At 37.0% G+C, this 144,179-nt stretch overlaps 2 pseudogenes across 1 annotated transcript; one reads left to right on the top strand and one right to left on the bottom strand.

The window, feature by feature from the left end:
- The first annotated feature begins 47,981 nt into the window (after positions 1–47,981).
- LOC150065472 (small ribosomal subunit protein eS10 pseudogene) lies at positions 47,982–143,523 on the top strand (annotated as a pseudogene). Its single transcript, XR_016534827.1, has 3 exons — positions 47,982–48,037; positions 138,442–138,536; positions 142,967–143,523. The product of XR_016534827.1 is annotated as a small ribosomal subunit protein eS10 pseudogene (transcript).
- On the bottom strand, positions 57,298–57,859 carry LOC150065473 (large ribosomal subunit protein uL22 pseudogene; annotated as a pseudogene).
- Positions 143,524–144,179: the final 656 nt, after the last annotated feature.

Here is a 144,179-nt window from a genome sequence, read left to right as displayed (position 1 = left end):
AAGTTTATTTGTATTTTGTAGCCAGATATTTTTTAGGAGGGATTGGTATAGATTAATTAATTAATTATTTTTAGTTACTTTTAAATAGCTGTACAAAGGGGTTTCAATTCAATATGATGGTTTATGAGTACAGTGCATCTTGATCAATGTCACTCTTCTGACATTCTCCTTGTACATAGATTTTTTTTAAAATCTCTTGCTTTTAAAATTATTTATTGTCTTTATTTTTTATTTGCTGGCAGTAATGGCTTTTTATTGTAATTAATAGAAGGGTTACAGTTATATTTGCCAGATAGAACGTGCATTATTTCAGAAACATTGATTCCCTTTCCCATGTTTTTGTCCCCAATTCCCTCCCCAACTTCCTCCCCTCATCGTGTTTTCCCCCTTCCCTTTCCTATTTCAAATAAACATATATACAATATACCAGATAACAAGGAAATATATTGTAACAATATGAGAATAACCAAGGGACAACAAAAGAGATGAGAAATAACATAGTACATTAAGAACAACAATCACACATTATATAATTATTGTTGCCACATCCTGGAAGTCCTTTCATTTAGCCCCATCTTACATGGCCTTATGTATCTATGTTTTGCCCTATTGTAATCCTCTACTAGGAGAGTCCAAGGTTTGCACTAATTATTACGATTGAGGGAAACCATTGAGCCTGTGTTCCTTTGAGTCTGGCTTACTTTACTTAATATGATTTTTTCCAAGTCTTTCCATTTCCTTACAAGTGGGGCAATGGCATTCTTTCTGATGGCAGCATAGAATTCCATTGTGTACAAATACCATATCTTGTTGATCCAGTCATCTACTGAGGGGCATCTGGGTTGGTTCCATATCTATGTTATGGTAAATAGTGCTGCAATGAACATCGTTGTGCCAGTGGCTTTAATATGTCCTTGTTTCAGGACAATTGGGTAAATGCCAAGTAGTGGATTGCTGGCAAAAAAATAGCACAAACTGGCATATAATAAACATGTTATTTGTATTTTTTAATGTTGATTTTTAATTTATTTTGGTCTCAGCAATACACTTGTAACTAATACAATTCATCTTGCACACTGTCAACGCTTTTAATGTTATCACTCACCCATTACAAACTAACCCCTTCCTTCTCTTAATTTTGTTGCATATGCATTGAATTCTTGACTACATTCTCACCATCTTTTCTTCATTAGTCTACCATTCTTCCCTTGACCATACCTTTGGAATATTGGTTTCCTGTTATTTTGATTTTGTCTTTCTAAGGAATTACAATCTTTGAGACCTCCCTTGAATCTGCTATATTCCACTTAAAATATTTCTATACATTTGCAAATCATCCTTAATTATAAACAGAGTTATAAACTAAATCTACCATTTACCAATAAGGGAAAACATTCTTTGTCTCTCTGAGGCTGATTTACTTCAGTTAACATATGTTTTTCAGATCTTTCCATTTCTTTACAAAAGTATTTGCTAATTAAACTACACAAGTTCTCAATTTCTTTTTTTATTAATAATTTTTTATTGTAATTAGTAAAAGGGTTACATGATATTTGCCAGATAGAAGGTGCATTAATTCACATACATTGATACCCTTTCACATGTCTTGGTACCCATTTCCCTCCCCCCCCCCACACCCCCCACCCGTCTTGATTTTCCCCCCTTCCCTATCAAATTTCAGATATCCAAATACAAATAAATTCAATATATCAGATAACAAAGTGAAATACTATACCAATATGAGATAACCAAGGGACAGCAAAGGAGATGAGAGACAACATAGTACATTAAGGACAACAATCATTCATTATATGGCTTTTGTTTCAATATCCTGGAGGTCCTTTCAATTAGCTTCACATTATATGGCCTTATGTATCAAGATACAAGTTCTCAATTTCACTATTAATGAATGAAATTCTAGTTGCTGAACATTCTCTTCAAAACAAATTTCTGTCTTTCTTGTATACCTTTTGGAAGATATGCATGCATAGTTCAGTCTTGCAGTCTTCATTTGAAATAAATAACACTAAAAAGCTTTCCTATATCTAATAACAATATAGGTAGCTTCTTCTGAAATAACTATTTAATTAGTCATAATTTTATTTTTGACTTTTTCTTAGAATTTAAGAAGTAAAATAAGGTATATTAACTATTAAACCTTTTTTCTTTTTGTGCTTGACAAATTGTTTAAAATAGTTTTAAAAAAGCATAAACTTTGAAATCTCTTCTTTGGCACGAAATTCATTTAACTTTTATTGATCCATTGATAATTGGATTACTTTAAATATTTGAAAACATTTTTGGTGATAGTGGATTTTATAAGTAGAGTCTCAATCTTGGGAGACAGATATTCTATTAGAAAATCACTCATTCAGTCCTTGTCTGTTCTACTTATTTTTGAGATAGCATTTTAAGTTTTTGTCCCTGGACAGTGATCAGACTACTTTAAGCTTCCTTTCATAGAAAAGATATGTGATTACACATAGCTTTTTCTCTTGAAATAGAACCTTGTGCACTTTTAGTAAAGCTAGGCTAGAACACTGTTCCTCTTCATTTTAGCCCACCAGCTAAATAACTTCTTTGTATGAAATGATTTACCAGCATTCAACAAACTTTTCATTTATTTTATAATCATTTACTTCAAAATATATTAATAATTATTTTCATGTTTTGTAATCTTGAAATATTTTTAAATATTTAATTTCACAGCCTTTTCTATTTTTTATTTGAAGTTTACCTTTACATTTTTAAAGATTTTATTAATGTTGATTTTTACATCATATTTTAAATGACAGGTTTAACAAATGAGTGTTCAAGAAGGGAATCTCTATTTACAATCACTGGGACTTAGTATTTAGAACTTAATCAGAATTAGGCTAAGGGTTTGTATGTCATAGAAACATATTAATTTATGAAATAAGACATTGTATCTATAGAGTCATAGGTTTTTATATCTATATGGTTATGTTTATATTTCCATTACCATGTCCATAGCATTGGGTATGCAGATATTGAGTCTTCGCTCTTGTACTCTTTGGATTCAATAGCCACATATTAAGGATACCATGTACCTTTTGTTCTTTAGGTCTTGACTTGTCTCACTCAACATGATTCACTCTAGATTCATCCACTTCACTGCGAATGCCATTATTTTATCTTGTCTGTTGGCTATGTAGAATTCCATTGTGTATATATACCACATTTTCTGTATCCATTCATCTGCACTAGGGCATCTGGATTGTGTCCATCGCCTGGCTATTGTGAATAGTGCAGAGTTGAACATAGCTGAGCAGGTGTCCTTATCATATCTTGGGTTATGATGTTCAGGGTAGATGCCCAGAAGTGGTATGGCGGGATCGTAGGGAAGGTCAATTTTCAGTTCTTTTAAGAAACCTCCACACTGCTTTCCAGAGTGGCTGAACTAGTTTACATTCCCACCAGCAGTGTAGTAGGGTTCCTTTTCCTCCACAACCCCGCCAGCAACTGTCATTGTCTGAGTTCAAAATCTTGGCCATTCTTGTTGGGGTAAGGTGGTATCTCAGGGTTGTTTTTATTTGCATTTCCTTTATGACCATAGATGATGAATTTTCTCATATGCTTTTCTGCCATTTTAATCTCTTCTTCTGATAAGTCTCTCTTTATTTCCCTTGCCCATTTAGTGAATAGTTTATTGGGTTTGGGGAGGATTAATTTCTTGAGTTCCCTGTAGATACTGGATATTAAGCGTTTGTTAGATGTATTATTGGTGAATATCTTTTCCCAGTTGGTTGGCTAACTCTCTACTTTTGCGACTATGTTTTTATCTGTACAGAAACTTTTTATTTTTAGGTAGTCCCATTTATTGAGTATGTTATTTGGATTTTTAAAAATCTCTCAGATGAACAGAGGTTTCTCATATATTCTTTTATTATTGTATTTTATTGTCAGGGTGTTATATAGAGGGGTTACAGTTATGTTCCTTAGGTGGTGAGTATATAACTTCTTGAACATTGATACCCCTTTCCATGTCTTTCTCCCACTTTCCCTCCTTTCACCCCTCCCAATCATCTTTTTTTCCCCTTCCCTTCCTTATTTCAAATAAAGAAATATATGTATATACTATATACCAGGTACCAAAGCGAGATACAGTAACGTTTTTGAGATGATAATTAGATGTAAGGGAGATAGAGAGTAGGATTCACATTCAGAAGAAACAGAGCAAATGGAGATTGAAGAGTGTTTGCTTTCCCCTTTGCATTAGATTGTCACAATTCCAAACAACAAATTTCATGAAAGGAAAAGGTGTGCTCCAAAGATAGTGAAAAATTTAGAACTAAAGACGATGCTGGCATTTCGTCATCTTCCCTGGGTTTGATGACTTTATTTATCTTTTGTATTCATGAAATTCATCTTAGGCAAATATGCTGTTCCTGCTTTTGAATTAAGGGATGTGTAATATGTTTAGTGTGAGCTAGAAATATTGATTTCTTAATGTAGGACTTCAACACATATATTATTGCATCAATTCCTGGCAGAAATTATGTTAATTTAATTCTTTTCACCAGTAAAAAACGAAAGTGCTGTTTGTGGTTATAAATGAGCATACTTAGCTTGGTAAGGTTACAACCCAGAAATTCTTACAAGACAAATTTGTCTCATTCATTTCTTTAGCTGCAGAAAACAGAACCTTGCCATTTACTTTTCAAGGTTAACTTTAGTTCACCAAACAGGTATTTTATTAGCAATTTGCTCCATACCAAGATGCAAACACTCTACCCCTAGGCCAAACTCCCGGCCTCTATTTTATTTGCTTATAATTTAGAATGAAAAAGTTGAAAGTACAATTGTGTAAAGATCCAGTAGTGGACTAGAGCTTCATTCGATCAGTATTATTCATCTTATACATTCAAAGATAGATTATAATGAACTCTCCTTTAACCTCTAAATTTTGCATGCATACAAAGTAGGAAATCCACCTATTTTACAATAAATACCTTAGAGTAAATTATTATAATTCATATTTTAAGGCCTGAGACTAACAGTTGAAATAACAGTTTAAAGATGTAACGATGACACACATGAAAGTAATGAAACTGCATTTGAGTTGAGAAGTAAAGGCAATGGGCTTATTTTGTCCTCCAGTTTCATGTCTAGTTATAGTTCTACTACCTGAGCTACATTTCCTTTTGCCTTTTTTTTGCTTTTTAAAGGTTATTTTTTTAATAATTTTTTATTGTAATTAATAAAAGGGTTACATGATATTTGCCAGATAGAAGGTGCATTAATTCACATACATTGATACCCTTTCACATGTCTTGGTACCCATCACCCTCCCCCCCACCCCCTCACCCCCTCCCTGTCTTGGTTTCCCCCCCTTCCCTATCAAAAGGTTATTTTTTAAAATATTCTCTCACTTTTTTTTTTGCCAATCCTGGGCTTGAGCTCAGGGCCTGAGCACTGTCCTTGGGTTTTCTCAAGGCTGGAGCTGTACTACTTAAGCCTCAGCACCACTTCCAGCTTTTTTCTATATATTTGGTACCAAGGAATTGAACCCAGGTCTTTGTGCATGCTAGGTGAGCACTCAAGCACTAGGCTAAACTCCTGGCCTATGCTCTTACTTTTTACATAAGTTGGCCTGGAACTACCATCCTCTTACTTATACCACCTTCCCATGTAGTAGGAATTACAGATGTGAACCCACACATAGAAATCAACATTGAGTCTGAGATGAAGTATAGCTTTAGATACTTCATCTTCTGTCATAAAGGAACGTTTATAACATTTAAATCCCATTAACCTGAAGGATGCTGTAGAAGGCCAGATGAAAACTGATTATTTAAATACTGTTTATCTTGAAGGTCCACACTTGTACTTTCCTACAAGATACTGAGCAGGACTGAACTGAACAAAGCCAAGGGTTTGCTGACCTGTGAAAAAGTCCTCCGGATGATGTGTTTCTGATAGCTCCCAATGTCATGGTCCAAATTTTCATTGGCGTTCACTCTCTAGTCTAAATGAACATAACAAGTGTTTCTGTAGTAGATGTTGGGTGAAAAGACAGACTGAAGAAAAATTATTTGAACACATGCCCAATGTGTTGTTATATTTAATGTTTTCTACCTAATCTTAGCAGATATTGCCATGATTCAAAGACAAGATACCTTAGGCTAAGAAATACTGAAGAAATGACTCAAGGTTACTTAAGAAATATGCCAGGTCATTCATAGTTCTGATCTAGTACAATTTTTATCTGTGGCTAATTTCAGCAATGAAATACCTAAACAGGGGAGAAATGGGAAGAGTACTTATAGAAGATGGTGGGGACATACTACAAGCATGTAAAAATGCAAGAATTAAAGATGCTGGCAAGTAAAACCATCTAATGTCATGCAAATCCAGAATTCCTTAATTTTATTTATTGCTGGGAATTCAGTTATTTCAGATGTTGTTTGCATTTTTTCTTTTTCCACTCTCCTATTGCCAGGAACTGGCTCACCAGTAAGCTCACACATGGTCTGGACAGACACCATTGTGATAGATTGGCATTTTTGTCCCTGGCTTTTACATCCCATGACAGTTTTGTATTATTCTTTTTGTCACCCTGTCCTCATGTTAGTGAACTATACACTTTTGCTTCCTCTTAAGCTGTAGCTTTGAGATGTAACATGGTTTGACCAAATGGATGCTGGTGAAATGTACCTGAATGGTTCTTCTTGTCTTCCTATACCACAGCATGAAAAGAATATGCCCTGGATAACTGTTTCCCTGTTACCCCAGCTCTAGAACAAAAGACACTTAAAACAGACTGAGGAAATCCTGTAGCCAGGAATCAAGGCCAGCCAACTTATATCTTGAAAAGTCAAGATTAATCAAACCACCCAAGCTGCAGATCCATTGCATAAGAATAAATGCTATCTGTTCTAAACCACAGATTTTTAGAGCTTTTTCTTTACTAATGTATGTCCAGTTGAGTGCTATCATAATGTACATGTAAAATGTACGTGTACTAGAGACATATAGGGAAAAAAACGTTTCCCTTGCTATTTATTCTTGATGTCTAGTCTATCTTGATTTATTCAAGACAGGAAGTTAAAAATGAAGGGCTATTAACTTAGGAACCTAACTCAATGACCCGAATATATATGAGAGAACTATGGTTGAGTGTTTACTTGTTGGAACAGCTGAAGACGAGGTGGAAGCCAGCTTTGTGGGTGAGACAGCTCGTCCCAGCCAGCATCATTAGCTTAGTGCTAGGGGCCATGCAAAGGTTTTTTGTCATTGGAAGTGGCATAAAGAACAAATGATTAAAGCAATGGATGTCTTGGCTGCCTGCTCTACAGCCTTATAACTGAAATTAATAAATTGCTAAACAGAGTTTTCATGTTACTCATCAACTTCATTTCATCTTTTTTCTTTACAGAATAGTATTGTCAACCAAATGGGGCTTAAGCTTTAGTGGATATAGTGATATATATTTGCTTATGAAGTAAGCTGTAGATTAAAATCATTGGAATGAAGTACTAAAACTGAATGTGCTTAAGGCTATTTTAGTTTCAGCCTAGATCACTGCCTGGCGAAGGATTTACTACAGAAGTATATTGTTCACAGTTACACATCTGCGGATTTAAAGAAGTATTTAATGAAACACAAATGGGGCTTATCATGAAATATATTAGTGTGATGTGTCTGATGCCCTTAAGGAATTTGGCACCAGCACAGGCACTGTTTTATGATGCCAATGGCGCTGAGAGAAGATGGTCACTTTAAAGGTTATAACAGTTTGTTTTATACAGTAGACTGGAGAAATGGTGCTTTAGTTCAATTAGAAACAATCCATATGCATTTCCAAATTTTAGGTTATTTTATGATGGATTTAAACTACTTTTTAAAATTTAAATTTCATTGTAAAGGTGATATACAGAGGGATTAAAGTTGCATAAGTTAGTTCATGAGTATATTTCTTTTTGAAGTGTTACCCCTTCCTCATTTTCTCCCACTTTTTTTCCTTCACAACCTCCTTTATCCCAAGTTTTAAAGTTCATTTCCAACATAATATCTAGTGAGTATCATTGTTGAATTGGTTTACCCTTTGTCCCTCTATTTCCTCAAATCCTTTCCTCAAATCAGATACACTTACATACAAGAAAAGGGTACAGAAATTTTAAAAAAGTGACAACAGGAAATAAACCAAAGAGAGAAAGAAAGAAAGAACTCCAAACAGTAAAAGAAAAAAAAACCCTCTTGTTTCTGTATCTTGGAGTTCATTTTGATAAACATCATTTTATATGGTATATCGCTCACATACCTGTTGAGCCATTGTGATCCTCCTTTGTTCTCACTGTACAAATGCTTAGAGTGCTGTTTAATTAGAAAGCAGTATGGAGGTTCCTCAAAAGACTAAAGAGTGGCCGGGAGTTTGGCCTAGTGGTAGAGTGCTAGCCTAGCATACACAAAGACCACATACATAGAAAGAAGCCAGAAGTGGTGCTGAGGCTCAAGTGGTAGAGAAAGCCCCAAGGACAGTGCTCAGTCCCTGGGCTCAAGCCCAGGACTGGCCAAAAAAAAAAAAGACTAAACCTAGAACTTCCCTATGACCCAGAAATCCCACTCCTGGGCATTTACCCAAAAGACCACAAACCAGCCCACAGTAAAGCCACCAGTACAACCATTGCAGCATTAATTACCATAGCTAACTTATGGTATCAACACAGATGATCCTAAGTGGATGAATGGAAGAAGAAGATGTGGCATTTATACACAATGGAATTCTATGCTCCCATCAGAAAGAATGACATGGCCCCATTTGTAAGGAAATGGAAACACTTGGAAAAATTATATTAAGTGATGTAAGCCAGATCCCCCAAAACATAGGCTGCATGTTTTCCTTCATTTGAAATAACTAGAATATGTCTACAAATCTACAAGTTAATCCAATGGATAGTAAAAGAGAATCCAATGGATAGTAAAGGACAATTACACTTGGACATGATTTATTAAACTACTTCTTGATAACTTTCTTCAGTTGACTAACTCTCTTACTGATGTTCTTGTACTTAGACCTGTGTGAATGTATACACTGGGGTTTGAAATCAGGTATCTTTCTGCAGACTGACACAATTAATACCACTTTTCACACTGATAAATATTCTTGAAAATTGGACCTCGGAGATCTCCTAATCTTAGCAGACTCTACTTGGCATTGTGGCCTTGATATCTATCTGGTAAATGGGGAATACAGTCAGCTAAGTGGGAAATGGTCTTGGTTGATAAGATATTCATCTAGCTATACACATCCATAGACTTTTCAATGTCCATACAGTAGTGGTCCTTAATCTAGATTGGTATTTGAAAGTTGTAGGAGACAGAGAAAATTTCCAGGTTCCATGTGGCCTACATAGTTTGTATCAGACATCCTGTCATGGATAGGTAAGGTAGTGTGCATTTCAGTGGAGGTATCTTGATGGAAGGCAATTTGGTGGGAGAAACCTTGATGGCTAGAATCTGGACAAAGGCAACACAAGTGCTAGACAGGAAAGTAGAATACGCACTGAGAGACAAAGTATAGACACAGTACCAAGGAACAAACAAGCAGTTGCTAAACAGAGTCTACATCCTTCTGCAATCATCTTGATACACTGACTCCTCTGTTAGAGAAACAAGACTAATTCTATATTAACTCAGTGGATGAGTCTGAAACTGAAAATACTAACTGCTTTGGCTAGATTTGAATCAGGGTGTAAACAGAGTTTAACTTGCTGGCATTAGGCTTTTAGTAGCCATTTATGACCAAATCTGAAGAGAGACAGTGCTTAACATGAAACTAAACACATAGCTTATCATTCTTTATTACTATGGTTTGGATGTGTTCCCCAGAAAGAGTGTGCTGAGAACTTAAATCTTCAATGCAGTAGTATTGGGGTGTAGGAAGGAAGGAGAGATGACTAGGCCATGAGAGCTCCATCCTCACTTGCGCTCCAGTGCTATATTGCAGGAGTGGGGCTTGCCATGAATGGTAAAGTCCCCTTGTCTTACTCACTCCATCATGGTATGGCACTGTGGTAAATACTTTATTAAAAACTAATTTCTTTTTTTCATATATTTTTATTGTAATTAATAGAAGGGTTACATGATATTTGCCAGATAGAAGGTGCATTAATTCACATACATTGATACCCTTTCACATGTCTTGATCCCCATTTCCCTCCCCCCCCCACCCATCGTCCTGTTTTCCCCCCTTTCCTATCCAATCCCACTTTGTTACCTGATATATCGAAAACTAATTTCTTTTAAGATTTTTTTTGTTGGTTATAGGGCTTTAGCTCAGGGCCTGGGTACTGTTCTTGAGCTTTCTGGCTCAAGTCTAGCACTCTACCACTTTGAAACACAGCATCACTTTCAGTTTTCTGGGGGTTAGAGATAAAAGTCTTATATATTTTCCTGCCCCAGCTGGCGTCAAACTATGACTCTCAGATCTCAGCTAGGATTGCATGCATGAGTCACTGGTGCCCAGCAAGAAAGAATTTTTTTTTTGTCGGTCTTGGGGCTTGAATTCTGGGTCCAGATGCTATCCCTCAGCTCTTCAGCTCAAGGCTAGCACTCTACCACTTGATTCACAGCACCACTTCTGGTTTTCTGGTGCTTAATTGAAGATAAGAGTCTCACAGACTTCCTTTCCAGGGCTGGCTTTAAACCTTAATCCTCAAATCTCAGCCACCTGAATAGCTAGGATTACAGGCATCCAGCCAAAAAATAATTTCTTTAAAAAGTAATTTTTTCTGGGGTGGAGGGAGGGAAATGGGGACCAAGACACGAGAAAGGGTATCAATGATGCACCATTTATCTGGCAAATATAATGTAACCTTTCTATTAATTACAATAAAAATATATGAGAAAAGGTAAATTTTTTATTAAAGAATTTATTAACATTGATTTTTACATCATATTTTAAATGACAAGTTTAACAAACAAGTGTTCAAGGAGGGAATCTCTATTTACAATCACTGGGATTTAGTATTTAGAACTTAATCAAAATTAGGCTAAGGGTTTGTATGTCATAGAAACATTAATTTATGAAATAAAACATTATGTCTATAGAGTCATAGGTTTTTATGTCTATATAGTTATGTTTATATTTCCATTACCATGTCCATAGCTTTGGGTATGCAGTTATTGAGTCTTCGCTCTTGTACTGTTTGGATTTAATAGCCACATATTAAGGATACCATGAGCCTGAAAAAAAGTAATTTTTAAAAAAGTCTCTGGTATTCTGTTTTATTGGCAAAAGTAGATTTAGATAGTAATTTATTTACTAAATAAGTAATTTATTCTGTGTGTATATGTATATATGTTGTGGGGTCTGATGGTGGTGGAAAGAGTTCAAGTTTCAATTATAGACCACCTGGGTTGAAATTCTTCTACAAGTTTACAGTGTATGACCTGAAGCAAGATACAATCCTCTGTGCCCCTGAGGTTCTTCATCTGTAACATGATACTAGAGTTTGTGAGGATTACATGAGTAACAGAATCATTACCATATAGTACAAGTAATACATGATAAATATGACATCTGAGGATGAAGTTGGATCTGCTCCTATAGTTTCAGATACATCTCACTTTCTCCTTTTGAATTTCAGCATTTTACTCTTTTCTTTTCATATAACCAAATACCACAGATTGGATAGTTTATGAATAATAGAGATTTATTTAACTCACAGTTCTGGAGGCTGGGAAGTACAAATGCACCAGTGTTTAGCAAGGGGAGTCTTACTGCATTGTACCAGGGGTGAGGGCATTGCATGGTGGGACACAACAAGCATGCCAGTATGACACTCTCTCTGTCTTTTTTCAAATACAGCCATTTCAAGGAGGTACATTCTCACAATTTCATCTAATGAATTACCTCCTGAAGACCCATTTCCTCCCATCAACATAGGAGGTAAGGATTAATTTTCCAACAAATTAACTTTTGGAGTGCATATTCCAGATATAAACATCAAACCATTCTGAATTTCTCAGTTATGTATTTCACTGTGGTCTGATTTATATAAACGAATGACTTGAGGATTGTTTCAAATCTCCTTCTCTCCTCGTAGTGATCTCTAACTCAATCACTTTTCCCCTAACATTCAGATACAAATGTTTTATAGGGATTTTTCTTCACTTTTCTTAACCCGAGAGTGCCCTGAACTTCTTCTGTCATAACAAAATTGTTTTCTCTGTTTCAATATCTCATAAAGAAGACTATTTGATTTTCTGCTAGATGTAAAGTCATAGAATCAAGAATTATAACCTCAGGTGTACCTTGAATCTCATTAGTCCCAATTTCAGCTCTTTATGAATTCAGTGGAAATAAAGAACTTTCTCTCATCCCAGACTCTCCTCATCATAATCTATTTTAATAATGCTGGAAGAGTTTTAAAACCTTGAAGAAAGTTTGCTGAGTTAGTGCGAATATGCAGACTGCTTTCCTCAGTGAACAGTGAGTCAATTTTTCTCCAAGATATCCACTGGGGATTATGAATTAGTTAAAACACCAAGTTATGGTAGACTAGTCTGAGCTCTACACCATGGACATATCTATAGTGGAAGGTAGGATTTCATCTGGCTAAGAGTCAACCCAAAGGATAGGAGGTATTCCAAGCCTTCTAGGAGAGAAGGCTAGGGGATTTGACATGAGTAACATATAAGTATCATGATAATTCTACTTACCATAGAGACCTAATGAACACCAGAACAGATATATAAATAACTGCAGCAATAGCAATATAGATAAGATAGTTGGGTGCTGGATAGGAAGCTTGCCTTTGTATCTCTGAATTTAAGTATGCAGAAACTGTCTACTTTCTGAAATTGGTGCACCTTTCTATGCTCAGGAGGAGTCTAGTCCAACAAAGAGCAGTAGAGAGTGTAGGAAATACCAGGGGTTAGAAACACAAATTCAAGACACAAAGAAGAGGCCAATCCAGATTAGCATTGACACAGATCTCTACTCTGGTCACAACTGCTTAAGAATGTCCCCAATACTTCAAAGGATAGAGAGTTAACATCAGTGCATGCAGCAATTCCATTTTATAAGTTACTTATAACTTGTAATATACTTATATGGTTGAGAGAATCTGCAAACACCTCAAAGATTGTATCAACACATTTCCAATTATCTGGGAGAAAATAGAAAACTCCAGTCATCAAGTTAATGTGCTCAGTGGCTCTAGATATTTCTAAAACCTGAGATTGGTGAACACTTTCTGTGACCTTTCAGATGTTTGTACTTAAATTATAGTGTTCAAAGTATTTCACATAGATGGATATATTTAGCATCTGCATTCTGAACCAATTGTCCATAAACCATGAAAATGAGAATTGATTATGAAAACTAGATGGAGCTAAGAAACCCAAATGCAATAGCCCTGGCTCTCCCCTTCTTCTTCCTTCTTGCCACTGGCAATTCCTTGTGGATAGAACATCTCACTGACAAGTGATGATAAGTAGAATCAAAGGAAAAGCTTGGAAATTTTTAAGAGTTATTATAGACAATTAACTCTGTCCAGGTTGGAGGTGATATTAGCCCCACCTTTCTGGAACACAAGTACATTGCATTCAGAGTTGGTACAGAAGGGAATCCAGTGGTTAGAGTGTAGGAAGCAAGTACACGAGTTAGAGGAAGAGCATCTCACTTTGATGTTCGAGTTTTTTTTTTAAGATGTGCTCTGTATCAGTCAGTGCTAAACTACTAAAAACCGAATTAAGAAGTATTTTTTTTAGTAGTGACAGGTCATTCTAAATCCTTGCCCTTCCTTTGCTCCCTCCCTCCTTCCCTCTCCCCCTTCCTTCCTCCCTTTCAGCCTTCCTTCTTCCTCTCTCCCTCTCTCCCTCCCTCCTTCCCTCTCTCCTTTCCTCCCTCCCTCCTCTTGTTCCTCCCTCTCTCTTGCTTTTGCAAAAAGTGCTTCATTAGGTTGCCCAACTTGATCTTGAATTTGAAATTTTCCTGCTTCAATCTTCCCAGTAGGATTACAGGTATTGACTTCATCCTTGCATACAACTTCTTTTAGCTCTGATATTTTTATTGTTTTACAGATTTCATGGCTATATTTAGTAGTTCTTGTGAAAAAGATGTAAGATGGACAGATTAGCTCAAAATTGAAGCTTTTATCCTCATATAGTAAGTGGAAAACCTATTAAAAAAAGGAGATACAAAATTTAGATATTTATGCTCTGCTTAACAATACCTAGCCATGCACCTAATGTGCAGAAGCCTAAGATTCCTGATATTTGGTTTATGAACTTTGTGTCTACATGGAAATCTGATAGAGAAATGTTTTAAACTATGTTTGGATCAAAGTTGTGAATTTTCTGAGAAGTTAACAAATACGATGCTTTTTTTTTTCTGAAAAAAAGATACAATTTGTCTGGGCACATGTGTGGTTCATACCATAAACCTAGCTACCAGGTTGCTGAGCATGGAAGGATTGCAGTTTGAAGCAAATCTCATTAGAAAAATCCAACCTGGAGACCTTACCACAACCAATAGCTGGGCATAATATCATTCACTTGCCCTCCCACCTTCATGAGAGACTGACATAGGAGGATTGCTGTTTCAGGCCAGCCCACACAGTAAAGCCTGTAAGACTCCATTTCAGTACAAGAAGCTAGGTATGATGACATGTTCCTGTCATCCCAGCTACTCAGGAGCCAGAGGCTAGAGGATCAAGATTTCAAAGCTGGCTCAGGCAATGTTAGAAAGACACTGAACATCAAAATGAGAAAACAGAAGGACTGGAAATAGCTCAAATGGTGGTGGTAAGAACATCTAGAACACATAAGACTATGGGTTAAATCTCTAGTATAAAATAAAAAAAAACAATTCACTGGTAAATCTCAGGTTAGAATTCTGGAATATCACCTCATCTTTGTTAAGGAAGCCAAAAACATAGGATGGAAGAAAGACAGCCTCTACAACAAATGGTCCTGGCAGGATTGGCTTTACATGTGTATAAAACTGAAATTGGATCCTAATGTATCACCCTTGACCAGAATCAATTTTAAATAGATCAAAGGCCTCTATGTAAGGTCATTCCCAGAATATTATATGAAGGGGAAAGGTGAACACTAGGGTTCCTTGGCACAGGATGAAACTTCCTAAGTAAATATCCAGAAACACATCAAATCAAAGAAATCTGGATAAATGAAATTGCACTAAACTGCAGACCTTCTGAATGGGAAAGGACATAGCTAGCAAGAAAACCAGAAAGCCCACAGAATGGGAGAAGATCATTACTAGTTATACATCAGACAAGGGGTTCATATCTAAAATATATTTAGAACTCAAAAACTTAAACCATCCCAAAACAACGATAACTCAAGTAATAAGTGGGATAACTACTTGGGAAGAGATTTTTCTGAAGAAGGAATAAGAATGGCCAATAGACACATGAAGGGGTATTCAACATTTCTGGCCATAAAATAAATGAAAATCAAAATAATGTTGAGATTCCACCTCATCCTAGTTAGAATGGCCATTATCAAAAAATTAATAACAACAGATGGTGGTGGGGGTGTGGCCATGGCCACCTTTAAAGGGAGCACTGCTACACTGTTGGTAGGGATGTAAACTGATTCAATCACTCTGGAAAGCAATATAGAGGTTCCTCAAAAGATTAGACATAGTGCTCTCCTATACTCCAACAATCCCATTCTTGGGCATTTACCTCAAAGACCACAAACAAGGCCATACTAAAGCTACCAGCACAACCATGTTCATTGCAGAATTATTTACCATAGCTAACTTATGGAATCAACCCGGATGTCCCCCAGTAGATGAATGGATCAAGAAAATGTGGTATATAAACACAGTGGAATTCTATGCTTCCATCAGAAAGAATCACATGACCCCAATGGTAAGGAAATGGAAAGACTTGGAAAAAAACCATATTAAGTGAAGCAATCTAGATCCAAAGAAACATAGGTTGCATGGTTTTCCTTATTTGTAGATCATAGGAAAGGCCAAGTATACAAAGCAAATGGAAGTAGAGGAAAGGAAAAGAGGAGCAGAGGAGAGAGGGGAGAGACTTTAAGGAGGAAGAGGATGGAAAAAGGAAAGGAAGAAGAAAAGAAGGGAAGGAAGAGGGAGGGAGAGATGAGGAGAGAGAAAAGTCATGGTCACTATTTGAGATTAGTAACAATGAATCTTAATTTAGGAAAGAATAATCTAGCACAGATTACCCTATGTGGGACTGAAAAAAGGGAGGGAAGGGAAGAGTCTAGGATCATTCTCTTGGACTTCATGAAAGACATACTCTTTTTTAGTGAGGAGGTATGGGAGATACAAGTATAAGAATTAATACAAAACATTTGGAGATTTTGCATTATTTTTGTTATCCACATTTTTGTATCCAATTTGTTCTCATCTTTTTAAGCCATTTTTGGGGTGTTGTTGCCAATAAAAATTCAAGATAACAAACTCTTCTGGTACAAATATAAACATGATGAAGTTAGGTGAACCAAAATGCAATGTGAGAGTGATGATGACTGAGCTTCTCTGGGTGGAAAAACAATTTAAGTATCTGTTTTAAGGAATCTAATTTTTACCTGAATATGCTTTATATTGCATTTTAAGGACGGGAGCTCAAATTCTCAGGGGACACTCTCACTGTCTCTCTCATCTCAGTTCTTGACATTATAGGAACCTTCATCATGCAATTCTGGAACAAATCTAAATTACACATGGCCTACTCAGTTTACATTTGAAATGTTATCACAATCATGTTCACCTAATACAACTACAAGCTTTTGCAGAAAGTGATCTTGATTCAAAATACTTCATATATGTTTGAATATATATGTATGAACACACACATATATATGCTTACATATGAATGAAGCTGATAAAGCTGTGTTGTGTTTATGTACAACAAATTGTTAGTGGCTCGTATGAGAAGTTTTAATGGGAAGTGTGGCTGACTAGATACCTTTGAAATAGTGGAGAGAGTGAAGTTGTTGAGAAATTTATGTTCATGCTATTGTTCTTCCGTTCAGTTTTAGCATACGTTCAAGGAGATAAACGTACAGTTAATATCCACTCCTTCCTTTCCCTACATGAGGCTTTCATCTGGTAGACTGAGTTTAGGTTCATTTATTCAGGAACCAAGGCTTATTTTTCAATAATGCCTCTGAGAATGTCACTTATAAATATATATCATAAAGTGAGCTTCATGTAAAATTGAAATTAAGATTATTTCTTACCAGCTACATTACAAAAGAAAAAGCATGTAAATTAGTTTTTAATAATAGGCTCTAACTCAAAATACCAAATTTCATCTTGACATGTAATTAACATAAAACTGAGCTCTTTTGCCTCTGTTATAGCAAGACTCTTAAGTCCAGTGTGCAAATAACACTTATAGCTCATCTCAGTTTGGATTAGTTCCATTCCAGATACTGAAATTTCAGTGTTGGTGTATACTTACAAGATGGGACTCTCCAGATCATTCCCTACAAGTTAATATAACTACATTCTGCTCATTTCTGTATCAATTATGAGTGATAATTGCCTATGGCATTTCTGAAATAACTTCTTTCCCCAGACAATCATTCATTCTCTCTCTACTCTTTGAACAAATGTGTACTGAAGAGATCCACTGTGGAGAAGAGGCATAATCACTGTAAGAGTGAACAATTCAAGTTGGCATCAGAGTCAGAGGTGGAAATATATTTTGACAAGAGTAATGACTGGAGCCATGGAATCAAGGTAGATATACCAAAATTTATGCTGTGTTGGTAGCAAGGCAGGGGAAATGCAAACGTTTCAAATTGCATTGAAAGTGTGACTATTTCAAGCTCAGAGGAGAAAAGCATTGCCACTAACACCCTTTGTCACATGGAATCCCACTGAACCAGTGGTACAGATAGGATTGTTCTAGATCTCAGGAGTGTGGCTGTGTGGGAAAGGATGAACAGAACTGCGTGAAGAGGACATACACATGGCTGTGGGGCACCAAGAGAGTTTGGAGGGCACTTCATTGCAAAGGGAATAATTTCTCTACATTTTGAAAAATGAGGAATTTGTAGAAAGAGAAAGACATTGTAGCAAAGGATACAAACAGAAAAAAGTGTTTTATTTTGGAAACAACAAAGATTTCCTTAACAGCTGTATAAGTGTGTGTGTGTGTGTGTGTGTGTGTGTGTGTGTGTGTGTGTTATACTTCACTGAAAATTTTAGAGAATTGATATCAATGTAGTCTTGGTTCACAATCAATGCTTTCTCATAATCAAAATCAAATTTCAGGAATAGCCTGGGATTACAATAATGTGTCTTTGGCTTCCCCTTACTCTATCTCCTTTTTTAGACAACTGAATTTTCAAACATTAATATGAACCAGTGGCTGAAAAAATTCTTTCTGTCAACTAGTTTATCTTGTTACTGACATGAATAATCAAATTCAATTGGATTAAACAAGCTGTAACACACTGTCAAAAGCTATTAGCAACCTAAGAGCCTCAAACCATAAAGGACTCTTTTTGTGTATCTTGGAGTTTTTCTCATCAAAAGAGAAACTCAGACTAAAGGAAACAATGTGTTTCATTTACAAGCTTTGAGTTCTCCAGGGTCCTCTCATCAATTCTGTGGTTTGATTTTGGACTCTTTACCCACCCCTCTGGAATTTAGGAGCAGTGTTGTCTACTCTGTAATCACTCAAGTACAATGCTTCTTGGTGGGATTAAAAAGCTGGATATGCCAAGGTTTTCACATTATTTATATTTGGAAAGGAAAAAATGAGGGGGTGTACTAAAACATGAGGGGGCAGTTGATACTCCCCTTGGCAGCTTGAGACATTATTTTTTCCACTGCCTGGAGCCACTGTTTCATATTTCATGTTTGGAGGGCATCCTGCATCCCTAATTTGATGTATTTGCCCATTTCCTGAATATATAGTGAGGTTCACAAGTTGCCAGTAGTAGAACACATTAGTAGACTATAGGAACACAAAATGAGCTGTAAATAGACTTGCATTTAAAGAATGGCAGTGCCAGCTGGACACTGGTGGCTCCCATCTAGAATCCCAGTTAATCAGGAGGCTGAGCTCTGAGGACTGTGGATCAAAGCCACAAGAAAAGTCTATGAGAATCTTTCCTCCAATAAACTAACATTGGAAGTGGCACTGTGGTTCAAGTGGTAGAGCACTAGCCTTGAGTACAAAGTGACTCAAGGACAGCGCCCAGGACCTGAGTTTAAGCCCCAGGATTGGGGGGAAAAAAGAATTCCAGGTCCACTTTTAACTGATTGTTTTCCTTTAAGGAAAAATATGGCTAAAGCAATATATGACATCTTCAACTTAATAACTTTATATTCAAATGCCAAGAGAGTAGCAACTACATGTGTCTGCCAGATACACGTTCCCATATGCAAAATGATCGATCACAAAATGATACATGAGATGAAACAAAAACCCATATCACCATCTTTCCTTTTCTCTTGGACATAATTATTGCAGCCACATAATAATTCTGGTCAAAATAAGGAAAATGAAAACAGAAAGAAAGAGGGAGAGTTTAAATACCTCCAGTGGCTTCATGGAAGTGCTAGAGGGTAATCTTACACATAACATTTGTGTATCAGCCACTGTGGATCCATCTGTTTTAGACAGGTTTCCTTTCCTGTGAAGTTGAGGCAAAAGTCTTATTTGAATCCTATTGAATTAGATAGAGATTTAGCTATCCCTTTCCAGTTTAATCCTATTTTCAAAAACAATTGGTGATCTCCGATGGGGACTTTTCAGGGTGCAGTCTGACCAGGATCATTGTGGAGGAGCCTTTAACACTATGCAGTCCCACGGCAGTAATACATTTAAGGGGTTCTGTTACCTTTCTTATCTTACTTATACACTTAAGAGTAAAGAATGAATTGATTTATACCAAACCTTTAAAAAAAGTTTAAACATTTTATTAGATTCAAACAATAAGCCACATTTATCATTTGAACAATTCATAACCACCACTTCTGGCTTTTTCTATGTATGTGGTACAACCTTGGCCTGCATCCATGCTAGGCAAGCACTCTACCACTTGGTCAAACTCTCAGGCCACTATAGATGTTTTATAATTCTGTATTATATTATTCTGCATTACATTACATCTCTGCACTTATTGGTCTTGGTCTTATATGTCTTTCTGACAGGACGCCTCCATTTGTGCTATTAATATTATTGCTTTTCTTTTCCAAACTGTCTAGCACTTTTCTAGCCTCTCCTTGGGCAGGCTCCATATTGTCTTTGGGTTGTAGCTCTTCAAAAACTTGCTGTTCCTCTGTAACTTCCATCTTGGTGGGGCTTGACAGGTATGAGGTAGCCTTGGCAGCAGGGGTCTCAGTGTCTGTCAGGATCTTGTCTCGTCACTTAGTGACTTCACCTGCAAGGTGCAGCAGCAGCTTCTGCAGCTCCTTCCTTCTTCTAGGAAAACTAGAAAACAAACTCATCTGTCTCTTGATACAGCTCATCCAGGGCTTCCATCTGTTTGTTTGTTTGTTTTTTTTTTAATAGAAAACCATGGACTCTTTAATGGTGCTGAACTGTGCTGACAGCTTGTTGCCTAGATGTTAGAGTTCAACTGCTGGATTCGGGTACTCCACTTTGTTGAGCAGGTTGTACATGAAGCAGACGTTCAGCTTCTTATTGGGCACCTGTGTGTCCTGCTCCCTGTCCCCAAATACACCTCTTGGGGAAGAGGGCCTGATGCCCCAGCTGTATCTGACATTGGGCTGCTGGGTTGGCCAGGCATCCATAGCTGCTCCTACAGCTGCCAACTGAGTTTCACCCTTTTTGATCGACAAGTGATAGCACTTCAAGGCAAAAAAAAATATCCCACCTGGTTTGTGGGTTGTCTACATCCTCTGGGACAGTCATATCAGGGAGAGTTGCCTCCTCTTCCTTTTCTTTTTTGCTTACGGCTTCACTTCCCAAGGGAAAGCCAGGAAACTCAGCTGGACCTGCAGCTGCTCATTCTCTTGTTTTATTGCTTCTAGTCACTTCAGTATGTCCTGTAACTTTTGAGGTACCTTGTGGCCCCCCCGACTTCCTCTGTACTTGCTTCTGCCGCAGCTGCTCCAGCAGTGGGGTGTGCCTCAGCAGCTGCTGCTGCAGGGCCTCCTTCTTGGAAGTCAGCTGCTGATTGGAGGGCCTGAGCTGTTTACAGATGGCTCTCAGCTTCTGCAACTGGGCCAAGCACTGGCCATACAGCTCCTGAGCTGCTTGGTTTTTTTAACTCAGTGATTTCTCTGTATTCTTCTAATTTCTCTTTAGCTGGCCCAGGTTCTCCTGCAGATGTTTCTTCACCTGTTGCTCTGAGTGCAGGATGCCAGCAAGCTCCTCCTTATTGCTCATCCTGTGATAGGCATCCTGCAGCTGGGCCCCATCTATCTTTCAGCTCTCGGTTGTGCAGGAGTGTGCATCTTATGGTCCCATGTTCCATTTGTCTTTAAAATCTTGTATCCATCCTCAGCATGCTGATCCCATCCCTCAGCCTTCTTCTCCAGTACCCACAGCCACTCCTGCTACTCAGGTTCTGGAGACTGAGGCTCTTGTTTTCCTGTACATGAATGTGAAGTTGTTCCTCTAGTTTCTAGAGGTCTTTCTACAATTGAAAGGGCCTGCAGCTGCTGCTCAGCCTAAGATGGTCCCACAGGGTACCAGCTCTGCCAGCTGCTTTCTCAGCTCCTTCAAGCTGGTCTCTAGGAATTGGAGCCCAATACTGTGAAACATCTTTCATAAGGTTTTACAGCTAGTAAGGACTGGAACGTAGACAATGTGAGCCCAGAGCTCTGGTCCCTACTCTATTTACTGTTTCTGCAGTTAAGTCTTGTTCTCAAGTCTGTTCCTGTGTTAAATGCATGCATATGACATAGTTCGTTGTCAAGGAAGTTACTATGCGCCATCTAAGGAGTGTACTGCTGATTTACACACAATACAAATGTGTATCTAATTTAAATTAAAAAAATGTTTTTGTGCCAGTCCTGGTTACTAAATTCTAGGCCTAGGCTCTATTCCTGAGCTTTTATGCTCAAGGCTAGTGCTCTACCACTGGAGCCACAGCTCCACTTCCAGCTTCTTTGGTTTTTAATTGGAGATAAGAGTCTACCTGGGCTGGCTTTGAAATGCAATCCTCAGATCTCAGCCTCCCGAGTAGCCAGGATCACAGGCTTGTGCCACCAGCACCTGGCTCTAATTAGAAAATGTTTTATGAATAGAAACCACAAAAATCGTCTTCAGAGTAATATTTAGAAGGTCCGAATTGTCTGACTTCATTTTTTTAGCCATTTATATTTGGGTAAACCACTCTGTGTTGATTTCTAATGTATGAATGTATAATTCATTGCTAAACCATTCGCCTCACATGATTTCTGAAAGAACTGAATAAGCCACAGCTAAGAAACCATTTATTTTTCAGATCAGGATAATTGCTAGATCTATTACCTTAGACATTTATCACATCTTTGTTAAGAACTTTCAATATTCTCTTAGGTGTTTTGAAATATTCAATTCAAATGTTGTTTATTGATGAGGAAGCAAAGGCTCAAAAATGCCAGGAATTCAACAGGGGCAGGATTCAGATATAGATATGAATAGAAAAAGCTCAGATTCCTTGCGTTCAAATAGCATCTCATATATGCCATAGCTGTACATGCATCAGGCTGAATACCTATTTTATTTTATTCTCACAATAGTCCCCGGGGGCAAGCACATGATGGTTACCCACATGTTGCAGATAAAATATTTGAGGCTCAGTGAATTTCTGTTACCCTGAAAGGTTAAATCTAATAGGTAGAACAAGACTTGGAGGGTTTTTTTTGTTTTTTATTTCTTGTTGTTGTTTTGCCAATCCTGGAGCTTGAACTCAGGGCCTGGGCACTGTCCTTGAACACTTTTTGCTCAAGGCTAGCATTCTTCCACTTGAGCCATAGTACCATTTTCGACTTTTTCATGGTATGTGGTACCAAGGAATCAAACCCAGGGCCTCATTCATGGTAGGCAAGCACTCTACCACCAAACCATACTTCCCTAGCCAAGACTTGGAGTTTGAACCAAGGTCTATCACTGCACAGTGTTGTCTCTCTTAAGTTTAAATACAGTTTTCCCTTGACCTGTAGAGATTCAGTATGAAGAGATATAGAGTAAGAATGTTGCTAGCTATAGCCAAATTAAAACCATCCATAGTAAATTTGAGGATGAATTAAATGTTAGTTTTGCTTAAAGACATATTGTACTTCTTAAGCTTTAGTCTATACTCAGTGTTGACATGGTGGGATTCTATCCATCAACATTATTTGCCTATTAAACTTATCTTTTGCTTTTATAGAAATTCAAGTTTAATATGTGGTAAGCCTAAGAGAGCTGTGTATTCTTTGATGTGCTTTGAGACTTTCCAGGTGTTCACATGAGGAATGACAGATTGGTCTTAACTTTCCACTGAAATTTTAACCAGAGCAGTATCTGGGTGTGTGCCTTTCCTTTCTGGGATCTGACAGAAGAAGTAGCCACCAAAATGTCTACTTATTTGTTATTCTACAAAACTCCACTTTTCTGTCTCTGGGAAATTCCTCTAGATGTTCCTTCCAACTAGAATTTTTTAGTCTTTCACTGTCTGTCCAAAGCTTTTAAGTCCTCAAAAATTGTAGCCTTCACTTTCTCTGAAAAAACTCAACAAACCCTTTCCTCTATACAACCATCGACTGTACTCACAGAACAAGTGATTGTGATGCTTCCACTTTTTTATACCTCTATTCTAAAATATGATATTGTTTATAGAGTTATGTTGTTTTAGTGTGCTTGATTTCATTAGCATATGTTAATTATGCAAATTAATGTATTTCACTCTGTGATTTCTATATACATGTATGATGAACTTGGGTCATTTTCACTTCTATTAACCTTTTCATCCTTCTTCCTCCATTTTTATCCCTTTCATCCAAAATAAATTCCCCCTCTTATGTTCATATCTTTTTTTTGCCAGTCCTGGGGCTTGAACTCAGGGCTGGGGCACTGTCCTTGTGCTTTCTTTAGGGCACACTTCTGGTGCTCATGTTTTCTTTCCCCACTAAATTTCACATTATACCTGTCTTTCCGAGTCTGAATTATTTCTCTAAATGTTATGATCCATTTCCCTGAGAATAACATAATCACATTCATCTTTATGGCTGAATAAAACCCCATTGTGTTTATATATCTTTAATTTAATCATCTGTTAATGGGCATTGAGGCTAGTATACGTATTCAGCTTCCAGTATGTGGATACATATGCACATTCTGGATGATTAGTTCTTTGAAAGCAAGGGTCACCTATTTTGATCATTTTTTTCAACTTGTTATACCTAGCCCAGTGTCTAGCATGAAGAGATGTCTAACCAGTTTCTAAGAGAATTGGGATTTCCAGTAAGTGTATCTGGAGTAATTTTCTATTAACAAATCGTTGAGCCAGTGGGAGAGCAGGGGCCACATCTACCTTACTTCAACAGCACCTCCAGCATGTAACCTGGTGTCTGGCATATTGTAAATTGCTAAGCCAACACCGAAAGACCATTATTTTCATGTAGCTGACATAGAGACACAGTATACATTCTCACCTGTATATCATCTTTTTTTTAAACATTGCATTCCTATGCCAAAATGTTGGAAAGAAAAACTTAGTCAAAATAGGGACTTGGTGACCTGCCCATCAATGTACTCATAATTTTTTTTCTTTCAGACTCATGATATCATTTAGCAATAATCAAGATTCCTGTGACTTTTTTTTACCCCTTCCGGGTTCATATTACAGCTACTGATAAAATAGGATTCTTGTAAATCACACCTTTATGTGAAAACTGTAGAGCAGTCTGATGAGCTAATGGACCAGGTGTACTGTGTCTAAGTCAAATATTCCCCTTTGTCTGGCATTGCTTCAACCACTGCATTTAAACTGAACATGATATGGCCAGCCCTTCTGCACCTGGGCAGTTCTTTCATGCTTCTGCATACAAACACAATTCTTCACATACACACTCACTCACTCACCCACATGGATTCCCCCATCTGAGCTTCATAATGGACCTGACACTTCATTTACAATCTCACTTTCTTTCTCCCCAAGGGACTTCATGCATCCTCTGTCAACTCAGCACCACATAAGAAAATGGGCTATGATAACTTGTTGAAATTAAGAATGAGAGAACCCTGGTAAAAAATAAGTAAGCGTGAAATTTGCAAAAAAAATCAGCTCAAAGAAATAGTGAGGAGCTTTCATTTTAAAAAGGTTTTAAACACTAGGTTTTTCCCCTTAAAAAGAAATTTCTCTTGGGCACCAGTGGCTCATGCCTGTAATTCTACCAAGACAGGAGGCTGAGTTCTGAGGATTATGGTTCCAAGTTGGCTCAAGGAGGAAAGTCTGAGACTCTTACCTTCAGTTAACCACTAAAAAGCCAGAAGTAGAGCTGTGGCTCAGGTGGTAGAATGCTAACTTTGAGCAAAAATGTTCAGAGACTTTGCCCAGTCCTTAAGTTCAAGCCCCAGGATTGGCACACACAAACATGAAAAAATAATTTTCTACATAAATATTCATAGCAGCATTGTTCATAATGGAGAAAAGGTAGAAAGAGTTCAACTGTTTGTCAATAGACAAACAAACAAAATTTTAGTATTTCTGAATAATGGAGTAGTCATTGGTCATAACAAGGAATGTTTGAATCTTGAAACAATGCCTAATTTTTTCTTAACAATACCTAATCCTGAGAACATGCTAAGTGAAAGAGGCCAGTTATATATCACCACTTAATACCTGATTCCATTTTATATGCAGTGTCCACAAAAGGCAAACCGGTAGGAAGAAAAAAGTAGGTTAGGGCTCAGGAGGATGTGGTGACAAGATTCTAGTAGTTAATGAACACAGTTTCTTGGTGAGGTGATGAAAATGCCCAAAATTGACTGTGGTGATAGTCATACATCCTGTCAGTATAATAAAGCATACGGAACTGGATACTTGGAATAGGTAAATCGTATTAGTTTGCTAGAGCTTCCATAATAAAGCATTATGGACTGATTAGAGAAAAAAAAACATAAATTGTTTTTTCACAGTTCTGGAGTGTGGAACTTGGGATGAAGGTTTTGATTTTGGTTCATTCTGAGGGATGGTTGTATCCCAGGCTGTTCTCCTTAACTCTCCAAATATCGTACACTATCCTCAGAGTATCCTATGATACTCCAGAGAAAATTTTGCCCATGTTGCAAGTGTTCAACCCTTCCATCAGGGAAGCATGTGAGTCTGCTTGTCAGTCACTGGAAGGTGTGCTGGGCTGATAACAGGATGCCCATCATACACTTCCTTTGTTTAGAGATCTGGGTCTTAAAAATTATTTCTCATGGGCCAGGAGTTTGGCCTAGTGGTAGAGTGCTTGCCTAGCATGCACAAATCCCTGGGTTTTATTTCTTGGTATCACATACACAGAAAAAAATCCAGAAGTGGTGCTGTGGCTCAAGTGGTAGAGTGCTAGTCTTCAGAAAGCTCAATGACAGTGCCCAGGTTCTGAGCTCAAACCCTAGGACTGGCAAAGAATAAAAATTAAAAAAAATTTATCTCGAGGACTACTGTATTATCTACTCATTTTCTTTATGATATTATATTTTGATATTGTCTAATTCTGGGGCTTGAACAAATAATAGTCTCTAGGCTTTAGTGTTTGGGGCCATGACAAGCAAATGGGTTGCTCACTGACTGAACATGTTTGTGAGATTCATGATATTTAGCCTGAATGGTATGAATGGAAGGGAAAACTCCAGGAAAAAAGACGGAATACTATTCACTGATTCACCTTTGAAAGCCAAGCCTTATTTTATGATAGAGTAACATATATAACTTGAGGTGGTCTCAAAATTCTGCTTTTTAAAAACTCTGGCAACACCGGGATGTCATAGTGGCATGTGTCTGTAATCCTAGCAGTTAGGACCTTAAGGCTAGAGGATTGTGAATTTATGTCCAGCTTGGGTTTCAACGTAAAACCCTGTCTTAAAGCTGTAAAACCAAATGTCCAAAAGTGTGGCAATATTTATTAAGTTTCTGTATAGATTGAAGATGCTTATAGTAATGTTTTCCTGTTAAGTCTATACTTTTTTTTTTGCCAGTCCTGGTTTTGAGCTCAGGGCCTAAGCATTGTCCTTGGACTTTCTCAAGGCTAGAACTCTAGCACTTGAGCCTCAGCACCACTTCCTGCTTTTTTCTATGTATGTGGTACCGAGGAATCGAACCTGGGTCTTCATGCATGCTAGGCAAGCACTCTACCACTAGGCCAAACTCTGACCCCTTAAATCTATACTTGTTACTGAGATACTTAATACATATTAAATCATTTGAACCTTACAATTATCCCATCATTTACTATTTAATAATATTATCTATTCATTGTTATCCTTTATAGAAGGTAAAGTTTAGAGTCATTAAGTTACTTCCCCACAGTCTTGTGGGGAAGACTTGTCCTAAGGCCTGAGTTTTCAATAACCTTTTCAAAATTTCTTTCCTACCGTTTCAAAAATATACTAGGTATCCACAGAAAAGTGCTGTCAATAAAAAGTAAACTAATGATCCTTGAGGTTTCCAGAGATTGTATTTCTTTAAAAGTAGAATTAACTATTGGGATAGTTTTGGATGGTTTTTTAATATAATTTAAAATTATATCTTATATAGTTTGTCCTTTCCTTCAATTTAAAAAATTAAAAAAAGGTATTTTTCCTCTACTTTTGTTAACTTGTCTATATTTTGAGAGCAAAGAATTGCTAAGAACTATAAGGAGAAAAAAAATGCTCACCCAAAGAAAAGATACCATGACTAAAACTTCATAACCCCATGAAGTTATTTTGGCATGATTCCAAATGTTCTGTTACACTATTTCATTTCTGCTTACACACTGAAATTTGCATTTCCTCATTCATGACCTCTGATTTTAGATTCGATAAAAGCCCACATTATTTTCCTAAGGCTCAGAAAACTCAGTAGCATCCTCCCTGCAAAACTCAATCACAGGCTGAGAGAGGGTGATGTCAACTCCCCATTAATGAGACAGGGATAATTATTTACTGTGATGAAATTTAAGTGTGTGGAGAACATATCCTGTCCTTAAATGACATACCACGGTAATTAATGCATTCTGATTTATAAAAGACGTAAGAAAAATAACCATATTAGCTTTTTTATTCATGTCGGCAGAAACATATAAACCCATCTGGTCCTTGCCTTGGAATTTTTTGTGAGGTGATTCTATACCCATTGTATTTCAGTCTTCCTGTTCTCAGTCTAGCTTGGAATCTGTCTGACTCATCTCAATCTTGTCCATCCTGTAGCTGGTCCATCAGCAAATGCTGTCAACATTGGCTCTAAAATATATGTGGAAGTTTTCCATTTCTCTGCTTTCACTGCATCTCCTCTGGCCCAGTCAAACATGTACCATTTAGATCTTTGCAATGACATCCTGACTAGCTTTTCCACCTGCTTTTGCTATCCTCAAGTCTGTTTCAGCAGAGATTTCAACAGAGTAATCATTTTTACAAAGCTTTCACTAGTTCTACTCAAAATCCTCCAGTGGTTTTTTTTTTTATCACATTGCAGTAAAATGCAGAAAATGCTCATCTTTCTCTCTTAGAACTTTCTCTCTGGAAGTGACGTACCCTCTGTCTGGAGAATGTAACTGTGTTTTTTTTTTTTTTTTTTTTTTTTTTAAAGAACTTTCTCTCTGGTGGCATCACATAGTCCATCCTGACATTCATGAAACCCTTGCTCTCACCATCTGTATAGTAATTACTCAGATGTTAACTTCTTTTCTGAAGGGTCTTCCTTCACTGTGCTAATTGAAATTGACCCCTACCTTCCTCCCTGATATGCTTCCTGATAGTTTTCTATTACTTTGTCATTTTACACACTTGACATGTTTTGTGTATCTCCTCTAAAATGCAGGTTTTCTTAAGACCGTTCTTTGGTTTATGTTCACTGTTACTTCTATAGAGTCTAGAAGTCCTGGACATCTAGTGGCTGTCAAAAGTTGAATGCCTTCTAGACAAGAGTTACTTCTAACTCTTACCATGACACCTCGAGTGAATATAGTATTTAATTTGGGGCAAAGTCTCAGAGACTAAAACTATTTTCCCATTCCCTCCTCTGGTTTAGTCAGAAAATATAATCAAAAGAATCAGCATGGTTTTCCAGAGCAGGAGCAGCACCAGTAGGGAGGGCATATTTTGAATAAATTTTACCAGCCTGTTTGTATCCTGATTGTACTAGTCCATATATTACCCCATCTCTACATGACTTGTCAGTTGGATAGTGGAATTTATGGCTTTCATCAGGATTATGAAGAATTGCAAATTTAAAAATTAAGGAATTGAGTCCTATCCCTGTTTTTGGAGGCCTATTTTTTTTTTTACTAAGCCAATGGATTGGTCATTGATAACATTGGCTTAATGGTGATATTCAGATCTAGAGGGAGTCATTGCTGACAATATAATGACAAATAGGCAACACAAGACTGTGATTTTCCTAAGTGGATGTGTGTATGTCAGTTTCATGGGAACACCTGGGCTGTGAAATTTCTATTGCTGCACCATTATCTATAAAGCCGTGAGCTTTGGCCAAAGATTCCTCAGTATCTATTTTCTTCATCCCATTGTAAAACCATTGCAATCAGGATATAGGATCTTTTCTCTCTTGACAGAAACATGACATGTGTGCTTCATAAACCTCTCACAAACATGACAGGTAGCTTAAGAAATTATGCTGAATCAGAAGCAACACAGGTTGCCAATTTATACATGTCAAAATTTCTTAGCACTGTTCAAACTTTGCTTTGACTACCAAAGCCTATGATGGTAGGTCCGACTTTCCAATAAGTCTAGAATGAAAAATCTGGAAGCAGAATTTTATGGTTTTATTTTTCCTTTTAATTAATTCCTCCCCTACCCCTCTACATTTTCCTGACTCTCTTGACATCCATTATGTCATTTTCCATTATGCTGGGCCAAGCATTATCCCCTAGGGTGGAAACAATTTCATGAAAACTAGGGGATTAGGAATCTACATAGTGCTTTTTACAAAAACTTAAGCAAGTAGCTACAGGGAAAGTAGTTTTTCTGGTTAGGGGTGCTAACACTGAAGACCTGTACAGTGGGCACTCTATTTGTTAATCCAGTAATTAAGTCATGCATTATAGCAAATTGTTATTTTATTCAAAGGTTAGAATTGTGGGCAAGACAGATAATATTGGAAAGATCCATGCATATATCTCTGCTATGGTTTAGCTATAAAGTACCCCTAAAATTAGGTTGATGTGTCAGTCTCTAGTTGGTAAAACTACTGAAAAGTAATTGGATCAGGAGAGTAAATAACTTCATCAGTAGATGAATAGATTGATATGTTTAGTGTAGAATGGTCTATCAGAAGATAGGAATTAGTTGGAGGAAGTGGGTCTCTGGGTACATGTCTTGGAAGAATATGAACATTCATTCATTCTATTCATGGCATAGAGGCCAAGAATAAACCCTTGACATATCATGTCTTGAGAGCTATTGCCAGCCATCCACGGGGTAGGGCAGTAACCTTGAACTGAAAAGCTCAGGGACAGTGCCAAAGTCCCAGAGTTCAAGTCCCATGACCAAAAAAAAAACATATTGAGGAAAAGGTGCATAAAAGATAGTTCTAAAATTTGATGTGTAGAACTTAAATCCCAAGAGTATTCTTTTTCAGCCCCTTTATAAAGCCATTTTAAACAAAAAGATTACAAAAGAAAAAAGATACAGGAAAAGAATAACTTGCTCCATATGTCCCCAAAAGAAGGTGGAAAAAAATTAAGGAGGCAATGCCAACATACTTAACAATAATGGGTTCTTTTTCTGTTTAATACAAAATACAAGCAAAGGATACACAAATTTAAAATAGAGCTCAGGAGCAGACACACAGTGCTGGAAACCTTCCAATAAAAGCAAACCAGGAATTATTTCTTTGTATATGCAGATACATACAGAGACTAGAATATGTAAATATTAAGTATCACAAAAGATATTTACACAAATTCTTCCAATTAATATTGTATCTGTAATCCAAGTGTATCCTTTTTATATATTAAAAGAAATTGAAATTTTCTCTTGTCTATATTCATTTAAATATAGTCGAGCAGTTACTCAAACATCAAAACAGATAATTTCCAATAAGGTTTGCTGGTCCACTGCATCTTGGACTTTAGTATAAAACAAATCACTTAATTGTGTTGTCTGAGATGGGCTCTTATAAATTCCCAGTAGATGCTAATGCTGCCAGTCCTGGAGGTGTTCCATGTGGCAGGACATAGTTGGGGCCTGTCATTTTCTAAAGCTGCAAAACTACTTTTCAAACATTTAAACCTTCCTGAAGTCTGAAATTGCCAGTGAGGTCAAAGGTCTTTGACTCAAGAGTTCCTGAATAGAGCAGTAAAATCTTCATTTCCTTATCTATCCATGTTGATGTAATTGCTCAGAGACCTTCCTGAAAGAGGACAGGGTGAACTTGCACAGCCGTACTGTATTTCCTCTGCATTCCCTGCTGGTTTACCCCTGATGCTGCTGATATTCTCTACAGCTATCATTAATGGCTCTCCATTGCCAATGTACTGATCTCAGAAAAGAACTTGGTTCTAATAGGTATCTTAAGGCTTGAATCTTAAGACCTGTTTCAGGTAGGATTCTGGCTGTCAGTGAGATGTGTATTTTGACAGCTTAGCTTTAATAGTGGCCACTTTTGAAATGACACAATGCACAGTCTGAGACTGATTCTGTTCAGACATCTATGTTGAATCCATACTACCTTACAGCATATTTGGTATTGCTTTTCTCCAGACATTTTAAATATACTGCCACCAAGCATAAAATGATTCCTTAGTTCACTTAATTACTTATTCATCACATCTTTTGTTTGAGAATGCAGCACTTCTTAGGTCATTAGGAAGCAAGATGCTAAGAAATGATTTACACATTCAAGGGATGGTTCACTCTTCAATTAAATTTCAGCCAAATAGATCTGAAACACATAAAATGTTTCATTAAAATAATATGGGTTTATCTTTCTGACCAGCAAATATGGTGGTTAGCAATTGCTAACACTGGTTTTACACCTGGACCTACCAGAACAGTGGTCTTGGTAATTCTCTTTCCCCAAGGTTGCCTGATGGTGGTTACATAGTGAAGCTTCAGCATGTGATTGTGCCCATATTCTGGACAGGAGGAAAGAAGAAGAGAGCAGTACTTATTTTAGGGGAGAAATTCTCAGAGGGTTGCACTTGATTTCTGTTTTCTTTCATTGGTCCAACTTGTATGATATGACACTTTTGCTTAAAAGAAGACCACTAAGTTCTTATGGTTTTTGTTGACCTTATTTTAAGCTGAGCACCTTGAGATCTCTACCAAAATCAAGACTATTAGGAAGAGATAGATAATGGCGAGCAGGTAGGCATTTAGGTGTATCTATCAAAGGAGCTTTACATGAGGTGTGATCAGTTCAGTCCAATTTTGCTTCTAAGGAGTATCACAGTTTGAAGCTAGCTTGGGCAGGAATATCCATGAGACTCTCATCTCCAATTACCTACTCAGAAAAAGCCAGAGCATATAGATCTCAGGGATAGTACCCAGACCCTGAATCCAGGCCTCAGGATCAGCAAAACAACACAGAGAACACTGTATGTGGTTATAGTTTGTTTCATAGTGTAAGCAAACTTTCTGTCAGTGTTTCTTATTTATCTGGCTGATATTGATAACAGTTTTTACCTGAATATAGATTATTTTGGGGGGTATATTTCCATCTGTCTGTATGCAGGCCAGAAGTTTCTATGAAAGAATAACTCAGAATTTTGTTTTCATTTTACTATGAATATTTTTTACTTTCCCTATTTTCATCTATGCATTTAAATCACACAGAGGAACACTGATTTCGAGGGCATGTTTCACTCCACAAATTATAAATCAGTTGAGTGTTTTCAGAAACACTTTGGATTTTATATTTTCTCCTCATCAAATCATATCATCAACTTACCACTTTCCTCTTTAGTACCTTCCTAATTGATTTCAACATAGAGAGTATTTATTGAGAGTAATTTTAACTAGTTATATTAATTAATAATTCAGGAAATGTCTGATTAAAACAATGAAGAATGTTTGTTTTTACACAATTATGCTAATATTTTATTAATTCAAAAGCACTTTACTAGAAAATATAAGCATAGCTTCCAACCGGAAAGTTAAAACTGGACTTGGTACTAAGTGCATATATTTGAATTGCAAGAAAAAGCAGGCTTTCAAGTTCAACAACAATTTGTAACCAAAACTTTAATACCATGGAATGTTCACAAAACATATTACAAGTGACAGCATGAAAAAATAATGTTGCACAGTAACTCAAAAGTTTAGCTCTACAATGTACCCTTAAACTGGCAGAACATTGGTATTTTGAAATCTTGGATTTCCACACAAAGAGTGTTACAAACAGCCACAATGTAAGGTACTTAAAAGGGAAATTTTCTTATTGGGCTTAAAGCAACTAGGCAACCTCTGCCCAGGGTGAAGATGAGCTAGATTTTGGAATCCTTCTCATCTGGTTTAATGGCAAGGCTTTTTTTTTTTTACTTTTTAAATTTTTATTTTTTTGCTGTTTGCTTGCATTTTTTATTGTAATTAATAGAAGGGTTACAGTTATATTTGCCATATAGAAGGAGCATTACTTCACACACATTGATACCTTTTCTCATGTTTTTGTCCCCATTTCTATCCCCCCCCTCATCTTGTTTCCCCCTTCCCTTTCCTATTTCAAATAAACACATAAACGTATATACAATATATCAGATGACAAGGTAAGATACTGTAACAATATGAGAATAACCAAGGGAGAGCAAAAGAGATGAGAAATAACAGTACATTAAGAATAACAATATACACCATATGGCTCATGTTTCCATATCCTAGAGGTCCTTTCATTTAGCCTCGTCCTATATAGCTTTATGGTATCTAGGTTTTGAGCTATTGCTCTCTGCTAGGAGAGTCTAAGTTTTGTACTAATTATTACAAATAAGGGAAACAATTGAGCCTATGTTCCTTTGGGTCTGGTTTACTTCACTTAATATGATTTTTTCCAAGTCTTTCCATTTCCTTACAAATGGGGTGATGTCATTCTTTCTAATGGCAAGGCTTTTATCTTTACCTGTTGGCCTGTCTGTGGGCACAGCCACTATTAAAGACTGCTTATTCATCTACAACTGCAAACTGAATCCAACCATGAGTGAACATCCATCTCAGTTCTACTTCTGCACTTTAGCTAGGCAAGATTTGTAAGGAAGAATGTTCTCAAAGAACCAAAATTCTCATAGAGAAGATCACCTAAACCAACAGTCTTTATGAACAGAAAGAAATACTTGCAGTTTGGGTTTCAATGTCAGGAATGGCAATAGGTCACAGTCAGGGAAGGCTTAAATGATAGATGCACTTAAGCTTATACCCCAAAACACTGACTAAATGAAGCTTGAGAGTGAAATGGAGAGGATGTTTGCATTGTTATATCAGAGGAAGCAACACATACAAGCATCTAGATTAGAGAATTGGACAAGTATTTAAGAAACTAATTTTTCAGGAGCAAAGAATTTATTCACTGGGATACCATGTATCATTGACGTCCACTAGTTTCTCAAGAAAGTCTTTCTTGTACCTCCAGAGTGTCTGAATACCCATGCTCTGCTCTTGCACAAGATCTTGAGCTCATTTTCATCATAGACCAATAACGAACAGGACATATGGCACAGAAGGCTAGGATGATGGTTTTCTACCTGCAAGTTGTAGTTTGTGATTATTTGAACTCTCCCTATTTTTTCAAGTCATTAGCCAGTTTTATTTGTCTTTCTATAATAGGAAATGAAATAACAAATCTGAGTCTGGTGCGGACATTCAGAGCCACAGGGAGACAGGATCACTGCACGATAGTATCTGCAGTGTCTTCTTAGACTGTAGCTTTCATCCTCATGGCTAAACAGACGAACCTGTCAGCACTAGGTCCTGGAGAAGTAGGGGAAGACCAGAAAAGCAGAAAGTAGACAGAATCCACTGCATATTTGTCAGGCAGTGGACGCTACCAATTCCACCAGAAACTGTTTTCAATAGCTCAACCTGAACTCTTATGATATAAAAGGGTAAGAGGGAAGACTGGGGCAACACATGGAAGTCTAAGCTGCCCCTGACTGGACTGTAGGCCACAGCACACCAAAAGATCCCTGTGATCAAGACTTCATGCCTGGATCACCATGCACTTGGATCTGATACCAGCAAGACAGGTACCAAAAATTCTCCCACCCTATCCAGTAAAGAACAATGCTCAATATCCATTGGTCAAGTAAGCTATTCAGAAGAAAATTGGCAGGTTGTCAAGAATGAAGCTGCAGCAAAAATACTCACATACAGACTTTTCTGTGTTGAGAAGTATAACCATGAGTGTAAGGACTAAGGGTGAATGAGCTCAGGCATGTCTGCATGAGTGAAAACTAAGTGCAATCCCACACTCACCAGAGAAACCCTCGGGTCTCCCTCCAATGCACACTGCCTGCCATAGGCATCGGTGAGGAGGCTGGGCACAAACTATTTCTGCATAAGATTATCAAGCATAAAGTTCTCCCAAGCTGCCTGTAAGAACTGCATGACTGTTTCAAGTTTTCAAAAAAAAAAAAAAAGATGGTATTTCATAGCCGAAGTGCTTATGAGAACCACAAGACCTGAGGGGTTGCCGCAGACAACTGCAGAATCGCAGACTGTCTCAGCAGCACTGACATGCCAGTGAACATAACTCACTGATGTGGGGAACATAATTCTTTGATGTGGGGACTCTTGGGCCACATGGCTGCTATGTGCCCATAGCACCGTCCCCCCCCCCATTCTAGAAACCAAAACTGTCTCCAGACAATTTGGCCCCTGGGCCCCATCCCTTGCTTGATGGACTCTGTGCTTTGGTAATCCAACCAGGAGAGCCCATCCTGCCGCTGCAGTGGAGATAGCTCCTAGGAGCCCAGAATTTGAGAAGTCCTGAGATGGTGTTCAACCTTACATGCCAAGCTGGGCTTTGCGCCCCAACTTCTTGTGTGTTTTAAGAGCTCAATGCGTGTTCAAGTCTTCCCTAGGATGCAGGTGCACCATCACTCACAATCTGTCTGCTTCCGAGTTTTGCTCAGGTTCCGTGGCGTCTGGTTTTGCTCACCCCTGAGGACTCACTGGAGCCTTTTCCGCACAGCTGGTGGAGAGTTCCTCTCCCTATGGGTCTGCGGGTGGCTCCTGAGAGAGGAGTGGTCTCGGAAGGCTTTCTCGCAGGAGAGGCACTGGTCGGGCTTCTCCCCCGTGTGACTCTGCGTGTGTGTCTTCTGCATGGACTGGTTCCTGAAGGCCTTCTCACACTGCCGGCACTCCACGCGTTTCCTCACCAGGTGGACGCTCCTGTGTCTCCTGGGGGAGGGGGAATAGCGCTGCGCGCGCGTGGTGCCTGTCCTGGGTGTGGATGTTCCCGTGCGCCATGAGGTTGGAGCTGGCACGGAAGGCTTTGTAGCGCACAGGTCATGGCCGTGCGGCTTCTCGCAGGTGTAGGGATTCATGTGCGTCTGCAGGATGGACGGGATCCGGAAGCTTTTCCCACACTGGCTGCACTCCACGAGCTTCTTCACGACGTGGGGTCTCGTGGGCTTCCAGGGCGACCGGAGATCCCCCGAGGCCTTCCCGCGTTCTTTGCACTGGCAGCTCTTCTGCACCAGGTGGTTCTTCCTGTGCGGACTGAGCTCTTCCCATTTCCACAGGTGATGTGCATTTAGATTTACCTATGCATGTATTTATCTTATGTTTTTCATATTGTCTTGAATGACTAACTTTCCACCTGGGACCATTTTCTTTCTGCTGAAAGAATTCAACCTCAATTACAATAGCGCAAAGCCTGGATACATAAGGTCATACAGGATGAGGCTAAATGAAAGGATCTCCAGGATATGGAAACAAGAGCTTTATCTTGTGTGGTTGTTGTTCTTAATGTACTATGTTATTTCTCTTCTCCTTTTTTGCCCTTTGGTTAATCTCATATTGTTACTGTATCTGACTTTGTTACCCGGTAGATTGTATATACATTTATTTGATTATTTGAAATAGGAAAGGGAAGGGGGGGAAACAAGATGATTGGGAGGGGATGGGAGAAGGGAAATGGGGACAAAAATGTAAGAAGGGGTATCAATGTGTGAGAAGTAATGCACCCACTACCTGACAAATGTAACAGTAACCTCTCTATTCATTACCTCGATAATAAAAAAGAACAAGAATTCAACCTCACTACTGACAACAAAACTTCCTGCTTTTATTTGTCTTGTTTTTGTTTTTTTGTTTTGTCTTCATTTCAGAAGATTGTTTTGCCAAGATGCATTCTGACTTGGCAATTGCGTTCTTTCCACAATTTAGAGATATTGTTTCATTTTCTTCTACTTTAAAATGTTTCTGTTGAAAATGTGAAAAGTGAGCTGTTGGGTTTTTGATATTCTTTTGAAGATAATGTGACTTTTCCCTTTAAGTGTTATTCAGATCTCATCTTTCTTTCTGGCTTTCAGTAGTTTTATTGTAATAGGTATAAGCATAATCTTCATGGTAGTTATCCTGCGTGGGGCACTGAGAGTTCCTTTCATTTCTGTTGCCTTTTATCAGTTTCTTAAAGTTTTTGCTCAGTGCTTCTTTTGGAAGCTCAAATAGATGTTAGTAGATGTTAAGTCTTTCTTTTGGTGCTATGTATATGCCTGTTGTGCGTTTGGTCACTGTAGTTTTGTTCCTTTTGTATTTCTGGGCACCATTTTTTTTTTTTACTTTCTATTGAACTCTGGAGGTAATTGCTTCTGTATTCCGTTATCATACAGCCCATTTCTTGTACTTGAATTTTAATTAAGGTTGTCATGGTTTTACATTTCATAATTTCAGTCGACTGCTTTATAAAAATAGGCTAGAGTTCTCTGCTGAAATTTTCTTATTTTGAAAATTTCTCTTCTTCGGGATGGGGAGAGGGAAAGGGGGACAAAAATATGAGAAGGGGTATAAATGTTTGAGAAGTAATGCACCCATGACCTGACAAATTTAACTGTAATCCCTCTCTATACATTACCCTGACAATAAAATATAATTAAAAAAGAAAATTTCTCTTTCTTGAAGATATTAGTCATGGTTGTTTTAAATTCTGTGTTTGATAACTTAATTGATTTATTGCTCTAGTTTCATTTTCTAACTTTGATCTTGGCTTCCATCATTTGATTCTTTGCATAGATATGCCTATATTTTAGATTGAGTGTTGAATCTTGTCAGTAAAAAATTATTGGAGATGAAAATATCCTTCATAGAGAATTTAATTTTGGTGGGCAGATAAAAGTATCAATAGAATACCTTGATTAAATTAGAGACTGAATCGCTTTGAAATTTGATTTTGGGATTTGGGATGATTGCTATATTTGTAATTTGTCTTTATTTCTAAGCCTTAGCCTTTAAACCTATGAAATAAGTTCTTAATGTATCTTTATATCACATGAACCCCAATATTTTGTCTCCTTATTACCAATTCCGAGTTAAAGATTGACAAGTGTTTTAATAGTAAAATGCTAGATGTTGAATCCATTAAAAAAAGAATGTTAGTCCCTTAAATAATACCTAATTTCAGTAGCCCTGAAGCATGTTTTTATCCCCCTTTTCCTCATGAGACTCCCACTTCCACAGACCTTAAAAACTTTCCCATGGTATTGTGGGTCTGCACTGTCCTTGTGTCCATGAGTAATAAATAAAATAAATGGGGGCTCTGTTCCATTTCCTTCTCTATGTATCTTTTATTTTCATTCTTTCTGCATTTTATTTCTTTATTTTGTGAACCTGGGGTTTGAACTCAGGACCTGTGCTTGCGAGGTGGGTACTGAACTGCTTAGCTGGGCAACCAGCCTTTTTCTCTATATGTTCTATTCTTGATTGCTTTGAGTGATCCTCAATTTCTTTTTAATACATAGTGAAGTTTTGATTGCCAACTCATAGTATATGTTAACAGATGGCTATGGATTCTCTATAGAGCTAGAGAAGCTGAAAATTCCCCATGGCCACTGAATTAACATCCCACAACGTGGCATCTTGTAATTGTACACTTAAGTTTTGAGATGTTGTAATTAGGTAAATACTTCCTTCACTATTCAACATTTCTAATATATATGTTTGTTTTCCATAAAGCCAGAAAGAAGTGAATAAAATTGTCTTTATTTCAACGACTTTTATAAATAATGTGCAGTGCTACTTAAAATCATACACACACACACACACACACACACACACACACACACCACACAATAATGGGGGCTGGGAGTTTGGCCTAGTGGTAGAGTGCTTGCCTCGCATCCACAAAGAGCTGGGTTTGATTCCTGGGTACCACATACACAGAAAGAGCTGGAAGTGCTTCTGTGGCTCAAGTGGTAGAGCTGTAGCCATGACAGTGCTCAGGCTCTGAGTTCAAGCTCCATGACTGGCAAAAAATATAATTATGATAAAAAATAAAATTTTAATTTGAGTTACATCCTCCTTTTTCAAAATATTCTTCTGTTGTTTTGGTGTTCTTCCTTAAACATAAAAGGTAGGCATTTTAAGATTAATTTTTGAACACTAAGAATTTATCAGGAGTCTTATTTGAAAATTTCTGAGACTTTTGTCAGCTTAGCTGGCATATCAAATTTATAATTTATTTCCAAGAATGGTTATCTATGAGCTGTTTAAATTTCTGCACAATTTGAAGCATAATTTTTCCTGTAGGTAGTTTTGATTTCAAGTGTTGTGCTCGAGGCAGATATGATCACCAGCAAGCTGGGTGTCATTTAAAATCTGATGCTTTCTTAAAAGGGTTTTCTGTTTTTACAAACCACATAGAAATGCAGATAAGAATTGTTTAATTCAGCTTTGTCAGTTGATATAAACACCAGCTGCTGTAATTGTAGGCATTCCCACATGGAAGATTTTTTAACAACTGTTAAGAGAAAGATTTTTAAAAAGAACACAAAGCAATATGGGAGTAAGAAGCAAAAACACACAATTCCCTTAAAAAGTAGGAATGTTAGTCTATCTATAACTCTCAAATTGTTTCTAACACATAACTTTAATGTTTTTGTTTTTCTTTACATACAATATGATTTAAAGTAGGAAAGCCTGGATAATATAAAGTAACGTATTATAAAGATGAGAAATAGCTTATGCATTTTCAGGAATGAATGTTTTTCTGCAAATTGCACTCTGTGAAAGGAACTCCTATCAATGTATAGCAAAATGGCATTTAGGGTTTGACATTTACTTTTAGAACAAAGAAATATACATTTAAGGGCTTAGAGGTATAACTTAGTGTTGAGTGGTTGAGGGTATACAAAAGGAAAAAACCCTCAAAGTATAGAACATATTACTTACTTATTGATTCATTTATTTTTGTGGCACTGAGATTTGAAGTAAGAGCCTGATACATGCTCAGCAGGTACTCTACCACTTGAGCCACACCATAGCCCTATTTTTGCTCATTATTTTTTCATATAGGGTTTCATGTTTTTGCTTGGGGCTGCTCTTAGACTCAAGTCCTCTCACTTAGCACCTCCCACTTATCTGAGATGACAGACATGCACTCGCAGCAATTTGGGTTGAAAGGAGATATCACTAACGTTCTACTTGGAGTTGGTCTCAAATCAAGAGCCTCCAACTCTGCCTCCTGAGTAACTGGAGGTATACACATTCAATAATAAAAACAACAATAACCATGATAATAGCTATCAACTGTTAAATAATTTCTTTGAGGCAGGAGTTGTGGTAGGCTACTTGAGTGCCATCTCAATGAAAGTAGAAGCTTGTCTAGCTGGTCTCCTGCCCTTCTTAAAAGCCTTTGCACCATACTTTGTATTATAGAAAGTTCATAGTCAACATGTGCGTACTACAGGTATGAATTGAGAGGTGGAGGTAGATAGAGTTATTGCCTAACAAGTACTCAAGTCCCTGGGTTCAAATCTTAGTTCTCTCTCTCCCAAAAGATGATATAGATGGGGAGAATTTTATCAAAGGACATTGTATGCATGTTGTAAATATCACAGTGAACTTTCGCAATAAAAAAGAAGAATGCATAACTTCCATATATCATTTTCTTTAGTCCTCATTATTCTACAAGAAACTTGGTATTTGCCTAATGGCAAGTAAGCCAAGACTCATGTCAAGGTTTGCTGAGTTGGAATGCATTTCTCTTAGGCAATATATTGTAATATATCTATATAGCAAGATATAACTGTAACGAATCCTTTGTACCACAAGAGATGCTTAAATGTAGCATCCAAAGGTTCAACACAAAGCTTCAAAGTACAAATCATCACTTAAACAAGTCACTTGGATTCTATATTGAGAAATGCTAAATAGGAAAGGAGTTTGAAGTTCCAATTACTCCAGCAATTGGAGGTGAAATCAGGTTACTTTTGATATGTAGATATTTAGTAGAATTATCTGTCTAGTTTGAAATGTTCCAGTAAGTTCACTGATTTCTGCAGATTTCCCATTCCCTAATAATATTTGCTGACATGTTTCTACTGCAGGTGAAACCTCCAAGCTCCACCTTGCCATTTTGTTCTCATGCATTTTGGATGAGGTCAGTTGGTAGTTAAATTAAGTGGCTACTATTAAATTTCTCAAGTAAAGCTCTTTATCCACACCCATTCATTTTACCTGCACCCACTTAACTGGATAATTAATAGACACATGGTGTTTTAACTATGACAGGTTAATTGTCTTAAATACAAGCAAGTTTTAAAGTTAATGTGAAAGTAAGCTTTTCTGATAAGAGGGTTCTAATTTATCTCTGTTAGAAATTGTAAGAGGGTGAAGAGCACAGCTATGATTGAAAGGAACGGCAGATTAAAGGGGGAAAGAAAGAAGCTAGAGATGTAGAACACGATACGATGAGCATTGCCGTATTTGTTAACTTTGGTGGAATTAGGAAATCATGGATCTCTGAGTTGGAAGGGATCTCAAGGGACAAGCTGGAGCAATGCCCAACCTTCAGGCACTGTCATTATTCTCATTTTACAGATGACGCAAGGAGGCTTAGGAAGGTTACATAATCCGTGTAAGGCCAGTAGCTGACAGGTGGTAGGAAAGGTATTAGGAATAGGTGTTGCCATTGGTATGGCATTGTTCTTTCTCTTAAACTATGGTGAAAACCTTAAGCATTGCACATAAATTAAAATATATTTTGTAAGGTCAAAAGAAAATCAAACAAAAGTATTCTCTGTAGAAGGTACCTAAAGAATCAGCTACAAAGAGTCTGGAAGGGACTTTCACTGTCAAAATATCAAAGATTCTTGATATTCTTTTTATTTGTCTAACTACTTTTTTCTAATAGTTAAATGGCAATATAAGAAATCAGAAATTACCAATAAGACTACTCTGGAAAAAGTTTCCAAATGTGATTAGCATTTTTAGATTTTTAAAAGGACAGACTACCAGTAGGCATCAAGGTAGAAAAACAACCATTGTCAAGTAAGTATAACACATGGTTATTAGCTTTGATCTAAACACAAATGGAAAAATGAACAGGGAAAAATATTAGAACCCATCAGGGGTGCAGCACTGAATCGTATACCTTCAGTTTTGATGTGTATCATAGTCAAGAAGCACACTGTCAAGACTTGAAGGTGTGTGGTGGGAATCAGGATATTCATGGAGTAAATATCCTTGATGATTCTAATATATATTGTAACTTGTTCACTCAAATTCTGTGATTGTTTGAATAATGCTTCTTAACCCTAATATGTATACAAATCACCTGAACATCATGTTAAATATCCATTCTGATTTAGTACATCTGGGACAATGTCTGAGATTCTGAATTAAAAAATATTTTCTTTCTTTCTTTCTTTTTTTTTTGGCCAGTGTTGAGGCTTGAACTCAGGGCCTGAGTACTGTTCTTGAGCTTTGTCAAGGCTTGCTCTTTTCCACTTGAGCCACAGCATCATTTCCAGCTTTTTCTGTGTATGTGGTACGCAGGAGTTAAACCCAGGGCTTCATGCATACTAGGCAAGCATTCTACTATTAGGCTACATTTTGGGCCCTGAATTTAAAAAAAAAATATGAGATACATCCATTGTATATACTGACGGGGTTCGGTGGATGTTATGGTTTGGGTCTTGAATGTTCCAAAGGTCTATGTGTTGAAATCTTGCCCACAGCCTGGGACACTTTTGTGTTCTGATAGTAAGTGGGATCTAGTTGGACAAAGTTAGGCTACTGGAAGGCATGCCTTTGGAGGGGAATATTGGAATCTGAGTCTCCTGGCCATGAAGAGGTGAAAAGAGCTTCATCACCATTTGTTTCTGCCATGTTGTACTATGTTATACACAAGCTCAAGATAATAGGGTCAACTGACCTTTGACTGACACCTCTACAGCTGTGAATCAAAAATAAGCTTTTTTTCTAAACTGGTAATCTCTGGTACTTTGTCATAGTAATAGAAAACTAACAGTTATATTTCTGTATATTCATATGGCATGCAGAGACCAAATACAACTTCCTTGTATCAGTTCCCTTCTCTTTCCCTATTAATTACTATTAAATGTTCAGGTCATTATGAGTTATGTTATTATTTCTGCCAAGAGTGTTTTAACTTTATCTTTCTTTTCTACTTAGACTGCTATGTCAGAGGGAATAGAAGTTATAGTACTCCTATTTTAGAATAGAGATAACTATCATTGTTCATGTTAAAGTAATGTAAGTGAAGCTTAGCCTCCCTGTGGTGGCTTCTCTGTAAGAAATCACATTTATATAAACATTCAAAGCAATTGAGAAGCAACTTACTTCTGTTCTACTTAAAATGTGCAGGAAAAATTCTTAAATCCACATTTAACTTTTACTTTTTCCGAATAATTTCCATGCACTCCCAACTATCTTTCCTTTCTTACTGACTTAAACAATGCTCACAAACATAATCTGCTCTCCTCTGCTTTGTGGCTGAGATTTTTAGTGTGTAAATCAACTTCATTTGCTGCTATTAACCATCAAAGTTCTCCCCTTTACTAGCATTCTATAGCAGAGGAAGGGCCATGTGGAAAATGGATTTAAGGAATGAGAGATCTTTTCCTTTACAAGTTAAGGCAGATAGGGAAACGGCAAGCATTTTTTGTTTGTTTGCTTGTTATTTTGTCAGTTATGGCGCTTGAACTCTGGGCTTGGGTGCTGTCCCTGAGCTCTTCAGCTCAAGGCTAGTGCTCTATCACTTGGAGCCACAGTACTACTTTTGGTTTTCTGGTGGTTAATTGGAGATAAGAGTCTCATAGATTTTTGTGTCTCTGCTCAGATCTCAGATCTCAGCCTTGAACCACCAGTGCTGGCAACAGAAAACAACATTTTATTTTCTTATTGTAAACACAGCTTGTAATATACCTTGAAAATGATCTGGACACACATTCTTAGAGCTTATGCTATAATGCCTCCACCATGTGAGTCTCCTTCAACTCTCAGGAATAAGGTAAAGTTGGTGTACTTAGTTTTACATTTCAATTCCAGTAGTTTGCAGTATTCTTAAGGAAATTAAGAGTTTTCCAATCCATCAAAATTACTCCTCATTCTTCAACAGCATCTAATAACACTTTAAAAATCCTAACATTTATCCAGTTGTCCAGAAATAAGGACATACTAAATCCACTAGCACAACGATGTTCGTTGCAGCACTATTTACCATAGCAAAGATATGGAACTAACTCAGATGTCCTCAGTTAATGAGTGGATCAACAAGATGTGGTATTTGTACACAATGAAATTCTATGCTGCTGTCAGAAAGAATGGCATCACCCCATTTGTAAGGAAATGAAAAGACTTAGAAAAAATCATATTAAATGAAGTAAGCCAGACTCAAAGGAACACAGGCTCAATGGTTTCCCTCATTTGTAATAATCAGTAGAAACCTTGGTCTCTCTTAGCAGAGATTTGCAATAGAGCAAAATCTAGACACATAAGGCCATACAGTATGATGCAAAATGAAAGGATCTCCAGGATACAGAAACAAAAGCCATATAATGAATGGTTGTTGTCCTTAATGTACTATGTTATCTCTCATCTTTTTTGCTGTCCCTTGGTTATCTCATATTGTTACAGTATCTCACTTTGTTACCTGATATATTGGATATATTTGTATTTGGTTATTTGAAATTGGATAGGGAAGGGGGGAAAACAAGATGAGGGGTGGGGTGGGGGGGGAGGAAAATGGGGACCAAGACATGAGAAAGGGTATCAATGTATGTGAAGTAATGCACCTTCTATCTGGCGAATATAATGTAACCCTTCTATTAATTACAATAAAAATATATGAAAAAAATCATGCCTAAATTTAATTCATTTGGAACCAAAGATACACAGAATTTTTATTTTGTGAAAAGGGGCTGTAATTTAATTTTCAAAGCATATTTTTATTTTCAGTCAACAGATGTCTCTGTAGTTTTGAGCAGGCATTAAATGTCCCTTTAGCCCAAGCAGCAGTTAGGACCTAAATTGTGATAGTTTTATTAATTCTGGATCCAGTAGGTTTACTAATATTATGTCATTATTTCAATTATAGAGATGATGCATTATTCAACATATAAATACATAAACTAGAAATTATTATAGAAAAGGTCACTTCAATTTTATAGGACCAACCAAATCTATAAATCATTTAATTTAGCAAGACCTCTATGTTAAGACTACAAGAACTATCTAACAGATGCATGAGATATAAACAAAACTTTTGACTATTTAATAACTCTAGTTCATTCTAAAGACTGTGTTTGTTTTTGGATTTTGAGTATGAAGACAGGATTGGCCACAAAACTTATCTTTCCCACAAAGCTTGTTTTCAAATGTTTGGAATCAGTTAAACTGAGGATATTTCCCATTATTCAGAAGATGTTCACTTTTAATCTTCTATTTTTCAGATCAACTGTAAGCCATTGTTTAATAGAGTATTTCCTGAAATGATTTTGATCTCAGAACCATAAGTTCAATTTTATAATGATAGATTATACAGGTATTTTTGATCTAAGATACACATTCATCCATTCAAGGAAAATACACTATAAACTTTACCTTAAGGACTGTGGTCAAAGTCAAGGCATGGAAGCATAATTTTTGAAAAGTGCAATTGCATTGATATAGTTACTGTGTCTACATGCAGTGAGAATCTTTTTGGTTACACTGGCAGTTTTGATCTGGGATTAATCTAGATTTCCTGGATATAATTCCCATAAGAATAGATGAATGTGTACATTCATTTGACAGACATAGTAGCTCAGTTTTTCTAAGTGACATTCACAGGGAATTGAATGGGAAACAAGAGAACTGTGTGGATAAAAGACAGCCATGCAAAATTTTCCCTAGGCTATTAGAAGAGCTGCACTTTCAGTCAGATTTTTAACCCTCACCCCTCAGGTTTGCTTCCCTGCTTCTTTTTAGGATTGTCATCCTAGCTTTACTCTGAAGAAAAAGATGATTGTAATGTAAGTCAAATTAATAGAATTAATGGGAAACACTTTAAAAAGCAGAGAAATTTTTTAAAAAATGATATTCTATGTGTTGTAGGCAGTTAATTTTATATGTCAGCTTGGCTAGGCTACAATTAATATTCCTGGGGCTTGAACTCAGTGCCTGGTCACTGTCCTTGCACAAGTTTTGCAAGGCTAGTGCTTTGCCACCTGAGCCAGAGAGCCACTCCATGCTTTTCTGTGTATGTGGTACTGAGGAATCAAACCCAGGGCTTTGTGCATTCTAGGCAATCACTCTACCACTAGACTAATCTCTGGCCCTTAATATATTTTTTGTTAAATGATATTCTAGATTTTTTTCTGTGATTTCTCTGTGCATGTGTTCTTGTGTGCTTCTGTGTGTGTGTGTGTGTGTGTGTGTGTGTGTGCCCGCGCACGCGTGTCTGTGTGTGCTAGTTATGGTTCTGTGGAACACTCTGGCCAATACCCTGTCTAATGACCATGTTGACTAAGTGGAAGGAAACCTATGTTACAAGAATGTTATTACATCATTGCAACATGAACCAAAATAGAGGTTCTCTACCCTGGCTTCTCTCTTAGGAGCATTGAAAATATTGTTCCATAAGCTCCAGATTCTAATTCAGTAGGACTGAGGAAAACCCAGTTATCAGTATACAGTATTAAAGCGCTTTACAGCTTCCCAAGTGTCTAACTGGCAATGCTATAGGAGCCCTGGAAAGAAGGATGTCCGTATGTTAAAGCTATGGAGGAAGGAATTCTGCTGTGGCCTAGAATCGATTGAAGTAAAACCTTAAAATGAGGAAAATACAGAATATTTGTATTTTTGTAAGTTAAATAAGAATATTCCACATAGTCCTATATACCATATCTTTTTTAGTTTAAAACATTTGGAAAGCAACTATTATATGTTAGACTGAGAATGTGGTAGAGTTTGAATGACAAGAATTTCAACAAAATGTAATGGCCAGATATTAGGGATTCGAAGTGCAATGTGATTTTAAAAATAATTGTAAAGGTGATGCACAGAAGGGTTACAGTTACATGTGTCAGATAATGAGTCTGTTTCCTTTTAAATAGTGTCATCCCCTCCCTCATTCTTTCCCGGTTTTCCTCTCCTATTCCTTATAAATGTGATTTTAAAAATATCCTAACAATAATCCACAAAGGGATATATTATCTCTTAACTAGAAAATGGCAGAATTGGGATGTATATTCAGGCCATTTGATATCTTTGCTCTTAAAACCTACTAAATGATTGTGCATAGCATAATCTGGGATTATAGTAATCCTGGAAATTATACAACTCATCCAGTGAGCCATTATTGTGCCCTACAAAACAGAATTATATTTCAGAATGGTATTCTTGTTGGTTCCCATGGTGCTAGAACACTGAGAAAGCTATTTGGGAATTCCAAATATCCTGTGATATCTTGGACATTGTTAAACTAAACTGCATAAGACTCAAAGAGATCCTCATTCCACTGTGTGAATTCTTTTAGATAGTATTACAGTTGAAAAGATATTCAAAATGACCTCATTTAACCTTGGAATTTTAGGAGGATATTCAAAGAGGTTAAGGGTATGAATCAAGACTATTAGAAAAGAAACAGTGTTTCCATCTAGGGTTTGGGTTCTTTTCTGCAAAGCAAACCATTAAGGGGCATGAAAAGTGGTAATAGAGGCAAAGTTTATTTGAAAGTAAGAACAACATACCAAGATAAATTGAGGAAAGCCTCTTTTAACTATTGGCAGATTCCTAATTTGGGAGGGTCACAGTATGGCCTAGGAGAAATTGTCCACCTGTCTTGTATGTGAGGAGGAAGAGGAGGAAAGGTTAGAGAGTGAGATTTGGGGTCTGGAAATTGGTAGCCCTCTGTAGGCTCATAGTTCTTTTGGTGAATTTTGGCTACTCTGGCATTTGGTTGGGTCACTGACCACTTCACCACAAGGAGAGGGCACACCTGTCCCCTTGCAGAGCTGTTCTCTCAATTTTTTAGGGGGTGGTATTGACAGTAGGCTCAAGGCTGAGGTTCCCAGGAAGGGGTCACTGTGTCTCCCTATGTTACTACGCAGCCCCAACCCTTCCTCAGTAGCATGGAATCACAACTCAAACCTCAGTTTGGAAGTTTAAGATTTTTATCCTAACAAGTGCCTTTTCATATGGTGAATCTTTTAGTGGTCATTTTGATTATGATAGTATCACCTTTCTCAAGTTGCTTTTTATCAAGGGTGATATTAAATTAATCTTATTCCTGAAAGTGTAGACATGAGGACAACCGATAGAAGGTTTTCTTTTCCCCCCTTAGGGGGCAGGTTGGGGAGAAGGGCATATTTGTAAACTATAGGTTTTCAAGCTGCATAATGAGAGTTTTCCAATAGGAAACTTGCTTTAGAGTTATATTAGATGCTGTTGTTACAAATCCTACTTCATAATAGTTTTACAGAATTTACTAGTATGGAATCTTATTTTTTCGGTCAGGTCAAATGCCTGGTGGAAGGAGAGGTGGTTGAGAGAAGAGGGAGCAGTTGCTCGGGGACAAAACTGATTTTAACTTTGGATCCAATTTTCAACCTTTCAACATTTTTCCAACAGATGGGGAGGAAATGAGGGATGGAAGAGGAAAGAAAGAGGGGGAAAGAAAACAGGAAGGATAAAGGAAGAGAGAGAAATTCCACATGCACTTCTAGGCCAGACTTTGAAGTGGAGGTCAGAGATTAAGTTACATAGTTTATACTTAAGGACATATGTGGTCTAGATATACAGTCAGATGAAAGCCTTGCACATTGTTTTGCCTTGCTGAACAAGCCAATGTCTCCCTCATAAAAGAAATTATCAGCGAGCAAAACAAATGAACAGATGGACCAAGAGAGACATACAGAAAGAGATGACACAGAGATATTTTTCCATATTATTTAGTTTTAAAATTTGTTATTGAATAGCTGTACAAAGGGGTTTCAATTCAACATGTCAGTTCCTGAGGACAATGCATCTTGATCAGTGTCACCTCTTTCATCATTCTTCTCCAGCTCCCAACCCAGCCCCTCAATTTTCCTCGTCTCATTTCATACACACACACACACACACACACACACACACACACACACACACACACATACACACACACAAATATTATGACTGCATTTGCCCATCCTTCCTCTTTCTCTCCACTCATTTACTTCCCTCCACCTGACCTCATTCTCACCACAAGTTTCTGCTTCCTAGTATCCATTTTGGCAAATTGCACGGTAGTTGTTGGAGTGAGTTCCACCACTGGAATCATCCTCTAGTAATACAATACTTCACTCAATGTGTTTGTGTGGATATTACCTTGGATATGTTTATAATTTAGATAAAGCTTCCACACATGAGAGAAAACATACATGGTCTTTGTCTCCTTGAGCCTGACATTTCATGTAATTTAATTTCCTCCCCAGATGAAATGAGGACATTTTTGAAGACTTTCTAAGGATTCTGGTGTCAGTCCCTTTCCTGAGGTGCCATAGCATCACTGCAGTACGTTCTATGGCCACCTTAAATCTTCTCTTCTGTAGAAAGAAAGTAGCTCATGTTGGTTTCTGCTTTTTTTGTTAATAAAGTGACATTTTCATGTATTTTATATTCACCAGATAGAAGGTGCATTACTTCACATACACTGATACCCTTCCTCAGGTCTTAGTCCCTATTTCCCTCCCCTGACCCCCACCCCTCATCTTGTTTTCCTCCCTTCTCTATCCTTTTTCAAATAACCAAATACGCATATATCTAATATATCAGATAAGAAGGTGAAATACTGTAACAATATGAGATAATCAAGGACAGCAAAAGGGATGAGAGATATACATAGTACATTAAGGACAACAACCATTCATTATATGGCTTTTGTTTCTATATCCTGGAAGTCCTTTCAATTAGCCTTATCCAATATGGTCTTATGTATCTAGGTTTGCACTATTGTAATCTTCTGCTAGGAGAGTCCTAGGCATGTACTGATTACTACAAATGAGGGAAACCATTGAGCTTATGTTCCTTTGAGTCTGGCTTACTTCATTTAATATGATTTTTTCTAAGTCTTTTCATTTCCTTACAAATGGGGTGATGCCATTCTTTCTGACAGCAGCATAGAATTCCATTGTGTATAAATACCACATTTTGTTGATTCACTCATCAACTGAGGGGCATCTGGGTTGATTCCATATCTTTGCTATGGTGAATAATGCTGCAATGAACATTGTTGTGCTAGTGGATTTAGTATGTCCTTATTTCTGGACAATTGGGTAAATGCCAAGTAGTGGAATTGCTGGGTCATAGGGGAGCTCTATGTTTAGTCTTTTGAGGAACTGCCATACTGCTTTCCATTGGTTTCTGCTTTTATACCCAAGATGCCCTAGTAATACTCACTCGGGAACTAGCAAACTTGTAACAGATTTGGATAAACATGCCCTCAAAATCTCCATTCTCATCACTAGGATGTACTGGGAAGTTTGGTTGTATCTGTTTCCATAATGACATTGGCAGCCTGGAGATTAATGTTTACAATTGCACTAAACCCCTTCATACAGATGCTACAGCTGAAGTCAGCATTAGAAAAACAAACCAAGACAGCATGAGCAAAGCTGTGCCGGAAAGAGTTAGTTATTATATCACACACACTGATTTATAGGTTCAGTTCGCCTCTACCTAAATGTCTAGTTATTTAACAGCTGTTATGAATCAGCCGGATAGAGGATTAGGAGGGGAGCACGAGTGGTGGGGGAAGTAGGTGAAAACATGCTTTAATCTTATGCTACAATAGAGAAACAAGTTGAATCAAGTCTAATGTAGAAATTTTGGTGTTCTAATGCTTTTTAAAGGGTAGTATTGTTTAGCTGGACGGTGAAATAGTTTAACATGGGCCATTGAGTTGTATTCATGTTAACTCTGTCAGTGAATAACATACACAATGCCGGTATAAGTTAGAAAGCTATTGTCTATAAGTGTGGAAGTATCTGGCTCAATTAATAGAGTTCCAACTTACATTGGTTTTAAGTAGACAATCTGTACCCAGAGTTTAGATAAGAACATGAAAATTTCAGATGTTATAAGGTATCACACAACGTACCAAACAAAAATCAAGACAGAATTTGCTAAGAGTAGTTCCTTAGATTATATTTAATCTTTTTTCTTTCGAAACTATCTTTTTGGTATTTTGAGACAGGGTCTTTTTATGTAGCCTCAGCTTTCTTGAGCTCTTGATCTCTCTACCTTAGCTGGTGTGCTGAAATTACTGATCTGTGCCAACATGCCTGGGTACATTGTATTCAATCTCAACACCAAAGTCTTGGATAATAGTCAGGAAGGATTTACCAAATGAAGGCAACCATATTATTACAATTCTTTTTATCAAGGAGTTATTAGCAAAAGAAGACTTGCTGAAAATATCTGAATCCTTCTTCTGGGATTAGACAATACTTTTTTTTGAAGTATAATACCTAGTCTTTCCTATTTCTCTGCAACTTAATTGGAACACTTAGTGTTCTTTATCCTTAATATCTAACTTTCGAATGTCTTTCTTTTTTCATACAAAAAATTGAAGTGATCAATAGAACAAAATGTATTATTTATTGAGTACTTACTATATTCTGAACATGTGTCTGTATGAGAGATGATTGATTACCTGGAATATTTGAAATAGAAAAGGGAAGGGGGGGAAACAAAATGATTGGGAGGGGGTGGGGGAGGCTAGTACTCTACTACTTGAGCACAGCACCACTCTTGGCTTTTTCCATGTATGTATATGGAGGAATTGAACCTAAGGCTTCGTGCATGCTAGGTAAGCACTCTACCACTCTACCAGGCCACGCTCCTGGCCCTTGCTTTTTGTTTTTGTTTTTTGCAAGAACAGGGATCCACAATGATTCGGAGTCATGAAAGAATAATAAAGAATATATTACTATTACAGGCAAAATAAGATAGAATGCCTGAAAGAAATAGTGACAATAGCTCAGTGTTTAATGGCCTGAGGAACTTGAGGGTAAAGAAAATATTCAAAGAGAAGAAAATAATTCAGATCTGGGTTAGGTTCAGATTTGAAGTCCCAGCTATTTAGGAAGTGGAGATAGGAAGATCATAGTCTAAAGGCCAGCTAAGAAAGCCATAAAACCCTATAGGAAAAAGAAAGCCAATAAGAGTGGGGAGGGACATGGCTTCAAGTGGTGGAGCTCGTCTTGCCTAAGTAGCATGGGATTCTCAATTCAAACCCAAATACTGCCAAGAGAAAGGAGAATTGAGGATGAAGTATTTCAATAAGTTACGATTTTATGATTGTTTGCTTGTGAACAGGGACACAAATATTAGCTTCCATTGTACTAGCTTCGTTTAGTTTAACATGCTGTAATGCTAACATGCAAAGAAATAGTAAAGACAGTAGGAAAAAATGGTGAATACTCTGGACTTTTCAATTATAGGTCAGAAAAGATTGTGGAATGAAGTACTTATCATATTTTATTTTGCACATGAATAGTTATTTTCTCTGTGTAATAATAATCTGTAATACAATTTACAATAGCATCTAAGTTGTATTTATTGTATCATCTATGTATGGTAGATACATTTTAGATAAACTTTATTCAGCTTTTGAATAATTTTTTATCAGAAGAGATTCATCAGAATCATTGTCCACATTTAGATTAATTTACCATTATACTGAGTGGATTTTGTTGTTGGTGGTGGTGGTGGTGATCATGGTGTTTGAATTCTGGGCCTGGGTGCTGTCCCTGAGCTCTTCAGCTCAAGGCTAGCTTTCCACCACTTTGAGCCACAGAGCCATTTCTGTTTTTCTGGTGATTAGTTAGAGGTTAAGAATCTTGCGGACTTTTCTGCCTGGGCTGGCTTTGTTTTTCAATATTTTTTTAATTTTAATTAATAGAAGGATTATATTATATTCACCAGATAGAAGGTTCATTACTTCACAAACATTGATACCCTTTCTCATGTCTTGGTCCCCATTTCCCTCCCCCCACCCCCACCCCAATCTTGTTTTCCCCCTTCCCTATCCTATTTCAAATAACCAAGTACACATATATCCGATATATCAGATAACAAGGTGAAATACTGTAACAATAGGAGATAACCAAGGGCCAGCAAAAGAGATGAGAGATAACATAGTACATTAAGGACAACAATCACTCATATGACTTTTGTATCCTGGGCTGGCTTTGAACCATGATTCTCATATCTCAGCCTCCTGAGTAGCTGAGATTATAGGCATGAGCCACTCGCACCCAGCTTGAAATTTAATATACTACCCAGAATATGGCATTTTTCCACCCAAGCTTTAAACTCTGCAGGTAAGAAAATGGCAACCAAATGATCAACAATGCCCTAATTTCAATACAGTGGTGAGCTTATTGAACAAATGAACAAGTTTTAAACACGCTATCCAAAAGAAAAAGGTAGCCCTTATTCTAGAGACACTAGAGAAAATTTGAGGATCAAGAGTTTCAGATATGGCAAGAAGCAATAGAGCTTCATTCTAAATGTATATGGAAAATGAAGCCTGTGCTAGAAGGAAAAGTATGCAAAGCAAAGGACCTTGATATAGACTATTTAGAAGATGTGACAAGTGAATATTAACAATTAAAATCCAGTTTTGAAGGATGAGCAAAATATTTGGACACTGTACTATGGAGGATGCATAAATGACAAATAAGCTTAAATGCATTCAAATTAAAACTATAGTGATATTTTATAGTAACTAAAATGCTGAAAATTAAAGAGCAATCATGCCAGTCCAAAACATGTGCAGCAAAGGCTTTCTGTGTTTTATGTTTGTGAGAATATAAAATAATATGATAATTTGGGGAAAACAATTTGCAGTTCCTTATAAGGGTAAACTTTCAATCTATGCTATGATCTGATATTCTAATCCTTGGTATCTACCCAAGAAAAACAATCACAAGTATACACACTCAAAATTATAAGACAGTATGATTCAGTAGTTACATATAATTCCATAAGTAACAATATAAACCAAACAGGCTTTCCCCTTGGAAGAAATTAACTTTTATTGGAAAACAAAAACTTATTTGAACTTTTCTTTTTTAATGTGGAATAAACTGTACCCTATCAAAACCTCACTGTCATTTTCTCTAAATAAATCAAACATGAGTTAAAATTGGATATTAGTTAAAATGCATATTAGTTGCATTGCTTTGAAATGTTTTTTAATGTCAATACAGTCTTTTGATTCTTAGGATTATGAAGCAACGTACATTTATCATTTAGTTATAAATACATTCAATGCAAAATACAATTTTGTATTAGTTTGTATGAAAAAAACAGTAGTGTTACATCTGTATAGCTAGGAAATCTCTCTGACAGGTAATTGGTTTCAAGATTAATAAATTCAGTATTATTATTTAAAAATGTATATGTGTATATCAATTTCAAGAATTTCAAAGTTCCAAGGATATAAGCAATACTTAAAACACTGCATTTTGACAGAATAGAAGAAACATTTGTCATCTTCAAGTTCAAGAACGTTTGGATTGGGGCCGGGAGTTTGGCCTAGTGGTTAAAGTGCTTACCTAGCATGCACGAAGACCCGGGTTCGATTCCTCGGTACCACATACATAGAAAAAAGCCAGAAGTGGTGCTGAGGCTCAAGTGGTAGAGCTCTAGCCTTGAGAAAATCCAAGGACAGTGCTCAGGCCCTGAGCTCAAGCCCAGGACTGGCAAAAAAACCAAAAACAAACAAACAAACAAAAAAACGTTTGGATTGAATTTATTCAATGCCAATTCCTTTTCTCACAAGTCCCTCACTAGTTCATCTGGGTCTTATTATCTTCATGATAAATGGCCTAACTCTGAAATATTTTAAAATATAAAAGTTGGCCCACTTATCACAGCCACCACATCATTCAGTGAGCTTCTACTTATATTTATTTCTGCTTTATTGTCGTTAATATCTTTAGACCCTTAATGGAACAACTTTGAAGATGAAAGACGTGAAATTAAGTCCATGTTTTTAACCTACGTTAGGAAACCACTGAGTTACTAATTTATTCTTACCTCTGGTACCCTCATTTAAAAAATAGTATTAAAATGTAGTTCCCTGGGCCGGGGTTTGGCCTAGTGGTAGAGTGCTTGCCTAGCATGCAAGAAGACCAGATTTGATTCCTCTGTACCACATGCACAGAAAAAAAACCAGAAATGGTGTTGTGGCTCAGATGGTAGAGCATATACATATATGGTTCCCACCTCAGAATAGTTGAGTGTATTCAATTAGGCAGTGTATTTAAAAACAGAACTCAGCATTCTTAAAGTGCAATAAATGTTATCTCATGTATTACAGCTTGTATGGGCCATAGCACCACTTCTAGCTTTTTCTGTGTTTGTGGTACCTCAGATTCGAACCGGCCTCTTTTAAAACTTCTTTTTACCAGATCATAAAATCTTATCCTCTTAACCTTCTGACTCACACTCACCACAAAACATCTAGTGTTGAATAAATCTGAGTTTATGGTTTTCTGTTGTCACATGATAGTAGATTTTGTGCTTTTTTAAAAGAATGTTACAGTGGTTTATTATTATGCAGCACACAATGCTACTGGTCAGTTCTGTCATTTCAGCCTTTCCTAACCCTTTCAAGTATCATCCAACTTCTTTTTTTTGGGGGGGGGGTGGTCGTGGGGCTTGAACTCTGCCTGGGCCGCTGTCCCTGAGCAATTCAATTCAAGGCTACCACCCTACCCTCAAACCAAGCCCCACTTCCCATTTTCTAGAGGTTAATTAGAGATAGGAGTCTCAGGTCCTTTTGTTGTGTCTGGGCTGGCTTTGAACCTTGATCCTCAGAACTCAGCCTCCTGAGTAGCTAGGATTACAAGCGTGAGCCAACGCCCAGATGGACCATCCAACTTCTGTGACCCACTCAGCCTGGGAAGTTACCCTTTTGGTAACTTAGAGTGATTGTCTTCTTCTATCACTCAATCCTTTTTGCCTCTTTCAGAATTTACTGTGGAAGAAAATGTTAGACACCAATCCTCTTAGCTTTCCATGATCTTTTTCTAACTCATTATACCATTAGTGTTTCTAGAATCTTCCTTTTTATGCCTTCTAATATGGATATTTCTAATTATCTTTGCTTTTTCACCTTCTCTTTGCTCTTTGTATCTCCTTCCCTTAACATTGTCTCTTAATTAAGAATAAGATTCTAAACAAATTCCAGGACAAAGGTCCCTAAATCTTTATTTCTGTCCTTATGTAAATAAGACAATGAACCTAATTTGAACTCCTACAATATTAACAATTTAACAATTGCTAAAATGCAGTTGATTTAAGAAGAAATAAATACTATGCATTCTATAATCAATATTAAGTAAGATTCTAAACAAGTTCAGCTACAATATTTATGTAAATAGGACAATGAACCTAATAAACTTCTTTATCATTTTAACAATTATTTTATCTATAATGTCTTTTTCATCATCAGGATCAGCAAAGTCATCTCATATCTCAGAAGTCACTCTATTTCTCAGTTCTCCTCCTACCTACCTCACTATGAGCATTGTAATGTCCTTTTCTCTGATCTGTCTTCCTATAGCTTCCCTTCAATGCCAGTACTGTTTAGGTAGTGTTCTTATTCTTTGACTTAAGTATACTTTCTCTGGAAGGTTCCATCTACTTTTATGCTTTCTTTTCATTTTTTTTAATAAAATAGTGAAACCAACATTCATTTATTTGCATTTATTTTATGCTAAATTTATTCTCATGCCATAAGTTTTTGTTTCTTCAGTTTCTTTCGGTATACCATTTTCTTCTGTGCAACTTCCTCTTCTGGTTTAGGAACAATTTGCTCCTTTTCAGTAAGGATCATCTCAATGTGACACGGGGAGCTCATGTATGGGTTAATCCTACCATGGGCTCTGTAAGTTCGGCGGTGCATCTTGGGTGCTTTGTTCTCCTGGATGTGTTCAATGACCAGGGAGTCGACATCTAAACCCTTCAGTTCAGCATTACTCTCTGCATTCTTAAGCATGTGCAGCAGAAACTCAGCACTCTTTTTGGGCCACCTACCCTGTGTCCAACCCCACTGTTTGGCCTGGGCACACCTGCCAACTCCACCACTGTAACAGTGAAATGGCACACATTGCTTCTTTAATGTTAAGTCTTTCAGATACTTTGTAGCTTTCTGGATATGCATACCCTTGATGGCCTGGGCTGTTTCTCTAGTGTTCTTAAAGTGAACATGAAGATTTGAGCCTCTTGACTTGCATGATTTTGTGGGGTTTTCTGGGTCTAGAGAGTAGCGAGCCATTTTCACAGGTCACCTCAGGACGCTTACAGGAAGAGAACTTTTATGCTTCCTTATGAAGTCTGTATGCTAAAGACCACAGACTTATTTCTTCCATCTACTCTTTTCTTTCCAGTCTGTTTTACTGAGTGCTTCAACTTCTTTATCTTGCATTCCAATTATGACAAGTATTCATGTGGTCAGTCAACATCTCCTGAGTATCTGCTGTGTACTAGGCATAGTGTGTAAAGGCTTAGATATGTAAGTTAAGGAGACTATCTAGAGTAGATACAACATGCCAGGGTGGTAGCTATGTACTGCAGTATAGGTAATTTCACAAGAAGGACATAATTAACTGGCATTGAAAATAACTTTAACCACATGTGGACCCTAGTGTACACATTAGTTGCCTAACAAAGTATTTGTTACTTAAATGACTTAAATTAAAGGATGAGTTCATATTATGAGGTGTGGGCATTTATGGAGGCAAAAATTATTTTCTAAAATGAAAACTTCACACAGTCAGAATAGGAGTGAGTGGAGTGATATGAAGCAAGTACTTCAAAATGCCTAAAAAAGGAGTCATACTAGGATCTAGTAACAGTTCTCTTCTCTCATTACAAAGCTATTTTATATTGTTCCTTTTATTCTCCACATTTTAAATTAACACAGTAGGTTTATTGGCCGCAATTTTACAGATTAGAAAACTGAGGGACAAGGAAATTCAGTGTTTTACAAAGAGCCTCAGCCAGGGTCAGTTCAGAGATCTATTGTGTACTTAGGTTAATACTCTGTCATCACCTTTATAAAAACCAACCTCTCTCTCTCTCTCTCTCTCTCTCTCTCTCTCTCTCTCTCTCTCTCTCTCTCTCTCTCTCTCTCTCTCTCTCTCTCAGTGCATGCATGCACAACACCAAAGGAGATCAAAACCAAGGGCCAGGCAGGGCCTTGTACATGCTAGGTTCATAGCTCTCCACCTTTTTATTGAGACAAGGTCCTGTTATGTCACTAAGGCTGGCCTTCAACTTTTGATCATCTTGTCTTTGCCTTTCAAGGGCTGGTCCAGGTGAATGGGTCACCATATCTGGCTTGAAACTTAATTTCTCTTCAAATTTACGTTGTATATGTGCAATCTGATGGAACTATGGAACATGTGCATAAATAGACAGAGAATATAAAATGTTTCAGCAGTTCTTACAGCCACTTGAGCATAAAATTTTGGTGTGAGATATGTGGGAATTCAGTAACACTCAAGTCTTGCACAAGGAAAGCATGTCATTGCTATGATTGGGCAAGCTTTCTGTTCAAAATCAGAATTTACTTTGAATGCAAAAAGAAGGCAACGGTGTTCAAAGAAACAGCCCAGGGACATTGTCTTATTATTTCATACATGCCATTCTCTTATATGAGTTGATTATCTCCACTAAAGGGTCCAGCTCTGCTAGATGCTAAGCTAGGTGGCTCATACCTGTAATCCTAGCTACTGAAGTGGCTGAGATCTGAGGATTGTATTTTGAAGCCAGCCAGGGCAGGAAAGTCTGTGAGGCCAAAAGTAGAGTTGTGGCTCAAGTGCTAGATTTCAGTAAAACTAAAAGGAAGCACCAAAGCACTGAATTCAAATTCCCATATCGGTGTGCAAACACAGAGACCTATGGCCATCTAATCTTTGATAAGGGAGCCAAAAAAATAGAATGGAAGAAAGATAGCCTCTTCGACAAGTGGCACTGGCAGAACTGGTTAAGCATCTGTAGAAAACTAAAGTTGGATCCTTCTATGTCACCTTACACCAAGATTAACTCCAAATGGATTAAAGACCTTGGGGTAAAAGCAGATACATTGAAAATTTTACAAGAGTGACTCAGAGATACACTAGGTCTCCTAGGCGCAGGTCGAAACTTTCTTATTAAAGACCTAGAAACACAACAAATCAAAGAAAGTTTGGACAAATGGGACTGCATTAAACTGCAGAGCTTCTCTAGGGCAAAAGATACAGCTAGCAAGCTAAATAGAAAGCCCACAGAGTGGGAGAAGATCTTCACTAACCATACAACAGACAAAGGCCTCATATCTAAAATACATCAACATGTAAAAAACGGAATCACTCCCTAACTAATCTTCAAAGAAACAACCATTCCATTAAAAGATGGGCCAAAGACATAAAGAGAGACTTCTCTGAAGAAGAAATCAGAATGGTCTATAGACACATGAAGAAATGCTCGACATCTCAGGCCATAAAAGAAATGCAAATCAAAACAATTCTGAGATTCCACCTCACTCCAGTTAGAATGGCCAGGATCAAGAAATCTAATAACAACAGATGCTGGCAGGGATGTGGCCAGGAGGGATCACTACTACACTCTTGGTAGGAGTGTAAACTCATTCAAATACTATGGAAAGCAGTATGGTGATTCCTCAAAATACTAAACATAGTACTCCCCTATGACCCAACAATTCCACTACTTGGCATTTACCCAATCATCCAGAACAAGGGCATATTAAAGCCACTAGCACAATGATGTTCAATGCAGCACTTTTTACCATAGCAAAGATATGGAACCAACCCAAATGCCTCCCAGTAGATGACTGGATCGAGAAGATGTGGTATGTATGCACAATGGAATTCTATGCTGCCATTAGAGAGAATGATGTCGTCCCATTTGTAAGGAAGTGGAAAGACTTGGAAAAAAATCATATTAAGTGCAATAAGCCAGACTCAAAGGAACATAGACTCAATGGTTTCCTTCATTTGTAATAATTAGTGCAAACCTAGGACTCTCCTAGCAGAGGACTACAATAGCTCAAAACCTAGGTACATAAGGCCATATAGGATGAGGCTAAATGAAAGGATCTTCAGAATGTGGAAACAGGAGCTTTGTATTATGTAATTGTTGTTCTTAATGTACTATGTTATTTCTCTCCTCTTTTGTTGCCCTTTGGTTAATCTCATTGTTACTATATCTGACTTTGTTATCTGGTATATGTATATATGTTTATCTGAAATGGGAAAGGGAAAGGTGGAAACAAGATGATTGGGATGGCATGGGGGGAGGGAAATGGGGACAAAAACATGGGAGGGGGTGTCAATGGGTGAGAAGTGATGTATACTCTTTCTGGTGAATGTAACAGAGCTCCTTCTATATGTTATAATAAAATTATTTAATGAAAACTTGTTTCATTAAAATTTTTTTATTTAAAAGTGATATACAGAGGAATTATAGCTATGCAAGTTAGGTAAATGCGGACATTTCTTTTTGAACAGTGTCACCTCTTCCTTTGTTTTCTTCCAGGTTTTTTCCCTCCTGACTCTCTTCCCCCACAAGCTGTATAGTTCAATTTCAACATAGTGTCTAAAAATATCACTGCTGGATTTGCTCACCCTTTTAATTCCTCCCTTAGTTACCACTAAGTTGAAAGGAAAGAATGATAGTGTAAGTATATGAGAAAATAAATAAAGCAATTGTGTTAGACTTTTTTTTACTATTCCAGTTAGAATAAAACATGCAGTCACGTGCAAGCTGAATTCTCTTATAATTACATTTTTTCCATATAATTTTTATTGTAATTAATAGAAGGGTTACATGATATTTGCCAGATAGAAGGTGCATTAATTCAAATACATTGATACTCTTTCACATGTCTTGGTCCCCATTTCCCTCCCCCACATCTTGTTTTCCCCTCTTCCCTATCCAATTTCAGATAACCTAATACAAATATATCCCATATATCAGATAACAATATGAGATAACCAAGGGACAGCAAAAGAGATGAGAGATAACATAGTACATTAAGGACAACAATCATTCATTATGTGGCTTTTGTTTCTATATCCTAGAGGTCCTTTCATTTAGCATCATACTATATGGCCTTATGTATCAAGGTTTTGCTCTATCTTATAATTACATTTTAAATATATGATTTAAATGTACCCATAATTTTTAAGATTCAGAATAACATCAAATAGATTAAAAAACATACCCTGTCAAGTTGAAAGACTATTATAGGGGAAAAGCTTTTTATATTTTTGTATATATAATAGTGCCTTTCTCCTGCAATTTTAACATGAAACTCTGTACTTCATTTTGTAGTCGGCCTTGGAAATAATGTAGCATCCCTGCCTGCAGCTAAGAAATCCAAGTTATAGCTTGGTCCCAGCCTTTCAGTTTCCAAACGATGAACCATGGATCATCCTGTGACATTGGGTAATGTCAACTCAACAGTGCCAGAGCATTTTCCATCTTTGAGGGATGAAATTACTTTTACTGCAATGAAAGCTGAAGTCTACCATTTTCTTTATATGGCTATCGTAGTCATTGTCCCAGCTGATATGGTAGATAATAGTCACAGATAAATTCCAGCCTTAAATGACTCTGGCCAAAGGGAACTACTTGCTTCTCCTTAGGATCTTATTATTTTTGGAGCTTGCCGGAGGACTAGTTAAGGACCTTGTTATTCCTGATTTAGAGGATAAATATTTTTCTGCCCCCAATTCTGTTTCTTTCGCTCTCTCAGGGGAATTCTTCCCAACGGTCTTTTCTAATATGCTTCTAGCACACAAATCTCTGTCTCTGAATATCTTTTTCATAAATTTGAACCAGGACTTTAACAAAGTAGATTGAATTTAAACAAAATATATCCTGTATTTCCAAGCCCAATTTACAATATCTAATGTCACCAAATGTTCCATTCTAGTCTTATTTTCAGTGCTACTGTAGCTACACTTACCTGTGCTTCTATCTATCCTGAGTAAGATCCAGTTATTTTAGTATTTTTACCACAAAGCCTATTCCTGTATACTTGTTTGGATGAATAAACTAAAGAAAGCATGCATCCTAAATTAACCACCAATCTCACTAAGACCTGCTTGTTACTCCTCTTGTAAGCATTGTTCTTACAAGGAGAGAAGTATGGAAGTCATTTTTTCATTCAGAATGAATCAGTTATCTTCCTGAATCATAGAGAAATTATTAAACATTTTCCCCATTGAAATACAGTCTGGCTAGGTTTACTCTGGAGTTTTCAACTTGAAATTTTTCAATTAGCATTTAAATACTATTCTTTGGGTTTGGAGAATGGATTAAGTGATAGAACACTTGACTACCAAATGTCACAAAATTAAAATAGTCAACTTAGATATGACTTTATGATGGCTCAGGTTAGCTATAAAACAATGTTTACTCATGTTCTGTTAAAGAAAAAAAAATCCTCTAAGTATGTAATGTTCTAAGCACAAGTTGCTACTAACCAAGAACAAGTTTGCTGCATACAGTGGAATTTATCATGAGTAAGTGTTCATTCTATAACTCACTTAGGAAATATTTGACTGACTCAACCCTCATTTTTTGGCTACTAGAATTAGGAAGATAAAACTATAATAGTTTCTGAGTCATGAGACATGGAAAATATTTTACAATGAAGAGAAACCCGTCCAAATAGAGGTTATTTATCATCTGTAAATTTCCCAAGCAGTTCAGATCAATTTCTGATACTGGTAATTAACAGATGGTGAAGTAGACCACAATCTGAGCCAGCACTCTTTAATTTGACTTGCCAATAGACAACACCTTTTTGCCTATCCTCCATATTAATCACTTTCACCCAACATGTGCACATAGATACAGGTAAACTCTATTTTTCAGTGGTATCTTAAATAAAGATGATCTCTAGACACAGAAACCAACAAGAAAGTAATAATAATTAAAACCTTACCTTATGTCAGAGGACAACTCTGAATGTCCAGAGTGAAACCAAACAACTGAGTTTAAAACATGCTGAGTTGAAATCCCTGACTCTGTCTCTTACCTTTTGCACTCAAGGCTCGTGCTCTATCACTTGGGCCACAGCTCCACTTTTGGCTTTTTGCTGGTTAATTGGAGATAAGAATCTCATAGACCTTCCTTCCTAGGCTTACTTTGAACTATAATCTTCATATCTCAAACTCCTGAGTATCTAGAACTGTTAGGCACTATACATATACAGCACCCGGCTAAATAGAAATATACATTATACATCCATACATCCATACATATACACACACATAATGTATTTCTTATACCAGGATGCCTTGAAGTTTGAAATGTGTTTTATGTAAAAAAAAGAAAGATACTTCATAACTAATACATTTTGTAGTTCATTTCACAAGGAGTATAATTTAATGTAAATAAGAACAAACTGAAAATGCTGAAATCTTAGATGGTGATAGAGCCTGAGAAATCTATGAACAATAAATTGTTAGGGTGCATATTTTTTCCCTTTTAACATATGTATCAAGAAAATGGAAATCATCTTAACTCTTTAAATTATAAAGAAATTTAAATGAGGGACTGGAAGCATGGCATAGTGGTAGAGTGCTTGCCTAGCATACATGAAACCCTGGGTTCAATTCCTTAGTACCACATACACAGAGAAAGCTGAAAGTGGTACTGTGGCTCAAGTGATAGAGTTTTAGCCTTAAGAAAGCCCAAAGGACAATGCTAAGGTCCTGAGTTCAAGTCCCAGGAATGGCAAAAAAAAAAGAAAAGAAAAGAAAAAGAAATTTAATTAAGGGAATTATAAACTACCAGCAGAAAGAGAAAGTAGAGACATTCCCACTTCAGCAAAACTGGGAAGTTAGGAGTTACTGAGAACTTCCATCAGTTATCTCATTTCTGTAGGTCTGAGGTGAGTGAGTTGCAGAACTCTGAGAAGTCCCTGGCAATGTTTTACCTCTGCACTCTGCTGAGGATCTCGTGCCTGCTTTCAGCCTCCAGAACAGTGATATGGTCTCTTTTCCACCTTCCAAGTCATATGCAACTGTCTTTACTGGGATACTCTGTACTAAGGTATAGCTTAGAAAGAGTAAAGGAAAGGTATTTCTTGTGCTAAGATGACAGCAGACTTCTGTCCAAAGCAATGCGAACAACAATACTTTCATATTTTAAAAAAGTAATTCTTAAAAAAAAAAGCTAATTTAAGATTTTTCTTTTTTTGTGAGCTGTGGGGCCTGAACCCAGGGCCTGGGAGCTGTTCCTGAGCTCTTTTTTGCTCAAGGCTAGCCCTCCACCACTTTGAGCCACCACTCCACTTCAGTTTTCTGGTGGTTAATTGGAGATATGAGTTTCACTATGGGGTCCAGGAATGTGGCCTAATGGTACAGTGCTTGCCAAGCATGCACGACAATTCGGGTTCAATTCTTTTGTTTACCACATACATAGAAAAAGCTGGAAGTGGTGTTGTGGCTCAAGTAGTAGAGCTCTAGCCTTGAGAACGCCCAAGGACAGGGCTCAGGCACTGAGTTCAAGCCAGGACTGGCAAAAAAAAAAAAAAGAGTCTCACGATGTTGGAAATAAACTTTACAACTTGGGAGAGAAGGAAGGCGGGAGGGGAATGGGTGAAAATTAGGGAGGAGATAAAACTGTTAAAAAAAAGAAATGTATCATTGCCTTACCTATGTAAGGCTAATAAAATTTTAAAAACCCACACTTTCTCAATAATACAATGACTAAAAATATAAAATCTACCAAAGCTCCTCAAGAACAAACTAACAAACAGAGTTTCATGGTTTTTTCCTACCTAGTCTTGTTTTGAACCATGATCCTCAGTCTCAATCTCCTGAGGAGCTAGGATTACAGGCCTAAGCCTCCAGCATCTGGTTTACCAGCAACTTTAAAGACTCTTTTATTCATGGCATTTTCATGTTCTGATTAAGATAAACCCAGAGTCCCCTTTTTACTAAAATTGACGGATTCTCTTAAATAGTGAATTCTTCTGAAGGGTGTCATTGAACATGAACACTTATTATTTCTACTAAGCATGGGGATAAGAGAGGAAAGATGTTGAAAATACAGAGAAAACTAGTTTAGAGACACAAAGAAGAATGACATTTTTACAAGATTGAGAGACCAAATACATCTTAATAAACTATATATTATAGTACAGACCAGCAGCTTCCTCTCCTATAATTCTAAAATCTTCCTAGCCTGTGACTCAGTTTCCTACACTAATGGGCTGATATTTTAGTAGTCGTAGTCAGGGGAAGGAAACGCTTGCTCACCTTTGCTGTGTTTAGAATAAGCACTCCACATCAAAGAGGTGACTCACTCTGCCCACTTGCCAGCCCTGTGCTTGCTTCCTACCTCCCACCATTCTTCGCTTGGCTGTGTTGCTCTTAGCTGGAGGGGCCTTCCACCAGCAAGTCCAGGTTTGCGGCATCTGGCACACTTACTTTCCTGAATGACGAGGCTTCCTAAGGTGGGTTGCTCTGCAGGTTGAGGCCTGAAGGAGACCACCAATTTCCTGACCAATCCTTCAAAGATTATGATTCAGAGCCAAGGAGCTGAGCGTTCACTTCTCAAGTGGCACAAAGGAAAATGGAATCATTTAAAATTTTTGTGCTCCTGTTCACAGTAAATATAAACAGGTTATGAGTAAGCCTGAAAGGTCATGAGTATCTGTTTTCATTGGTTTTAGTCAAACATGCTGCTGGTAGAACCCCACTAACTGTCAGGTTTATTTGAGTGAGCTCAACAGTGTTAATAATGTCAGATAGATGGTACTCGCCATCTTGGGGTGGATTTATTATTTTTTAAAACTCTTATTTTCTTGTTGGGGTGATGAATAGAAGGGTTACTGTTATATTTACCAGGGAGTGGGTACATTACTTCTTGAACATTGATCCCCTTTCCCATGTTTTCTGGATTTATTTTTAATGGTATTGCTTCCCTCTGGACAGAAACAGTCATAGGATAATTTCTTTTTGGGGGGATTCTTTGGAAGAACTTATACTTCCTTGTATAACATACACTACCAAACTAGATATTGAACAGAGCATGGGCACAGAAACAATAAAGGGTATTTGACTGAGCAGGCATGAGCTTGAGCTAGCTGTGGCACCTTCCTTACATTCTTACAAATCAATACAGCACACGATGATGCTAAAGGAACCTAGAGTTAGACTGACCTGTTCCAGAATCTCAGAGAACTTCTTACCAATCACATGGGGCTATCATATCTAGATTATTTGGTCATGAAATAAAGGAATATGAAATTTTCCTCCCTCGCTTATTATAAGGATTTATATAAGATAATTCAAATAACATCCCAGATGTGCAGCCTGAAACACAGATAACTTTCAACAAATGTTTGCTGTACTATGAACCTATTTCCTAACTTGCAAAAAGAACACAACATGCCATACAGTTCTGCAAAGGGTTGGAGATCAAATAAAGTATTATGAAAAAGGTGCTTCCCAAATGTGATTTACTAAGATTATCTAACTCCTTTTCTTGGCAATAAGCCCATTTCTTGTTTTTAACATGTGCTGACTGCTATCTTTTGGCATGGTTCTGGATAATTTGCATATAGGTTTATCCTACCAGCACTCAGAATGCTTGGAGCACCACATGATTACTTCTACTAGTGAGGAATATGTGTATGTTTTAGTACCACAGTCCACAAATATTTTGCATTTAAATGTTCACATGCCAGCTTTCCTGCATGCTCATGTATTTATGAGAACTGATGTCTACCAATGGTAATATGGCTCAGTCAACTTTAGAATGGTCTTGAGTCTGACATCTGTTGAAACTGTGTCTGTGGCACAATGGCTTGCCCATGTTAAAGCAAAGCACCTCTTGCCCCACCTTTCCTTCCAGGAAATCAGTTATTCCTTTTGGCCTGCCCTTCCAAATAATGCTTCTGGGGAAATTGGAGAAGAGTTGGTGTGAATGGGTTTATGTATTAACCAAGTGACTTCATCATTACTCATGGTGAATGGGGAAATTTCCAACCATTTCTTCTTGATCCTGGATTCTTAAGGGATTTGAACAAACATCTGCTGTCAAATCCCATTTAGAAAGAACATGCCTGAGTGTTAGGTTTCATTCAATGAACATTCAGCAGGAGCCATCAGTAAGGGAATGGTGTGCAATAGAAGAAATCCTTCTGGCTTCAGAAAAGAGCAGTTGAGGCTAAGATCACAGCTCAGCCATTGCATGATGTTGAGTTGTTACAAATGAAGTGGTGTCCCTTTATTGTACTATGGGATGTGAGGAGTTTACACCTATAAACCACCTGCGTCAGAATAAGTGGCAGCTGTTAACAATGTTTCATATCTGCACTATTCTAGCTGAAGCAAAGGCTGGAGAAATTGTCCAGTTTTTCTTTAGATGTCCCTAACACATAGATAAATAGGGAAAATGGGAGGGAAAGTGCTTTATAAAAGAACAAATAGTTACTATGGTTATGATGGCTACTTAGAGGAAAATATACTTAGAATTCAAGACACAAGGGCTATTCCTAATCAAGTGATTTCTTTCTTTGCTAAAACATATGACAAGAAAATAAGAGGAATTATCTTACTGCATAGCAGAGATTCATTTTTACAATCTTAGATAGTCTTATCTGATATCTGTGAATTCTGTTTAGTGTCATTTACTTATGTTTATCTTTGTGTGCTAGTATTCTTTTGTGTGTGTGCTTGAGCATGTATATATATATATATATAGTAAAGTTATTTTGTGAATGATTTTTATTCATTCTGCTTAATCAGTTTTGCACTCTTGGGCATTGAGCTCAAGGCTTCCAGCTTCAGGTCTGGGCCTTACTCTTTTTGTTTTTGGTTCATTTTCTTACATGGAATCTCATGCCAGGTTGACTTCCCAAATAGCTAGCTTACACATTATGTGTCACCATGTCTGGCTCCCTTATTTTGTTCATTCTAAAGGAAGGATTAGAAAACAGGGGAGAAGCATGAAAGGTTAGATTTTACTCTTAGTATCTTAATAAAAATTTTCAAAGAAATTGAATATAGCTAGAAATGAAACTATAATATTTGTAATATCCTTAGTGGATATGTTTATATACTGTACTCAAGATCTACAAGGCTTAGAAAAAATTTCCCATTAATATTTATTAATTCAATCTGTTCTTTAACTCTGAGTAATGACTACCTATTTAAAAGTTGAATTTCTATGCTAACCTCAAAAACCTCAAACTTATTTGGAGGGCATTTATTGTCAGTAAGCTGCCCTAATTAAATGTCCAGCTCGGGGACTGGCTGTGTCAACACAGGCAGTGTGAGAAGGTTAATAGAGTACTGGATAATCTGATCAGTAAGGATTGCTGATGTAGGCATGTAAGTCAGTTCTCCAAGTTTTGTGGTTTTTATTTGCTTGCCTTGCCTGGGTAATTACATCAAATTTCCACATCACTTGGCTGTGTAGACAGTGAAGATTTTTAGTTCATGTTCAGAGGGTTAAGAAAGCCTGACTTGCATAATTGGTATTCTGACTTTAAAACACATCTATCCATGAAAGCTTAGAGGAATAATTTGCCTGGACTTGTCTTTCAGAGTTTCTCTATTCTCTTTTCCTCCCCTCTCTTCTTTCTCACTTGAATGTCTTTCTCTCACCTTCCTTTCTCCCTGCTTTTGTTTCTGAAATGGGCTGCTCAGATTGGTCTCAAACTTCTAAACTAAACTCGTCTGCCGCAGACAGCTTGGTTTGTGGATCATTTTTTTTCTATTAAATAATACAATAAATTGATAGTAAATCAGATTGTTAAAACATTGTCAGATTTGTTTTAAAGTATGAGTAGCTGGGCCCTCAGGTATACACCCCCCGGCTCATCTTTTGGAGTTTCTTGAATTGATGGGTTGATATTGCATATATGACCTTGACATTTTCTGTGCCTACATAAAACACTTCTTATATATTCCTTGATATCTGTCTTAATGTTCCTTCTTCTTTCCTTTCTCCCTCCCGTCCCGCTCTTCCTTCCTTTCTTTCTTTCTTTCTCTTTCTTTCTTTCTTTCTTTCTTTCTTTCTTTCTTTCTTTCTTTCTTTCTCTCTCTCTCTCTCTCTTTCTTTCTTTCTTTCTTTCTTTCTCTTTCTTTTCTATTTCTTTCTCTCTATTTCTCTCTCTCTTTCTTTCTCTTTCTCTTTCCCTTTCTCCTCCTTCCCTCCTTTCCCCCTCCCTTTCTTTATATTTCTTTCATTTGTTTTACAAAATCATATAATGCAGGACATTGGTGGACTCATAACAGTCCTAACATCTGTAGGTTTCTTAAATTTTACTATTTCTGTGTTGCATTAATAATTTTCATACACTTTGCATTTGATGTCATTTTTTAAAAGCAAATGGCTTCTCATTGAAATATGTCTAGAATATTCACTTCAGACACCTTCAGAAAATTATGGGGTTAGCATGCTTATTATTTCTTCCTGATAGCTAATAAAATAAATTTATAACAAGTGAAGTTTGTACATGTACCATTTTAAATGATGTCATTTAGTTTCAGAACCTATTACTCTTCTAGTCTTCAAATGGGGAAACTGAGGTCCAGAAAAGTGTAGTGATATTTTGCAGAAGGAAACAACCAGTTAGTGCCTTAGGACTCTTAAATCCAAGCCTTTTGTCCTAACTTTCCTGATATAGATTAGGTACTTATTTGGCAAGATTGCAAAAAAAACCCAAACAATTGCTAACTAAAATATTACCCATAGACCACAGTAGCAAAGAAATGAAACAACATATGGTCCCATTTGTGTGTTCTCTAACAATCCTTTTTTTCTGCCAGTTGTGGTGCTTGAACTCAGGGCCTGAGCACTGTCCTTGGGCATTCTCAAGGCCTAGTGCTCTACCACTTGGGCCACAGCACCACTTCTGGCTTTTTCTATGTATGTAATAAATACCCGGGTCTTCGGGCATCCGAGGCAGGCCCTCTTACCCCTAGGCCAAACTCCAGCCTCTTTCCCTCCCCCCCCCCCAAACTCTAACAACTCTTTTTTTTATTCCCCTCTAACAATCCTTAGACCTCCTAGGGACCACAGCCACATCAAGACAATGGTTCTGAGTATTACTCTGAGGGTTCACAAGACATTCCAAGGTCATGGATAGTGGTATGCGCATTTATAGGGTCATATCTTTCCCATGTGTTCTTTTATAAAAGAGGATTGTAGTTAAGGCACCTCTCTCTATTCATTACTGTCTTTTTGCCTTTGTATTTTTTGTTCACCTGGAATCTTTTTAGTATGTACTGCCCTTGATTGAATATGTGTAGCAGTGAGTCCAAATAATACTGGTTCTGGTGTAGGGGGGGAAGAGAGAGATTTTCATGTCAGGATACAAGTCATAGATGGTTTCAAATTCTTTACTTACCATGAAAATGAAGGAACACAAGGGGCTGGGAGTTTGGCCTAGTGGTTAAAGTGCTTGCCTAGCATGCATGAAGACCGGGGTTCGATTCCTCAGTACTACATACATAGAAAAAAGCCAGAAGTGGTGCTGAGGCTCAAGTGGTAGAGCTCTAGCCTTGAGAAAGCCCAAGGACAGTGCTCAGGCCCTGAGCTCAATCCCAGGACTGGCGAAAAAAAAAAAAACAAAAAAACAAGGAAAATGAAGGAACACTAAACAAATTTTTAACTGATGGATCTTTAAATTTTTCTTTTTTACATTTCAAGGTAGTTCCATCTATAAGTTATGGCACAAAAGTTGTACTAAGATCTAACAAATGTGTGATAACTATATTTTTTAAAAGTCCCTTAATTTTCATGTATAAATAAGGAATTTAAATATTTACCTCAATTAAACAGTATTTATCTCAGTTACATTATAACTCATTCTACATTAAGTAATATGCATATACAACTTATTCCAGCCTTATTCATCTCATTAAGATATTTATTTTTACCTGTCAAATGTCACTGTAACCCCTCTTTACATTACCCTGACAAAATACAATTTAAAAAGGTATTTATTATTCTTAATTTCTTATATATTTAATATTGCTATAATTGCATTAAACATACATCATTATTACAATATATTTTGTTAAACGGTTTACTTATAACTATTGTGTTAATCTAGAGAAAACACTTTTGTGTGTGAGGGTGTGTGTGCCAGTCCTAGGGCTTGAACTCAGGGCCTGGGCCTGAAGTTTTGCTCAATACTATCACCCTACCACTTATGGTACAGCTCAACTTCTGGCGTTTTGGTAGTTAATGGAGATAAGAAAGCCATAAACTTTCCTGTCTAGGCTGGCTTTGAGCTGTAATCTTCAGATCTCAGTCTCCCGAGTCACTAGAATTACAGGCATGAGCCAATGGCACTCAGCTACAGAAATGTTTTTAATACTAACAATTTACTTAATATATTTTTTGAAAATTTTTTTAAAAGAAGTATTTTATTTTCTTTTTGTTTATGCAGTACTGGGGAATTGAACCCAGGGCTTCATGCATACTTTGCAAGGACTCTATCACTAAGCCATATTCCCAGCCTAACAATTTATTTAAAAAATTCTAAAGTAAAATTAAAGTATGTATTTGCTGCAAAGAAGGATAATAGGGCCATTAATAGAAGATATTGAACAGTAAAATAATTTAATATATGAATAAAATTGTATGAACTGAACATCAAACCTGGTAAGAGAGGGAAATAGAAAATTAATTTAAAATAAAGGAAGATTAATTTTTGAATTGCTATCTTTTAGATTGTTGATACAGAAAATGAAATCCCTTTGATATCTAAATTTTATAGGTTATATTTTAAAATTATCGAAGTTTTATTTTAAAAAGTTAGTATTAAAATAAGTAGAACTCTCTCCACAAAAGTGAGAACTACTGTTTAGTATCTTAATTAATTTACCGAAGTAGTTAAGTCCACAGTGTTTGTATCATTCAAAATATGTTGCACATCATAAAACCTATCAGACTTTTTATAATTTTAAAAGCAATTTGAATAAATGGATAGGAACTTAAATAATTAGTAGTTTCATTTTGGGAAAATGTTAACTTTTGCAAGGGATCAGAAAGAGATTTCAAAACTCCTTTATTGAGTACACAAACAGAAAGTGTGAAGACTTTTGAGGCTGGAAACACCTTTCCAGGTGCAGAATTCTCCATGGAGGAACTTTGACCTGCCTGAGTTTTCTAGGAAGAAATTATGTAAGTGTTCTAGGAAAACATTTCCATCTATGTGGCTGCCAGATTCCTTAAGTCAGACTTGCAGGTATTCATGACATAAGTTGAGGTGTTCGGTATTCTCTCTTCTTTTTTTTTCCCATCATAGATTTTTTTTTATTGTAATTAGTAAAAGGGTTACATGGTATTTGTCAGCTAGAAGGTGCATTAATTCACATACATTGATACCCTTTTACATGTCTTGGTACCCATTACCCTCCCCCCCACACCTCCCACGCGTCTTGGTTTTCCCCCCTTCCCTATCAAATTTCAAATAACCAAATACAAATAAATTCAATATATCAGATAACAAAGTGAGATACTATAACAATATGAGATAACCAAGGGACAGCAAAGGAGATGAGAGACAACATAGTACATTAAGGACAACAATCATTCGTTATATGGCTTTTGTTTCAATATCCTGGAGGTCCTTTCAATTAGCTTCATACTATATGGCCTTATGTATCAAGATTTTGCTCTATTGCAGATCTCTGCTAGTAGAGCCCAAGGTTTATACTGATTATGACGAATGAGGGAAACCATTGAGCCTAAGTTCGGTATTCTCTCTTCTATCAGACTAAAATGTTTAGGAAGTCCAAATTCTCTTAAGAAAGGTGGATTAATTTGAAAGAAATTTCCTGTTTCCCAAATCATTATAGAATGTAACTTCTGATTATCAAATAAAATATTTCATTTATCAAATAAAATATAAAAGTTATAAAATTTGTATAACAATGCTATTAAAATATTTAAGTTTAATTTGATGTTTACTGCCATGCTGCATTTAAAGAGCTCTAATTCTGAGCCTAACCCGTCACTGTAATAATGCATGTTACAACTACATTCCAGGGAAATAAGAAATAACTTATGATCTATTCCAGCAACATAATGCTTAAGAACATCAAAAACTTATACATAGAAAGTATACATGAGTTTTCCTGTATCTATTCTTGTTATTTTTGTACTGTTGGGCTAGGAAAAGAGAACCTTTCCCTATTCATTTAAAATGACCTTTTAAAATACATTACCTGATGAATGTAACTGTAATCCCTCTATACATTATCCCAATAAAATACAATAAGAAAAAAATTTAGAAAGGTGTAATATCTCTTTAAATGACTTGGTTCAAATGAATAAGATTTGGTCTAAGACAAGCTGTCACAATCCCACTACAGAATAAAGCAGCTTTTCTGGCTTTGAGCTTAGAACATTATGAAATATACATTTTATTTAGTATATGCAAAACTTCCCCCCCATTATTTATCTTACTATTGGGAGAAATTAAGGAAAACATAATGAAATCTTGCAGAACCTGTGGATATTTACACACAGAACTCTTCAGAGTTAAAAGCAGGAAATCCATATCACTGTCAGCACATTCCTTTGTAATATCATCTCATTTTAGTTTTGCTTTATGCTACCAATATTTCCTTCTCAGAATATTTCAAAGAAGCCATAAAAACCGTTATTATCAAAAGGTGAAAATACTTCCATTTAAGAAAATCTGCTTCTGTGTTAGACTTTAAGAGACTTTCTACAAACACTATTGAGGTTGGAAAATCAGAAACTTGAGAAATTCATTCAAACAAGTAAACAAGTATTTCATATACAGTTTACTTTTACAACTGAAAACAATAATTCAAATATTGTCACCAATAAACAAAAGCAATCCCATTTGTATTACTTACCTAAATGTCTAAAAACAAAACCAAACTGAGTCTGATATTTTTCCTGGTGTCACCAAGATGAAATGCCCCAAGATTTGCTCTGACATATTTTGGAAATATTGAGTTCATTCAAAGAACACAATAGAAAAATATGGATAGAAGAGATGGACAAATAGGATGACGTGTTTTAGACATAATCTTAGGGTGGATGCTATGTGGTGTTCAGATTCTTCACTTTAGAGGAAGGAAGAGATGAGTTATACCTTGCCTTTTGATAAAAATCATGCAAGCGATTCATGCTTCATTCACTGTTTAATTTATTTACAATAACTGTGTTCCAAGCTGATTAAGGTTTACTCACAAGTGACTAAGCAAGAAGGCATGGGGGTAAGAGTAAGTCATAAGTATTACTCATTGATACATAGTCTTACAATATTAGGGTTTTAGGCTCATTTTTCCCCTCAATTACTCATGTTACCTTACTTTTTGTATGGACAATAAATTAACTTGGGGTATAGTAAAGTAATAGAAATGAAGGGAAATTTTATTTAAATGTAAATCAGGTGTTATTCAGACTCGTATGTTTTCACACAGGTTCAGAAAGATTTCCGAGGTATATCCAAGAGAATTAACTTCTCATAAGGCATACTTTCCAAATTCACTGCTTTTGTTAGTGTGAAAAAAAGAAAAAGCTGTGCATGCAAGCATCCTCCTCCCTCCACAGCCAACCTGAATGAAAGCTCCCAGCTCCCCAGTACAGCCTGTGGGATCTCACCATCTACAGGTTTAGGCAAATCTATTATTCAGTCCGTGGCTTGTCAGACTGTGGAACAGGATAATTTAACAAATTAAGTTTTTATATTGTGTTGTGGAATACTGCCTCTGGAGAGAAATAGGAATTACTATATCATTTGGATGTTTTAAAGATATAAACAAAACATCTGATTAAATATTATCAGTGGCCAACAAGAACATATTTTTTATGTTTGGGGTTATTTTTCAAACTATTTTAGTGAAGTACTCAAATGTGTGGGAAATTTTTGTATGTCAGATATTTTAATATCATGCTTAGTGTCACTAAAAAGTGACCCCAAGTTACCTTCTGGGGACACACTGAATTGTGTGACATTTTCATACCAAAACAATTGAAGACATTAGTATGTTAAGTTTTCTGTTAGATCTCTTGATTGTTTCAAACTCTAGCTAGTCACAAGTAATGAACACTGAAATGCCCCGTTTTGCAAAACAGTAGTAATATGTACAATAACACATCATAAGAACCTTAGAAATTTAAGCAGAAATAATTCAACTTACAAAATATTTTCTGTCAAATGTATTTGTTAGTATAGAAAATTTTCTGGAGTATTTTCTATAGTGTTACTCCTCATTGTTGATTCAGTCTTTCTGCCTTTTGACATATCTTCCAATCTAGCGATTGTGAGGGAAATATTTTGACAAGTTTAATACTTTCAATCAAAGTAGGAAACACTGTTCTAAAAGCAATGAAGCAAAAGTTAAAAGTCACTTTTTATGGTAAAGGTTCATTATTCATCAGTGAAAAGAAGTGTGTCAGATGTGGGACTTGACTACTAAGTTTTTACCTAAAAACGCCAGTGTCTGACATATTGTGTGTTACTTGTTACTTCTTACCTCCACTGTGCCAAGTACTCCATTTTGCTTAATATCCTTAGTATTTGATATATGACTTCTCCCATGCTTTTTGCCAGGGAGATAGATTGCCTACTACTTTTTTGGACCTCAACATTTTCCCCCACTAGTTTCTCCATAAGAACTCATAGTGCTGGCAGAATCCACCATTCCAACTTTGCTTAGAAACTTTAGGTTTTTATAAGTCCCCCCAAGCATGTATTCTTTCCACCTCAGCTCTCTTTGGACTCATGTTTCCCTTTGTTTTTATCTGCTTTCCACCTCCAAATTTCTAAAAAGATACTTTCTTCTCCCTTTTGTGTCCTCCAGGTTTGCATATCTATGTTTTAGGACTTGCATTTCTCAACATTTTCATCTTTAAATTTTCTCCTGGCTCTATCCCCTTGTCTCCAAATATTTTAAATTTTCATCTAGTGTAAAACAACCTCCATTAAATCCATTATCGTCAAAAACTATTTTGGCCGGATGCTGGTGGCTCACGCTGTAATCCTAGCTAGTCAGAAGGCTGAGATCTGAGGGTTTCAGTTGAAAGCCAGCCTGGCATGAAAGTCCAATTAACCACCAGAAATCCATAAGTGGTTCTGTGGCTCAAGTGGTAGAGCAATAGCCTTAAGCTGCCTTGAACTGAAGAGCTCAGGGACAGTGCCCAGGCCCAGGGTTCAAGTCCCATGACCAAAAATCCTACTATTTTGTGTTGTATCTAATATTTAGAGGAGTAGCCTGGATTTCTAAAAACCAACTAATTCTCCACTACCACCAATGACTTCAGACTCAATAAGTTTATAAAACTGTGCTATTTAAGAACTAATCATCCATGACCTTAAATTGTAGAGTCTACTCTTGAGTTCTTATGCTCTCAATCTGTCTGTAGTATCAGATACTACAGGCTAGCTATCTTCCCTTTTAAGAATACTTTTTTGGGAGTTCATGTCCATAAATATTATTTTATCTGATCAGATACACCTAGGTATTGTGCCTTTGTGTTCTTCTTTTAAGACTATCCTCCTTTTTAAACTCCTTTCTTGCCTTAGCTGAGTAACAATCAATGATTCGCCTTCTTTTTCTTGATTACTTCTTGTCACCTTCACTTATTGTGCTGTATACTCTATCATGACTATTTCTTTTTCCTCTCCAAACCTGTGGCTTTTCTAGTTGGTAAACTTAACAAACAGAATTTATTTTTCTTTTTCTTTGATTTCCCACAGTAGAGATTATCATATCAGAGATAGTATAACAAATTCATAACAAATACTTATTGTATTGCAGGAAAAGGTGGAATTTTAACCTTTTCTTAATGCAAGAGAGCTTTTAGCACAAAGGAATTATTTTATTCAATAAAATAATATGAACATAATTAACAATTGCCATCAATTGTAATTTGTACTTCACATTTTAAAAAAGGAAGAGGATTTACAAATATCTATAAAAACATTCTTTGAATTTTTATGTTTCTTGAATTCTTACTATCCTTTCCAAAATAGCAGATGCTCTTTAAAATCTCTACCTCATATAGAAACAAAAGCCATATAATGAATGATTGTTGTCCTTAATGTACTATGTTATCTCTCATCTCTTTTGCTGTCCCTTGGTTATCTCATATTGTTACAGTATCTCACTTTGTTCTCTGATATATTGGATATATTTGTATTGGGTTATTTGAAATTGGATAGGGAAGGAGGGGGAACAAGATGGGAGGGAGAGGGGAGGGAAATGGGGACCAAGACATGAGAAAGGGTATCAATGTACGTGAATTAATGCACCTTCTATCTGGCAACTATAATGTAACACTTCTATTAATTATAATAAAAATATATGAAGAAAATCTCTATCTCACTAGCACTCTCTCTTTCTCTGATAGATTGGTAGAATAGATAGATAGATAAAGAGATAGACCATTCAAAGACAGATAAATAGATAAAATGGAATGGTAGAAAGGTAGGTTTATTTATGCTTCTTTCAGCCACATGGCTTTTTGTTGTCTTAATTTAGAGTAAATTACTTAGAAAAGGCAGCAGATCAATTGTTCTTGATAGAAAACTATGAATCTAATTCCAAGTCACCCTTTAGGTAAGAATAAGGATAAATTCCTTTATTCTGGAAGCAGTAAGGAACAATTCCTTATTCTCCACAAAAAAACCTTTCTTGATCTCTAAACTTATTCTATAAAGACCAGTAAATCTTCTCTTAGCCATTTGTTTATTTATATCTATTTTTTGCCGGTCCTGGGGCTTGAACTCAGGACCTGAGCATTGTCCTTGGACTTTCTCAAGGCTAGAGCTCTACCACTTGAGCCACAGCACCACTTCCAGCTTTTATTATGTATATGGTACTGAGGAATCGAACCCAGGTCTTCATGCATGCTGGCCCCTATTATTTCTTTTTAAGTTCAGTGCTTCTGAGTTACCTTTTTTTTTTTTTCCGGCGAGATGAAGGCAGAGAAGACAAAAAATACGACACTAAACAGGAAGTTTCCACCAAGATGATGACAATGAGCAAGAAAGCAATGTCAACAGTTAAAAGAAGAGTTCAGACATACTAGCATGTTATGCTGAGGTATAGGTGTGAAACACATTATTAATAAAGTGTCAGTGTTTGAGAAGGCTTTATTTTTAGTTTCTTATAAAGCATAGGGAATTTAAGATTATCTACTCACTTGCATTCTACTACGTTTTCTTTGGAAGCAAGGTAGGCTGGCTGAGAGATGCAAATTTTAATTGTGGTGTTTAGCCTGGTAAAGAACTTTTGATAGCAGTCTCTAAGCTTATGAAAAGCCTTCCTGACATACTGAAAAATAACCCTAAATGAATATGTTAAATACAAGGCTTGACACAATGAACTTTGACATATGGGAATAAGACAAGGTTAGTGAGAAGCTGGTGGGTCAAACATATATCTCTCCATTAGTAGGAGGAAATGTATTGTCAGAGAATCTGCCTCATGACCTCATTCTTCTTTGTACCTAAACACAAGAGTATGAAACTGAAGATAAGACATGGTACAAACCACATCCTTTTAACTTTCTCTGTTTTCTTCCTGTCTAAACAGGGCAGATGGAAGCCTCACTTGTAGTAGGCACAGTGGGCTGGCAGTCCAGACTTTTGGAGCCAAGCCAAGAGTAACTTAGACAAAAATCAGTGACATTCTATGTTTGGCCCTCACATGACTGGAGGAAGCTCCATTGAATTGCAGTATTTTCTTTTTTTTTATTGTAATTAGTAAAAGGGTTACATGATATTTGCCAGATAGAAGGTGCATTAATTCACATACATTGATACCCTTTCACATGTCTTGGTACCCATTTCCCTCCCCCCTGAATTGCAGTATTTTCAGTACTTATTATTTGGAAAAATATCATTCAAAGTAGGTAATACTCAGCTTGGATCTCTGAGAGGATCCTGCCCATTCTCTTTTTCTTTTTACTTTTTTTTCCTGTTTTTTTTAAATGAAATGATAATATTTATTAAACCAAAGAATCCTTACATTTATTTAGAATAAAACTTAGAGTAGCTAGCCTTAAGGCTAATTCATTCTAATACTTGGGACTTTTACTAATGTTTAGTTATTGAACTTAATCTCATTTTTCCATAAAAGACATATATAATAAGAGGAAAAACTATACATAGAAATTAAGTTGTAAGGATAAGAAGACTGTAAATGTGAGTCACCATATTAGCCATGAATAACTTTAAAATTAAACTCTGATATCTCCTGGCTGGTAAAATAAAAGGATTACCTTTAATTACTTGTCATCTCCCATGTTGAGTCAGTAACATGTTCCTTACCTGGGAATTGTTAGAAATTCACATTCCCTGTACAGTATTATAGAAAATAATGTGAAGGGTCCTCAACACAAAACAAAACAGGTACTGACAGCTCACACCTGTAATTCTAGCTACCTAGGAGACTGATACCTGGAAGATTAAGGTTTGAAGCCAGCTTGTTTAGAAAAGACTGTGAAACTTTGTTTCCAAACAAAAAGCCAGAATGGAAGTGTGGCTCAAATGGTAGAGTGCTACTCATGGATAATAAAAAAACCAAAACTGAGTGAAAGTGTAAGGCCCTGAGTTCAAGCCCTAGTACCAGCCACTCCCCCTCACATCTCAAATAAGTAAAAAATGGAATTCCCATAAGATCTAACATGCCCATTACTAAGTATCTATCAAAGCACACTAGATCAGAATGTCAGAGAGCTATCTATCCTCTTGTGCTCATTACAGTATTACTCACAACAGCTAAGACATAAAGACAACCTAGGATTTCATCAATAGTATAGATTAAAAAGATGTACAGATGTACAGATAGACAATGGAATATCATTCAGGCACAGAAAGACAAATACTGCATATAAGGAATCACACAAATAAAGAGTAAAGTTAACACTTGAGACTGAGGTGTTTTGGGGAGAGGCTGGCCAAAGGATTCAACATTCCAGTTAGATAAGAGGGATAAATTCAAGAGAACTATTGTACAACATGATGATTCTAGTTGCTAATAATGTATTTTCTGAGATTGTTAAAAAAGTTATTTTTATTTTTATCATGAAAAATAACAGATGAGGTAGTGTATTAGCTTGCTTTACTAATCTAAATGTTTACATACTTTAAAATGTTATGTACATAATTTTTGACAATTGAGGAAAATAAATCAGAAAAATGCAAATGCTAGGGCCTTGCTTCAACTAGATTGTAGCAAAATTCTTAGCAATGAAATCCAAGGGTTTTTATTCAATGATTCCCTCCAACAGACTATGATGAACATTTAAAATATCTTTGGTATTACACTATGGGGTGGTGAGTTAGGAAAACACCTTTTGGGGCAACAACAGACCACCAGTTGCCACTGCTGGGTGAGCCTGAAAGCCCTTGATTGGAAAGCCAGCTGGCAGACCGTGAGCAAGCATGAGTGTTCTGGGCACAGGGTCTCCATTGTGACTGCCAGCACCCACCTCTGAGAGAAGCAACAGGGTCAGCCAAGAAAGAAATGTCATTTCTTTCACTTCCTTTTTCTTCTCTTTCCTGACCCAGTGACATTTGTGACCTGCCTTCCAGATTTAATTACAGGCTAGAAGAGAAGATCTAGTGTTCATAATCAGTTCCCTAAAGAAAAGGTGACTTATTTCTGTTTGCAGGATTTGTGCTTGAAAGACAGAGGAACTGCAAATTCAGGGAAGTCCAAATTATCAGCACTCTCTGTGAGAACTTCCAACTAGCCTCCAGGATGAGCAGAAAATGAGATGAGAAATTGCTAAGAAATGTAGTTTGCTTTGTTGGATTTATGGTACGGCCAGAAGTATTTGGAAGGAACCAAGGAACTTGCCCAAGTGCTGCACCAGCCCACACACAGACCTGGAGACGTTGCTTACATATCCCATGATGGTTAGCAACATACAACAGGTAGATTAGGTTCACAAGTCTAGGCCTATAATTCCCAAATATAAGCCTAGTATTTTTTTATTCCTTTTGTATCCTTATCCACCTTTGGATACTTAAAGCAAATATTAGGGTATATAGCTATCTCCTCAAAGCATCCTAAATAAAACAAAGTTATAAAATCCATGAGAAGGATCTATCTCTCATAGAGTTGAGACATAAATAAATTTTCATATGCATAAAAACAATCAATGAGAACTTCAAGTAGACTGGAGAATAAAATAACATGAAAATTTGATTTTTGTTGGATAGATTTCAAAACTGAAAGGCAAACACCCAAGAAAGGATGAAGTAGACTTGGCTATGAAGCCCAATTTTTGTTAAGTAGCCTTGGATAAAGTCACTTAAACATCTTGAGCCTTACTTTACCCAGTTCTGAAGAATAAATTCTTCTTCAAGTTGTGTGATGATAAAATGAAAAATTATATGTAAAGGTCATAGTATAGAACTGACTTGTAGTTAGTACTGAACAAATAGAAACCATGTTAAGAACAATAATGGGCTGTATGTTGGTGGCTCAGGCATGTAATCCTAGTTACTCTGGAGGCTGTGAGCTGAGGATTGAGATTCAAAGCCATCTTGGGCATGAAAGTCCGTAAGACTCTTATCTCCAATTAACCACCAGATAACTGGAAGTGGCACCATGGCTCTAAGTGGTAGAGCGCTAGCCTTGAGCTGAAAAGTTCAGGGATAGCTCCCAGGCCCTGAGGTCAAGCCCCATGACAGACAAATTAAAAAAAAAGAAGGAAATACGAGCCACTTACAAATGTTGCATATGCATTATTTATAAAGAAAAAGTTATTGAGTTTGAATGTTAATGCATAATTCTATATGCTTATAGACTATCACATTATGAAAGGTACTATACAGATGTATGAAAAAATATTTGCTAGAAAAATAGTTCTAGAGAATAGACCCACAACAATGAGAATATACTTAATAATACTGCACATGCTTGAAGTACTTGAATGAACATGGTTAAGATTATATATATATATATATATATATATATATATATATATATATATATATATGTTTCACATTGCGGGCACTAAGGCTTGAATTTAGGGCCTGGGTACTTTTTCTGAGCAATTTTGCTCATGATTGGTTCTCTACCACTTGAGTCACAGACTCACTTCCAAGGTGGCTAATTTTATATGGTATATTTTCCCATAGTTAAAAATAAAAAAATTAATTGGGAGCTAGTGGCTTATGCTTGTCATCTTAGCTATTCAAGAGTCTGAGATTTAGTGGATACGGTTAGAAGCCAGCCCTGAAAAGCATAAAAGTCCATGAGACTCTACCTCTAATTTCAAAAATGCTAAGCTGTAGATGTGGCTCAAGTAGTAGAACATCAACCCAGAAATACACTGAGCAATCATGAGACCCTAAGTCCAAACTCCTGTAACTGCAGGTAAAAGCAACAGGTACTCAGCTTGGCAATTGATACATATTTTACTATGAATCAGAAAGCACACTAACAGACCGCTTTTGTGCTCTGTTAAATTAAACCAAATTTTAGCCTAAAGGGTACTGATGTGCAGTACCCAACAAGACACATCACTTTCCTCTTAGATTGCATAACAAACAGAATAAAAATGAAACAGGAAAAGCTAGTGTTTGATCTTCCTCATAGTTAGACATGTACTTCTTCATATACAAGATGAAAGAACATAACTAAATGATTTAATTTATTTTTAAATAGGAAATGAATCAAGACCCAGAAATTCAGATAGTCAGAACTCCTTCGTGTTCAGTTTGGTCATTTTAATTGCTGAGAATGAAAATATTCATTTCCCAGAATCCAGTCCAGTCTGGAAGCCTACTTGGATGAGTGATCTATTATGATAAGGATACATCTCTGGTTACCGCTCTTACAAAACTTCAATTTTCTTCCAACACAAGCATCACTTTTGACAATCTTTTTTTTCCCCTGCAGGAGACAGGAGTCCTCACAAATTTGCTATCACTCAATCAACCCCATTCTTTGCTTTAGAAGGTCAGAAGACCAGAGGCTCAAAAATTTTGATGATGTCCAGTAGGAAGACTGGATTTACCTACTGAGAAAAATCTAAGATAATTTATTTTTAGAAAGAGTTTGGATCTTAGTTGTCAATTCTTGTAGCGATACAATGGAATAACTAGCATAGTCAAAGATGCCTTGAACTTATTACAAAACAGTTGTTCAGGTGTCATGTCTTATTGTTAGTTTCTCATGCCTAAATGGACACCTAAAATGTCCAAGCTTTCATTTTCTTCTTTCTATAAAGTAAATTGTAGTAAATCATGAGATCCAAGTCTTTCTATAGCATCCTTCCCACAGATGTAGGAGACAAAGAGGAGCCAGAGTCCATGAATTCTTTTCTGAGATGGTAGTTTCGGATACAGGTCTCCATGTGCCGCTGCCCCAGGTGGGCACAAATCCAATTTCAGGGCTGTAGGAGCCTGTGTTCCTGAGAGTCTACCATACTACTACTGGATTTAGACCCTAAGTCTAATATATGGCCAAAGGGAGCCTGTTTGTATGGGATTCAGACAGATTTTGGACATCTAGATGGGGATCCACAGACAAGTCTCAAGGATTTTTATGGTATAGGACTGAGTGAGGAATGAGAAAAAAAATGGAGCAGGTTATGGAATGGAGGTTTTCATTTGCATGCTTGCATGGGACATCACAAATGTTGTGGGCAAGTCTGGCATATCCACCTTTCTTACTCCATACTTTATTCCAAAAATCAGGGCCTGCACAGTCAGTCTTGCCTCACGTAATGATAGACTCCATTAATAGAAAGATAAAGATTTCATACCTTAGAAATACTAACAGTGTAACAGGAGGCTTAATATCTACTTTCAACCAAGCATGTAAAGAACTGGGAGTTTGGCCTAGTGTTAGAGTGCTTGTCTAGCATGCACGAAGACCTGGGTTTGATTCCTTGTACCAAAAAAAAAAAAAGCTGGTAGTGGTGTTGTGGCTTATGTGGTAAAACTCTAGCCTTGAGAAAGCTGAAGGACAGTGCTTAGGCCCTGAGTTCAAGCCCTAGGACTGGCAAACCCTTGGAATCATCACTGGAAACCTTGGTACGTAGGTCAATTAAAAATCACATTGAGTAGAAAAAAAATTTATTTTTCTTTCTTTTGGTCTGTCTGTCTTTTTGTTGTTGGTTGTGGGTCTTGGATTCTGGGCCTGGGTGCTGTCTCTGAGCTCTTCATCTCAAGACTTCCACCCTACCTTGAGCCACAGCACCACTTCTGGTTTTCTAGTGGTTAACTGGAGATGAGAGTCTCATGGTCTTTAGTGCCCAGGCTGGCTTTGAACCATGATTCTCAGATCTCAGCTTCTTGAGTACCTAGGATTACAGGCGTGAGCCACGGTGCCTGGCTGCAAAATCATTTCTTAAGAATTCTCATCCCACTTGGTGTGTTTAGTGGTTTAGTGTATGCCACACTTGTCTTTGTTATTCAATAGGCAAATAACTGTAGAGAAGGTCCACTCAAGTTACACCCACTGGAGGCTGAGCCCCTCTTTGCCATCTACTATACATGTCTTTGGACTAGTAACTTCTGTAAGCTCAGTTTGATAAAGTGTAAAATGGAGGTAAAGCTCCTTCCTGTAAAATGGAACTTTTGAGAAGCTCTGACATACTCAAAAAGAGCTGACTATTCTTAAGCTAAAGAAGTCAATAGGACTTATTATTTCTTCAAAGACAAGGCATTATCTATCTATATATATACACATATATGTATATATATATATAATTCTCTAATTCTTTTTTAATCAATGAAGTAGCTTCCAGCTGCTAAACTGGAAATGTCTCTCAGGGCAGAGATCAGATCTGGCCTGTTTTAACCCTTCAGATAACACAGACCCTGACATATATTAAAGTTGGATTTATAAACTCAGAAGAGAAAAAATTTCAAACTCAATTCTATTCTCTGTGATCACTTATATTACACTTAAAAGAAAGAAGTGGTTGGAGATTTTCTGAAGATAGATACATTAGGAGATTTAGTTTATGACTAGCAAACCCTATACTTGTTTGTAAACAATCTGAATTCTAGCCAGGAAAGTATCTTAGCTAACTTATAGCCTGTGAATCGAAATTCTGTGCAGGGAACACATGGTGGAAGAGGCCTTCATGGTGTGGTGGAGCAAAGGAGAGGAAGGCTCAGGAATCCCGCTGTCCCCTTCAGGACATGGCTCCATGACCTCGCTTCCTCTAGATAGGTATTGCCTCCTACAGGTTCTGCCATTTCCCAGTAGTGCCACAGGCATTTGTGACTTTGGAGAACATTTCAGATTCAAACTATAATGGTGACCAAAGAGTGCTTGAATGATCACTACTGAGAAGTCCTGGGTAGCATAAGTAATAGAAAAGATGAAGAATCAATCTGTAAAAGCCATGGGAGTCAGGCTGAAGGGACAGTTCTGAGAGTAATGACCCAAAGGAAGGAAATCTATTGACTGGTAAGAGAGGAGCTTGGAACTCAGTGGTGCACTGAGCAAATAACTGGCTTGCATTGCTGGCCTGGGGTGAACAAGAGCTAGGAAAAACCGAGTGGGAAGAGTAGGCCATCTTTACTGCCTGTGTGTGGAGGTTGACTAGATTCTTCATATGCCTTACTGTTTAGATGTCCCAACACCTTTGGAAGATCAGGTTTGTAATTCCATTAGAGCTGAAGACTGAGTAAAACATTTCAATGTTAAGCACATACAAATGTCACATGGCCTGTTCTATGCTTGTTTCTCATCATATGGTGATGTTGATGAGGATTTTTGAATTGTTGTTGGTGATGGTTTCACAAATACTTAGAAGATTTTTTGCTAAAAGGGATTCAGATGTTATCTCCATTTACCACCTCCATGGACATCTTCCATATGGTTTATGCAGTGTGGGAAACAGAATCCCTTTAAAGACAGTGGCCCTTGAACTTCAGTACTCATAAGAAAAATCAGAAGCTTGTTAAAATTGCAGAGGTGGGAATATTTCCATGGGTCCTAGTGGGTGTGTGGTAGGGTTCATGCATTGGAGGTGAGTTCAGACACAAAAGCAGAGGCAGTAAGACAATGTAGAAAGTAGTACTTATTTTTACATTGAGGCCATATCCCTTTTCCTCCAGCCTCGTTTAATTGCAGAAGTAAAGCAGGGAAGGGAAAGGGAAAGCACATGAGTGCTGGTGGAGTGTAGGCCAAGGAAGAGCCATGGAACGCTCTTACACAATGCTGTTTTGATAGGCAAGTACTGGATTACAAGGTCAAAGTCGGAATGGTCTGGAAACTCTCCAAAGCAGAACAGATAAAACAAGCTACCAGCTAAAACTTGTTAGAAATTCAAACATTTTGCATTATTTTTTAAAAAAATAATTCCAATGTAAAGCCTAATTAGCCCAAATAAAATTCTAATAGATTATTAGGGATTTTTCTAAGGTTAAAATAATTTATGCTGGGCATTAGTGGCCCATGACTGTAATCCTAGCTACTTAAGAAGCTGAGATCTAAGGATCATGATTTGAAATTGGCCTAGGCAAAAAAAAAGTCCCTATGAAAACCTGATCTCTAATGAACCACACAAAAATGAGAAATGATATTGTGTCTCACTTGGTAGAGCAGTAGCCTTGAGCCACAAAGATGCTCAGGGACAGTGCCCAGGCCTGGAGTTCAAGTCTCACATCCAACAAAAATGTGTATTATGTCAGATTTACATGTATTTATTATATAATATCTAATAAATATTATATACAACATTTACATATAAGAAATATGTCTAAATATATACGTACTACTACATATTTCTTCTAAAACATTTTTAGAAGTATATAATTCAAGCTAATGCATTTTTAGTATTAATCTCTTATTTCTGTATACAAACTCCAATTATTTTGGACTTACATACATTTATGGGTTTATAACTTTATGGAAAAGGGTAATTTCTAAAATCTGAAAAATAGACCTCTGGAAACCTGATCAAATGGAAAGCTGGCCATTTGTAGGAAATATGCAATCAATTCTTCTGTGAGAAAGAAAACAATAACCTCCTATTAACTTACCCATACTGGCAAATCTGGACTTAATTATGCTTCTATGATTTATGCGAATTTCAGAAGCATTTGGAGCAAATGCAAATTAAATGTAGAGAAATTAAAAAGAGCCTTAGTAAAGAAGAATCTTACAAGAAGAGAACTAGTGACATAGGAAATTTTAGTTGAATAACTACAAAAATAAATGGATACAGTAGGATGATAGTAGCTAATGGGTTACAAGCAAAATAAAAAAGCTCAACACAATAACAAATTTCATCATACATTTCTCAGGACAGAAGAGTACATTGTGATCTTAAGACCAGAGCAGTTCTCCTCTCCCAAAAAAGAACACAACTAAGAGCCAGGCATCAAATCAACGAAGGTCTTCACCTGTCAGAGAAATCGGTTTTGTGCATCTGGCTTCTCGTTCATAGAAATTGGCAAAACATCACTGGTCCTAATCCTACAAATGTGGATGTTTAAGACAGGTTGAGGCAGCAACATTTTATAGGCTAGCATGAAAAGAAAAGCAATCACAGGAATGATATAATTACAGGGTAATAAAAACATAAACACCATTAATGCATTAATTTATATTTGGATTTTTTTTTCATGGTTGGCTTACCAACGCATAAATACTAGGTTTTGATTACAAAGTCATTTATCTAGGGTTGATCAATTTTTTTTCATTTTGGAGACTGAAATAATTAGCCACTCAAGAGATTAGAAGATTTAGAAAGTTTTTTTTTGAAAAAAACACACCTAGCAAAACAGAAATAGAGAAAAAGCCACCACTTTCAACTTTTTAGATATTTCCAAATTAATATTGTAAGCATAACTGTTTCTTTTTACTGTCCTCTTAGATGATGGCTATACTCTTTCTTCAACTAATGTAAGTTTGCTGGGATGGTAGTAGATATCTCTAACCCTAGTAGCTGGAAGACTGAGGCAAGAGAATCTTAAGTTCACAATGAGACTGGGATAAATCAATCAATCAATCAATCAATCAGGCAATTGTATGATCTTGGCAAGGTACTTTAGTTCTCCAATTCAATTTCTTCACCTATAAAATGCAGACGGCAAAAGCTATGCCAGCAGGTTGTATTAAAGGGAAGAAATTATGCAGAAGTGCTTTATCCAGTGCAAGACTCAATAAATGTCAGTCATGATTTTACTGCCTCAAGAGAAAACAGGAGTTCAAGAGAGATGCCTTATTTTGATCTCCTAGGCAGTTCCTAGTTAATGTCATTGAGATCCAATCCAGCTCCTCATAGGAAAATTGGCCCACAAATTCATGACATCAGCAAGAGTAACAAAATGAACTCAATAGTTGGAAACCAATTGAGAGGATGACTTTTGCTGTAGAAGTGTGTGTGTGTGTGTGTGTGTGTGCGCGCGCGTGCGTGCGTGATGTTTACATAGAAACAGGCACTTAATGAAAATTAAGTTATATAGATTATGCAGATTCTAAAGAAATTGTAGATGACTTTTTCTGTAACTAAAAAGAACCAGTAAACTTTGAGGTCTGTCAGAGAAAATCCATGCTTCTAGTGTATCAGAGTTGTGGGATGGGCCATTCTATTTCTTTTGTTTCTGCAGTGACTCTGGGCAGTTCTAGCCATTAGCATCTGTCTCCTACCATCAGAGTCCAAACTATTTCACCTCAGACTGGTGAGCTGTTTTATATTTATTGTGGTTTATAAAATATCAGAGATTAATACAGGTTAACTTTGCTTATGCTAAATACCTTATTAAAAAAATGTGTAGTGCCGGGAGTCAGTGTTTCAGGCCTGTAAACATAGCTACTCAGGAGGCTGAGCTCTGGAGATGCGGATCTGAAGACACTCTAAGTAGGAAAGTCTGTGAGACTCTTACTACTAATAAATAACCAGAAAACTCAAAGTGGTGCTGTGGCTCAAAATGGGAAAGCACTTGAGCACAAAAGCTCATGTAACACCATTACCTTTATAATAACAACAAAAATGTTAGAAAATTAAAATAAAGAAAAACAAAAAGTAAACAATATTACTGCATCAAGATGACATTTTATCACCTTTTGCATTTAAAAAAATTGAAGTTTGAAGTCAAGGTCTCTTTCTCACTCACATTGCTTGTTTGGCTGGTGCTTAACCACTTGAGATGCATTTCCAGTCCTGCTACTTACTGGTTATTTTGGAAACAGTTATATAGTTTTCTGCCCAAGTTGAACTCGAATCACCATCCTCTGGATCTCAGACCCCAAAGTTGCTAAGATTACAGGTGAGAGTCACTAAGATCTGGCTTTTTCGTAGGTTTTTTTTTTTTTTTTTTTTTTTTTTGCCAGTCCTGGGCTTGAGCTCAGGGCCTGAGCACTGTCCTTGGACTTTCTCAAGGCTAGAGCTCTACCACTTGAGCCTCAGCACCACTTCCGGCTTTTTTCTATGTATGTGGTACCGAGGAATCGAACCCGGTCTTCATGCATGCTAGGCAAGCACTTTAACCACTAGGCCAAACTCCCGGCCCATCGTAGTTTTATTAATATGATCATTTCTCCACATTCTCACTTTATCCTCCATGTATAAAATATTCATGGCATTTAAAGCAATGAAATAGAATGGCTTTCTTCTGGCTTTCGTCAATTTTTAGGGACCCAGTATTGAATTTTAATGTCTTTAATTTCCTTGAGATTACTTCTGAGTGGCATAGAAAACAAAAATCTTAGAAGAGGGTCTTGGGGTACTGATCTTTCAAAATTTATTTGTGAACGTCACTATCCATCACATGCATAGGTGTATACATTCGTCATGCTGCAAGCCAACCTCAGGATTGTGGGTTAGAACTCCTACATACCCACCTTCTGTCTTCTGAGCTGGTAAGAAATCCATATATAACAGGCTATATGAAAGTCCTCAATTCTATCCTGATGATGTGTAATCTTATACCTAACATGGACAAGGATATGTGCTATTATCAGAAACAATATGATGATCCTTGCACTACAGTAACCACTTACAATTTACTATAGTTTTAAGCCTAATTGACAAAGACATTCTACTTTCCATCTTTCAAAATGACAGAGGAAATAAAAATGTATTTATTTTTCTCCAGGGCTTGGGGTAGGTAGGGGAATTTTTTCCTCACTGGTAATATAACATAAAGGAATACTGTACAGAAGTTAGTCTATGGAGTAAAAATTGGCAAGCTAAATACAAACTTATATGGTCCAATTATCTACTACAATGATCTAAGTAGAATGCTAAAGAATCGTAAACCAGGAGAAAATTATCTAAAGGAAAATCAAACAAGATAATAGGTACAAGGCAATCAAACCAATAGGAGATACTGTTTGGATTAAGGAAAATTTTCCTCCAGACCACTGATTTCTAATGGCATTCTAGTTTAGCATAAGAAAGAGCAAGGACATTCCAATGGAACTGAGAATATCTTTGCATGTGGGCAGTGCATGGAACAAGTTCCACGTTAACCAAACAATACATTAATATATCTTTTAGAATGGAATCAAGGAAATCTTCAAGATTTGCCAGTCCTGGGCTTGAGCTCAGGGCCTGAGCACTGTCCTTGGACTTTTCAAGACTAGTGCCCTACCACTTGAACCTCAGCACCACTTCCGGCTTTTTTTTTTGTATATGGTACTGAGGAATCGAACCCGGGTCTTCGTGCATGCTAGGCAAACACTCTACCACTAGGCCAACCTCCCAGCCCTCAAGATGGCTCTTTTAAACAACAACCCACACAGTTCATCAAGGTATTTCTCAAACAGGTAACACAGAATGTAAAGGGCTTTCAACTGTAAATATATGTACACAATTTTTTTTATGTCAAAGAGCCATATGTTTTTCTTTGAGCAAATAATTTCACTTCTCTGGCCCTTGGTTTGGATATATGTGAAATATAAAGTGACATGATATTTAAAATTCTTTCCATCTTATATTACATGATGAAATGACTCACAGTTATTATTTTTTTTCCGAAGGTTCTTCCAAGTGATTCCCAATCTAGCACATATTGGGGCTCAAAACCACTGAGACTGAGTATAATGGTCAGGAATAAAATCAGTATTTCTCATTCACAACAAAGCCTTTAGTATTCTTCAGTTTCTAGTAATAGAGAACCCATGAGAATAAGGAATGAGGATATATTTTGTCTTCCTGTGGGAAGCTTAGAAATTGGATAATGTGCTTCACTTTCTGGTTTCACCTTCCTCTGACTCAGTGGTTGTGTCACTGTGGGGAGTTTTCAACTTGGACCTTAAGAAGTCCCTTTGTTTCATGTATCATGTGGGGAAGAAAAGTATTTTTCCAAAGCTTCCCTATTGCCTTTACCTTACATTTTGTTGCTTGAATTTCATCACATGCTCATCCATACACTGGTTTCTGGCAAAGGTCATGGTATTACCAAAACCAGAAGTTCTTAGTCTTGGCTGCACATTGGCCTTATCTGGAATTTTTTTTTAAATGTAGATACCTATACACAGTCTCCTGGGTGTGTGACTTAATAGGTCTGAGATGTGGTTGAGGCACCCAGAGTTCAAAAAGTTTCCCAGAAGACTCTATCATACAGGCAGATTTGCAAACTACTGTCTTAGATTAATCATCTAGGGATGAAACGCTGCTGGGGAGTCAACTGCCATGACCACGAAAAGCCTTTCAAATCCCTTCAGCAAATGTGCCTGTCTTCCTTACACTGGTGTTATAATCACTTTGAAGGCTTACAGACTTACTCAAGGCAATAATGACACAGTGACAGATCCTGTCCTTTTCACTCTTAGAGTATGTGCTTTTTACCACCAGATGCTTATTTCTCTGTCTGGAGTAAACATCTGGAGTTCTGAGAAAAAAGTAGATTAATTCCTTAATGAGAACTCCATAGTTGGTCTTTGGGGATCCCTCATTATGAGGGATTTTTATTCTTTCTAAATATGTATCATAGTATAACTATCAGAACTAAATAACAGATGTTTTTCTCCTTACTGTTGTAAGTTACATGCTGTTGCCTCTTCTATTTGTAGTGTTGATCCCGGAGATGAAAGCATCTATATACGTTACCCACCTAATGCTTATTCCTACAGGCCTATTGCTCCCCTCTGTGCCTCAGGTCTTCATATTTGGTTTGAATGACATCATCAGCTGTCCTGATTGGGTTTTAGTCAACCACATGATAGATGAACTGGTTTTCATAATCCCCTCACATCTAGACATAATAAATGTACAAATCTAATAAATCTATGTATCTATTACTAGAGTCATAGATAAGCTTGAAATATAGATATAGATATCCTATGAGATGTATAGATATCCTATTGGTGTGTGTGTGTGTGTGTATGTGTGTGTGTGTGTGTGTGTGTGTGTGTGTGTGTGTGTGTGTATGTGTTGGTTGCTCTGGAAAACATGACCAACATGGAAGACTTTAGGGAGGATAGTATATCTGTATAGGAATTATGCAGATAATGGAAAAGAAAAAATTAGGATATTAGGATCATGAATTTAAACCACAACAAATATTCGTGGTGATGTGGGGAAAAAGGAACCCTATGGCACTGTTGATAGGAGTGTCAACTAGTACAACAATTCTGGACCATAGTCTGGCAGTTCCTCAAAAAACTAAACATAGACCGGGAGTTTGGCCTAGTGGTTAAAGTGCTTGCCTAGCATGCATAAAGACCCGGGTTCGATTCCTTGGTACCACATATATAGGAAAAAGCCAGAAGTGGTGCTGAGGCTCAAGTGGTAGAGCTCTAGCCTTGAGAAAGTCCAAGGACAGTGCTTAGGCCCTGAGCTCAAGCCCAGGACTGACAAAAAAAAAAAAAACAAAAACTAAACATAGAGCTTCCCTACAACCCAACCATACCACTCCTGGGCATGTAACCTAAGCATCACAAGCCATGATACCATAAAGACACTTGCACATCCATGTTCATTGCTGTTCACAATACCCAACTTGTAGAAATGGCCCAGATAACCTACAATAGATGAGTGGATCCAAAAAATGTGGTATCTATACACAATGGAATTTGTACAGCGATTAGAAAGGATAACATTATGTCATTTGTAGGGAAATGGATGGACTCACAAAACTTGTTAAGCGAGATAAGCCAAACTCAGAGAGACAAATGGCTCATGTTTTTTCTCATATCCAGAAGGTAGATCTAAAGTACACTTGGGCATAATAAATTATACAGGTCTCTAGGCATTTACATACAGTGAGACCAAAGGAGGATGATCTTAGGGGAGGAACCGAAAGGTATAATGCCAAGCATATAAAAGAATACTTACTGAAATCAACTCCCAGAAATGGAATCGAGGTTTTTGTTTCTTTTCTTGGCGGGGGGGGGGGGGAGTCTTGTTTTTCTATATGTCTTTGGGGAGTGTGAGGGGGGCACAGAAATGGAGGGACAAAGGCTGCACAAATCCAACAGTGGTACTGGACACTAAGTTGAAAATGAACTTGTGGGTGGGATGGAAAAGAAAAAATGTGACATTATTCAAAAGGAAATGTACTCTTTGCAAGACCCATGTAACCATAACTCCCTGGGTTTTTTTTTTAGCATTTTTGAATAAAAATACTAACAAAAGAATTACTTTGGTATCATGTATAGGAAAGATAGGAACAGTTGTATTTAGCTGCATGTCTGTCTTTTGCAGGGAACTGAGGAAAGGGTTAAATACAATACCAGATAGGTACCACATCACTACCCTTGTGAATCATAACCCTTAGAAATGACTGGATAGACAGCTTTGGCCATTCTGTGACTGGCCCTGTTATGTACTTTGGACACCTTATTTTGAATGCTCACAACCATCCTGCAAGTTTAGGATTTTATTTTTATTTCACAGAGGGGAAACACAGGGCTCAGAGAGACTAAAGGGTTTCCACGAGCCCTGGCTTCTGGTGAGATGGAAAACAGAACTTATTAAGCTCTGTCACAGAGAAATACTACAGAATTTGTTTCCCATTCGTGATACAGTTCTGAGATTTATAAAATGATGTGGGGAGATATATTTTCTTCAGCATCAGTGACCAGTTCACAAATATCTACTATTCAGCAGATTGCTATATGAGTCATTCTTAGGTTTTCCCAGGCTAGACTCCAAAAACACTTCTCATTAGTTTAAAATGAGGAGAGTGTCAGCTTGGGATTGACCTCTGGCCTCTTTTCCCACATCAGTTAACTGCACATAACTGTCTAGTATATGCTGCCTCTTTGTGTTAACAGATTGCAGTCAAAAATTTCCGGTCACTAAGTAAAAGAAAGGCATCTTTGCTATAAAATCATGAAACATTGTTCTAGGAACACCTTTATAGCTGATGAGTGGTTTGAAGTTCCCTAGAATCTTTCCTACAAGGTAATTGGGATGATTCAATGGTTTAAGTACAAATAGGTTCAAGTACTTAGCATTGCATCGGACACATAGGAAATCTGTACTATATGGGAGCTGTTGTTGTTGAGAACTTTCAGACACCTCCAACCTTTACCATTGCCCCACAACCTTACCAGCATACCCACAGGATTTAAAGTTTCACTTTCGAATATACTCCTCAATAAACCACTGAAGTCTCAGATCGGGAGAATGAAGACAACAACAGCCCCATAGTTTGTATCTATTAAGATAGAAAATCTATTAGTAACCAGATAATGCATACACAATGTCTGTGTAAGGAAATGTATCCAGATCCCACTTTTATTTCCAGATGAAGAATCCAAATCACAGAAAGGCTATACATCTTATTTATGAATATTCAGCTGGAAGGGATTAAAATTGAAGTTACACTTGGTAATTTCCAGCCATTGGTGAATTTTCCTGAAATACAGATCTCTGGTAAACATTCATTTTCTTTTCTTTTCTTCCCCCTACTGGTATTTAAAAAAATTTAAAGTGATGTACAGAGGAGCTACAAGTTCATTCTTTACCTTTTTGAGATAAAACAGACAGGAATGTTAGTAGGAAGCCATAGTCCTTTAGAGCTTACAAATATCCGTGGTAGGCCACTCAGAGAAATATAAATGAGATCCTATTTCCTCACCTTCCTTCTATACCTTGGGGATGCAGCACCATATATTTGATGTAGAGAATATCCTGAAAGGTGTCTCATCAGAGTATTTCATCTCCAAGATGGAGCTCCCATTGTGCCTTCGGTTGGACAGGTCTATATTTTGTCAAACCAGCTATTTCTGGGTGGTACAGTTGTGAACAGAATAGGTGATCCCTTGATTGCATGTCTGCCACACCTCTTTTACTCTTTTTTTTTGCCAGTCCTGGGCTTGAGCTCAGGGCTTGAGCACTGTCCTTGGACTTTCTCAAGGCTAGCACTCTACCACTTGAGCCTCAGCACCACTTCTGGCTTTTTGCTATGTATGTGGGGTACTGAGGAATCGAACCCGGGTCTTCGTGCATGCTAGGCAAGCACTCTACCACTAGGCCAAACTCCCGGCCCACCTCTTTTACTCTTTATTGGACTCCCTGATCTGATGTGGTGTGCAAGATTCTGTACCTGAACTGATTACTCACTGTAAGTTGGTCCATATTCATGTTGTTGAAGACATCTGTTCACCTTTTATTCACAGGTGTAGAAGGAAGGTGATATCAGTTTAACAGGGATGGCATTTTCATTCCCAAATGGGCCTCATTTTCTGAAATTTGTCTTTTCTTCTCTCACTGGAATTTAATTTTTGGGGGGCGGGTCATGGGGCTTGAACTTTGGGCCTGGGCACTGTCCCTGAGCTTTTCAGCTCAAGGCTATGGACCTACCCTTGAGCCACAGCCCCACTTCCCATATTCTAGAGAATAATTGGAGATAAGAGTCTAAAATATATCAACAGCTCAAAAAAATTGAATCACTCCAAAACTCAGGGCTCAGGCCCCGAACTTAAGCCCAGGACTGGCAAAAAATTAAATAAATAAATAAATAAATAAATGAAATATGTTGTTGAATTATAAGAGCTTTTTTTTTTTTTTGCCAGTCCCGGGTTTAAGCTCAGGGCCTGAGCACTGTCCTTGGACTTTCTCAAGGCTAGAGCTCTACCACTTGAGCCTCAGCACCACTTCTGGCTTTTTTTTCTATATATGTGGTACCGAGGAATTGAACCGGGTCTTCGTGCATACTAGGCAAGCACTCTACCACTAGGCCAAACTCCCGGCCGAATTATAAGAGTTTTATTGAGCATTTTTGTTAATCAAAGTCATTGTTCTATAATTCTCTTTTTTTGTGTTTGGGGTGTGTAATAAAGGTAATATAAAAGTCTTATAGACAACAGTTGAATTTGGAGTTAAATTATTTAACAAATAAATTTATTTAATGAAAAAAGGCTTCTTATAATGAGTTTAGCAGTGTTCCATTATGTTGTGTTTATATAAAAAGTTTGAGGAGTACTGGTGTTAGTTCTTTAAACCTCTGGCAAAATTCAGCATAAAATTGGTTGAGTCTTCTTATTTCTTTGTTGAAAGATTATAACTACTTGAATCTCATTGCTTGCTATAAATCATTTTAATTGGTTTGTGTTGTAAGTTTTAGTGACTGAAAAGCATCTAGAAATGTTTTTATTTCTTCTAGGAATTACAGTATTTTTTTTTTGTTTTTTGTTTTGGGGTTTTTTTGGAAATGGGGCTTGATCTCTGGGCCTGAGTGCTGTCCCTGAGCTCTTCAGCTCAAAGATACCACCCCACCCCTTGAGCCACAGTGCCACTTCTGGTTTTCTGGTGGTTAATTAAAGATAAGTGTCTCACAGACTTTAGTGCTAGGGCTGGCTTTGAACTGCAATCCTCAGATCTCAGCCTCCTGAGTACCTAGGATTCCTTCCTGTGAAGTTTTTGGGGTATCTGATTTTTATCTCAAGGTCTTTGTTTCATTAGTGTTTGCCTTAAAACAGTGGTAGTATTGCTTATGTTTCCAAATCCACGAAACTACAGTTGATTGTTTTTCACTCAGACTGTATTTGTATTTGTTGAGTTATACGGTAGGTCCACGGTGATTTACATCTGAAAGGGACTGGTTTGATTTTTGCCATAAAATTGTGTTCAGGGACTGGGAGTTTGGCCTAGTGGTAAAGTGCTTGCCTAGCATGCATAAAGACCCGGGTTTGATCCTCGGTACCACATACAAAGGAAAAAAAAAGCCAGGAGTGGTGCTGAGGCTCCAGTGGTAGAATTCTAGCCTTGAGAAAGTCCTAGGACAATGATTAGTCCCTGAGCTCAAGGCCAAGACTGGCAAAAAAAAAAAAATAACAAACCCAAAACAGTGTTCAGTAGTGGTATTAGATTTGTTTGTAAATGTACAAAAGGAGAGAGAGAGTGAAAATACCAGTCTAATATTGTGAACTTCTATAGTTATGGAGTAGTAGGTTGGTTCTTAAAATTGTATTTTGTATGGTACAAGTCTTGCTTCCATTTTCAAATGGGCAGAACAAGAAACTCAAGAAAAATGGCAAATCAAGGAATCACATCTCCCACACAAAATAAACAGGCAACAGAGCAGTCAATGGAAAACCTACAGGAGAGTCCTCAAAATGCTCTCCAAATGCTACTGATAAACATGACCAAGGAAAATTTTGAAAGCATCAAAAGGGATATACATGAGCATGATGAGGTCAATCAAAAAATAATGGAGAAATTCTTGGAATCCACAAACAGAAAGCTGAATGAAATCGAACAGTCCAAAGAGAGTAGAGCCTCTCTGAGCTAAAGGACTTCAAAGAGAGCACTCATCCAAATTAAGGAGGTAAAGAAGTCCATACAAGATCTAAAATAAGAGATGAAAGGCATCAACCAACTAGAAGGAATGGAGATGAAAATCAAAGTGGAAAGTATTGATAGCAGGTTAGACAATGCAGAAGAGAGAATCTTTGGAGTTGAAGATAGCCTAAAATTTATAGAGAAAGACCAGAAAATGATTCAAAACAAGTCCAAGAAATAGGACTGATCTCTTTAGAAGCTCCAAGATACAATTAGGAAGCCTAATTTAAGGCCAACTAATATTGAGGAAGGCCTGGAGAAAGAGGTTAATAGAATTGGAAATATACTTAAGGGAATCATCTCAGAAAAATTCCCAACTATCCAGAAAGATAGGCCCATCCAGATACAAGAAGCTTTTAGATCCCCAAACAGACCTGACCAGAAAAGGACATCCTATAATCTATGTAGGATCTGTAGAGAGTACGGAAAGGACCTCAAAGCAGCCAGGAAGAAGAAAACATTCACCTACAAAGGAAAACCAATCAGAATAGCCACAGATTTCTCAGCAGAGAGCATGCAAGCATGAAGAGCTTGGAATGATATATGCCATGCCCTAAAGACAAATAACAACCAATCAAGAATACTATACCCAGCTAAGCTGTTGTTCATAGCCAAGGGAAAAATAAAAACCTTGCACAGGAAGGAAAAATTGAAACAGTATATATATAGACCAAATCAGCATTACAGAAACTTCTCAAGCTATTCTACACATTGAAAATCAACACAAACATATTGACAGAGAAATGGCACCTAAAAAGTACACCAGGTAACTACAGCAAGAACTGATAAGTCACAGGCCCTAACAAAATAGAAAAATGGCAGGAACTAAGAAACGTTTTTCAATCTTAACCCTTAACATCAATGGACTTAACTCTCCAATTAAACAACATAGACTGACTAGTTGGATCAAAAATCAAGACCCATCTTTCTGCTGTTTTCAAGAGACACATCTTGCCCAGAAAGACACATATACTGAGAGTGAAAAGCTGGAATAAAATCTACCAAGAAAACAGCCCCCATAACTAGGCTGCAGTTGCTATTCTTATATCAGATGAAATAGACTTCAAACTAAAACTGGTAAGAAAAGATAAAGAAGGTCATTACATACTACTAAAGGGAACTCTCCTTCAGTAGTGATAATGCTTTTTGTCTACAATTTTATGTGCGGGGATATCTTCTTCCTTTCAGCCAAATGGGAATGAATTTATCAATCTTTTTTTTTTCCTGTGGTTCATGAGGCTTAAACTTGGCTTGAGCACTATCCCTGAATTCTTCAGTTCAAGGCTACCATCCTACCCTTGAGCCCAGCCCCACTTTCTATTTTCTAGAGGGTAATTGGAGGTAAAAGTCTCAGGTTCTTTTGTGCCCAGGCTGGCTTTGAACCTTGATCCTCAGATCTTAGCCTTCTGAGTAGCTAGGATTACAGGAATGAGACACCACACCCAGCTATCAGTCTTACTTATCTGAAAAAACCCCACAACCTTTTGTTTTATTCATTCTTTATATGGCTTTGATTTCTTCCCTAATCTTTATTATTTTCTTCAATCTGTTAGTCTTCTAGCAGCCTGAGTGTCATTAGGCTACTTATTTTAGATATCTCTCTTTATTTTTATTTTATTTTTGATAGTCCTGTGGCTCGAAATGAGGGCCTGAGCACTGTCCTTGGGCTCTCTCTTAACTAGAGTACTACCACTTGAGCCACAACACCACTTCTGGCTTTTTCTATGTATGTGGTACCCAGGACTCAAACATGGGTCTTTGTGCATATAAGGCAAGCAATCTACCACTAGGCCATATTTCTGGCCCTTATTTTTATTTTTTGATGTAGACACTCAGAGTGATAAAGTTTCTTTTTAGCATTAACTTTACTGTTTTCCAAAGATTCCTATTGGTTCACTAAGAAAGTTTAGATTTCCCCTCTTATTTCTACAATGATTCATTCATCATTTAACAATGTGCTATTGAATTTCATGTGTTTGAAAATTTTCTGTAATCTCTTTTGATATTAACTTTCTAATTTTCTTTTATTATGGTCTGATAGAATACACCAGACATTTCCATTTTATTATACTTGATATGACTTGCTTTATGTCTTAAAATAGGATTGATTTTGGAGAAACTTTTATAAACTGTTGAAAAGAATATGTATTGTGTAGCTGGTGAATGAATGAAATATTCTGTAGATGTCTGTCTACAGATATAGTATTATTTAATTCTGAGGTTTCCTTGTTGATTTTTTTTTGATGACATTAATGAGAATGGAATATTGTAGCCTCCTAGTATTATTTTGCTGGATTCTAAATGTGACTTAAGTCTAGTAGTGTTTTAAACAAAGTATGACACTGATATTTGGCATAAAAATGTTTGCAATTATTATATGTTAATGGATTCTCCTTTTTATTAATATGAAGTGTACTTCTTTGTCTCTTCTACTTTGAGTTTGAATTCTACTTCATCAGATATGAGTATACCTACCCCTACCTGATTCTGAGGTCCATTTTTTTGAAAATCTTTTTCCAAACTTTCACCTAAAACAACATTTATTTGTTTAGTTGTTAATTTTGGGTAAGATGTGTTTTTTAATTTGTAGGCAATAAATGGTTAGATGCTGTTTTTTTATTTTCTTTTATCTGTTCATTTTTTTTCTGGTGGAACTACAATTAAGTTCATTTTTTATGACCATTACTCCAATGTACAAGAGAATTATACAGTTTTGATCTTATGGTCAAAACAACATTGTTAAAATCAAGTTAACATTTTAATATGTCTACTGTCTTTGTCATTTTGTCTCTTTTGATTAGAGAATTGAGGACATTGGGATTGAATATCAAAATGGAAATGTATGATTGCTGCTATGGTTGTTTTAGTATTAGATTCTTTCCTACTTTTTCTTTGCTTATCTATTCATCTAGTGGAATTTTTTCCCTATTCATTTTTTCACTATTCATAGTGATATCTTCTTTAGAGTGTAGGGTTTCATTTTTGCTAGAGCTGCCCTACTCTGCTGAGGTTAGTAGGGTATGTTCCAGGAGCATTAGGTAGTATTTAAGGGTTATTTTCAGCTTGAGCATCAGAATGTACTCTGCCACTCCTGAAGCCCACACTTTGTCCTCCTTAGGAAGTACTCTGGGAAGTTTCGGGTATGTGAGGTAATATTTGCCAATGAGTCAAAAGATCTATGAGCAAGTCTCCTGGGTTAGAATGTACTCTACCACTTCTACAGCAGACATTTTGCCCTGCTCAGGAAGTGGAAGCTCTGGCTTTTCTATGGCAAGCTTTTCTCTCTATTGTGCCTAGACTGACAGTTTAATGTTTTCCCCTGGGGAGTGTGGGGAGGATGGGTTAAAGACTCAGTGAGCCTAGTTGGCTGCTCTCTGTGTCTTTCTTTGGCCAGATCCCAGAAGCTATGCTCTAGTGAGCAGCTTTTAGCATGCCTTCTTTTGTCTTGGTGTTAGGGAGTGCCTTCACTCAACTACAGGTCCATGACCACATGGGAGGACTTTAAGTATGACCTCTTGAGTAGAATTTTTCTTGGGAACCAAATGTATTTCTGTCTTGTCTGGGCTTGGTTGGAGTAAAATGATGAGAAGGTTAACACTGGCTGTAGCAAAGGTCACTTTGCTCTATCTGCTCTTTGGTTTTAGGCTATATATGGTAGGTTCTCTAACCCACCTGTTCAGCTTTAAGATTTCTTCAGGGAAATGTACTTGCTACTACTCTGTGCTGGCAAGTTTGTACAACAGCCCTCAGGGTTAAGGTTGGTTTATTTCCTTTGTTTGATTCTAGTCAATGTCTTCTTCCTCCCAGGAATGCCAATCAAACGCAGATATATGGCTGACACAAGACAGGCAACATCCACTTAGCCCCCTGTGACAATTGCTTGTAGCTTTACCTGAATTGGGGGCTAGTACAGAGAACTTCAAAGGAGCTTAATGGTTAACTGTTTGTTTAGAGAGATAAATTGTCTGATATTACTACCTATTCCTTTACTCTTATGGCTAGTTTTACCTTCTCTTCTATCTTGGTTTTGTTCTTGTTTGTTTGTTTGTTTGTTTGTTTTTCTTTTTGTCAGTCATTGGGCCTGAACTCAAGGCTCAGGCACTGTCCCTGAACATCTTTTGCTCAGCACCACTTCCAGCTTTTTTCTAAATATGGGATACCAAGGAATTGAACCCAGGTCTTCATGCATGATAAGCAAACACTCTACCACTAGGGCAAACTCCCAGCCCTTATCATTCTATTTTCATATATGCATAAAGTACTTCGACTATATTCAACCTCATTCATCTTGTACAATTAATAAAGGCTAATAAACAAATATATACAAATAAAAACCTTAAGAATATTTTCAAGTGGTTATTTGTTGTTTCTCTTAGACAAATGAATTGTTAAGAGAAAGATGTATTTCTTAACTTTCAAGTTCCTTTCTAACATCAATTTTATGGTACCTGCAGTTCAGTTTTTCTCAATTCATTTATAGAATCTATATTTCAGTTCAACTCTAACTGCAATAACACAGACCACATAGGTTTCGAACTTCATGCCCACTTCAGATTCCTTTTACAAGTCCTAGGGTTCTCAAGCCATCTATATTTCTTTTTGACTAACCTAAATTTCAAGTCTTCCCACATCCTCCTCAGGTTTGATAATAGCTCAGAGTGGCTCATAAAAGTAATGAGAGCACTATACTTACAATTAGCATTTTATTATTCAAATGAAGAGGTACATATAACAAGTTTTGAACTCAAGAGCTCCCATGGAGACAGACTGTAGTCCTTCCACAGAATATTGATACATTTACCAGCCAGAAATCTCTCTCAAATCTGAGTATACAGTTTTTTGTCAAGTTTTTGTTGGGTAGTAATGATGGATTCAATCACTGGCAGAATGATTGAATAAACACTTCCCTGAAATTCAAGAGATAGGGATGAAAATGCTGACCATCTCACCAACAGCTTGTTTTCTGACATGACTGGCTCTTTTCCAACACTGTATAATTACACATTATCAGTCACTTCACTACCATAAATTTAAGTATGCTAAATTAATAACCACAAGTGATTACTAACATAACCTATAGATTGGCCCATTGCATGTTAAAACCAATTCTTCCATCATGTTTCCATTCCTTTCTTCTCTGCTTTTCAAAAGACTATCTGGTGGGCTCAGTATGATGTTGTTATGACATTATGATTTGTATGATAGGTATTATAACAGTAAATACTACGATATGTATTATGTATTTTATATTCTACATCACATGTGTATATACATATCACACACCTATCTGTTGACTCTGTTTAGCCCTTAGTATTTCCTCTTTTTTCCCTCCAGCTGGTCTCCCCCCTTGATGAGTCTCCTCTTACATTCATGATCTACAACCATCACTGTTGGCATTGCCATCATTACTTTAGGTCTATTACTAAACAAATGAGTGAAAAAATACTGCATCTGTTTCTTTCTTTAATTTTTTTATTGTGAAGGTGATATACAAAGGGGTTACAGTGACCTAAGTCAGGTATTGAGTACATTTCTTTTTGAAGCACACTTCGCTTTTTTTTGTTTTTTGTTTTGCAAGTCCTGGGGCTTAAACTCTGGGCCTGGGCACTGTCCTTGGACACTTTTTGCTCAAGGATAGCGCTCTGCCACTTGAGCTACAACACTACTTCTGGCTTTTTTCTGTGTATGTGGTACTGAGGAATCGAACCCAGGGTTTCATTCATATGAAGCAAGTACTCTACCACTAGGCTCCACTCCTGGCCCCTCACACTTGACTTTTTGAGCTTGGCTTATCTCCCTTGACACAATGATCTCCAGTTCCTTCTTTCTTAGAAATGCTGCAATTTCATTTTACTTCTATAGCATATAAAATATGTGCTATATATGTATATATACATATACATGTTTCTTTATCCATACATCAGTTGTTAGGCACCTCAGTTTGGCTATTGTGAACAGATCTAAAATAAATATGGGTATGCAAATATCTTTTTAATATAGTGATTTAATTTCTTTTTGATATATGCCTAAAGTGGTATAGTGGGGTTATAAGGTAAATCTATTTTTAGCTTTTGAGGAACTCCCAATGATTATTTTCTCTTTCATTTTTTCTTACTTAAAAGTGTATGTGTGAGAATATTTCTGTGTGTGTGTGTGTGTGTGTGTGTGTGTGTGTGTGTGTGTATTTCCAAGTTCTCATATCACTAGATACCTGGAGAATTTCACAATCTGTGTCTGCCTCATTACTAGAAATGAGTGCTTCTAAATAACTTTCTCATGAGATGTTAATCCAAAGCAATCATAAGTAATTGTCTTAGGTAACAGTTTGAAGATATTTTATTGACCAACTAACCATATGGGAACATCTATTTTCTTCCAAGCACACCAGCACTTGATCATTTTAAGAGCATTAAATATTTGCACTGAACAACTTCAAACGTCAACTGTTACTGTCCATGAAGTGAGTGTACTCTATATCTTTTGTCTAAAATACCCTATGGGAGCTTCATAGTCCTATTAATTTGTTTTAGGGAATTCTGTAAGGGATAAAGAGGATTGAATATGGTGCCTATTTCATCTCTCAACTTATATTTCATTTATACTGCTGAACTTCACATAAAATTTGTTTGAAGGCTTTTTTCAAAGTTATTAAAATTTTGTGACCTATCCTTTTCACATATATAGCTCCTAATATCATATTATAATTTGAGTTCCTCAACTGCTCATGTGTTTATTCATATGATGTGTACTCACCTTAACTCCATCCTAGCAGATAGTATTAACACAAGAAAAGCTGGTGAATCATGTATAGTTCAAATAATGAACTACTTCTATGTCTTAGGAATGTTTTGGAATTTTGTATGGGGACCATGGGTAATTTTCTTCCCTACTCATCTTTTTAAAGACTTCTGGGAAGCATTTATTTTTTTGCCAGTCCCGGGCTTGAGCTCAGGGCCTGAGCACTGTCCTTGGACTTTCTGAAGGCTAGAGCTCTACCACTTAAGCCTCAGCACCACTTCTGGCTTTTTTCTATGTATGTGGTACTGAGGAATTGAACCCGGGTCTTCGTGCATGCTAGGCAAGCACTCTACCACTAGGCCAAACTCCCAGCCCCTCTGGGAAGCATTTTTGATCATCTTTGTACCTTTGTTGGAGACTTTGCCAAAGAGAGAAATCATCCAAGGGTTGATAACTTTAAAGGAAATCATTGCAGAAAAAAAAGAGGGAGAAAATGACTTCCTAGAAAGTGAAGATGTGACCAAGCTCCCTTCAGCATAGCGAGCAGCCACTCCTGAAGTACCTACAGATTGTATATTTCAAGATGTCAGCATTTTGTCTTTTAAATGGAGTCACATGCATAATTTATGAATGGGCTTTTTAGGTACTGAGTTAATATAAAACTCTGATTATCTTATCTCCCACAGTATAGCTGAAATCTCCTTATACTCTCAATATAATTGAAGACAAACTCTTGTAAAAATCCTTTCTCTAACATTCTTAATTCTTACAGTCTTTCAAGACTATTACAAGTACTTTTTTTCCTTTGCAAATATTTGGTAAGACTAATATACTATTTATACCGAAACATTTTCAATTATTCAGCCTCATCTAACTAGTGAGGAAAATTACATCGCAGGGGAATAAACCCACTTGGAGAAAGAGAACATAATACACACACCTGTCACCTTGGAAAAAAACTGAGCCTTTGATGAGTTTGTACTTGCTCAAAAGAGGGGCAAATGGAAAACTACCGTCACTTAAAAAATGGAAAGCTATTTTTCGTCTTTGCAATACATGTAGTTGGTCAATGACTCATAACCCCCAATGCATTTAAGTGCCACAGCACAAGCTTGTTAGTCACGATCATCTCCTACTCCCCTTCTTCCAGCATTTCCATAGTGAGGAGTATCCAGAGAAATGAGGCAAAGGGGACATATAATTTAATATAAGGAATGTATGTATATAGATAGTTATAGAGAATGAGAGATACCATAATCTTCAGTCAGTACCCTGGTTACCCAGGAGAAGCAATAGAATAATTCCAGTATAATTCCAAAGGCCTTAAAATCAGTTCTTCTTGTTCCTTCTTGAAGATCAATCGGGTAGACTGACATTTCTTGAGGACAGGCATGTAGAGTGATTTTTCCTTTCCGCCAGTTTTTTCTTCTACGTAGTTGATACTAAGTTGGATGATGCTTACTCACATTATGGAGAGCAGTCTTTTGCTCAGTCTGTCCATATAAATACTAATATCATCCAGAAACTCTCTTAGACATGTTTAACCAACTATCTGGACATTCCCTGTGCTAGTCAAGTTGGCGCACAAAATTAACCATATAAGCATCTTATCAGGCATCAAGTCTTGTGCATTCTGCATTCAAAGAACTCATCTGTCTGCTCTTTCATCATATTCCCTCTTTCCATCCCTTCCTTCATTTTATTCTCTTCTCCTCTTTCACTCTCTTCAGCTTCCTAAATCATGTACTTGTCCTCAGTTTGATAATAATGTTGTACAAACATGTTATAAAATACAGTGTAGTAGAATGGCAAAAAGAACTTGTCTGTGGTTCACAAACCTTGTAAGTTGTTTGAACTTCTGCAAGTCACTGAAACTTCTCAGGCCTCGGGTTCTATTAAAGAACTAATTTGGGTGAATGTGGTTTTCTTTTTTGTCTTTTTTTCTTGAAAGATTTTATTAACACCAATTTTTACATCATATTTCAAATGTCATGTTTAACAAACAAGTATTCAATAAGGGAATCTCTATATGCAATTGCTGGCAGATAAATTTTAGAACATAATTAAAATTAAGCTGAGGGTTTGTATGTCATAGATACATATTGGTCTACATAATATAACATTACATGTATTCTTTATAGAGAGTATATATCCCATCATAGATTTTTATGTGTATGTAGTTAATATTTATATCTCTAAGACCGTGTCAATAACCTTGGGTACCTGAATATTGAGTCATTGCTCTTGTGCTGTTTTGATTTACTATCCACATATGAAAGAGACCGTGCTTCTTTTGTTCCTTTGGTCTTGATTTGTCTCATTCAACATGATTTGCTCTAGTTTCAGCCACTTCCCAGCAAATGCCATTATTTTATCTTGTCTTTTGGCTATATGGAATTCCATTGTATATATGCACCACATTTTTTTGTCTCCACTCATCTGTAGTGGGGCATCTGGGTTGTTTCCATCTGGGTTGGCTATTGTGAATAGTGCAACGATGAACATGGCTGAGCAGGTGTCCTTATCATATCCTGGTTTATGATGCCCCAAGTAGATGCCCAGGAGTGGTATGGCCAGATTGTAGGGAAGATCTATTTTCATTTTTTTGAGAAACTTCTGAACTGCGTTCCAGAGTAGCTGTACTAGTTTACATTCCCACCAGCAGTGCAGTAGGGTTCCTCTTTCTTCACAACCCTGCCAGCATTTGTTATTATCTGAGTTCAGAATATTGACCATTCTAATTGGGGTAAGGTGGTATCTTAGGGTTGTTTTTATTTGCATTTCCTTTATGACCATGGATGATGAGCATTTTCTCATTTTTTTTTTTGCCATTTTAACCTCTTCTTTTAGTAAGTCTCTCTTTAGTTCCCTTGCCCATTTAGTAATTGGTTTGTTGGGTTTTGGGGGGGATTGGTTTCTTGAGTTCTCTGTTAATATTGGATATTAAACATTTGTCTGATGTATTGTTGGTAAATATCTTTTCCAAATTTGTTGGCTGTCTTTCTACTTTAGTAGCTATGCCTTTGTGCAGAAACTTAATGTGTTTTTCTTTAACTCTATGAGAATCATATAATACTATTTCAACCCACTTGGAATCTCTGACTTGTTGGTACACACACACACACAGACACACACACACACACACACACACACACACGCATGCATACCTTGAGTAATACAAATTGATGAAACTGTTACTTGAAACCTGGCACAGTAGCTCTTTCCTATAATCTCTTCTGTTTGGAAGGCAGGGGTCAGGAATATGGTTTAAGGCCAGTATGGGAAAAATGTCCATCCAAGTATTGTGGTTTATGACTGTTTATGCCTAGCTGCACTATTGCCAATAGGACACTATGTTGAAAATGAACTATACAATTTGAAGGAGGGACAGGAGGGAAAAACTGGGAGAAAACAAGAAAAGAGGTGATATTGTCCAAAAAGAAATGTAATCTGTATTTGCCTTATATAACTGTAGCTTTTTTGTTTTTAGTGTTTTCCAATAAAAATAGCAATGAAAAGATTTTGAAAACAAACAAAAAGATTGATCATAGGCTGGAATGTCTTGGTCCAAGTCCAGCCCTTGGCAAAAATGCAAGATCCTACCTGAAAAGTAACTAAAACAAGAAGGGGAAGTAAAAGGCCCTGACTCAAAATGTAGCACCACTAAAAAAGGAAAAAGAAATTGTTACTTTATAAATGATCATTGTCTCTTACAACATAGGCTTTTACAACATACTTTATAGTCTCTCTGTTTCTCTGTCTATGTGTCAGACTTTCTCTGTCTCTCTCGATATGGATCATCTATATTTGCATTGATATTTACATCCATTTTGCCCTTAGTTCACGAAAAGGTCAGGAAACATAATTCCAACTAGTAATGATAATAATTAAGCATTCATACAACAGAACAAAGAACAGCAAGATGAATAACCTACCTGCATTCACAACAACATGGATGAATTGCTCAAACACAGATAATATAAAAGAATTCAGGCACACAGTAACATAAACTGTATGATTTTATTTATAAATTAAATCAATTTCTATAGTATATAACAATATTTGTTTAAGATGGGAATAAAGAAAAAGAAAATAGAAACAAGGACTTGAGTACCTGAAAACTCGTGATTGTGAGGAAGAGAGGAAAGACATACTGATTAGGAAAAGAATTACAGGGTGGGAAGACTTCTATAAAAGGATAGTTTTCTGTTTTTTGACATAGGTAATGGTTATGCAGCTGTTTGATTTACGAATTTTTATTAAGCTGAGATTTTCACATTATAAGTTTATAGTTAACAATAAAATGTTTGAAGTCAGGAAAGTGTTACAACTGCTAGGTTGTGACATCATCACTGCATACTGGTGAATAATCAGAAAGGAGAATTTGGGTTTTCAGTTGTGGTTGGTTTAGAGACCTCCTACGGTAGAGGTACCAAGGGAACTTTCAAAGATACAAGTTCTCATGGTCCTTCATCCTACACCCTCATTAACATAGTCAACATTTCTTAAAGGAAGGCACTGTAAGCTACAAGCAGTGAATGAAATAGACAAATTCTCACTTTTCTGGAGCTTATCCTATAATAGCACTTCTAGGAACCCAGAAATCCCTAAGCAATTTTTATTATGAGATAAAGCATTTCCTTAAAAACTTCCCAATCCAGAAGTATAGAAAGAGGTTTATGAGTGAGACTTGTAGATAAAGAAAGTGAGACTTAATCATTTTGTAGAAAACCCAAAGCATTTATAAATAAATTGAAAAATTTAGAAATTGAGAGTTAAAAGAAGAACAGAATAGGAATATAATTCCTATAGGAATATAATTCCTATTCTAATTGTCCTTCAAACCTTTAGATTTGCCTCTTTCTGTCATTTATCTTTTGAGGGTTAAAATTATTCCAGCTTCAACATTCTCATCCTGTGTGTATGTGTGGTTTTCTCTTTTCCTTAGCACAAATGATAGTTTATAAGCAAGTGATTTTTTAAGTTGTGAAAATGATAATAAGCAACTGAAATTTCATTCAAGGTACTCAAGAACTTCCTAAATTCTAAGTAATGGTCTCAATTGCTAATGAAGCTACTAAAGAGACATTAATAAATAATATAAAAACCACTGATATAAAAAGCATATCATTTGAAAATGATTCCTTTTGCATTCCTTTCTACCAGTTTATATCAAGGAAATAGTAGAAAGGAATATAACACAGATCTCTGACCCATTTCCATTAAAGAGAAAGGAATTAACAGAGAAGAATGTATAATGTTACCTGAGGTCATTCTGTCAGTGGAAACCTGCACTAGACATTTCTAAACCCTGGCATCTATCTATAAACTAAAATGAACAAAAATCCCTGGGGTGATGATGTTTCCAGTATATTGCATGCATGGATGTTAGGAAGGAAAAGAGTAAATACCATAAATAAAATGTCAAAGTAGGTTATCTATGAAAACTGAATAAAATAATCAATAGAGAGGGAAAAATGAAACCAGCTATAAGAGAGGTAGTTGTGAGTAGGAATTAGATTTGAAATTTTACAGATTCAAAGATGGGTCAGAAAGCAGTCAAGGAGAAAGCAGCATTTGAGTGAGCACTTCCAAGAGATGAAAGAGTGAACTGGGGATATCTGTAGGAAGAACATTCCAGACAAAGTATTATTTACAAAAGTCAAAGCCTGTGCACACTGCTTAGGATCTTACTTGTAGACTGGTTATATTAATCCTTTCCAATCAGAGTAATTTCATAAGTTACAGATTTGAAAATTTACATATAAAACTGTCAATCTTAAATTTACCAGTTATTTGTTTAACATTTTTTTTCAAACACGGACTTCACAACTTTTCAGAGTGTACAAGAACTGCCTAATGACATGAAAGAATTTACAATCTTGTTATAAAACAATGGTAAGAAAATAATTTTAATTTGTACTATTTTCTATAATAAATTTAAGGTTTGTGGGAAGAAAACAATATATAACCTTCTTGTTTGGATGAGAAAATTGAAATATAGAGACATTAACTGATACAGAGAAACATGATGGATATGAACCCTAGTTTGTGACCCACATTCACATACTAAAGCTTGCCAATATAGTTTTCTCTTAGGCTATTAGATGTGAGACCTAGAATTAAGGTAGCTGCTTCTCACTGCTCAGGCTACCTTGTATGCATACCACAAGGTGCTTACCACTAACATGCTGAGCCAGTCATCTGCACAAGGGCTTTTATCCAAGACGCAGAGCTATCCTCCAGAGAATCTACCCAGCCACCTGTATCTACAAGGTGAGGGTAGGTGGGGTTGAGTGGAAAGGAGTTAGAGGAAAATAATTACAAATTTAATGTCTTTTCACATCTGTTTTCCCATTTGACCTCTTACAGCAGTTTTCCTGTCAGTTCTGTTTCACAAATAAGAGAGAAAGCTTAAAGAGTCTAACCACTTTAAGGTCATATTGCTAGGGAGTGGTCTAAACAAGCCTAAGCCCACATTGCTGTCTTCAGCTGTCTTGTTTTTTTTTCAGTGATCTAATTTTAATCTGAATGTAAGGAGCTACTAAAGATATTGGGGCTTCTGGATTTATATTCCCTCAAAAGCAAAATGGAAGTAGAGGAGGCCTGGGGCTGGATGATGTTTGTGCCTTTGAACCCATTGTACCTTTGATTGGAATGTTCTTCCCACTACTCTTCTTTATCTATGTATTAACCCCAACATTACAAAATGAAATTTTGAACAGTTTCAAACTTGTAGAGTTGTCAAACATAACACAGAGGCTTCCTAAATACCCTACACCCAAATTTCCCTTATATTAACATCTTACAAATGGCTTGAAACATTCATTGCAGTTAATCCATAGCTTATCCCTATTTTATCAAGGCATCTTTTTCGGGGGGGAGGTCATGGGGTAAACTCTGGGCCTAGGGGTTGTCACTGAGCACTTCAGCTCAAGGCTACTGCCCTACCCTTGAACCACAGCCCCACTTCCCATTTTCTAGTGATTATTTGGAGATAAGAGTCTCTCCCCTTTGTAGTGCCCAGGCTGGCTTTTTTTTTTTTTGACAGATTTTTTTATTGTAATTAATAAAAGGGTTACATGATATTTGCCAGTTAGAAGGTGCATTAATTCACATACATTGATACCCTTTCACATGTCTTGGTACCCATTACCCTCCCCCCCCCACCGGCTTTTAACCACTATTCTTAGATTTCAGCCTCCCGAGTAGCTACAATTATAGGCGTGAGCCACCGCGCCCTGCCCAGTGTACTTGATATCCTTTACCTTTTCCATGATCCCATCGTGAATATCATATTCCATTTAGTAGTCATATCCCCTTTGTTTCCTCTGGTTCTTCCTTGCCTGCCTTCCTTCCTTCCTTCCTTCCTTCCTTCCTTCCTTCCTTCCTTCCTTCCTTTCTTCTTTCCTTCCTTCCTTTCTTCCTTCCTTCCTTCCTCTCTCTCTCCCTCCCTCCCTCCCTCCTTCCCTCTATCCCCTCTCTCTCTCTTCTGTCTTTCTGACAATTTCTTAGACTTCAGTTATTTTTGATGATTGATAATTTTGAGGCATTTTGTAGAACAGTTCTCCATTAGTAGACTTGTATGATGTTTCCAGGAGGAAGATCACCATTCAAATCATGTCCTATCAAAGGTACACTCTGTCAGTATGAATGATCACCATGTTGACGCTAAACCTGACCACAAAAGCAGGATAAATGTAATGACTATTCCAAAGTCTCTCCTTATTTTTTTTTTGATCTCTGATGTCATTAGGAAAACAAAAAGTGATGAAATGGGAAAGACAAATATCTTAAAAGAAGATAGGTTGTGAGAGCCCAAGGTTTCTACTGATTATGACAAATGAGGGAAACCATTGAGCCTATGTACCTTTGCATCTGGCTTACTTCAATTATTATGATTTTTTCTAAGCCTTTCCATTTCCTTATAAATGGGGCAATGTTGTTCTTTCTGACAGCAGCATAGAATTCCATTGTGTATAAATACCACATCTTGTTGATCTACTCATCAACTGAGGGACATCTGGGTTGGTTCCATATCTTTGCTAGGGTAAATAGTGCTGCAATGAACATCGTTGTGCTAGTGGATTTACTATGTCCTTGTTTCTGGACAAGTGGGTAAATGACAAGTAGTGGAATTGCTGTGTCATAACGGAGTTCTATGCTTAGTCTTTTGAGGAACTGCCATACTGCTTTCCACAGTGGTTGAACGAGTTTGCACTCCCACCAACAGTGTATTAGCAATCCCTCCTGGCCACATGCCCTCCAGCATCTGTTGTTATTAGATTTCTCGATCCTTGCCATTCTAACTGGAGTGAGGTGGAATCTTGGAGTTGTTTTGATGTGCATTTCTTTTGTGACCAGAGATGTTGAGCATTTCTTCATGTGTCTACAGGCCATTTTTATTTCTTCTACAGAAAAAACTCTCTTTAAGTATTTAGCCCATCTTTTAATGGCATGGTTGTTTCTTTGGAGTTTAGTTTTGGAGTGATTCAATTTTTTGAGCTGTTGATATATTTTAGACATGTGGCCTTTGTCCGTTGTATGGTTAGTAAAGATCTTCTCCCACTCTGTAGGCTTTCTAGTTAATTTGCTAGCTATGTCCTTTGCCATACAGAAGCTCCACAGTTTAATGCAGTCCCACTTATCCAGCCTTTTTCTGATTTGTTGTGTTTCTTGGTCCTTATTAAGAAAATTTTGTTCGGTGCCAAGGAGACCTAGTGTATCTTCTATTCCTTCTTGTAAAGTTTTCAGCGTATCTGCTTTTACCTTGAGGTCTTTGATCCATTTGGAGTTAATCCTCGTGCAGGATGACAAAGAAGGATCCAACTTTAGTTTTCTGCAGGTGCTTAACCAGTTCTGCCAGCGCCATTTGTTTAAGAGGCTGTCTTTCTTCCATTCAATTTTTATTGCTCCCTTATTAAAGATTAGGTAGCCATAGATCTGTGGGTTAATATCTGGGTCCTCAGTTCTATTCCATTGGTCTTCAGGCCTGTTCTTGTGTCAGTACCAAGCTGTTTTGGTCACTATAGCTCTGTAATAGAGTCTAAAGTAGCAGAGATTTACAATAGAACAAAATCTAGATCCATAAGGCCATATAGTATGATGCTAAATGTAAGGACATCCAGGATATAGAAACAAAAGCCATATAATGAGTGATTGCTGTCCTTAATGTGTTGTGTTATCTCTTATCTCTTTTGCTGTCCCTTGGTTATCTCATATTGTTACCATATTTCACCTTGTTATCTGATATATTTTATATATCCTTAATTGGTTATTTGAAATTGGATAGGGAAGGGGAGAAATCAAGATGAGTGGGGAGAGGGGGGAGGGAAATGGGGACCATGACATGAGAAAGGGTATCAATATTTGTGAAGTAATGCACCTTCTATCTGGTGAATATAATGTAACCCTTCTATTAATTACATAATAAACATATGGAAAAAAAGGAGATAGGTTGTTTTCTAAATTGCATCATAAAACATCACAAAGAGGGGCCGGGAGTTTGGCCTAGTGGTTAAAATGCTTGCCTAGCATGCATGAAGACCCGGGTTCAATTCCTTGGTACCACATACATAGAAAAAAGCCAGAAGTGGTGCTGAGGCTCAAGTGGTAGAGCACTAGCCTTCAGAAAGTCCAAGGACAGTGCTCAGGCCCTAAGCTCAAGCACAGGACTGGCAAAAAAAAAACACACACAGCACAAAGAAGTATGTAATTTATGCACATCTGTTTCATGCAAGTGCACAGAATTAAACTGGATTAAAGCATTCTTTTTCCAGTTATGTTTTTTAAAATTTTTTATTGTAATTAATAGAAGGGTTACATTGTCAGATAGAAGATGCATTCTTTAACCATCATTACTACCTTTTCTCATGTTTTTTGTCCCCATTTCCCTCCCCTATCCCCTCCCCTCATCTTGTTTTCCCCTTTTCCCTATCCTATTTGAAATTGGATTAAATCATTATTCCTGAGACTACAACATTTATTTTTCTGTTCTGAAGTATGCTATGCCAAATACTTGATGGTAGATTTAAGATTTAAAGAAAGAAATTAAAATTTGCACTGTTGAAATCTAAAAACTGTTTAGTATACTCATATGTCATTCAGTGGTAGACAATAAAATTGATTTTCTTCCAAGGCCTTTTGCAATCAACCTTTTAAATTTTATTCAGAATCATTATTTTCTTTTTATATAACACAGCTACTTTCATGGGAACTTCAGTTTAATATTGACTTTTCTATTTGTAATGAAATGAGTGAGGCCCTAAATAAGAATAAGAAAGCTAAAATTAAGCCAGGTTAATCTTGTTCATGTATCATTTTATAGTAGAATTGGCTAGATATTTGTAACATGTATAGAGTCCTTAGTACATTTGGATATCGAAGGGTGCTATACATGTTACAAATATCTATTTAAATTGCATAATGAACTTCTGAAGCAGTCAGTAGTATAAGAAATATTTGATAGAATAATAAAGTAAATATATAAACATTAAAATAGAAGCATAAGTATATCTGAAATAAGAACACAATAAACATTGATTCCATCCACATCGCTCTTTATAATATTTTTAATGATTATCTTTTTCTTTGTCTTTTTAAAATTTACTTTATGGTTGTTTTAGAGGTGATATACTGCAGGGTTACATTTATACACATTATATCACCTCTAATTTTTGCTAATTTGTTTAGTTGTTTGCATTGTTTGAACAGCTGACAACCATGTAAATTTTTCTCTGACTGTATTGTTGCCTGAGTAATTAATATAAATTTACAGATTATTCAAAATGGGCATACGCACAGTTACTCATTTGAGAAAATAGAGTTGCACATACTTGCATATCATAGAGAAACACCCATACATAACAAAGACTGCAGTTACCAAGAAAAAGAAAATAAAAGAGCTAGAAGGCATTACCACCTCCACCCTAACCACACCCTCTTCCCCTAAGCCTGTTGCCCAAACCTGACCATGCCCAAACGTATGTCCTTTTGAAATTTGTGAAGAAGTTAAGAATAAAAGATAATTTAAAGAATAAAATCATTGAGACAATATTACAAAAAGTTGATGTAGAGCAGTAAATTCAGTTACTTGAAGCTTTCTGGAGTGGATTGCTGCTATTTGGAAATATTAGAAAACAACTAAGGTTCTCCAAATGACCTGGATTTCATTTCTTCTATTATATACACTTTGATGATGAAAAAATCAGATGAGAATGCAATAATGTGCGACTTTCTATACCTTTCTACCTCTTCAACAAAAGACTGAAAGAAATCCTTTGCTTCCATCATTTGGCTTGACCCTCCTGAAATAGATGATTTAGCTTACTTTATTTTTATTTTATTTTATTTATTTTATTTTTTTTGTGGCGTGTGGGGCTTGAAGTCTGGGCCTGGGTGCTGTCCCTAAATTCTTCAGCTCAAGACTAGCACTCTACCACATTTACCCACAGCACCACTCTGGATTTTTGGTGGATAAATGGAGATAAATGTCTCGCAGACTTCTGTACCTGGGCTGACTTTGAACCCTGATCCTCAGATTTCAGCCTCCTGAAAGGATTACAGGCATGAACCACTAAGATGGTGCTTGATTTTTACAGAAAAATCGTTAGTTTACTTTCATGGTGTCACTTTTAGAACTGCTTTAATTCTATTTCCTCTTTCCCTTTGTCTCTTTAGACCTAGTTTTTCTTTCTCTTTCTTTCCTTCTTTCTTTCTTTCTTTCTTTCTTTCTTTCTTTCTTTCTTCTTTCTGTTTTCTTTCCCTCCCCCTCCTCCTCCTCCTCCTCCTCCTCTCCTCCTCCTTCTTCAAGTAGATTCAAGACTTACTTGAATGTGCCAGTTACAGACCTACCATTTCCACCCTTCCATCTACTTTAAAGCCAAAGAGCTGGCTAGGTTCTTTAAAAGAATAGGTAAGTTCAAAGTCAAAACCACAGAAAAATCAATAAAATGGAAGATGTAGCCAATTATCAGATAGATTTGTAGATTGACTCGGGGGGAATATGCTTGTTTGTAAACTGTGAATTGAGTGAATGTTCTGGTCCACTCTACCTCCTGAGAAGATCAAGGAAAATGAAAATTTTATAGGTCTAGAGCCATGGCAATTGCTGGTTAATATTAAGTCCAAAATATGTTTGTCCGGACATATCAACCAATCTATTTTGCATTTGTATTCTTTGAAGCAGAAATTTGAGCCACTTTCTTGGCATCAATCACTTTAAAGTAGATTGACCAGTGTAATTAAAATTTCTAAACCATTGCTTGATTTGCAATTGCATTTAATCCCTTAATATAAATATGAATTTTTAAATTTTTCTTATTCTGAACACTGAAGAAAAGGATGAAGAAGAACTTGCAGCTGGCTAGAAACATATAGTCCTAGAATGTTTATAATTAATAATCAAGTGGCAATTTCTGTAATAACTAGAAGGGTTGTCCATTATATTAGCATGTATAAATATTTTGGTTCAAATATAGTTGTCCTCTACTGGCAGGCTTGTATACATTGCAAAAGCAAAAGACAAATGAAACGATCAGCAAACAATTAACATTGTTTCATTCATCTCTCATACAGTGATTAAATTAATGATTCTATCGCTAAGATGGAATTAGAGTTAAAGAGCCATCACAAAATTTGAAAAAATTAGAGTCGAAAATGTTGGGAAAGGAATTTGATTCAATTTCATTACAATAAACATTATGTTTATAACACATGCTGGCAGCAAGCAACTAAAGTAAATAATGCCTTCCTTCAAGTAGATTGTGGAAGATATTGTCATACATGTGACTGTAATGTGAAGTGTTGAAATGGAGTATTGAATCACCAATATGATATACTTGTATACAAATGTATTTGTATTTGTAAGTCGGTCCAGTTGATTAGGGCTTTTCTGTTGTTGTTTTTTCTGCATAAAAGATCATTGGATTAGTCAGTTGAGAATGGGAAAATTTCTAAGAAATATGATTATAAAATAAACCTACCTTCCCCCTGATATTAAAGCAGTAGTTTCTTTACTATTTCAGTTTGTAAGTTTTGTTTACTGAGTTGTCCTCTGATCCAATAATAAATGAACCACATTGATTTTTTGGTTTAGGTCCACTTACAAAATATGAAGCTTCCACATTGAAGCAAAAGACTTCCATGAAGATATCAAATTAATTTGGCATTTAGTGCTAAATCTGATGAAAAGTAAAATTTTATGTGAAGTTCTTTAACTAGATCCTCTCTTGTAGTGCTTTCAAATTTTCATCTTAAAAAATAAAACAAAAGAACTAAAAAAGAAAACTATACAAACCCTTAATTTTAATTATGTTCTAAAATCTATGTGCCAGTGCTTGTATAGGGAATCCCTTCTTGAATACTTGTTTGTTAAACATGACATTTGAAATATGATGTAAAAATCAATGTTAATAAAATCATTAAAAAAAGCAAAAAGAAAAGTACTAAAATAGAAAAGAAGAGAAAGAGACCAGAGTACAGAGAAGGAGGAGAAAGAGGAGATAGGAGAAGGAAAAGGAGGAGGATGAAGGGAACAGGAGGTGAAAGAATCATATGCAATCTGCCTAATTTTCCAGTTTAAAAAATTGTTCTATTTTTTAAAACAATTGAATTTTGTCTGTGTTATGAAAAAATGAAACAAAGATGACTTCAGACTTTATCTTGAGTGACTGGTGCATAGACACCAATCAAATATGAAACCCCAGAGGAGATTTATTTCCAAAAAGTTGATGAAATTGAATTTAAAATCAGAAGCTTCTCTGAAGGGATCTTTCACAGACAGTATGAATTTGGTGCTCAAGAATAGAATTAAGTTTGGCACATGGACTATAGAACTTGGCTAAATAAAAACAGTGGGGTACACCTATGGGCAGGATGTATTTTTACTATAGTATGCGTTCTGTTCTCCAGGATAACCCATTGTCCCTTCTCAAATCAGTTCACACTACAGAAAGAAATGAGTCTTTGAATAGACTTTTCTTTCCTAATACTCTTTACTCTAAAGCTTAAAAATCAAAATAAAACTAAACCTAAGTCAAAAGAAAACACCCCCAATTCAGGAATATCACTTACTTAATTTCTTTTTCTTTTTCAATTTTGTCAGGGTGATTTTGTCAGAGATTACAGTTACATTTGTAAGGTAATGAGTACATTGTTACCCCTTCCTGTGTTTTTCTCCCACTTTCCCTCCTTCACCCCTCCCAGGTTGTAAAGTTCATTTCCAATATATTGTCTTGTAGCTATGGCTGTTGCATTGGTGTCCTTTGTCTCATCTTCTTGTATTTTCCCTTCCCTTCCCTAATTCGAATAAACAAATAAATATACAATATTCCAGATAATGAAGTCGGATACAGAAACAACAGGGGATAAATGACAAGGGGAAAAAAAGACAAAAAAGAAAAGAAATAACTTCACACAGTGCATTAAAAACAACAAAGATGGGACCAGGAGTTTGGCCTAGTGGTAGGGTGCTTGCCTAGTATGCACGAAGACCTGGGTTCAATTCCTGGGGACCACATTCATAGAAAAAAGCTGGAAGTGGTGCTGAGGCTCAAGTAGTAGATGTCTGGCCTGAGAAAGTCTGGCCTTAAGAAAGTCCAGGGACAATGCTCAGGCCCTGAGCTCAAGCGCAGGACTGACAAAAAGAAAAAAAAACCCAAAACAACAAAAACCCCCAAAGATAAACCTCTTGTTTCCATATTCTAGCGTTCATTTTGCTTATCATCACCCTATATGGTCATATGCACGTAGCTTTTGAGCTATTGTGATCCTCTGCTAGGAAAATCCTAGATGGCCATACAATATCTTATTTGGCTTCTTCCACTATAGTTTTATTTATTACTTCTGCCATGTGTCCTAATTATGACAATATAGAAATACTCCACTTTTAAAGCTTTACTCATGCTGTAGTTTTGTCTGAATTACTTTATTAACCATCCTTCTAATTTAATTTCTATATCAAGTATTTACCTTGATATTTGAAGTAAAAAAACCAAGAGAGGTAAATAAAAATAAGAAATATTACAGAAGAAACACCTCTACTTAACAATGTCCTCTTCCAGCTTAAAAATAAAAACAACATAGCTTACACACACATACACACACACACACACACACACACACACACACACACATATTACTAACTTAAAAACTGAGGCCAACAAAGGATTCTGCCAAAAATGGTGTCAACTCCATGCAACTCTACACTGTTTCTTAAGAAATCATTTTCACCCCAAGCTCTATGCTCAGAATATTGGGGCCAGTATATATTTTACCATTCTTAAGAAGAAAAAGGTTTGGGACAGGACTTTGGTGAAGAAGAATCTGTTTCTGAAAATTATTCTGATTCTGTGATTTTGTTCTTCATCTGTAAAATTAAATTTACAAACCAAGAATATTTACCTAATATTTTACAGAAAAGAAAGTTTACCCTCCCCACCAGTAACCCTCAAATAATTCACAACTTTTTTTCCCTGAAGATGTGAGATGTTTAAGATGGCTTGGAAGGTTGATAAATGACTATCATGCAATGTGGTTTCAATTGCCTTTATTTGAAAAGGACACATCTCTTATTATTTTCAAGAACTGGGCTATGAGATATGTTCCCATATGTAAAATGACATCAGTTTTTTCATATATTTTTATTGTAATTAATAGAAGGGTTACATTATATTTGCCAGATAGTAGGTGCATTACTTCACATACATTGATACCCTTTCTCAAAATGACATCAGTTTTGTTTCTATGATACTTTACTCTTTGAAAAGAACTTAAGAGGAATATTTTTAAAGAAAATGATTAATCAAATGTTACCCTCAGCTGAAGTGTTACCAAGCAAGTCACTTCCAGAAGGCCTCTTGGCATTATGGATTCAGGGCTGGCTTCCTATGGTAAGCTTGTGCCTGTAGAAACTGCTGCTGTGGCTGACTCAATAGTTTTGATGCTTTGAAAACAGAGAGCTATTTCTCAATACAGTCGTGATCCCAGAGTCAACTAAGACTATGGTACACTTGACCGAGTTTACTTTAAACCACTGGACAGTAGAGCCTTTCCTCTCTTCTTCAGTGCTGTTAAATTGCTTTTCTCCTGAGCATCTGCTCAGGACCTGGGTGCTGTCCTTGTGGCTCTTCAGCTCAAGGCTACGGCCCTATTCCTTGAGCCATAGCCCCACTTCCCGACTTTTAGTGATTAACTGAAGAAAAGAGTCTCATGTTCTTTAGGGCCCCAGTTGGCTTTGAACTGCGATCCTCGGATCTCAGCCTCCTGAGTAGCTAGGATTACAGGCATGAGCCACTACACCTGGTTAAAACAGTGATTTTAAAAAGTATTATTTTACAATTCTTGTATCTGTTCCTTGAACTCAAGCATAGTATATTTGAAGAATCCACAAATAGTTAAAATTGCTTTTCTGTCCGCATAAAATTTCAATATTGTACTCCCAAGGCAAATTTACCATCAATCTTCCTCTTTACCAAGATCAAATCCATCATTTTTTATGAGAATTCAGCTCTTTGTTACTCTTTGTTACTACTTGTCTCGGAGTGTTTAGGTGATGATGGTTTTCTAGATTCACAAACACCAAAAGGAGAAAATTCACAGAACTGACCTCTTATTTTACATCTTGAGAGCCAGTCATTAGATAGAAACCTCAGCCACCTGACATCACCATTCCTTGCCATGCATCAGCACCAGTGCCAATTTGGGTGAAAAGTAGCAAAGTCAGAATTGCCCCATGCCAATTTGGGTGAAAAGTAGCAAAGTCAGAATTGCCCCACAGCCTGACTCTACTTTCCCAAGTCCTGAATCATTACCACTTGCTGCATCTTTAATCCTGCTCAGTTGGCTTCCAGCAAGTAGCTCATAATTTCTTCACAGCCTTGGACCTAGTTGGTCCACCTGGAGACTACACACAGTTGTCTGGTTGTAAGGGAGGCTCTGAAGTGAGTCATGCTCTATTGTAGAATTTTGTGTTTCATCAATAAGGCAAGAAAAATCCTGATGTGCTGTAAGCACATCCTCAGGCAACCTTTTATACTCCAGGTGAATGTGAAACTCTTGTCATCTCTGGCATTAGAGTTTTATTCAGACACACCCTACGAACCCTTTTTACCAAAGGTAAAAAAATGCTTCCCCCTTTCCCTTTATATTCTGTTTTCATTATATCTGGAAAAGTTAAGAGTCAACTAATCTGTCAGTGAAAATGAGTTAACTGCCACAGATAAAACAATTGCTGCTGTGACTCACTTGTTTATAACATTGTGTTATGCATGCCAATTGTACCATTAGTATAATTTCCACATTAGTACAAATCTGCTAATTATCCTAGGTTCTGACAGGTAAGTACCTTGGGACATTAAATAATGGAATAACTTCTGCACTTGATAGAGCATCTCTGCCCTAAATACAATTGTAGAGACATTGCAAATAGAACTGGTTAATGAAATCTTTTCAAATTATGTATACTGGCTGGGGTGGAAATTCAACTTTGGAGCAATGTGAAGTATATTTTTATATTGAACTAATCCATTCCTCGGGTTGTCTATTTAGTTTATGTGCTTTTAAATCCCTTCCAACTTTACCATACTTGTTTACTCTTACCTTTTATAATCTATCATTTTCATTGTTTTTCCTGAATCTTTTCATTTTTCTCCCTCCCTTCCTCCCTCTGTCCCTCCTTCCTTCCTTTATTCCTTTCTCTTTATCTCCTTCCTTTCCTTCTTTTTCTTCTTTTTTCCTTATTAGAAAAATATCGAATTATTCTTTAAAGAGTATAAATAAAAGGTAGAGCTTACATTCCCTTACAACGAATTTAGTTTGGATGTAACAAGAAAGTCATGTGCTGAGACTTCTAACACCAGCTTTTTCAAAGACTCCAAAGCTTTTGCTTTTTCCATTGGGAACCATGAACCACCATGTAATTATTCTAGTCTTCCCAAAGGAAGAAAAAAAGCCATATGGTAATGTACTGGAAAATGCCCTGTGGAAGATGGTTAGATTCCTGTAGCTAAACTGCATCCAACTCTAACTAGAGAAAGAGCCCAAGTGAGTCCAAATAAATCTTAGCTAAATAAGATTATTGAATATTATTAAAAAACACTGTTGCTTTAAGTCAGTAAACTTTTAGATAGTTTGTTAGTTTGTTAATGTGCATAATTGGTCACTTATACCCTAGTCTGAATGCTTAGTAACCTTTCACAATTCTTTAAAAAGTCTAAGTCCCAAATAAATCCAAAAATGGAGCAAACTGGGGTGATTTAAAGTGGTTTTGTGGTGTAGAGTAGATGGTATAAATAGGGAGTAAAAGGGGAGTTAATTAATGAAATGGAATAGCATGCATGTAAAGAGAAATACTGATGGAATAAAAGCAACATTTCAAGTTAAGTTCTATGTAACCCTGCCTCTTTTCATGGGTACAAGGTTTTGTTTGAATCAGAGAAATATTAACTACAGAATAGGTTTAGCTGAACCTAACTCCATAAGAAGTATACTTATTTTCTCATTTTTGTAACTCCTAGATACCTGAAAAGCTTTAAAAAGACTCATGATATGATATAAAAATCAATATTAATAAAATCTTTTTTTAAAAAAAAAGACTGGTGATGAAAATTCATCGAGTTGTGCTTTTGTGGAGAACTAAACAATCATCTTTAAGTCGGTGAGTTTCAGTGTTCTGGAAAAGGATACATTGTTTGGCATATCAAAGCCATTTGGGCTCTTTCCCTTACACTTTAACCATTTGGGGCTCTGCTTTACCTGAAGTAGTAGTAGGCAGGGAAGAGGGCATATTAATTGTTTCTGTTCTTCAACTAAGCGACAAAATTGGACAATAACTTGTCTATCTATTAATACTTGGATCGTCCATCGAGAATGCCCACAAATCCTCAGAAAAAACTAGGATTTGAAGAAACATGTAAGTTCATGCGACTCAAAGTCACTCATTTCTATTTATTTGGTCTGAATGATCCCTACATTCACTTACCATGTGGCATTAAATCATTCTGGTTCTTGAGTTATTATTACATAATTCAAAGAGTATAATTTACAGAATTGCCAGCCCAGACTTCACTCTGTCCCACACCAAAAAAAGACCACAAGGAGGGGAGAAGAAAAATGCCTGTTTCCTGGTAGCCCATATTTACGCAATTTTCTCCCACCACAGATTGTTTTGGCAGTCTAGACAGAAGTCTTGTAAAATCCTCCCCTGATGTCATCCACATCCTTCCTCGATAAGCTCAGAATGTGTGTGGAGTGAGCTTGGTTCTGCTAGTGATGTCGTTGAGTTAATTAATGCAGTGCCACCTCAGAGAGGCCTTTGCCCACATAAGAGGGAAGGACAGATGAGCTGGCCCCCGGATTATGTAAATATGTGGTAGAGAGTGTTGCTGCTGGAGGAAAGACTGAAACACAAATGTGGGCATTTCATATCTTAAGGGGAATCTGTGGAAAACAAAACAAAAAGAAATAAGCTAGTTTCAGGGAAGGAAAGATTAAGGAAATGATTTTCTTATGGAAGCCTGCGACATACTCTGGAATTAAGTATTCCTTAAGGGGAAATTCCAAATTGTGTTTCTCAATAGCTTGATTTCTGTGTTTGTTGCTCTCAACCTACTGTGTGAGGTTAGTTAGATTCTCTCTCTCTCTCTCTCTCTCTCTCTCTCTCTCTCTCTCTCTCTCTCTCTCTCTCTCTCTCTCTCTCTCTCCTTCCCTCCCTCCCTTCCTTCCCTCCCTCCCTCCCTCCTTTCCCCCCCTTTCTTTTGGTTGTTTTTGTTCATTTAGTTTGGTTTCTCTTCTTATGGTTTATCTCATGTTGTCACTGAATCTGACTTTGGTACCTGGTATATTGAATATACGTTTGCCTATTTGAAATAGGGAAGGGATGGGGAAAAACAAGATGACTGGGAGTGGGTGGTGGGGAGGGAAACTGGGAGAAAAACATCGGAAAGGGTATCAATAAAGGAGAAATAATATAACCACTACCTGATGAATGTAACTGTAATCCCTCTTTACATCATCTGACAATAAAATACAATTTAAAAAATTGTGTTTCTAAGGTAAGACAATAGATATTTTATTTCTTGATAGATACAGGGCAAAATGATTGTCAGTTAAGGCTATAAGAACTGGAATTAATTTAATTTGTTGGTATGTCAGTAGAATAATGAGTTAAATATACCAATATATATAGACTAGTACAGAGAATACAAATCAATATTACATTTCTCTAATAGATCATAATTAGATACACAAAACATATTCAGCCTTATCATGTCACTGAAAATCAATGCCAGTTTTGTTAGAATTTTCTAGTTACCAAACATTATGAATAGACATATTCTCCAAAAGAGGTTTGAAATTTTTCCTTTGATTTTTAAATTCTTTTTAAATTTTTATGTATTCTTATATTCCTTGCCTTTAGTCAGAAGTCAAACACCAGCATCAATAACAAAATGTGATTCTTATATTGAACTTTTTTCATTTTACCTTTAGTCTAGTTAAATTCTACAGAAAAGAGAAATTATGTGAAAAGAAACAGGAACTATTCAATTCCATTCTTGTTGTTGCTTCTCTACAGATGGTTAATTTAGAAAAATAGGAAACACTTCGATGTGTGGGTTTTTTTTTCTGCATCCTGACAAGTTTCTAAAGTTCCCCTCTCTGCTTTCTAGTCTGCTCTCATTTAAGCCTGCTCTTTAATACTTTCTTATGGATGATCTTCTGGATAGAATTCACATGCAATTAAACTACAAACCTAATCACTTGGATTAATGTCTTTTGATGGTCTCTAAACTCAATCACTTTGCCCACTGGCTCTGCCACCCAACCCTGCATACTTAGACACTGAGAAGCTGCATCTTCTACCACTGGGTAGACCTCCAGATCCTTTAAGCAATGGACTTGTGCCACCCTCCTTCTGGAATGTAGTCTACTTTATCTTCTGGAATATTGCTACTCTTATTTATTACTTTTATTTTTAAACTTTAATGTTTATTTTTCATGCCAGTTCTGGGGCTTGAACAAGTGCCTGGGTACTGTCCCATGAGACTAATACTTTACTACTTGAACCACAGGTCCACTTTCTGCTATTTTTGGGGGGGAGTAGCTTATTGGAAACAAGAGTCTCAAAGATTTTCAAAAGTTGGGCTGGTTTTGAACCAGTATGCTCGGATTTTAGCCTCTTAAATTACTAGGATTTTACAGGTATGAGCCACCGGCACCCAGCTTGCTACTCTTTTTAAAATGAACACATCCTGTGTGCTCTTTCTCTCAATCTAGATAGTCTTACTGGATTCCTTTAATTAACCTGTCCCTCTTTCCAACCTTTTTCACAGCTGGCATCACATAGAAACAGGTTCTTGTCACTCATATACTAGTCAATTTCAGGTTGAACTCAGTATCGTTATCTATTTCTCCCAAATCTGTGTTCTCCCAGACTTTTCATAGCTGTTCCCCTGTCTTGGCTGTGTTCCCTGACTTTCTTGCTCACAAGCAGGGATGTCCTTCATCCACAAATCTGTCCAGTGCTTCCTAGAAGACATGAAGTTTTGTGCACCTTCTACAAACTCTCTACAGCCTATTTTCCTGCGGAGCTGACTTTCCCCATGCGGAACTTCTGCTGTTGAATTCTGTATCCCTTGCGTAGCACAGGACCTGACACAAAATGGATGTTTACTAAATATTTGTGGAATTGAAGGAAAGGTTAATCTGCCAGGAAAAAAAATCTCAGAAAGAAAATTAAAGAAAAATTACAACATGAACTGTTGTTTTGAATGATGAAGGTATTTACTGTCTTCCATTAATGCAGCCATTCAAGAGTTGCCACTATTGAGAAGTCTCTCTTTAAGTGTTTAGCCTATTTATTATTTGGGTTGTTGTTTCTTTGATGGTTTATTTTTGGAGTTTAATTTTTTTTGAGCTCTAAGTAATTTTTAGATATGAGGCCCTTGTCTGATGCATATCTTGTAAAAACCTTCTCCCATTCCATGGGCTTTTACCTTGTTAGCTATGTCCTTTGCCATGAAGAAATTCTTCAGTTTGATGAAATTATGTTTATCCAGTCTTTCTTCGATTTGTTGTGAATCTGAGTCTTTACTTAGTAAGTTTGACCCACTTCTAGGAGCCCTAGTGTTTCCCTTACCCTTTTCTGTAATATTTGCATGGTATCTGGGCTTATTTTGAGGTCTTTGATCTGTTTGGAATTGATTCTGGTGCAGGGTGATATATAAGGATCCAGCTTCAGATTTCTGCATGTGTATAGCCAGTTTTGCCAAGGACCATTTGTTGAAGAGGCTGTATTTTTCCATCCTGTATTCTGGATCCCCATATCAAATACTACATGACTATAGGTCTGTGGGTTCATTTCTGGGTCTTCTATACTGTTCTATTGCTCCTCAGTGCATACCAAGCTATTTGTATTACTGTGGCTTTATAGTAGAGTTTGAAGTTTGGTTTTGATATTCCTCCAACTCTGTTGCTATCCATACTCTTTCATTATTCCATCTGATTTTTTGGATTGCTTTCTCCAAATCATGGAAGAATGTTGTTGGGACTTTGATGTGTATTGAATTTTTAAGTAGTTGGGGGCACTATTGACTTTTTCAAGTAAGTTAATGCTTGCAATCCAGGTACATGGAAGGTTTTTCCATTTCCTTAAATCTGTCACTAAACATGTAGAAATGTTCAACATCTATGGCCGTAAAAGCAATGCATATCAAAATGAGATTGAGATTCTATCTTACCATAGTTAGAATGGCAATCATCAAGAAAACTATCATTAGCAGATGTTGGCTGGGATGTGAACAGAAGGGAACATTACTGCTCCATTGGCGGGTTCAACATTTCTGGAAAGCAGTATGGCGATCCTTCAAAAGACTAAGCATAGAGCTTTCCTATGACCAAACAATTCCACTCATGGGCATTTATCCAACAGAACCCAGACAACATCACCCTACAGATACCATCACAACCATGTTCACTGCAGCATTGTTTACCAGAGCCAAAATAGGGAATCATCCCAGATGCCCCTGAATGGACAAATGGATCAAGAAATTTTGTCACAAAATGCAGCTCTAATAAATCACAAAGAATGCTATTGTACCATTCACAAGGAAATGGAAAGATGGAAAAAATATATTATGTGAAGTAAACCAGATCCAAAGGAACATACATTGCATGGTTTTCCCTCATTTGTCTTAGCTAGAATGTGCCCATAAATCTACAAGTAAACACTCTGGATGGTAAAAGACAAAAAATATACTTGGAGATGGTAAATTATACAAGACTTTAGATATACATACAGTGAGACCAAAGGAGGATATTCTCAGGAGAAGATCACAAAGGTGTATTAGCTATATGTATATGACCATATTAAATGACATTTATCCAAATGAATTCCAAGAAATGGAAACAGGAGTTTTTTTCCCCATTGTTGCTATTTTTGTTTTCTGTGCCTTTGCCTTGTTTGTAAGTTTATCTGTCTTGGGGAAGGGTAGGAGGGATGCACAGAAATGGTAGGACAAAAAGAGAACAAAAGCATCAGTGATACTAGAAACTATGTTGAAAATGAACTCTACAGCTGTGGGGGTGGACGAGAGGGAACCACTGAGGGGGTGAGCAAAGGAGTGACACTGTTTTAAAAGAAATGTATTCCTTATTTGACTTAATGTAACCATGACCTCTCTGTCTATCTTCTTTACAATAACAAAAAGAGAGTTGCTATTAACTATATGACTATCCGATCAAAGAATTTAAGTTTTCCAAAAGGAAATACTCAGAATGTAAACCTTACATTGGTATGTAATGGAAAATTCTTGGTAATTGCAAGCTACTATGAGAAATTATTCTAAAAATGTCGACATTAACCATTATGTAAAAAAATGCCTTCTAAATGAGGTCTTACTAAAAACCCCCTTATAGCAGACATATTTACTTGGATTATTCCTAAGGGATTTACATGAATTGTTTTTCAACACTCACTACAAACATTTGAGGTAAGTGTTAGTATGGGATCCACTCACAAATTTGAAAACTAAGGAACAGACTGAGACATTTCTCAGCATCACATGTTAGGAAAGCAACAATTTGTATGCAATTTGGCTCCAGAGACTCAGCATCTAGTCTCTATACTAATTCTCCTCACTTCCTGTCATTAGTTTATCTTGCTAGAATTTCAGTTTTTGGATAAAATTTAGTAGTAGATAGTCACTTGATATCTGCAAATATCACAAGCAAAACTAATGACTTCCATGGTAGTGGGTAAAGGGCACCACTCTCATATTTTTGTGTATTTTTGGTGGGTCATGAGGCTTGAACTCTGGGCCTGAGCGCTGTCCCTGAGCTCTTCAGCTCAAGGCTACGACCCTACCCCATGGAGCCACAACCCCGCTAATTTTTGTGTATTTTTATCATTTGGATCTTTTTAGCCCTACATCTGGAATCTGGAACAGTCCCCATGCTCCACTGAGTCCCAACAGAACAGGATATGGTTAGTCACAGTGACCCCTGCTCCAGGTCTATGGCCCAGGTAGGGCTGATGGTTGGTAACTAGGCAATTCTCATTTTCCTATTTTGAACATTACTGCTGCACATAAGAAAATCAACTTCTAAGCCTGGAGCTGTAGATAGTAGCAAGGTAGGTAGGAAGAGGTTGTGTAAGCTTCTTAAAAATTAGAAAGGAATCGCAAATCTCTTCCTGTCTTTAGAGGTTTTGCTGCCCACAAACTGAGGAAGGGGTTTTGAATTTCAGCTCCACTGTTTAGTTCACTTACTTAGTTTGCTCACTAGGGGTGATGCTAATACAGTCACTATGAGGATCAAACAGCAGTCATTACGTACTTAATTCACTAAGTGCTTAATTCAGCACTTAATAGCTGTTGCTCAGAAAATGTGAAAATATAGTATATGCTGCTGTTATATAAAATGAGCAAAGCATTAATGTCTTTTATAAGAAATCAGTTAGTAAAGAAGGAAAGCTATCTGAATCATGCTCAAGATGATGACAGTAGATATTTTTTGTTATCACTATTCTTATATTTTGTCATAAGCCACTTCTATTTCACGTTTGTAATTTGGTTCTTTTTGAGAATGGGCTTTCTACTTTAAACTTTTTCTTATGCAAATTCTAGGCTGAAACATTGACAAATAGTGTAAAAACAGAAATGATCTTCTGTTAGCTTCCCATAAGAATTCCCATTTTCATATAGCTACCACAGTCCTATATGTTTTTTACTTTGGCTTGTAAGATTGTTAGACTATTTTCAGATTTGGAAAAGCTAATCAAAACATCTCCCTTACAAAATTTGTCACAAGCATATTTTAATATTTTATTTCAATATTTTGGAGCAATAGTGGAAAACTCTAATTTTGAGGGAAAATGATTTGAGAAAGACAGAAGAAGATGTTAGTTTAAATTTTGTTTTCAATTGATTTTGATCAAAATGAAAATGAATATTTAAATAGAAAATCAGAATGGGATCCTCAGAGACAATTTCAACTACTTTGTTTTTGGAACATCAAAGGGAGGATTTTTTTTAAAAGACACGGATGGAAAGAAGATTAGGGTGCAGTTTCTGTGGATTCCTACAAAGGAGATGAAATCCCACTGGAACCTGAGTTGCTATAGGAAACCAACAGAAACAGAAACACTGAGAAAAAGAGCTTTCTGGTTTTAAAATGGTGATTTATTGCATCATCTGACAATACTGAACAAAAGCTCAAAGACCTGGTTTTAGTTCTGCCTCTGCCATGGGTCAGAGCTGTGAACTCAGGCAATTTGTTTAACTTCTCTGCCTCTCAGAATGTCCATGTGTAATGATTGTCAATTTCACTTAGAAACTTTCATCTCCATTTTAAACCTCTCTATATTTAAGATACCACTAAATAAATCTAGAGGAAAACAAGTGACTAAAATATTTAACACTGCGTCCCGGGCTTTAGATTGAGCCGACTGTTAAATGCCATGAATCAACACTCAATAAACATCAAATACTACATGCTAGACAACACACTCATAAAAATGTAAAGAGAAACATGTCTCCCAAAAGCTCCACATCTTGTAGAACTGATAGTGATTGAGATAATGGGCAATGTTGTGGGATAAACTTAGCAAAAAAAAAACGATGCTCCAAAGGAGTGTCAGGGTCAGAGAAAATTCTAGAGAGTATCCTGAGTAAATTTTTTTGAGGAATGAAAATTTAGGCCAGTTAATGACCAATGACATAACCCTTGTATTAATACAATAAAAAATAAAATTAAAAAATAACCAATGACATTCATGTGCCACTGCTCTCAGGTGATCTCCTACCTATCACACAAACTGGCACACTGATGGGTATTGGACATTTAAGACAGCACTTTGGATGGGTATAGGACATTTAAGCACTGTTGCTCAATAAGTAGGTCAGCCTTCTCTCTAGGCAATTTTTGCAGGGCCGTATTTATAATGTTTTGTAAACAAGAAGGACAAACCTCCCACTGCCACCACAGTCTTGCTTGTACATCTTGTTTATCCCTGTTCTGGTCCATCCCACCAGGAAGGGTAGAGAAGACACTAGGCTATTTTTGTTCAATAGCACCTCTCAGATCAGGTACAGAGTATAATCCTCAAAGGGACAGGGTTCAGAACAGCAAGTTGTTCTTCTGTGGTGCTCTGAACAGGGGATAACGTTGTTTGAAAGACTACACAATGTCATTTAAAATATAATGGAGCATTGTCTGTGGCACTCCAAAAAGCTAATCCTGTCCCACAGCAGTCAGCCTCATCAATTCAAGCAGTGGCCTCTACTCTGCACTCAAATACTGAAAAACAATATATTGTTTGTGGCCTAGTTTTCTTTTTAAGCAGTTGTCCTATCCTGGGCAGAAAACTGGAACTGCTGGAGAGTATAACATATAGTTTGTTTCTTCCCAAGTGTCAAACTAATAACTATAACTGTCACCTTTAGAGTCTTGTTCTGAGCCTCCTTCATACTCATTAGCTATTAATTCCTCTTGATTAGCTGCAATAGAATTACTATTTTTCTTGAATGTTAAAGCTCAGAAAGACTAACTGGCACAATGGCCAGATTTGGTAGCAAGATGGCCAGATTTAGTTTACCTGCTTGCGGGGAGGGGGGCAATGTCTAGATTTCTTAGCATGATAGGTCTTGGAATACAGCTGAGAATCCAAGTTCCTCTGCCATAGACCTTCTCTTTCCTGTGTAGGAGGGTCTCATGTGATCTAGGAGCTTGAGTATGGAAGAGATTGACACGTAAGCAGAAAATCTTTGTGTGTTTGTTTGTTATACATTTTGTGCCTCTTACTTTTTTGTCCCTTTAAAAAAATTTTATTGTCTGGGTGCTATATAGAGGGGTTGCAGCTATGTTCGTCAGATAGTGGGTACATTTCTTTTTGAACACTAATACCCCTTCCCATGTTTTTCTCACATTTTCTCTCTACCCACCTGCTCCTGCTCGTCTTGTTTTCCCTTTCTCTTCCCTATTTCAAATAAACAAATTCATTGTTATTCATTCTATCTGTCCAGTCATATACCTCAGGTATGAATACCTCATATAAGACCCATTATTCTAGTAAAAATTAGCTTTCTTGGCATTTTCCTTTCACTAGCAATATTAAAATAAAATATATTTGCATAGAGAGGAAAACTGGTTCCCAGATATTAGAAGGATATTTCAGATTATATTTTATCTTTGTAGAGATTTCTTAAATTTTTCTCTTGTATAAGATAAACGATACTACTTGATTAATAAGTAAGAACCTACAGGTATGTACAAAAATCACTACAGAAGTAAAAGCAATAATTATGAAATTTTATTATTTTATAGTTCTTATTTAATCTTGCATTTTAATAGTAGCAATAAAGGTGTAAAAACTTCATTTTTCAAAACAATTTAAGCTCAAATACAAATAGCTTACAATATTGCCAGAAATTACATCACTTAATCTGATCAGGTTTCCTTTCCCCTCAAAATATATGAAAACCTTTTAACTGTGTGTTTTTATGTGTTTAATTATATGTCTAGCAGGTTGGTAGATGAAATGAGTACTATATATTAAAGATAGAATAGAAAAAAATGAAGGAGAAGTGTGTTCAGAAATAGTAGAATAAATAAATATGATTTAGACCTACAAATATATTGAAGTAGAGGTACTTATTTGGCAGTAAGCTTGCCAGTGGTTAAGAAAAAAAAATGTGGCATACATTTCAGAGTCCATGAGACTGAAAAGGATACATGGTTTAGAAGAATTACATCTCTTTTCAGGAGTCAAATATGGAAAGATTTTTTAATTATATATATTTATTTATTTTTATTGTAATGTATAGAGGGGTTACAGTTACATTCACCAGACAACAAGTGCATTACTTCTCACATCTTGATACCCCTTCTCCTGTTTTGTCCTGTTTCACTCCTACCACCCCCTCCCAATCATCTTGTTTCCCCCCCCTTCCCTTTCCTATTTCAAATAATCAAATAAACAGATATACAATATACCAGGTAACAAAGCCAGATACAATAACAATATGACATTAACCAAAGGGCAACAAAAAGAGAAGCTAAATAACAGACCATTCGGAATAACAATCACACAAGATAAAGCTCTTGTTTCTATATCCTAGAGATCCTTTCATTTAGCCTCATCCTATATGACCTTATGTACCTAGGTTTTGAGCTATTGTAATCCTTTGCTAGGAGAGTCCTAGATGTGTACTAATTATTACAAATGAGGGAAACCATTGAGCCAATGTTCCTTTGGATTTGGCTTACTTCACTTAATATGATTTTTCCCAAGTCTGGAAAGATTTTCTTTTAGGCATGTTTATAAACAGGGCAAAGTACAATGTGAAAAACGTGATGACGATATTAGAATCAGGAGCTCTTTCTTATAAAGGCCTTCAATAAAAAGCTGATCGGATCCCAAAGAAGCTAAGTTTACTAAAATGAATGTAGAGATTTTAAAATTAGTTACAGCTTCCTTGAGCAGAAGAAAAATGAAGCACCGAAAATCAAGGATGGAAAATTCTTATCCTTCCTTGGCAATATTCACTCTAATGTGTGTTTTTTGTTGTTGCTGTTGTTTGTTTTTATTGCTTGTCTGGAGCTTGAACTCAGGGACTAGGGTCCGTCTCTGAGGTTCTTTTATAGAGCACTAGCTTAGGGACAGCACCCAGGCCCAGAGTTCAAGCCCCATGACTGACAATAAAAAAAAAGAAAAAGAAAAGAAAACAGAATCAGTGCTAAGAAGGATGAAAACTTAATCTGATTATAGTTTAGAAGGGGTACCTTGAAGAAATGGCTGGGAAGGAGATCCAAGATTTAACTCTGGTGGCTTTTTCTTTTTTTGGAGGGAGGGGTTGTGGGGCTTGAACTCAGCCTGGGTGCTGTCCCTGAGCTCTTCAGCTCAAGGCTATCACCCTACCCTTGAGCCAAGCCCCACTTTCCGTTTTCTAGAGGTTAATTGTAGATAAGAGTCTCAGGTCCTTTTGTGTCTGGGCTGGCTTTGAACCATGATCCTCAGATTTTAGCCTCCTTTTGTTAGGATTACAGGCATGAGCCACCGTGCCCAGCTCTGGTGGCTTTATAAGGAAGAGGACAGAGATCATACTCTCTCTCTCTCTCTCTCTCTCTCTCTCTCTCTCTCTCTCTCTCTCTCTCTCTCTCTCTCTCTCTCTCTCTCTCTCTCTCTCTCTCTCTCTCTGTCACACACACACGCACATATTTGCCTTGAGTGATACTCTGTGCTACTTCAGGACTTCTTCAGCAAGAAGCCCCTCACTAATTCAATGGAAAAATGCAATCTTATATTTTCATTCTCTAGAATCCTACATCAAATTAAATCTTTTCTAAAAGGTAAACCTGCCAGGCTGGGAGTTTGGTCTAGTGGTAAAAGCGCTTGCCTACCATGCACGAAGAGCCGGGTTCGATTCCTCAGAAACCACATACATAGAAAAAAGCCAGAAGTGGTTCTGAGGCTCAAATGGTAGAGCTCTAGACTTGAGAAAGTCCAAGGACAGTGCTCAGCCCCTGAGCTCAAGCCCAGGAATGGCAAAAAAAAAGAAAAAAAAAAAGTAAACCGGCCTTAACTGTTTCATTCACTAACAAAAAGAAGACTAAGAATGTCTGTTCATATGTAAAGGTTATAATACTATCCAGGTATGTACCGAGTTGGTCACTGCCCATTTTATACCCAGGTATTTATGATTACATTTCATTTTGATTGCAAAAGATATATGTATCCTTTATAGGAAATTGGAAAAGCACAAAGCAGAATATTTAAATTATATAGAATCCCTCCTATTACATATATTTTAGGAGCTGCTTTTTCAGTAAATCACCACTTTAAAAATTGTTTTTTAAAAGATTCTCAATTCATTTCACCTTTTAAGGAAGAATTGTTTTAAAATTATATCTAAAAAGATAGGCTTAAGACTGATAGCGGATATAATAGCATTATTAATGTGTATTTATTTTGATTCAGAAAGCACTTGAAGGGAAGATGGGTTTCTGGGGCAGAGTGTCATTGATGTCAAGGATCTGTCACCTGGACTCAGAGCATTTGCTGCAGTGGCACTGGAATAACAACAGGTCAACATTTTCTCAGTGGGAGAGGTCTATAATTCATCAGCAGCAATGCTTTCAGTAGAAGAGGCAGTGCATGAACCATTTACCTACTAGTCTGAAGCATACCAGTGAGTCTTGCAAAGGGGAGATTTTTATAAGCCCTTCTCATGACCCATCATGAGAGAACTTTGCTCAGGTGAAGACTTTCTTTATGTAAAAATAAACAAACTTAGTAGGTTTCTGTTCTTAACAGCTACATAACAACTCACCTAAAACTAGTGTCAAACAACAGTCATTTAATTACACTCACAACTCTAATATTCAGGCTAGACGTAGACACACACACACACACACACACACACACACACACACACACACACACACACAGAGCAACTCATCTGCATTTCATAATGTCTGAGGACTAAACTGCTCAGCTAGAGCACTAGGTCCAGAACTTTGGCTTACATTGTCAGTTGGGTTAATCATTTCGTGTCCACATGGTACCTAATGTCATTGAATGTACAAGGTTCCTTCTTTGTGCATACATCTATTTCCTAGGCTATTGGAATAGTGGGGTGGGAGTGATGAATATTGGTTACATGTCTTTCTTTCTCCATACATCCTCTCCATATGATTAGCTTGGACTGTTTTACAGTATGAAAGTCCCATTGTCGTCAGAGTTCTCCTTGGTAGCTGGCTTCCTCATTAGCAAGTATTACAAAATTATACTATGTTCCAGATTCTTATTACCTAGCCCTAAAATTCACATACAACATCCTTTGTGGCATATGCCATTTTTTAACCAGAGAGAGTTCACACTCCAAATGGGAGGGGCACTACGATAGGAGGTGAAGTTCTTTGGGAGCAATTACACACTATTTTGCAGATCAATCTTTTTTCTCATAAATTATCTTGTCTAACAGTAATGCTCTAAAATGGAAATGTGAAGATAGTTATTATTGAAAGATCATGAAAAAGGAGATCCTATCATTTTAAATCCAAAAGGTTCATTGCTGTATGCTTATAAATATTTCTCTCAGAAGATATTATCTATATCTATATAGATAATTATTAAGTTCCTAGGCTATTGGCATATAGATATATATCATATATATTTATATATGACTTAGAATTCCAAAAGTATATATGTATATATATATACATGATATCCTGTATACCCATATGTATAGGAGATATATAGGATTCACACACACACACACACACACACACACACACACACACACACACAACACCACACACATTTCCTATTTGGAATTTCAAGTCATAGATTGAAAGGCAGAAATAAAGAATTTGGTACTGGAGATCAAAGATATCAGAGACAAAAGTTCAGGAAAATACATTTGAGTACTAAATAAATCATCCCTGAGCATTCATGGAGGATTGATTCCATTAGGCTTCTTGTTTCCATCTGACACTAAATTTCTATACTTTTGATTCACTAAATTGAGCATTATCACACATAACTCATGTATATAGTCCTATATACTCTAAGTCATCTCTAGCTTGCTTGCACTACCTAGTACCATGTAAATGTTATCTAAATAGTAGTCATGTTCTATTGTTTAGAGAGGAAAGGCAAGAATAGAAATGTCTGTACAGATAGGGTATATCAAATACTTTCAACCCATGGTTAGTGAATGCACAGACTTGACTGGCCTAAAAAAGTCAACTGTTTTGCACAAAAGAATGTCAGTTTCTAGGCACAGTGGAGTATGCATGCAATCACAGCACACAGGAAGCTGGGGCAGGAGGATTGAATGCTTGACATCAACCTGGTCAATATAATACAAAGATCTCAAAAAATGGAAATAAAAATAATATTCTAGTTATGAAAAGGAGACACATGATGGCTTAAAACTGAAATGGCACTCTAACTATAAATGGGGCCCATTTTCATAGAAACTTTATACAAGTCAAGAAGAAAGGGCTTTTAAGAAAACCTATCACACTAGGCATTTAGAAGAATCTCATTATCTCTATTTTATATGAAAGCTCATAAACTCTGACTAAAAATATGTACCTTAAATATGTACTTTTTAAAAGTAGCAGTGCGAGGATGCAACCTCCGCTTTTATAACTTAAAGTCAATGACATTTTGCTTAATTATGAGATCTCATGAACCAGACATCATATGCTGCACCAGCTAAGTTATAAATACACAAATTAGCTGTGGCTAGCATAGATTGAAAACATAGTGGAATGCTACCAGATAGCTTACTGTGTAGACAAAAGAACTGGAAAACTAGATTCAAATACTATTACAGGGCTGGGAGTTTGGCCTAGTGGGAAAGTGCTTGCCTAGAATGCACGAAGACCCAGGTTCGATTCCTCGGTACCACGTGCATAGAAAAAGCCAGAAGTGGTGCTGTGGTTCAAGTGGTAGAGCTCTAGCCTTGAGAAAGCCCAAGGAGAGTACTCAGGCCCTGAGTTCAAGCCCGAGGACTTAAAAAAAATGATTACATAGTTATGTAACACCAAAGGAAGAGGTGGTTAAGAGGATAACACTTGCACCTTGGATTTCTATGGCCAGTAGCAACCATCACAATAGCTGTCCTGTCCTATCCTATCCTATCCTACAGCTATTCTATTCTATTCTGGTTGCTGGCCATAATCTTGGTGAATACCTAGGCTTGTGAGATTCTTCAGAATTTACAGTTCCAGATGGGAGCAAGCCTCAGTCATTTGCTCAGGTTTCCAGGTGGTTGTTTAGAGAAGAAACCTTTGACCAAGGCACATGTGTCAGGGAAGGTATTTCCCCCAAATAAAATGGAGTTCATTGTTAGTGGCCTAGCAATCATAGATGTCTGTCTTATGCAGCTCAATCTGTGATTACCTTATTTACAACTTGTTCTATTTGCAGATCCAGAGAGAAGTCATCATTCTCACTGGGCATGTGTAGTCATTTGAGGAAAAGCTATTAGAAGAAGCAAGGAAGATTAGCCCAGCCAAACCCAGGTAAGTCATGTTGGTCAGGATATTCCATATTCTGAAGTGATTTTCTGCTTACCGTATCTAGTAAAGAAGAGAAAAGAAGAGCCTGGTGCCGGGGCCCTCATGCCTGTAACCCTAGCTATGCAGGAGGCTGAGATCTGAGGGTTGCAGTTCAAAGCCAGCCCGGACACAAAAGTTTGTGAAACTTTTATCTCCCGTTAATCATCAGAAAACTGGAAGTGATTTGTGACTCAAGTGGTAGAGAGCTAGCTTGAGTTGAAGAGCTCAGGGATAGTACCCTGGCTCAGTATTCAAGCCCCATGATTTACCAAAAAGAAGACGAAGGAAGAGGAAGAGGAGGAGGAGGAGGAGGAGTAGGAGAAGGAGGAGGAGGGCGAGGAAGAGGAGGAGGAGGAGGAGGAGGAAGAAGAAGAAGAAGAAGAAGAAGAAGAAGAAGAAGAAGAAGAAGAAGAAGAGGAAGAAGAAGAAGAAGAAGAAGAAGAGGAAGAGGAAGAGGAGGAGGAGGAGGAGGAAGAGGAAGAGGAAGAGGAAGAAGAAGAAGAAGAAGAAGAAGAGGAAGAGGAAGAGGAGGAGGAGGAGGAGGAAGAGGAAGAGGAAGAGGAAGAGGAAGAAGAAGAAGAAGAAGAAGAAGAAGAAGAAGAAGAAGAAGAAGAAGAAGACGACGACGACAAAAGGAGATCTAACTGAAGGCTGAGATGTGTTCCTGTATCCATGACAGGAATGCTGGTGTTTACCTGCATTGTAAAGTAACCAGAAAATGTGGTGATGTGAAAATATTACATTACTTGGTTTTGAGACCAGAATCAAAGATCTGAGTAAGTAGTACCTTTTTAGAGTGACGTTCAAGAAAGGCTTTCACTGGATTTTCTGCATGTCACTCTTAACAAGTGATTGTCTTCCTATCACAAATGAAAGCTAGGAATAATATACAGCAGAGAGCAGGGCAGTAATATTTGAGATTATGGGATATAATCCAAATAAAGGAATAAATATCTCTTCATGTACTTAATGAAACCAGAAGGGAAATTCAAGAAAGGGGGTCTATAAGAAAGAGTATATAAGAAAGAGGGCCCAGGTTAAGTTGAGAGAGCAATTGCTCAGAGACAACCTTAGCGAATTTGGCTAAAACAGAGATAAAAGTAAACTTAGACAATGAGCCAAGGTTTTACTAATTTTGGAGAATACTTAATTGGCTTTGGCCTGAAGGGGTTTGGGGTTAAGAGTGGAATCAATGACTATGTCAGTTACCAGATGGAGAGAAAGACGAAAACAGGCTCCATTTACAGAAAGAATGTGAGAATTAAAGAGTAACATATATTCATCAACAATATGTAACATGATCTAGCACATGCATCAACTGGTGGGATCAGCTCCCTGAGATAGGGGAGAGAGAGAGAGAGAGAGAGAGAGAGAGAGAGAGAGAGAGAGAGAGAGAGAGAGAGAGAGAGGAGAGAGAGGGAGAGAGAGAGAGAGAGAGAGAGAAGAAGAAGAAGAAGAAGAAGAAGAAGAAGAAGAAGAAGAAGAAGAAGAAGAAGAAGAAGAAGAAGGAGGGAGGGAGGGAGGGAGGGAGGGAGAGAGGGAGGGTGGGAGAGAGAGAGAGGGAGGGAGGGAGGGAGGGAGGGAGAGAGAGAGGGAGGGAGGGAGGGGAGGGAGGGAGAGAGAGAGAGAGAGAGAGAGAGAGAGAGAGAGAGAGAGAGAGAGAGAGGGAGGGAGGGAGGGAGGGAGGGAGGGAGGGAGGGAGGGAGGGAGACGGAGAGAGAGGGGCGGGGGGGACCAAGCATCAAACATTCATTTCCATTTTACAATTGAGCAAAGGAAGACTTAGATATATTAAACTATTTTTGGCAAGAAAACACATTGAAGCAGAGGGCTAGCCACAATTTATGCTCAAGTCAGTGTGATTCAAAAGGACAGGCACTCTGTACTTTACACATATGTCTCTGATATTTAGCAATCAAAATCCATAGGCTATCTGTTCTTGTATTCCTTACCAACCTAAATATTAAACAGAAAAGAGTAGCTACTCTTCAAATTCATAATAGATTTTTTAAAGGAAATCATCACTATTTGTAGAAAGTATTAAGGGTAGTATCTTTTAGTCACCATTGAAAATACACATGTAATATTATAGAATAAACACATCTATGATGCAAAAAAAAAGTAGAAGGCTAGGACCAAGTTCAGTCCTTGCACTTTCCTTCGCTGCTACAAACACACTATGATGATGTGTAAACAGATAATTGCCTTCCGAAGATGCATGCTCTTTTTTGGGCATCTGGTTGTTGCTAGAAGATGTTGCCTGGCAAGGGACTACTTTTCCAGTATCTCTTTTATCTAAATAGAGCTATGCAACTAGTCATTTCTATACCATGGTCATTAAAAAGCAGGTGTGCCTTCTTCTTGGTATTTTTCCTTTTCTTCCAAGTAGACATTAGCACCCAAGATGACCCTGGGAGCCACATGGCAAAGACAACAGAGTCTCTGCCACCCTATTATCATCTCTTGATGAACTCTCAAATGTGAAGATCCTCATTAAAATAGTACATGAGTAGAATTGTTTTATGTTTTGTGTTTAGTCATTGACATGTGGGACTTTGTTATAGCACCTGGTATCACCTGAAGGAATCCAGTTAAAGTCAGTTGTACAGGTGCTTTATTGCTTTTACCTTTTTGGTTTCATTTTGGTGACCTCATCACATTTTATTTTAGTTTTTGAACTATACATTCTGTAATAATATATGATCATTTATGAGTAAGAACCTTTTTTGAGATGAGGGGAGAAATCTGAAGAGCAAAGGGAGGGAGAATAAGGAGTATGGATGCTGGTGTGAGCTGCTCCTTTCCTGGCTTGAACACAATATGGGAATCCCCACATGGCACTGGGGACTGAAAAGCAAGAGCACCTGTTCCTGTTTCAGACCAGAAGAAGAGAGTTTTTCCAAGGGTCTCCTGCAACATGGAACAGCCAGAGGAAAGTAGATTTCCTTGAAATATATGAGCTCCTCCTTACCACCACCACACACATTTTTATATAGCTAATAAAGAATTAGAAATAGCCTAGAGGTGACAAGTACAGTAGTCTTCGTGCAAAGAGTTAGTTATCACAAGAAAGGGCAAGTCAAAACTACCAGTTATTAAAGAATAAAGCAAGATCAGGAGAGCCTTTAACAGAATTGCTAGGGAATTCAGCAAAGCTGGGAATAGAAGGGTTGTGTGTAATGAGGCCAGCAAGGCTGAGGTGGATTGTCAACAGAGACCACTGCATTTCTAGCAGCAACCATTGCACACATGCAGACCCTGGGAAGGATAAGTTCGGCACTGTGGGATAGCTTTCTTTCCTTCTTTGATTACAGATCCAGAAGAATGCCCTTTCCTAGGTCTCATTCTAATGATGCTACAGATTTAGGTGTGAAATGATTTCCTAACACTATTTGGTTAGATTCCTCAACTGTGCCTATTTTTTCTATGCAGAATCCTTTCTTTTCAAATATTTCAGTTAAAACATCTGATAGGCATTCTTGTTTCCTGCAGAGATCCTGACAGATGTATCCGAAAAACAAAGACATAACCAAAGTTGAAATATACATCTGGAAAAATAAATAGTAATAGTCAATTCCAGTAGTCAGAAATGAGCTTGAAAGAAGAAAATGTTGTGTTTGAACCAGTGAATTGACCAAACCCATAAATGTCTCAAATGATTTTACATTGGGGCTACTATTAGGCATCTACTTCTTCCCCCACTTTTTTTGGAGACAGGGTTTGGTTATGTCATTCAAGTTGACACCAGAATCTCTATCCATTCCAGAATGCTGGGCATGCATATCTATGCCTGTTATCTTGTTTAGGTCCCTTCAATCTTGCTGGGTCTTTAGAATGTGGTATCCACAAAAGTCACAATTTTCCATTTTCATGTGGTGATCATCTTCTCAATCTCAGATGTGAGTCTAAATGAACCCTTGGGACATACTATTTCAAGCAAGTAGACACTCATTCTCCTCATGGTTCTATCTATCCACTCATTGTGTCCTTTTTTTTTAAAAAAATATTTTATAGCTTTTTTTTATTGTGAAAGGTATGTACAGAGGAGTTACAATTGCATAAGTAAGGTCATGAGTACATTTGATTTTGAACAGTGTTACCCCGCCTCATTTTCTCCCACTCTCCATCCAAACTCCTCTGCAACTCCTCCCAAGTTGTAAAGTTCATCTCTAACATAATGTCTAGTGGGTATCACTGTTATATTGGTTTGGTTTATCCTTTTTCCCATAATTTCTGTTATTCCCCTTCTCTTAGCAAACCAGATAAACTTGCCTACAAGACAAAGGGTAAAGAAATAAGACAGTGACAGCAGGGCATAAAAATAAAACAGGGGGGGAGGAAAGAAAGAACTGCAAACAGTATGTTATTAAAACCCCTAGTTTCTTCTTTTCCAGCCTCGGCCTCGGACCCTGAAGCCGCCGTGATGTTGATGCCCAAGAAGAACCGGATTGCCATTTATGAACTCCTTTTTAAGGAGGGGATTATGGTGGCCAAGAAGGATGTCCACATGCCCAAGCACCCAGAGCTAGCAGACAAGAATGTGCCCAACCTTCACGTCATGAAGGCCATGCAGTCTCTCAAGTCTCGAGGCTACGTGAAGGACAGTTTGCCTGGAGGCCTTTTTATTGGTACCTAACCAACGAAGGCATCCAGTATCTCGGAGATTACCTCCATCTGCCTCCTGAGATTGTGCCTGCTACCTTGCGCCGCAGCAGACCCGAGACTGGCAGGCCTCGGCCCAAAGGTCTGGGGGGGTGAGAGGCCTGCAAGACTCATAAGAGGTGAAGCGGACAGAGACACCTACAGACAGAGCGTTGTACCCCCTGGTGCTGACAAGAAAGCCCAGGCTGCGGCTGGGTCAGCAACTGAATTTCAGGTTAGAGGTGGATTCGGTTGTGGACGTGGACAGCCCGCCCCCCCCAGTAAAGATGGAGAGGATTATTTGTGTTGAATAAACTTGCAGCCAGAAAAAAAAAAAACAACAACCCTAGTTTCCATTTCTTGAAATTCATTATGATGAGCTAGCTTTTGTGAGCCTCTAAGAATATCATAGACATCTTGTAATTATTACACATGCATTTCTTTCAGTCTGGCTTGCTTCACTTAATTCTTCCCAAATCTTTCCATTTCCTTATGAACGGGACAATGTCATTCACAATTCCATTTTGTATATGTAGCACATTTTCGTGATATAGTTATCTACTGAGGGGCAAGATTTCATTATTGGTTTATTTATTGCCTGCCAAGGGGCTTGAACTCAGTGCCTGGTGCTGTCCCTGAGCTCCTTTTGCTAAAGGAGAGAGTGCTACCATTTTGAGCCCAAGCACCAGGTGCACTTTTCTGGTGGTTAATTGGAGATAAGAGTCTCATAGGCTTTCCTACCTGTGCTGGCTTTGAACCACGATGCTCAGATATCAGCCTACTGAGTAGATAGGAGTGGCCAAGAGCGTTTAGCCTCTATAAGATTTTAAATAGTTGAAGTATGTGTCTGTTCACTTCTTCCTGTCTATTGTCCTAAACTGTGAAGAAAACTAGAGATTTATCTACATTATATTCCTAGAGCCGAGACCAGGCCTGAAATATGAAAAGCAATCAGTAACTTTATTG

This window comes from Megascapheus bottae, chromosome 3, assembly GCF_031878675.1.
Source record: "Megascapheus bottae isolate mThoBot1 chromosome 3, mThoBot2.hap1, whole genome shotgun sequence".
Classification (NCBI taxonomy): Eukaryota; Metazoa; Chordata; class Mammalia; order Rodentia; family Geomyidae; genus Megascapheus; species Megascapheus bottae.
This window is presented reverse-complemented; position numbering and strand designations above follow the sequence as displayed.